This window comes from Budorcas taxicolor, chromosome 10 (genome assembly GCF_023091745.1).
Source record: "Budorcas taxicolor isolate Tak-1 chromosome 10, Takin1.1, whole genome shotgun sequence".
Taxonomy (NCBI): Eukaryota; Metazoa; Chordata; class Mammalia; order Artiodactyla; family Bovidae; genus Budorcas; species Budorcas taxicolor.
Genome location: NC_068919.1, coordinates 58211785 through 58333680, shown reverse-complemented (window position 1 = coordinate 58333680; position 121896 = coordinate 58211785). Strand labels below are relative to the sequence as shown.

Here is a 121896-nt window from a genome sequence, read left to right as displayed (position 1 = left end):
CTAAAACCACAATGGCATATTACCCCAAAGCCCAAAGGGCTAACATGAGGAAGACAGCAAATATTAAGAGCAATTGGAACTCATACACTCAGGTCAGGGCACAAATTTAACATGTATCCTGGAAAATATTCTCTCATATTATCTTCCATAGCTAAACATATATATACATATGCTAAAAAAAAAAAAGTGTTCACTTTCAAGTAATTAACCAACAAAAATACTCTTATATGATCAACATAAGAATGTGCAAGAATGCTCACAGAAGCAATATTTGTAACAGGTAAACACTGGATTCAAATGGTCATCCATGCTATGGGTAAATACATTTGGATATGCCAAGAGTACATACAGTATACTTCCATTATGTGAAGTACAAGCTTATGCAAAATAAATACTTGATGTTATGAGACAGGATAGTACCTACCCTTTACAAAGAGTGCCTGGAAGGAGACTCAGAGTCTTCTGAGATCCTAGTTTTATTTCATTTTCTTATCTGGATGCTGGTTACATGGGGGCTTTTAATGTGTGAAAATTCATTGAGCTGAAACTTAGGTTTTCTTTATTTTTCTATATGTGTGTTATACTTCCAATAAAACTTAAGAATCACATTTTATTAGGGCTCTCTCCCATAGTTGGTTGTTGTATTCTTTTACATGTATACTAGCAGGTAAATTCTTTTTCTTCTAGCATGCCACCCCAAAATGGGTATTCACTCTGTTTTGTCGGAATCTATGAGGTTCTGTTAATTAATGAGTTTTTGTGGGGACCTTCCCGGCGTCTCAGGGATAAGACTCAGTGCTTCTCATGCAGGGGGCATGGGTTAGATCCCTGGTTGGGGAACCAAAATCCCGCATGCCATGTGGCGTGGCCAAAAAAAAAAAAAAAAATTAATGAGATGTTGTAAAAGACAGTTAATGAAAGCAGTATATAGGATGCAAGGTGTTATTATTAATATTTATCAGTGTTTTAAGAGGCAACCTCTTGTTCCATGGTCTCCTCCTTCTCCACTGGGATTAGGTACATAGCCTAGACTCCTTTCCCACTATTCTCATTTTTTTCCATGTACTTGTATTGGCATGGGAACACTGGCATTCCTTACTGCTCTTAGTAGCTATGTAAAGTATGCAAAAATAAATAAAATTTTAAAACCTACATGAATGGTTGGTTTGTTACAGTTTTCAATCTCTTACCAAATTTTAAAATTTAAACTATCATTTTCTTGAACATAATAAACATAGTTTTTTTTTAAATTGCTGCTGAATGATATAAAAGAAGACATGACTACATGTTCTTAGAAAGTAAGACTCAACACCACAAAGATATCAATTTCCCCCAAATTAATTTACAAATTTAACACAACCCCAGTGAAAACACCAACAGGTTCTTAGGGTGTTCTGTTTTGAATTCAGTAGCCATTTTTACTGGAGAAGGCAATGGCACCCCACTCCAGTACTCTTGCCTGGAAAATCCCATGGATGGAGGAGCCTGGTGGGCTGCAGTCCATGGGGTCACTAAGAGTCAGACACGACTGAGAGACTTCACTTTCCCTTTTCACTTTCATGCATTGGAGAAGGAAATGGCAACCCACTCCAGTGTTCTTGCCTGGAGAATCCCAGGGATGGGGGAGCCTGGTGGGCTGCCGTCTGTGGGGTTGCACAGAGTCGGACACGACTGAAGCGACTTAGCAGCAGCAGCAGCAGCAGCCTTTTACAATTAATAAGGAAAAATGAATAAACTAAAATAATGAGGAAAACTCTATAAGAGTAATAAGAAAGTTCTGCTCTTATGAAGAAGGTATTAAAATACTTTATGAAGCTTTAGTAAGTAAAACAATGCAACACTGGTATATGAAGAGACAAAAAGAACAAATAATTAAAGACATACAATAAACATGGCAACTCAGATAAGGAAGGTGCTTAAACAATGGGTAGTCATCCAGAAAAAAAAATAATAAGTTGTATCCAATCCTCTCACCATGTACCTTGATAAGTTCCAAAAGAATTTAAAATATAAATGTAAAAAATAAAAGCAAAAAATTACATGAAACCATGACTGTAATCGAAGTAACACTTTCACGTGTGCTAAGTTGCTTCAGTCACGTCCAACTCTTTGCAACCCCACGGACTATAGCCCACCAGGCTCCTCTGTCCATGGAATTCTCCAGGCAAGAATTCTGGAGTGGGTGGCAATGTCCTCCTCCAGGCCCAGGGATCAAACCTGCATCTCTTATGTCTCCTGCATTGGCAGATTCTTTATCACTAGCACCACCTGGGTATATGCATATGTCCGAGGTCATCAACTTATTAATATATACATTAAATATATAATGCATTTTTGATATGTCAATTACATACCAACAAAGCTGTTAAAAAAAAGGAAGATGAGGGGCTTCCCTGGTGACTCAGTGGTAAAGAATCCGCTTGCCAAAACAGGGATCAGGTTCGACCCCTGATCCAGGAAGATCCCACATAATACAGAGCAACTAAGCCCATGAGCCACAATTGAGCCTGTGCTCTAAAGCCCATGAGCCACAACAACTGAGCCTGTGCAGCCCAGAGCCATGACTACTGAAGCCCCGCACAGCCAATAAATAATTTTTTTAAGAAAAAGATGAAAATTACATGAAGAAAATTTAGATGCTTTTCTAGCTATGGCTCAAAAGCCAGAAATTATACATTCAACTGTATTTTAAAAGAAACACCCATAAGGAAAGTAAAAGACAGTGAAAAACTGAGGAAAACGACTTGCAGTACATACTACAAGAGCAAGAAGAAAAAGGCCAACATTCTGATAGAAAAGATTGGGCAAAGAACAGTAAGAGAAATCAGCGTAAAGGAAAATACAAAACCCATAAGTGAGAAAATCAACTTAAATCTATACTCAGCTACTACATTGTGCTTATCAGAATAACACACTCTGCTAATACAGTCTGTGGGCAAGCCGAAAGCAAAACAGGTGCTCCCATTGAAAGAGAGGTGGCAGGGCAATCTGGAAATATCTGTAAAACTGCAAACGTACTTGCGCTTGGCCCACCTCTTCCGCTCTAAGACATCCCTGTACACCTGTGAAATGACAAGCATACAAGAGGATTCTTTGCAGGAGAGTATGTAGTAGCAGAAGATCGGAAACCATCAACTGTCCGTGACTAGGAAACTAATTAAACTAAGGCACATGCGCAGTGCAGCTCTCCAGAAAAAGGAGCAGGCTCCAAGGGAGGAGGAAAACAGCACAGTACGGAACAGAGTGTACCATTTATGAAAAAATGGGGGAAATGAGAATGCAGCATGTATTTGCTTTTATGCGGCTCCCTGCAAAAATTGAAATGATTAATAAATAATTAATCATGCTAGTTACCTGGAATAGGAGTTGAGCAGATCGGCCTGGAGGTAAGAAGAGGATTTGCACAGCTGCCTTTTATAACTTTTATTTTTACTGTGTTTGTTTACTTTCTTATTTAATGAGCATTTACTACCTATTTTAATTAAACTAAATTTTTTTAAAGATGTCATTATAATAAAATGTAACTTTCTTGGGACTTCCCTGGTGGTCCAGTGGTTAAGAATCTACCTTTGACTGCAGGGGATATGGGTTCGATTCCTGGTCAAGGAACTAAGGTCCCACATGCCGTGGGGCAACTAAGGCCGAGCACCGCAACTACTGAGCTCACGCACCCTAGACCTCCATCTCACTTGCCATACTCACACTCACAGTGTACACCTCCTTATAACTCCATGTATAGACTCATCACATACACACACCTCACACTTAAGACATGTGACATTTAAAAATTTAATCATACTGCACTCTAGGATGGAGAAGGCAATCGCACCCCACTCCAGTACTCCTGCCTGGAAACTCCCATGGACGGAGGAGCCTGGTGGGCTGCAGTCCATGGGGTCGCTAAGAGTCGGATGCGACTGAGCGACTTCACTTTCGCTTTTCACTTTCATGCATTGGAGAAGGAAATGGCAACCCACTCCAGTGTTCTTGCCTGGAGAATCCCAGGGACGGGGGAGCCTGGTGGGCTGCCGTCTATGGGGTCACACAGAGTCGGACACGACTGATGTGACTTAGCATCAGCAGCAGCAGCAGCACTCTCAGAAAAGAATTTGTTTAACATTCTAATGGCTGCATTATATTCTACCATATGCATATACTGGAATCTTCCACCAATCCTGTATCTGGACAATTAAGTTTGGGGAATTTTATTTGTTGCTATTAATAGGATTAAAATAGAACATTTTGCCCAGTGAGATATTTCTTTCAATAAATTCCTAGAAGTAGAATTGCTGAGTAAAAGAGTTTTGGTGGGTTTTGCAAAATGCCTTCCAGGAAGAGTAAGTGTATCAATGTTTCCCCATCTCTCCACACATAGGTACAGTGAGTTCTGTACCTTCTTTTAGATGTGAACAGATTATATAAAGTTATAGTAATAACTTGTTACTTTATACAATTTGCTGTTTAGAATGTTTTAATTTCTGCTTAAAAGAACTGAGATGTGATGTCTTCCACATTTGTCTGAATTTAGGAAAGTAAGAAGTTTAGTGGTGTGTGCCTTAAAGCCAGGCAACAACATAAATAAGACCCTAGAACTCCAACTTCACTGAGAAACTCCACAAAGAAATACTATGCTTGTCTGATGAACGGGGGAAGTGTGAACTGCATATAAAGTGGGGAAACTGCCACCAAGGAAACGAGATTTTACTGGAAACAAAGGAATTAGTAGGACTGAAGACAGAGAGCTATGCCCTCCAAGGAACTGCTCAGAACTGAGGAGTTGGTTTCACTGTCAGCCGTGTAATGAAAGGGGATTGCTGTGCCCACAGTGACGGTATTTTGCCCCCTGAGCAGCACTGGGCACAGATGTGACACCGACGTAGGCCAGGTCCAGTCTAAAAGAGGTTACATGATGGGAGGGAAAAGGAAGTCCAGCTTCCTCCAGGGAGCAACTAGTTGTACAAAGAGCAAACAAGCTTAGTCGTTCACTGGGGAAGGTAGCATAAGGATGGAGTGGATGGACACACCCCCTTAGGACAGTAGAAAATCATATGCAGTTTTAATACATATGATGTGGTTCAATCTTCACAACCTAGTGAAAGCCATTTTCTGTCTCATCCTTGAGAAACTTAGTCTCAAGGAAATTAAAATACTTGGCTAAAATTACACAAAATAATAATCAAAGAGACCAGGATCTGAACCCAGGATTATCTGCTCCAATATCCATAGTCTTTCTATCACAACAGGCTGCTTCTCTCAACTTTGGTATCTGTGGCTTTTAAGACACCAGAGCTTTAGGGTCAGGACTAGTGAAATTTTAATTTTTGGAGGTTTTGCTATAAATGCTTCTGAATGTTTGAATACATATCACATGCAATAATCTAAACATTCATTGTCCTTTCAAATACAATTCAAAACACAACTGTAAAATATCAAAAGAAAAATGTAGTGCAAGAATGGGAAAAAATTACCTTGAGTAGTATATTACATCTTCTAAAAACAGTAAGTATGGAAATGAAAACTTTTTCTAATTATCTGGGAAAGTATATATGATAAAAAGGAGATAGTATTCAACTAAAAGAGAAAAAGATTCAAGCTGTAAATTAAAACTTCATTCCACCTTATATATAGGCTCCTTGAGTATTACACTGATATAATACTCTAACTCAGCCTGGCATTGGGGTTGCACATAATACTTAGTAAACATGTATTGACTGAGACAATTTTAAAAAGCTTTTTTTAAGTCAGACACTGGGGGAAAATATTTACCACCAGCAAAAGATTAGTTTGCAGAAAAAATATTAAACTTCAACAAATCAATAAGAAAAATACATAGTAAATAACAGGACATGAACTAGCAATTCACAGAAGAATAAATGCTAATGGACAAGAAACAGGGAAAAAATGTTCAGCCTCACTAATAATAGGGAATTACAAATAATGAGAACAATTTCAGACCAATGTACATTGGAAAAATAGTGTAATAAAATCATGTGTTTGTTAGATGTGGGGAAGTGAGAATTCTCATCTCTATTCAGAGCCACTCTGGAAAGCAACTGGACAATGTCTGGTAAAACTGCTGACCCATCATCTAACAATTCCATTTTCTGGAAAAACCTAGCACATGCACGTACATACAAAGATAACAAACATATGAGGCTATTCACTACAGTATTATTTATAACAGCCCAAAATAGTGACATATCTATACATAAAACAAAGAATAAATACACATGGTATACAGTAAGTCCCCTACACACAAATGAGTTCCAAGAGCAACTTCGTAAGTCCAACTTGTTTCTAAGTCCAACAAAGTTAGCCGAGGTACCCAACTAACACAATAGGCTATACAGTACTGCACTGTATAGTACAGTTCATAATACTTCTCACACAGATCATATGTATATAGAAAACAAACACAGAAAATAAAACATTTTTAATCTTACAGTATTGAAGTGCAGTAGTACCGTACAATAGCTGGCATACAGGGGCTGGCAAGAATGTTTGCATCTTTGAAAGTCTGCATCTTGAAGACTCATGTGTACGGGACTTATTATATCCGTATTTAATTTTATATAACAGTCAAAATGAATGATTAGATATTCAGATATGAATTAATGTCTAAAATGTTAACAAACTGAAAAAGTTGATATGCAGAATGACGTATAAAATGATAACTTTAACAAAGTTTAAGAACCACAGAAAACTCTACCCTATGTTTATGAAATTTGGTATGAAGAAAAAGCATGAAAATGTAGGTAGAACAAAACATCTCAACCTCAGGACAGTGGCTGTCTTTTAGGAGAGGGATGAGATGAAAAGGGGGGATAAAGGAACTTAACTACATCTGTAAGATTCAGTTTCTTAACAGAAAAGATTTGAATCAAAGGTAATTTTAAGATTTATTAAATTTTGGTGTAGGTACATGGATGTTTGTTATTCTCCATGCCCTTCTATATGTTTTGAAGCTTTTATTAAAACAACAAATGAGTACTGAATTTTATCTAACAAAAGTAGTAAGCATTCTTAGCATACTTCAGCATTTGATGCCAAGAGTCTATTATACGCAGAGGAAAAGTTTGGAAGTAGTCACTTCTCTGGCACACCGAAATATCTTATAAAGAGAGAATACAGGTTCATTTAGGTGTAAGCTTTCTTAATGTATGTTATTTTTCTATAGTAAAATATGCAAAAGCAAATTAAACTTAATTCTTGAGTATAATGATGGCAAGTATAGGATAAATATGAAAAATAGTAATACAAAAGTTAATGCTTTACTGACTTTAATCTGGCATACAAGAAAAATATTTTCTTATAGAAAAACAAAGGAGACATTAAAATTCATAAAATTCAAAATTGTAATCCATGTAATTATAATCCATAAGACTAGAATGATATTTATTTACATATACACAGAAAACATATTACATATTAGCCATGCACATGAGATCAAAACCACTCAAATGAAAAACTGAGTAAGCAGTTAACAGAGAATACTGGACAGAACCACAGAGATCAGGTCAGAATTTTTCCAGGAGGAAAACAGTAGTTTTGGGGAGAATTACAATATTTATCTAAAAATGAAGAGTCCCAAGAAATATATCCAAATTATATTTACTATTTGATTATTATTAAAGTGAATCTTTTAAAAGGAGCTCAGGGTATCAAAATGATGTAAAAAACTATAAGACTCTATATTTGGAAAACAGTTTCAATAAGTCACAAAAATATTGATATCAAAAATTTTCATTTGGAATCAGAGGTATATTTTCCATTATAAATTGTACAGAGTAATCTGAGACTGAATTCAGAGCTTACGTCAAACTGAGTCCATGTGCACTGAGATGTTCTCATCTAACATAGAGAAAGCAAACAGCAAACACCATTCAAAACTACAAGAGCCTAGTTATCTATAATGAAATCCAACCACAGTAAATATGACTTAATGAAATAACGAATATATTAGTTAGCTCATTCCTCAGTTGATCTGACATGATGGAAGGAGATATTTACTCAGTAGAAGCTAGGTGAATACAAATTTTTTTTTTCTGTTTGCTATATAAGCCTGAGCACTGATGCCTTGGGAACCCATCCATATGGATATAAAGGTTCCAATTGTTTTGTGACTTTATCTGAAAAGGGTTTTCTTCTTGATACACTTTGATTTTTCAGGTATTAAGACACAAAGAAATTTTATAGATTTTTATCTGGAAGAAACTTTGTATGGAGTAATAAAAAAAATAATATCAGCATAAAGCATCTGTGAATATGTCTGTCAACTCATCAGTTCCTGTTATGTGCAAGGGTTTCTTCTAGTTTTCAATGAATAATATCATAAATGACTATGCTGAAGAAACATGCTGGCACAGATTTTTTTTTAGCAATATGTTTTGAATATATTTTGTATACAGATCTTTTTGCTAAAAAACATGGGTAGTCCAAATTAAATGGGATTTCACATTTATTTCCTTTGGTCTCCAGCTGTTATTTTGAATGTCACAGAAGAAAGCTCTCCAAGTGCCAACCCTCAACTATCATAGAAATCCAGAGCTAGAGTAAACGAAAAACTATCTTGCTGTTGATATTAGGAAAGATTGACATTAGAAAATAACTTCTAATAAAAATAAATCACATCACAAGCCCTTTGGGGAAGTAATTGAGGAATAAATAAATGAAAATTAATTGAGAAGTACAGTCTCTGCAGATACCAGTTGTCAGAAGAGGCTTTCTGAAATCACCACCAATCAACCTAGAATTTATCATCCCAGAGTTATAGCAACTCTACACAGTGAAGTCTTAATTAAGTAATTAGGCAATCAAGACATGTAATGAACTCAGTGTCTAGATAGTACCTAACCAGTACTATTTCAGATGCATGGGAAAGAAATTAATGCATTACCAGGAGTTAATTCATCAGGCCCTAACCTTTAGGACATTAGGGTTTGATTCTGCAAGGGTTTGATTCTCTCACAGAACCCTAGTTGAGAAGGGCTGCTCAAGAAGGTGTCTATTCATTTAAAATCAGTATCTCATTCCTTTCATGAAAATATAAACAAAACATCCTTAACCCAACGCAAAAATTAATATCACCAGGCATCTTTGTTTCTCACACAAATACTGCAAATGTGGATTGTTTTCTAAAAGAGAAAATAAGGAAGGTGTTCATTTACACATAAATGGAAATAATCAGCTATCAATGTGGCAACCTGATGACCATTAACTATAAATCCATCATCATGTACTAGAAACACATTAAATGTGGATTGCCGAAAATTTTTATTATTAATATTTTATTCTCAGTTCTTTTAAATCTCTGCCCATAACACCACTGAGAATAAGTAGAATACAAGGCTTTTCCAGCCCACTTCAAAACAGAAGCTAAAAAGAGAAAAGAAAAAGCATACCCTTTTCTAGTTATAAATTCTTGTCCAAGTTTTTATTTTATAGTACAGTGAATCAGGCATAGATGATTGAGCAATAAAAGTCCAACAGATTCCGAAAAAAGTAGGCTTCCCCCAAAGTCACAGCCTCCTGTACAATATTGTGAAACTCTGTCCATAGTTCTTCAAGCACTCTGTCTACCACATCTAATCCCTTGAATCTATTGGTCATCTCCAGTGTAAAATTATAAGGGATTAAGTTTAGGTCAGTCTGGTGTTTTTCCCTACTTTCTTCACTTTAAGCCTGAGTTTTGCAATAGGCAGCTCATGATCTGAGCCACAGTCAACTCCCAGTCTTATTTTTGCTGACTGTACAGTTTCTCCATCTTCGGTTGCAAAGAATATAATCAATCTGATTTTGGTATTGACCGTCTTGTGATGCCCATGCATAAAGTCATCTTTTGGGTTGTTGGGAATGGGTGTTTCCTATGACTAGTGTGTTCTCTTGACAAAACTGTTAGCCTTTGCCCTGCTTCATTTTGTACTCCAAGGCCAAACTTTCCTGTTAATCCGGGTATCTCTTGACGTCCTAGTTTTGCATTTCAATCTTCTATGATAAAAAGACCTTTTTTTGATGTTAGTTCTAGGTGTTATAGGTCTTCATAGGTCAACTTCAGCTTCTTTGCATCAGTGGTTGGGGGCATAGACTTGGATTACTGTGATATTGGTTTGCCTTGGAAATAAACTTGAGATCGTTCTGGCATTTTTGAGGTTGCACCTAAGTACTGCATTTTGGACTCTTGTTGACTATGAGGGCTACTCCATTTGTTCTAAGGGATTCTAACCCACAGTAGTAAATATAATGGTCACTTGAATTAAATTCACCCATTCCCTTCCACTTTAGCTCACTTCTTCCTAAGATGTTAATGTTCAATCTTGCCATTTCCTGCTTTACCACGTCCAGGAACAGTAAGGACCTAACAGAAGCAGATGAAATTTAAAAGAGATGACAAGAATACAGAGAACTATTTTTAAAAGGTCTAAATGACCCAGATAACCACGATGGCATGCTCACTCACCTAGAACTGGACATCCTGGAGTGTGAAGTCAAATGAGCCTTAAGAAGCATTACCACGAACAAAGCTAGTGGAGGTGATGGAATTCCAGCTGAGCTAATTAAAACCCTAAAAGATGATACTGTTAAAGTGTTGCACTCAATAAGTCAGCAAACTTGGAAAACTCAGCAGTAGCCACAGTATTGGAAAAGGTCAATTTTTCTTCCAATCCCAAAGGGCAATGCCAAAGAATGTTCAAACTACAGTACAATTGCACTCATTTCACATGGTAGTAAGGTTATGCTCAAAAACCTTCAAGCTAGGCTTCATCAATACATGAATTGAGAACTTCTAGACGTAAAAGTTGAGTTTCAAAGAGGCAGAGGAACAAGAGATCAAACTGCCAACATTCGTTGCATCAAGGAGAAAGCAAGGGAGCTCCAGAAAAAGGTCCACTGCTGCTTCACTGACTACACTAAAGCCTTTGACTGTGTGGATCACAAAAAACTGGAACATTTTTAGAGATGGGAGTTCCAGACCACCTTACCTGTCTCCTGCAGGTCAAGAAGTAGCAGAATCAGACATGGAACAAACTGGTTCAAAATTGGGAAAGGCATACAATAAAGCTATATATTGTTACCCTGTGTATTTAACTTATACGTAGAGTTCAGTTCAGTCACTCAGTTGTGTCCAACTCTTTGCAACCCCATGAACTGCAGCACACCAGGCTTCCCTGTCCATCAACTCCCGGAGCCTGCTCAAACTCTTGTCCATCAAGTGTATGTAGAGTACATCATGCGAAATGCTAGGCTGGATGACTCAGAAGCTGGAATTAAGACGGCCAAAAGAAATATCAACCTCAAATATGATGATGATACCATTCTAATGGCAGAAAGTGAAGAGGAACTAAAGAGCCTCTTGATGAGGGTGAAAGAGAAGAGTGAAAAAGCTGGCTTGAAACTCAACATGAAAAAAAAAACAAAGAAAAAAACTAAGATGGTATCCGGTCACATCCCTTTATGGCAAACAGAAGGGGAAAAAGTGGAAGCAGTGACAAATTTTGTTTTCTTGGGCTCCAAAATCACTGCAGATCATGGCTGCACCCATGAAATTAAAACATGCTCACTCCTTGGAAGGAAAGTTATGAACAACCTAGACAACATATTAAAAAGCAGAGACATCACTTTGCCAACAAAGGTCCCTATAGTCAAAGCTATGGTTTTTCCAGTAATCACATATGGATGAGACAGTTGGACCATAAAGAATACTGAGCATCAAAGAATTGATGCTTTCAAATTGTGTTGTATAAGACTCTCGATAGTCCTTGCTGCTGCTGCTGCTGCTAAGTCGCTTCAGTTGTGTCCGACTCTGTGCGACCCCATAGATGGCAGCCCACCAGGCTCCCCCGTCCCTGGGATTCTCCAGGCAAGGACACTGGAGTGGGTTGCCATTTCCTTCTCCAATTGATAGATAGTCCTTGAACTGCAACAAGATCAAACCAATCAATTCTAAAGGAAATCAACCCTGAATATTCACTGGAAAGACTGATGCTAAAGCTGAAGCTCCAATAGTTTGGCCATTTGATGAGAAGAGCCAACTCACTGGAAAAGATCCTGATGCTGGGAAAGACTGAAGGCAAAAGGAGAATAGGGCGGCAGAGGATGAGATGGTTAGACAGCATCACTCACTCAAAGGACATGACTTTGAGCACACTCCAGGGGACAGTGGAAGACCTGGTGTGCCGTAGTCATGGAGTCGCAAAGAGCTGGACATGACTTAGTGACTCAACAGCAAGGGTGGAATATTGCCATAATACACAGAACAAACTTTTTAATGTGTGAAAAAATGTGGTCAAAATATAAGTCTACACTGAACATATGTGGAAAAGATATTTAATTGTAAAATAGAAAAGTAGGCCAGAGTACAGTTTTAAGGGTAACTGCTTCTTTATACAGTATAGGTAATCTAGAAGAGTCTTAGGGTTAAACATTTTCATAAAGCAATAAAACATTTAAAAATAAACCAAGAAAAGAGCTTGAAGTTATGTTTTACAAAAAAAGCAACAGTATGTCAGAGTTTAATGTCCATACATTTGTGGAATTCAACAATACTGTGATGAGAGCCAGTCACAGCACAGACTTACAGCTTTCACAGGGAGAAGATAAAGTTATGTTAGACATATCTATAGCATCACTGTAGTACAAAAAGTTCTTGTTCTACATACAAAAGCATTTTTTTTTCCTGTAAGAATAATTTCCTGGGGGGGAAATGAGTCCATGAAGTATTTCAGAAACCCATATGTTTTGAGTTTTCCAAAAACATTATCTTAAAATCCAGTGCCTTAAAGTGCTTCATGTGGAAATCATGATGGAAGGCACAGAATAGTTTCACGTCCCCACTACGAAATTTTCAAAAAAGCATAAATTTTGCAGTTTGCAAATTCAAGATATCTTGTAAGCTGCTCCTTCCAAGAACATTGTCATTCCAATAAAACCAGCTGCTAGCTTACTTAGTTTCAAGGACCTACAGAATAAAAGGGTTTCTTTCTTTCCTAGTAACTTTCATCATCTTTGTGGGAAAAATAATACCTATGCAAGTGATGCATTCCAAAATTATAAAACATGCAGAATATGTACAAACAGAAGATTTTAAAAAATATTTGCTTCATATACATGTAAATCTACTTGGGTATAGCTGAAATTGAACAAATATAAAAATCTGCTTTCTAAAAAATGTTTTCAGAGAATCTGAGACAACTTAAAGCTGTACAAAGATTTCCTGGTAGAAATCTTCTCTTCATATAGAAGTTTATACCGACAGGAGTAATTCCAGCATCAGTCCACCACATAATTATTACACATTTGGTCTAATCAACGATCACCCTTAAAACTGTTCCATTTCTGAGAAATTAAGGTTTGTACTAATATCAAAAAGAATTCACAAAAACGGTGGCTTATTGTGTTTTTGGATCTCTTCAACAATCTTTATCAACTCATTTGGAACTGTAAAAAAAAAAAAAACTATTTACAGAATTCAGTTTTAAATACATTTCACAACTTCTAAAGTTTTATGTTACAAGAACTCAGAGCTCATGGCTTAAGTCCAATTATCCATCTGCAGTCTCTTCAGTTATCCTGTCTTTCCATGACTGCACCTTATCGTGTACAGTTCAAGACTGTATTCTTTCTTGACCAAAAGTAAACTCAAACTATATGTTCATTTCAATTAAACAGCTTCTTTATTAGTCTGAAGACGCGTCATAGCTTCTAATTTCTGTCTGTAGGCCTCTGCTTCCTGTTCTTTCTTTAGAAGTTGCTGTCGGTATTTCTGTGCTTCTCGATTAGCTTCATCCAGCTGTTTCTGAAGAGCTTCTCTCTCCTAATGAACAAAAAAAAAAGTTTTTTTTTTCATAACTGCACAAATACATTAACACATTCAAGCATACATCCTACAAATAAAGAAACTTGTAGTAGTTAAAAGTAGCCATCTACTGGTATTTCTGAGACATCTTGCCTTTTTAACCAATTCTCTTATAATTAAAGCCGTCATTTTGAGCTCCTCCCTATGAGATAAAGGTTAGTTTCTGACCTCAAGGAAATTATTTGCTAATTAGAAATAAAACTAGCATGATGAACCCAAACTGGGTACCTGTATCTTTATACCAACTATAAAAACTAGTGAAAAACTTAAATAGGGAAATATGTAGCCATACCTCTTTACATCTTCATCTGTGAAGTTAAAAAGCTACTAATTATAAAAGAAATAGTATTCATTGAAAACCCATTATATATATTGATTAACAAGGTGATTTCCAATAACAAGTCTCTAAGATAGATATTATGCCCATTTTACAGATGAGAAAAATGAAGCTCAGAGATGATGTAGCTTTCCCATAACACAATGAGTCAGGTTTATGAGGTTCTACTATTACTGTTTAAAACTGTCATTTTCTATGATAGCAAGCAAGATTCCTCACCTTCAAAATGAGGAGGGCTAGTCTAGATTAGCATTTCCTAAATTATACCAATTTACAAACCAGTAAAATATTCATTTCTCTATTGTGATGCATTATATATTGTAAAACACGTGTATTAAGTTCCTGAATAAACTAAGAGGTGACACACAAATCTGGTCCAATGAAAATGATATTCTTTCTCCTCCTCCTCACTCTGCCCTTATACAGTTGTCTAAGGGAAAACATTTCATCTCCTTTCCCATACCTCAGGTAAGGAGATGGACAAAAACTCAACTTGCACAGACCCAAGCTCAATCTCATCTCAGAAGCACAAGCCCTTTGAATGAGGTGGGGGCTAAGAGCAGAACTACTAGTCACAAAATGAGGCCAGGTTCCCACTGGACAAGACACTTAACCAGAGAGAACTGAAGGTAAAGGCAAGGGGTTGGCAGCTTGCTGGGAAAGAGGACACTATGGGGGTCTCTTCCACTCCCTCCTTGACCCATGTCCACTGGGAACACCAAAAGATTCCCTTCCCTTCACTATTTACATGGTCCATAAAAAGGAACATGTATAATAGTCCTGCCTTCCTGCGATCCCACTGCCTTCCCTACACTGGGAATGAAGCTAGAGCCAACATTAGTTTTTCCCATGAGTCCACCAAAAGTTGGAGTGATTGATTACATATGTAGTCTCCAAATTGTTCAATTACATAAAATGTACAGTAGAAGAAAGGTGTGCCTGTCATCTCCAAGTTAAGAAATGCCTAAGCCCTACCCTGCTACTCTTTTCTCCTTACTACAGGCAAGATGCCAACCTCATATAAGCAATGGACACCAGTCCCTGTCAGTGAACTGCAGGACTTTAGAAAGGGTGCAAGCTAGACCACCTTGCTCTATAGGAGAACACACAGCTGTGCATTTACATGTTTTACAATTTTACCTGTCCTAATAAGATCCTTTGCCAGTCAAAGTTTTGAATATAGATAAAAACTTGCCCTGATTTGGTAGGAAATATTAGAAAAGATAAACTTCAAGGGATCTTATAAAATTAGCTATTTATTCACATTTAGAGCAAGAGATTCACATTTCAGTTTATGAAACCAATAAGGAAGATTATTTATCTTACACTACAACTTCATGCCCAACAATATATTATTATTACATTAGGCAATAGAATAATGGAACAAAGGCTTTGAATTTGCTTTTTTATTTCCAAATAAGATTCTCAAATTCTGCTTCAACTATTAGCAATTATCTTTTAACAGTTTTATATGTGATTTTTCAAATTTATTTTACTTTACCTATTATAAAGCAAAAGAAATCACAATAGTGATTTATCTTCTACCATACCTCAGTGTAACTTTTAGAAGGTAATAATAATAGCAAGTTACTGAGCATTTACCATATGCTCACCACTGTACTAGTCTTTCACATGCATTCTCATTTGAACCTTACAACAATTTGATAATGTAGGTGCTATTATTTTTCCCTTCTTGCTGATGGGGAAGCCAAGCCTTGAAAGGTTAAATAACTTGACCAATCACACTCAGAAAATTATCATTCAAACCTAAATTTGATTCCAGACTCATATTCTTAACCATTAAATATTTTTTTAAAAAAGAAACTGAGGCAGGGTGTGTGAGCTGTCTGCTTGTGCGTAAATATCCTCTAACTGCCATGGGCCAAACACGATCCTATTTTTATAAATAAAGTTTTACAGAAATACAGCCATACCCACTCATTACCAAACTGTCTGTGGCTGCTTTTCCACTATGAAGGCTGAACAGAAGGCAAAACACATCCTATGGAATGTTTAGCATCATCCCCAGCCTCTATCCACTAAATGTCAGTGACATTTCCCTCACTGTGACAACCTGAAATGTATCCAGATATTGCCAAATATCCCCTGGGGTCAAAATTGCTCCAGTTCAGAACCACTGATTTAGAGAAACATTTGAGGTTTTTGGCCAAGCAATCACTTAGAAAGGAATATAAAAGTATATCCCTAAGACAACTCTACTGGTCATCTACGAAAATAAAATCCAAAGAACTACTTCATGTACTCTAAGGAAATGGTTTAATGAAAACATTGGAGGTCTCTCTTCATTCTGTATCCCCTGCCCCCCTCTACCATCTCTGCTCACTCTATGCTTCAAGGTTTCTCTGCAGTAGCTCTAAGATTATGCAACTTTGGCCTGAACATTTCCGGTGATGGCAAATAAGATTTCTATTACCAGATAACTCTAATTACAAAAATTGAGCTGAAACTCTAACTTCCTTAAGTTCTTTATATCAAGGTAAAATTCCACCTCCCTGAAGTGCTGTCTACTTGGTTCTAGTTAATTTATATATCTCAGTTCATACTTCCTTGTTATTTTTAATTATTCTCCCTGGTTTCTGAAAGACTGTAGGTGGAATCAGGGTGAACTTTGAAGAAAACAGCAACTCTACCTGGTTGGTAGGTAAATAAAAGGTACAGGCTGCATATTCACTGTTTTAAAAATGGTGAACTGACATAAATCAACTCTACTCCAATTAAAAGAAATGCTGAATTGAGTCAGTTTATGTTCAATAAAAATTCAAGTAATTTAAAAGTAGTACATGACAAAATCTTCTTCATTTTATATGTCAGAAAAAAAATCAACTGATTTATCTGTAAAAGATATTAATGATTATTAAATAATAAGTATACTGACACCATTCAATGAAATAAATGGTTAATTTCTAAGAATTTTAGTGTATTACTCTAAATTTTGAAGAAATAAAACAACACGCCCTCAATAATTAAACATTACTAAACATCTGGTTAAACCATGAATTAAATTCTTAACTCAGTAATACCTACTTTGAGATTGCGGCCACTAGTTTTACATGTAACTGAATTTGGGCAAGAATATTTTCTAACTGTCCTCAGTTAGAATTATGTTTCCTTTAGGTGACATTTTTAAATATCCTCTTTTTTCTATAATAATAAGAACCTTAACAAAGAATTTCTAAATACTCACCAATGTTTACTATTCACATATATTAGATATTATGAATGTGAATATAACAATAGGCTGACTTTTTTAACTCTCATAAAACCCCCAAAATGCAGATATTGTTATCCTAAATTCAAATGTGGGAGAAAATAAAACAGAAGTGCAGAAAGGTAAGATAACTTGCCTCAAAGCTAATAAGAGGGGCAAGAAGTGGGATTCAAATACAGCTCATTTAATTTCAAATCCAAACTTCTTGTCTTTACATTGCAGTTGCTCTTTAAAAGTTATTCAAGAATGATCTTATTTTCATTTTGATGTAGTTAATTATAAAATTTGGGGAACAATTCTATTTACAGTAATGTGAGAAAAAATCTATGAGGTAACTATGGTATAGTCACATTTACAAACTAGTTTACAATTTCAAACTAGATTGGCAGACGTAAGAAAAAAAGGTGACCCTATCAACAGCTAGTCTACATGTAATTTCTTTAATGGACTCAACAGTGAAATAAGTGGTTATCTATGGCTTTTTCAAAAAAATAACTCAGTTGACAAACTCCAACATTCTTTAAGAGGATCTTCCAGCCCATATAGACATTTGCATTTCATTTGTGAAAGAAAAAAAATGTTTAGTCAATATATAGTGACATTCCCTTTAGTGACTGTGAGAATGATGTATGTAAATTTAATAGAAAATAAAGGATGAAGTGCAAAAACCAAAGACATTCCAATGTTACCATGATGAAAGACTGTTACAAACAGATTCTTCACTCATTCATTCATTCATTCAATATTTATTTATTGAAGGCTTGCTATATGAATAAGGCAAAAAAAATTAGACAAAAAAGTACTCATTCTATATCAAAACAATACTGTCAGTAATAAATATAAAAGACAAAAAAAAAAAAAGCAGATGAAATTTATTTTGGATGACTGCAGCAAAGCACACCGGGTAAAAGACTCCTTACTTCTATCTCTGCAGACTCCACCCGGTTTTCAATTATTTCGATACATTGTCTTTTGGCTGGCGGTTCTTCACTTATAACAGTTTCTTCAGCAATGTCCGTTGCTGGTACTGTTAATACTAAAATGAAAAAATTTACTCATTACTTCATTTTCAGATAGGTTTAGAAGAATTAAAACTAGTCTTGATATTGTTGATGCAACTCATCTAAGATAAATATATTCCAAAACCAGTAATTTCATAACACTGATTTCCTTTTTATGAGAAATGTCCATATTTTTGTCAACTTCTTGGCTTTTTACTGAAAACTATCATTTAAAGTGCCTATTTTTTTCATTTCATAGACAATATATTCATTCATATGGCTCAAAATCAAAATATTTAACAAGCATATTTTGCTAACAGATAATTGCTTTTATTGGTTTCTTATGCATCGTTCTTATGTTCATTCATGTAAAAATGAATATGAATTTGCAATTCTCTTTTTTCTCTTTCTTACATGAAAGTATCTACTGTTTTCACTTCATATATCTAGGTACCTTTCATCAATACTTACAGAGCTTTCTTTAATTTAGCTGCATTATATTCCACTATGTGGATACACTATTATGAACACTGTTCATAAGCCTTGCTCGTCCATTGGGTTGTTGGACTTTGCCCCAATTTTCCGTATCTATTTATACAAATGTAAATATACTGAGAGGGAGAGGATGTCCTTGCTTTGCATAACAGAGCAAGAACATAAAAATGAGTGTGCAAGCTTAAACTATGCAAAACAATCTTACTAATGATTGGGGAAAATACAACTGTCCCACAGCTTCTAATGTCAAAACATTAAAAACTTTCCTACTGTCATATATAAATGTAAACAAATGAAAAATAGTAAAACTATTAATTAAAAACACTAGAAATATTGAGAATTAAAGTATTTCTTTTAACTCATATCATACTACATTTAAAAATTTATTCAAAAAGAACTGAGAACTTTACATTTGTTTCACTGGACTGTCTACATAGTATATATAATCAAATGCCATTTATAATTTTAAATTATGAAGGCTTTAAATGTTTATATTAATATTCAATCCCCTCATTGCTCTTCCTCCTCTTTCATCGATATAAATTTCAGATTCAGTTTGGCAAGTTCCAAAAAAAGACCTATTGGTTTTTATTATGGCCTAAATTTTGTCCCCCTCACAATTCTAATGTTTTAAGTCCTTCCTAATTCTCAGTACCTCAGAATGCATTTGGAGACAGGACCTTTAAAAAGGTTAAACAGGTAAAATTAGGTCATTTGAGTGGGTCCTACTACAGTATGACTGCTGTCCTTGTAAGAGGTTAGGCCGCAGACGGCATACACAGACCGAGGGATGACTCTGTAAGGACACAACAAGGAGGCAAACACCTGTAGCCAAGGAGAAAGGCCTCGGAAGAAACCAAACCTGCCAGTACCTTGATCTTGGGCTTCCGGCCTTCGGTACTGTGAGAAGGTAAATTTCTGTTAAGTCACCCAGACTGTGATAGTTTGTTATGGCAGTCCTAGTAAATTAATACAGCCTTTCCCCCGCCCCCATCACATTACATTTATCAATTAGGTCAGGAAGAATTGAGAGCTTTATGACAGTGAGTCATCTGATCCAAAAACATGAGTTTCTTTCCATTTGTTCATCAATGAGATTAGTCTCTGTGTGTAATATCAAGTTTTGGAAACAGTGTTGTATTTGCTTAAAACAAATACTCTGAAAGCTTCTTTTTTTAATATAAATTTATGTATTTTAATTGGAGTGAAAGCTTCTTCTTTTCTATATAGTTAGAATTAGTTCTTAAAGCTTGTGAAAGTACTTGGTCTTGATCCAAATCCTGGAGCACCTGCAGGAGAGAAAAGCCTCCCAGGCTCTACAGGTCAAGCATTTCCTCCTCCACTGCTAAAGACACAAAATCTTTCCTTGAGACCCAGTCTCTCTGCAAGGCATACCTCCCTGCCACTCTCAATCAAACCTGGTTTAGGAGGGCTTCTCCCTCCAGCCCTTCCCTTCCCCCACTTCCTTCATGGCCATGAAGAGGCTTAGTCTTTACAATCCTGAGTCATTTTCCAGAAGGTTATGTGTGCGCATACTTTTCTTTTAGATCAGGGCAGGGATTGGGAAGTACTGGGTACAGGGTGATGCTTGCTCAGATAGGAACTTTCTGCACCTTCTCTTTCTGCTTCCTTCAGCTTTCATGTCTAGTCTACCTTAACCCTACTTGCAGCACTGCCCACTCAGACTGGGCCCTGTCTTGCTGGAAGTGTATATTTATTGCTGACTTCTGAGCTCAACTCCTTTTCTTGATGCACAACTATGGGTTTCCCTGAGGGTTCTCCTGCCCTGGCTTAGATTTTAAGACGTTTTTGGCAATCACTTAAAATATGGAATTTTGTGGTTTTCTCAGCCTTTTAGTTTGATTAAAATGTACCTGGGGCTTATGTTTCATCCATTTTATTACTACTCTCTTATTACTCAAAATGAAAAAAATGGGACAATTATCAACAAAGCTGCTAAAAGTTGCCACTGTGTCCAACTTCTTTTTAAGTAGTCTTTTCTCACATAGTGTTTTTACAAGCTCATACAATATCTGAATTGTATTAAATGGCCTAGAAAAGTACTGTCCTATACTGATATTGAAATATTTACTTAAGCTTGTTTTCCAATTAGAATATTTTGGGGAAATTCCTCTTTCTACCTAATATACACTCAGAGAAAGCAAGCTAACTTTAATAGTAGCCTAAGTTGGACATAGCCTAGTGCGTGAACAACAAAGAAAATAAAATTAGGCAATTAAGTCTGTTGTAAAATGTTACAAAAACATAATTTAAGGCAAAAATAAATGTTTTGAAAAACATGACACAATTTCCTGAGAATTAAGAATAAACACCATTTACGTAAATGCCTTCCACCAACCTTGTTGTCCATCTGGCATGGTCACAATGATGGGCTGACCTATTCCACTTGTTGGAATGGAGTGCAAATTTCCAAGCTGAATTCCATCTGTAACTATTGTGATGACTTGCTGACCCCCTGAACTAACTACTTGCTGAATTGCACCATCCACAGATTCTGCAGTAACTACTTCCTCCGTAGCCACTACTGGAAAAAAAAAAAAGTGGAAATCAATGAACATACATAGAAGCATGAAGAGAAGTTTGTTTCTGCTCTGCTGCTTTTGCTGTCGTTGCTTCTTTCTTATGAGTGTGCTACCCGCTCAGCTGTGTCCGACTCTTTGTGACCACATGGACTGTAGCCTGCTAGGCTCCTCTGTCCATGGGATTCTCCAGGCAAGAATACTGGAGTGGGTTGCCAAGCCCTCCTCCAGGGGATCTTCCCAAACCAGTGATGGAACCCGGGCCTCCTGCATGGCAGGCAGATTCTTCACAATCTGAGCCCCCAGGGAAGCCATCTTTCTTATAGAGGAGAGCTTACGTGGTTTTTAAATTCAGTCTCTAGTGGTGCTGTAGATACCTATATAAACAGCTGACTGCAAGTTCCACAATTTACATTAAAGGAGTTTCAGCTATATATGCATACATGTGTTTAAATAAACTGCCTTCATTTAATTCTATGAGGTGCAAAATTCATAAGATCTCCTGAGGTCACAGATAGGACAAAGTACTTATACCATCTTAATAAAATTCTAAAATCCAAAAAATAAAATGTTGTATGTGGTGATACTCCATCTAAATTTACAAATGAGTTGATATACATTTCCCATCCAACAAAACATGGAGCTCTGTACTTCTCAAGCAGACAAAATAAACAGCATTCCCTTTTTGGACTGTGTGAGCAAGGGCTGCCTTTATAAGTGGCACATAGATCTGGTACTGCTGGATATCAAATAATACAGTAACATTTACATAAATAAAATTCAAAACTCAGACAGCCTGCTGGCAGCTGAAAACAGCAGCACTCCAGGTCTTGCCTAGATAAAGAAATTGCCAAAACCGTTTCCCACAGGCAATTCTGTACCCAACTACTGATCCCAAAAGATATACTCACAAACATTCATAGCAGCTTTACTCATATTAGTCAAAAACTTGAAACAAATCAGATATCCATCAAAAGCAGAATGAATAAACAAACTATGGTAGATTCACACACTGGAATACTACATAGCAATTAAAGTGACTAAATACAAAACATGGATAAATCTGGCAAAAAAGCATACTGGGTGGTATACATCAGACACAGTATACATAATGAGTACTTTCCATCTATGAACTGAGCAATGAGATTAGACAAGAGTATTTACCTTGTGACAATTCATTAAACTATACATTAACAGATTTATATATATATATATAGATATATATGTTACACATTTTTTAAAAAGGCATCAAAAGGAAAAATGATAGCAAATGGATTATAACCCATTAAATTTTTTAAAAATCCATTTATCCATGATAATATCTCATGAAAGAAGAGGGAAAGGGGGAAAGAACTACGATCTTCTTGATAGAAGAATGACATTAATTAACAAAAGAAGAAAAATTATCACTGTAACCCCCAGTGTAATAACTTATTTAAGAAAGCATCACCAATGGATGTTAAAAAAAAAAACAATGGTGAAATGTTTTTAAGAAACAAAATGTTCAAATGAATCTACAGAGTTCAAAGTCATAAAGAACAAGCAAGAGGGAGTTCCCTGGTGGTCCTGTGGCTAAGACTCCATGCTCCCAACAAAGGGAACTAGATCTGGTCAAGGAACTAAATCCCACATGCCACAACTAAGACCCTCCATAGCCAAATAAACAAAATTTTTTAAGTACAAAAAAAAGAAAAAAAAAAAAAAGCAATACAGTAGGACTATCCTAGTTTGGGATAGACAAAATAATTGAATACAGTGTGTGAACTCTGACTGGATCCCAGATGAAAACAAACCATTATAAAGGACATTTTGGGGCTGAGGAAACTTGAATATGAATCACATGTCAGATAGTATTACTAAATTAATGTTTATGTTTTTAGAAAACAGAATGGTGAATATGTAGGAGGTGTCCATGTTCTTGGTAGATACATGCTGAAGAATTTAAGGATAAAGTGCCATGATGCCTGTAACCTATTTTCAGATAATTTGGCAAAATAAAAGCATGTGTCTGTGTGTGAACATGCTGTGGTGGCAAGATGTTAACAGGTGTGAATACAGGTACAAGATATAAAGTTCACCCTTCAATTTTTCTATGAAAAAAAAGTTTTAATATAACTAATTCTGAAAAAGGAAATGACAAAAAAAAACTATTTCTAAATAATATGGTTCTCTGAAATGTGTTATTTGAGGTAACACTTTACCAAAAGTGTAATGAAATAAAATAATTCTCTCCTAAAGTCATGCTACCCTTTAGATACACATTTACTCTGAAACATGCTAAGCTGCTACCAACTTCCAGCAGAACAACATGGATATCAACAACCACAGGATTCACTGAATACAGATATGCCTTAATTAAACAAACTCCTTTTTACACAAAAAAAGGCAAGACAGGTACCGGGACCCTAGTTTTCAAGGATGAACTCATGGCAAGAGATATGGCTGTAACTCTGCGACTCTGTTACTTGGGTAATCAGAGATCACAATACAAACCACAGATGATATTCAAAATGCAAACAATCTTTATGTTTTCGGTTCTCTCATTTTTGTTTGTCTTAAACTATAATTATACTTTATCACCAAGCACTTAAGAAAATTTCAGGAAGATAATTATAAAATGAAATGTAGGGCATAAAACAGTAATATATTCGATAGAATAACTACTGAGGTTTTCAAACACATTAACTATTGCTTTGATTTTTCTTTTAAATATCCATATGAAAAAGAAATGTTCACTCTGGATGAATGGTACCTGTAAGTAGCAAATATTTCTAAAACATAATGATACATAAGAAATTTCTGAGATCACACATAATCAAGACACAACTCGAACTTTCATCTTTGTATTCTTTGCAATGACTATCATTAAGATAACAGAGCTCTGGACTTTCATCTAAAAAGCTTTCTTTTTAAGTGTACTTTGGTGAAGAATTAAGAAAAAGTTATAAGGAAACCAATTATGTAAGAAAACAAAGTACCCCCTGATTAATCCTAAGAACAACCTAACAGTGAAGTGTTGAAACATATAAGAATAAAAGAGAAAACCTAAAAACTTTACAAAGAATGTCATTTAAAAAAACTATAAATCCACAGATATATCCAAATATAAAACCCCTAGATAAAACAAAATAACTAATAAATATTCATTGCTAATTTAAAAGTCAAGCTGTAATATACAAAGAGAGGCTAGATAACCTGCAGCATCTTTGAAAATATTTGAGACCTCTTGTTCAACATAACTTTTGAATTTTAATGCCATAAAATTCAACTAAGATAAGGAAAGAACTGTCTTTGAGGTATTCTTAAAAGACTGAAAATTCTATGTATATAAACATTTCAACAATAAAATAGAAACTATGCTTACTGAAGAAAACCGTAACATTTCGAAAGTATTATCGCCTGAATTCGAACCTGAAATTAAAAACAAAAACAAAAACAGGCAAAAACAAAGCAATATTATGAGCTCCACTAACTGATCCCTGAAAGCCAATTCACTATGAGGAGAAAGGAGGGAAACAACCACCAGACTCATTATACCTTTGGAAAAACCACTATATTAACAATTAGTCAAAGTTGCACTAAAGACAAAAAGAAGGGTAGTCATAGATATTCATTTAGTCAAGGGATTATACAGCTGTGCCACAAGAGAAAAAATAAGTCTAAGCAATGCAACATCAATATAAGACTGCAAACAAGAGCCATAAAATAGAGTTTTATGAGAGCTAATTTCCAAAGGACTAAAACTACACTGTATATGTAAGGCCTGCTGCTGCTGCTGCTAAGTCACTTCAGTCGTGTCCGACTCTGTGCGACCCCACAGACGGTAGCCCAGCAGGCTCCCCTGTCCCTGGGATTCTCCAGGCAAGAACACTGGAGTGGGTTGCCTACATCTAACAATTTTAACTTCCAATTCTATATCCAAATAAAGTGTAAGTGAAAGTCATTCAGTCGTGTCTGGCTCTTTGTGACCCTATGGACTGTGGAATTCTGTAGGCCAGAATACCAGAGTGAGTGGCCTTTCCCTTTTCCAGGGGATCTTCCCAACCCAGGAACCCAGGTCTCCCGCATTGCAAGCAGATTCTTTACCAGCTGAGCCACAAGGGAAGACAAAGAATACTGGAGTGGGTAGCCTATCCCCCTTTTCCAGCGGACCTTCTCAAACTAGGAATCGAACAAGGGTCTCCTGCATTACAGGTGGATTCCTTACCAACTGAGCTATGATCTAAATAACTCTCAACTCTATTCACTTCATATTATCTCTTTGCCAGATCTTAATCCATGCTACCATTATTTCTTCCCCAGGTGACTGCAACAGACTCCTAACTAAACTCCCTTTAGTTTCATGCACAGGAAAATATACTAAGAGAACATTTCAAATATGTATGTTTCAGGAAGATGTTTTGCTTTTTCTAAAATTAGTGAAATGAGAGCATAAGAAAAAAATAAAGAAGCATATTTTAAGGAAACCTTTGCACAACTTTGAAGAAGGAAATGGCAACCCACTCCAGTACTTTTGCCTGGAAAATTCCATGGACTGAGGAACCTGGTAGGCTACAGTCCGTGGGGTCACAAAGAGTCGGACACGACTGAGCGACTTCACTTCACTCATTCTGCACAACTTTCCAGTCAAGTGAAATGGTCAATTGTGTCTAAACATATAGAACTCATACATTACTTTCTGATGGTAAATCTCTTACCTGGCTAGGTAACTACTATGACAAATCAAATAAAGCAAAAGAACCTAAATGCTAACAAGAAAAAATGAACCAAAACTAGACTGCAAATCAGATTTATTTGGGATAAGAAGATGAAATATCAGACAAAAGAAAAATATAATTCTTAAAATTATCAAGCACTATGATGGTAACTTCCAGCAAATAGAAACCTTCTTAACTTAGAGGTGAGTTAACAGATGAAAAAGAAACCCATTCCCTCAGTTTAAATAGATGTCCACATTTAGTCCCCTGACAGAGTGTATATACATATACAATTTTCATAAAGAGGTAATATTTTCTTTAAATCAAAATTTTATCAAAGCTTACTAATCAGCACCTGCTAACATACAATTTCATAGGAGAAGCTATAATCTATAAAATTTTTCTGTTTGGGCAGAAATCAGTATACCAAGTAACTGTATACAAATAAAGAAAAACTTATAAGAGGCCCATGAGTTACAGATAAATAAACCTTACTGAATCTATACACTATGACAGTGAATAATTACTCTGTTTTATATTCGAAGTGCTCAAAATGATAATATCCTTCTCACGTCAATTTGAGACATATGATTTTGACAATCAATGTCACATTTTTGTTTTAATTATACCCTAATTGAACCAGAATTGAAAGAGACACGTGTACCCCAATGTTCATCACAGCACTGTTTCTAATAGCCAGGACATGGAAGCAACCTAGATGTTCATCAGCAGACGAATGGATAAGAAAGCTGTGGTACATATACACAATGGAGTATTACACAGCCATTAAGAAGAATACATTTGAATCAGTTCTAATGAGGTGGATGAAACTGGAGTCGATTATACAGAGTGAAGTAAGCCAGAAAGAAAAACACCAATACAGTATACTAACGTATATATATGGAATTTAGAAAGATGGTAACAATAACCCAGTATGTGAGACAGCAAAAGAGACACAGATGTATAGGACAGTCTTTTGGACTCTGTAGGAGAGGGCAAGGGTGGGATGATTTGGGAGAATGGCACTGAAACATGTATAATATCATATGTGAAACAAATCGCTAGTCCAGGTTCAATGCATGATACAGGGTGCTCGGGGCTGGTGCACTGGGATGACCCAGAGGGATGGTAAGGGGAGAGAGCAGGGAGGGGGGTTCAGGATGGGGAACACATGTACACCCATGGCGGATTCATGTCAATGTATGGCAAAAACCACTACAATATTGTAAAGTAAATAAATAAATAAAACTGAAAAAAATAATATAAAGAGGGAAAAAAAATTATATCCTAATTACCTGAAGCTTGCTCCTTAATAAATCAATTCTTAAAAGGATTAAGCAGCAGTATCAGTGACTCAATTCAGTCGCTCAGTCGTGTCCGACTCCTTGCAACCCCATGGACTGCAGCAAGCCTGGCTTCCCTGTCTATCACCAAGTCCTGGAGTTTATTCAAACTCACGTCCATTGAGTTGGTGATGCCATCCAACCATCTCATCCTCTGCCATCCACTTCACCTCCCACCTTCAATCCTTCCCAGCATCAGGGTCTTTTTAAATGAATCAGTTCTTTGCATCAGGTGGTCAAAGTATTGGAGTTTCAGCTTCAGCATCAGTCCTTCCAATGAATATTCCAGACAGATTTCCTTTAGGATGGACTGGTTGGATCTCCTTACAGTCCAAGAATACACAGAGGAACTATACAAAAAAGATCTTCACGACCCAGATAATCATGATGGTGTGATCACTCACCCAGAGCCAGACATCCTGGAATGCAAAGTCACGTGGGCCTTAGGGAGCATCACTGCGAACAAAGCTAGTAGAGGTGATGGAATTCCAGTTGATCTATTTCAAATCCTAAAAGATGATGCTGTGAAAGTGCTGCACTCAATATGCTAGCAAATTTGGAAAACAGCAGTGGCCACAGGACTGGAAAAGGTCCGTTTTCATTCATTCCAATCCCAAAGAAAGGCAATGCCAAGAATGCTCAAACTATGGCATAATTGCACTCATTTCACACACTACTCAAGTAATGCTCAAAATTCTCCAAGCCAGGCTTCAACAGTACATGAACCATGAAATTACAGATGCCCACGCTGGATTTAGAAAAGGCATGGGAACCAGAGATCAAATTGCCAACATCTGCTGGATCATTGAAAAAGCAAAAGCTCCAGAATAACATCTACTTCTGCTTTATTGACTATGCCAAAGCCTTTGACTGTGTGGGTCACAACAAACTGTGGAAAATTCTTAAAGAGATGGGAATATCAGACCACCTGACCTGCCTCTTGAGAAATCAGTAGGCAGATCAGAAAGCAAGTTAGAACTGGACATAGAACAACAGACTGGTTCCAAATCAGGAAAGGAGTACGTCAAGGCTGTCTATTCACCCTGCTTATTTAACTTATGCAGAGTACATCATGAGAAACGCTGGGCTGGATGAAGCACTATCAATAACCTCAGATATGCAGATGACACCACTCTTATGGCAGAAAGTGAAGAACTAAAGAGCCTCTTGATGAAAGTGAAAGAGGAGAGTGAAAAAGCTGGCCTCAACATTCAGAAAACAAAGATCATAGCATCTGGTCCCATCACTTCGTGGGAAAAAGATGGGGAAACAGTGTCAGACTTTATTTTGGGGGGCTCCAAAATCACTGCAGATGGTGACTGCAGCCATGAAATTAAAAGACACTTGCTCCTTGAAAGAAGTTATGACCAATCTAGACAGTGTATTAAAAAGCCAAGACATTACTTTACCAACAAAGGTCCATCTAGTCAAAGCTATGGTTTCTCCAGTAGTCATGTATGGATGTGAGAGTTGGACTATAAATAAAACTGAGCACCGAAGAACTGATGCTTTTGAACTGTGGTGTTGGACAAGACTCTTGAGAGTCCTTTGGACTGCAAGGAGATCTAACCAGTCCATCTTAAAGGAAATCAGTCCTGAATATTCAGTAGAAGGACTGATGCTGAAGCTGAAACTCCAATACTTTGGCCACCTGATGCAAAGAACTGACTCATTTGAAAAGATCCTGACGCTGGGGAAGATTGAAGGTGGGAGAAGAAGGGAACGACAGAGGATGAGATGGCATCACTGACTCAATGGACATAAATTTGAGTAAACTCTGGGAGTCGGTGATAGACAGGGGTTGCAAAGAGTCGGACACGACTGAACGACTGAACCGAACTGTTGTTCCATGTCCAGTTCTAACTGTTGCTTCCTGACCTGCATACAGATTTCTCAGGAGGCAGATCAGGTAGTCTGGTATTCTCGTCTCTTCAAGAATTTTCCACAGTTTGTGGTGATCCACACAGTCAATGGCTTTGGTGTAGTCAATAAAGCAGATGTTTTTCTGGAACTCTCTTGCTTTTTCAATGATCCAACAAATGTTGGCAATTTGATTTCTCGTTCCTCTGCCTTTTCTAAATCCAGCATGAACATCTGGAAGTTCACAGTTCACATACTGTTGAAGCCTGGCTTGGAGAATTTTGAGTATTACTTTGCCAGCATGTGATATGAGTGCAATTGTGCAGTAGTATGAGCATTCTTTGGTATTGCCTTTCTTTGGGATTGGAATGAAAACTGATCTTTTCCAGTCCTGTGGCCACTGCTGAGTTTTCCAGATTTGCTGGCATATTGAGTGCAGCGCTTTCACAGCATCATCTTTTTGGATTTGAAGTAGGTCAACTGGAATTCCATCACCTCCACTAGCTTTGTTCATAGTGATACTTCCTAAGGTCCCTTGACTTTGCATTCCAGGATGTCTGGCTCTAAGTGAGTGATCACACCATCATGATTATCTGGGTCATGAAGACCTTTTTGTACAGTTTTTCTTTCATCTTCTTATACCAAAGTAGCAGTATACTCAACTATTAAAGCTATTAAGAAAGCCATTCCTCTCTCCTACATCTTTTCCTTAGAAGAGATTCACCTATGCACCCCATAAATAGTTGAATAAATATTAAATTACACATAAAAATGAAATAAGAAATATATATTATTCAAGCAAATCTTTGCTGTAGTGCACTCACAATCTTTAGATAGTTTTTATATCCAACTTATTAGTAGTAAGAAATAGATCTTTTATGATTTGCATCAAATTGTTAAATTTTGGTGTGCCACCAGAGTCACTTTTGAGAACACATTAAAAATATAGATGTCAGGGCCTCACCCTAACCTTACTGAATCAGAATCCACTGGGAAAGAACTGGGACAAATGAATTATTGAGAAGGTGACTCTGATTGACACAAAATTTAAGAAAGCTGCTCTTATGATATTATCATATTAATTCAAACTACATAACTGAGAGGAATTTAAATTAGTAGAAAACTTGAATCACAGAATATTTAAAGGAATACAGCTTTCTAATCATTGGGTACATAAATTAACAAGATCATTTCCAACTATCTCCAAGCAAAAATTCTACTAGTTTTAATAACAGAAAATGACAACTATTAATGTTTGAGTTGCCTGATATTTCTCCTGAATTATCCCATTCCAACATTATGAAGGATGTTTTACTTATTTTTTTGATTTTTAAAAAAAATTTTTGAACCCCCCCACAGGGCACGTGGCATCTTAATTCCCCAACCAAGTATCAAACTCACGTCCCCTGCATTAGAAGAGCGGAGTCTTAACCACTGGACCACCAGGGAAGTTCCTATAAAGGATGTTTTAAACAAGTATTTTGTAAACTCTGGATGCATACTTTTAGTTGTTGTTTAATCGCCAAGTTATTTCCAACTCTTCTGCCACCCCATGGACCGTAGCCCACCAGGCTCCTCTGTCCATGGGACTTCCCAAGCAAGAATACTGGAGTGGGTTGCCATTTCCTTCTCCAGTTGATCTTCCCGTCCCAGAGATGGAACCCTCATATTCCGCTTGGCAGGCAAGTTCTTTACCACTGACCCCCCAGGGAAGCCCTGATACTTTTATTAGAGGCTAGAAATTTTTTCACTGATTTATTTCCAAAATGAGCTAATTTCATGTATCAAAAGACAGTTATATCCTCCCTTAAAAAGAAGTTAAAAATAAATAACTTAGCATTTTGATTGATGTATCACTTTCTTATGAGTTTGCTGAGTGAGTAGTCCCTTATATTAACTCAGGATATAATAATAAAATATTTCTGAAACCTTGAAGCTGAAAACTAAGCCTCATGGTCAATGACAGTATATTAATTCAGATGACTATTGTGACAACAAAATGGCATAATGCAAATAATGCAAGTAAAGCACTCAGCACAACGACAAGCTCATAGCAAGAACCCGGTACATATGACCCATCAAAAGTGAAACTGTTAGTCACTTGGTTGTGTCTGACTCTTTGCAACCCTGTGGTCTGTAGCCCACCGGGCTCCTCTGTCTATGGGATTCTCCAGGCAAGAATACTGGAGTGGGTAACCATTCCCTTCTCCAGGGGATCTTCCCAACCCAGGGATCAAACCCAGGTCTCCTGCATCACAGGAGGATGCCAAATTAAATTTATGACTTACATCAATTGTTTCATCATCTTTTTCTGGCCTCACCTGTACCAAGATAGAGCTGCTGCTGCTGCTAAGTCGTTTTCAGTCGTGTCCGACCCTGTGTGACCCCATAGACGGCAGCCCACCAGGCTCCCCCATCCCTGGGATTCTCCAGGCAAGAGCAATGGAGTGGGTTGCCATCTCCTTCTCCAATGCATGAAAGTGAAAAGTGAAAATGAAGTCGCTCAGTCATGTCCGACTCTTAGCGACCCCATGGACTGCAGCCCACCAGGCTCCTCCATCCATGGGATTCTCCAGGCAAGAGTACTGGAGTGGGTTGCCATTGCCTTCTCTGCTAGTAATTATTTAATATAACTATGAAAATCAGCATAGGCCTATGGACTCAGGAACTGAAACAAAAATTTTTTTAAAAACCAATTTAATAAAAATGAACATTAGCACCAAACTCATCAGGGTATAATGAGACTTATCAAATTACTTTTTTGTACTTCTATTAGACAAAGAATTATGAAAATTAAGCATGGAGATTAAAAATTTAATCAAACAAGTTAAATGCTTAGCAAAACAAAGGTTTATGAGGAAAGAACAAAACTGGAAATATTTACATAAAAATACTAGTAAGGAAGTAATTTAGTAACAGACTCTAATCAAACATTGGCAATCCAAAGTTATATTTGCTTGTAACATCAAGAAGACGGAGGTATCATTGGGTTTCACAGTGAAAGCATTATACTAGACTGATTGCCTTTATGATGTTCTCATTCAACTAACATTAAGATTTGTTTTATACATCAAAGATGTTTCTAACATAATCATGAAAGAACGTTTTAAAGCCATAGTTCAAATGAAACAGCATGGTTTCCTAGACTATCATAAGCACCAATTTTCTATATATAGGACCATATATGCCAGCTAGCCTCCATTTCAAATGCAGTTCACTTGCTGCTAGTCTGGTTATGTAGTATCAGAAGACATGTTTACTGTACTACTTAGCACCAGTAAAAGGAAAGAATCTGAGCAGTACCAATTAGTGTACTGAGGGTTCTTATATTTTGTTCTTTAGCCATTTAAAAAGGACAAAAAGGAAGACATTTATTTCAACAGACTGTTTAAACAGATATACCTCAGAAGTAAAAGTAGTGATAGTGACAAATATTTATTCTTACCACAAACCAAATTATAACCTGAAGAAACTGCATAGAGGAAACAGTGTATTTGGTAGTCACAGACACACAACTTAGGAATAAGTCAGACCTTGAGCACAAACTTCCTTTCGTCACTAAATAGCCTTGCTACTTTGTGCAAAACTATTCAACCTTTACAAAACCTCAATTTCATCATATATAAATGGAAGTATTAGTTAATTTCCCAGATCCTGAGATGTCCTTGAAAAATCATACAACATTTCTAAATTAGGATGAGTCTGACAACTGATATCAATAGAAACTAGACAGCCAAGAGGCAGAGAAATAACTTGACTGAGCATGTGCAAACCAACCTGTGAGAAGATATTTCTTTATGTGATTACACACCTCAGCTGAGTTGTTTATACTGGTGTCAATGTACTCACCTGAACTTAAACTTAATTCAAACTCTTAAAATATCTTCAGAAAGATCCCACCATGATGTAGCAGTGAAATGAAAAATTATTCTGTTCACAGAAGATTGTAAGTCACATGCAATAAAAGTCAACTATTATTACCAATTCTCTCAGACTAGACCACACATAACATTTTCAAAGGTTGAAGAAAAGTTGTTATGACCAATTCATGGAGCCAAACGTCTAAATGCCAAAACTTCCAGTTGACTTTGAAGAAAGGATTCATTTACAGTGATATGTACTTTAATGAAGGCAAAAAAATTTACAAGTTTAATCAAACAGAAACCCTCCAATGAAATTAACTTTCTTTGATATGCTTTTGCAGTTACAAAGGTTCTGAAGAGATCCTTTGGCATAGGTCATAAAAGCCACACGTCAATAGGATGATGCACATAAGCTACTAACGTGAAAAGGTATTCAGAAAAATCTTCAGATTCCCAAATACAAAGGTTGAGATTCAAACACTGATTACAATGCTAAAGAAGCTGGAGAATGAAGAAATGTTTACTATCACTAGTTGGGAGTGGAGGTGTGGGGAGAAGGGAAGGGAGGAAGGTAGGGAGGGACAGAGAGAGAAAGGAGAGAGATAGGTACTCCCTCCCTAAAAACTACATCCTCCAATCATCACCTTAAAGACACAAATCCAGTAATATCTACCTTCAATCTTTTTGGTGAAGATTAAATGAGATCATAAATAAAATGTTTGCCACAGTGCAAAACACACACCAAACTAAACTGAACTGAAAGCACACTCAGTAAACATGCAGTGAATTGTTGTTGTTATTAGCAGTAGTCACATTTTTAAAAAAATTAATTTAAATAATGAAAAACAACAAATTATTATTTATTTTCATAAGCACTGTCCAAATACAGTGGCTTAAACTACAGTAAGAAAAATAATTTTGTGGAGTTTTTTAAAATTCTTTAATTAAAAAAAAAAAATTTCACTTACATAATTACAGCAAAAACTAGTTTGGTTAAGTATTGGGTTGGCCAAAAAATTCTTTTGGGTTTTTCAATAACACCCAAACGAACTTTTTGGCCTGCCGAATTTAATTAGGTAAACCTTATAATATAATATAAGGTAAACCTTATCTAAATTGGCTATTAATATTGTCTGTAATCATTTAACCCCAGGTTACCCTGTAATGGTGGTTGTGGGTATGCTACTTCCTAATTTTGTCAGTCATTAAGATTTTATGTCATTCTAATAGAACTGCCAAAATTTCAAAGTTATGAGAAAGACTGCAAGTTCATATATATTTATCTACTTTTTACACAAAGTCACAGACTAGTAAAACAAAGCTAAACTGGGTAAGCAGATATGTTTCCCGTGAACCATACAAGTTAGTTTCTAATTTTAATTAACTTTACTTGATTGCCAAAATTTTATATCGTTTTAAAACCCAGATTTTCAGCTTCGCATGAAAAAAACAGAACCTGGCGACATGGACCAAGCATCTAATAAGATCAGCTGAGCTGGTAGTGTGCACCCTCATCTGGCCCGACTCTTCTCAGATGGCCATAAACTCAACCCTACCCTCTTTCACCTTTTAAATTTTCTTCCTGGCCTTTGTCAATATTTGAATCTCCAACTTCTGATGTACAAATTTTGACTTATTTTTCTAACCTGGAGTTTCGGAAGAATTGGACAATGGAGCAGATGCTTCAGCTAAGGCAGCTAATGTAGCTAATACTGATGTAGAGGAGTTTCCAAACTGAACAGCAGACACACCCGTTTCATCTACAAGAAAGGAGAAAACAGGTTTGAATCTTTAAGGAATTTAATCTAGTGCATTTTTCTGACAAACTACTTTACTTTACTCAATTGTTAAATGAAGCTTAGATAGTATTAGTTTTGTGAAACAAGCTTGGATAGCATTCACTTTTGGAAGGTCATATTGTAGTATGTTTTGCAATATCACCTTTCTATAGATTATTTTTCTCATAAAAGTTTGATTTTTGTCAATTATAAGAAAGAAAACCAAGGTGGCTAATATAATCTTACCCTTATTCTCCAACAGTCCTTTCTTAAAAGGATGTATACCTACTAAAGCATAAAATCCCAACAGCTATCCTATATGCATCTCAATACCTGTTGCCTTGGATGAATTTTCTGAAGATACCAGACCTGTTAGGTTCACCACCCCTCCAGGTCCAATGATAAACTGCGGTGTTGCAGCATGTATCGTCACAGTGTCGGGACTCTCTGGGTTTGTGTTGATTTGGTTCTGCATAGCAATCTAGGCAACAAATTACCAGAGCTGTTTTCAGAATTACAGAACATACAGCAGACTTTTAATATCACACAAACACAAATATAAAGGAACATTCTGTAATCTAAGAAAAATTATATAATACAAATGGAAAGCTTTGTTTATGGTCTATTGAAAGTACAGAAGTAAATCATAGGTATGGACTTATATCCTAATTTTCCTCACTAGATAAAACAGCAAAAATCCCATGCGAGGAGAAATTAGTATCTGAGAGACTTTTACAGAACACAGTTGAGGGAATTCCCTGGTGGGCCAGTGCTTAGGAAAAAATGCTAAGGGTGTAGGTTCAACTCTTGGCTAGGGAACTAAGATCTTGCAAGCTGTGCAGAGGGGAAAGGAAAAAAAATAAAAAATACATATATGTATGTATCTATTACAACTGACAGATATTCTGCTGCCCTGTAGTTACAGAAAACAAATTATTCAAATCAAAATTATGTTCTCTACTATGTTTGGCAATATATAACACTACCTATAGAAAGCACATCCTTCCCAATTGTTCTCCAGCCTCAATTCTAGGCCCCAAACTGCAGTCAGAAGAAAAAAAAATTGAAAGAAGCACAGCATGTGTTTATTTCCCTGAATATACAACGTATTTTAAGTAACTAGGTAAAGTTCAAAAGACTTATATGGTCTTATAGAAGAGTTCTACTGGGAAGAAGAACAAGAAGCAGTAAGTAAAGCAGATAATTTACATCAATGTTGTCTAGTTAAAGAAAAGAGAAGTAATGTTGGTTATTAGGAAAACTTGTCGAAAAGCCATAAATAACTGTGTTCTTAAACAGACTTTTTTGAGGATGGTGAAAAAATAAACCAATCAGAATGATGAAGACTACTATTACTCACCAAGGGGACATTATTATGGTTACTTAAAAAAAACTTCAGTGGGAGGACAACAGAGTTGAAAAATGATATGGTATCCACACATGCAACAAAATAATTAAGAGAATAAAATGTCTAGAAGGGAATTCAGAACCTTAAAAACACCGAAAGTTATCATTGTATCTAATCTTCTAATGTTACATGCAAAGACTATGGTCTTATAATTAGGAAAATAAACAGTAATGAACAAAAAGGAAGTGAAAGAGGAATGGGTCTGTCCAAAATAATGTCCAAAATGAAAAACTATAAGCTAAATAATACCCTGAGGAAAACAGGGTCAAAAAAGGAAAATCTATCCTGTTGTTCATTGCAACACTATTTTCAATAGCTAGAACATGGAAGCAAGCTAGATGCCCATTGATAGATGAATGGATAAAGAAGTTATGGTACATATATACAATGGAATATCACTCAGCCATAAAAAGAAAAAAAATTGAGTCAGTTCTGATGAGGTGGATGAATCTAGAACCTATTATACAGAGTGAAGTGAGTCAGAAAGAGAAAGATAAATATCATATTCTAACACACATATATGGAACCTAAAAAAATGGTTCTGAAGAATTTATTTACTGGGCAGCAATGGAGAAACAGACATAGAGAACAGACTTATGGACATGGGGAGAGGGGAAGAGAGGGTGAGATGTATAGAAAGAGTAACATGGAAACTTACATTACCATATGTAAAATAGATAGCCAACGGGAATTTGCTGTATGGCTCAGGAAACTCAAACAGGGGCTCTGTGTCAACCCAGAGGGATGGGATGGGAAGGGAGATGGGAGGGAGGCTCAAAAAGGAGGGGATATATGTATATCTATGGCTGATTAATGTTGAGGTTTGACAGAAAACAACAAAATTCTGTAAAGCAACTATACTTCAATTAAAAAATAAATTTTTAAAAAACCTATAAGCTAAATAGTTAAATCATTCATATGACAGAGATCTTTCTTATTTTCTGAAGTTAAAGCCAAAAGTTACCTGTAGTATCTCTGCTAAATCTTCATTTCCATTGTCTATTGAAATATCAAATGCAGTTTTACAAAATTTACTTTGCGTGTGTACATCAGCACCATATTTGATTAAAAGTTCCACCACCTCTTGATGATTGTGTTCCGTGGCCCAGTGTAAAGCTGTCATCTTCAACATGTCTTTTGCATTAACATCAGCACCATGCTATAAAAATTCAAAATATGAAATCTCTAAAATATGAAATATAAAAAAGTTCTAATATGAAAATACTAACCTCTGTGCTGTAAACCAAGAATCTGCTACTAACATGATCAACTCTTATTTCTGTGTGCTGAATAATCTACCCGTTCCCAGAATCACCATACATCTGTTACTTAGTCAGTTTCCTATCATGCTAGCTTCCCCAACTGCCTTCCTTCTAATTTCTCAGGAATACAGCGATTATTCTTTCAGCCACCCAGTCATGAACACGAAGGGCTAAAATGGCATCAGGAGTGAAGGAAAACTAGATAGCTTCCTCCAAAACTCTCCAGCCCCTTATTTACACAAAAATATCCTTTGCTTTCAAAGCCAATGCAATATAATGAATTAATAGGGCTCTCTCTAGAAGTACACTATTCATAATGGTGGTCACTAGACATATGTAGTCTGAATACAGATGCTGTGCATATAAATACACAGGAATTCAAAGACATCACACCAAAAAAAGGATCTAAAACATCTCAGTAATAATTTTATACTGACTCATATTGAAATAATTTTTTATATATACTGAGTTAAATAAAATATAATATGAAAAACATTTTTTTTTACTTTTTTAATGTAGTTAATAGAAAATCTAGAGTTACATGTGATTTGTATTTATGGCTTCCACTGTATGTTTTTTAGATAAGTTGATCTAGAGGCTGGAATAAAAAAGATTAGGAATATCTACATCTAACACTCTCTGTTTCAGAATTTTCTCTTTGGCATTTAGATGATTAAAGCAAAAGCCCTGTCCATACTAGTTTGTTTGTTTGTTAACTATCCAAACTAACATTCCCTTCAATGTACATTTAAAATGTGTTGAGTAAGACAAAGTTATGGGTCGCTGACCATAGCAAAGACCAAGATCCAAGAAATCAACTGTCTGACTTAACTAAAAACATACATACAAGTTTTTTCCCCCCACAAAATAAAACTTTAAGACAATTTTCATTTAAATGAATGCTTACACACAGAAAGTGAAATAACAGGCATAGAAAAGGCAGACATTCAATCAGACTGAGACAGGCTGGGACCTGAGACCCTTTGCTGCAGTGCCTACACCTGGACAAACATCTCCTCTAGCAGCAGAATACAGAGAAACCATAGGGACCAAAAATAACTGCATGTGTGACTGGGGCAAATTATGAACATTAAATACAAAACGACCAAAATCCCAACTGCTACTTCGAGGTGCTGGGAGCAAAAGCTGGGTATTACACACAGCTCCACCAAGGGGGAGGGCACAACACTCAAGCAACCCCTCCTACCTAATGGCTGGACTGGCCCCTACCCTCACTCTATTTAAGGGACTAGCTTCTCCCTCCTCAGAGAATGAGCAAGAGAACCTGTTACCTGTTTCTACTCCCTCATGCTGAAGCACAAGTCCCTAAAAAGCCCTGCCTGAATTTCTTGTCTGGCCTCTTACTAACTTCTATTGATTAAGGAGTCCAAGGACCCTGGCCAGTAACAAAATTAGTTCCCTTCTCCCTCTTACAAAACCACTATGGTTTTATAAACCTTTGTGGGCTGACTTTCAAAAGCAGAGTACAAAAAGAGAACACATACCTTAAGCAAAACTTCCACTATGCTGGCGTGGCCCTCAGAGGCGGCCATATGCAATGGCGTTCGGTCCACTTTGGTTCTGGCATCTCTACTTACACCAGCTCGGAGTAGTACTTCTGTGGTGGAATAATGTCCATACTGTGCTGCCAGATGAAGTGGAGAAGTTCCCAGCTACACCACAAGAAAAAAAAAAATCCACATGTGTAGTCATTTTTAAATATAATTCTATTTCTACCTTCTATTTTATATATTGTGTCCACAGAGCAAACAGATTATCTTTTTATCAAATGTTAACAACAGTAACTCAAAACTGAAAAGGAGTAATTTTTGCTGATCAAAGTCTCTTCAAAGGAACCTTCAAGAAGTCCCACTCGTTTCTCAGTGAGGAAGAAAAGTCAATATTTCATTTAATTCAAACGTGCTTTATTTTTTTATCAGACAAATAGTCTAAACAAAATTAATTTCATCAGCAATTAGAGTCTGAGAAATTTTTGAGTACTAGGATGTTTTCCCTATATTACTCACACAAAACTTCTTTTCATCTATGAAACTCATATCAAATAAATGTTAGTGTATATTTTTACATTAAACTGTTTAATAGGAATTACAGCACCTCAGTAATCTTTTTAACGGAGTTCATACAGTCATTTTTCAAGGGAAAAATCTGATCTGAGGTGCACTGCCAAAGGTGAGTTAAGACAGATCCAAAATTCACAGCAGAAACTAATACAACATTGTAAATCAACTACTCAGTTCAGTCGCTCAGTCATGTCCGACTCTGCGACGCCAAGAATTGCAGCATGCCAGGCCTCCCTGTCCATCACCAACTATATGTGCCAATAAAATTTTTTAAAAAAAGAACCATGTCAATGTATGGCAAAAACAATACAGTATTGTAAAGTAAAATAAAGTAAAAATAAAAATTTAAAAAAAAATAAAAATAAAAAAAAGAAAAGAAAAAAAATAAAAGAAAAATTTAAAAGAAAAAAAAAAAAAAAAAGAACCAAAACAGAGCCCAGTTCTCCTGAAATTGATTCCATGTGGCCCAGTCACTACATTAACACAACATTCATACAGAGGAAATACATAGTAATATATGAAGAAGAGCTTTATCAGAGGTATAATTTTTAATAGGTCAAAATTAGAATTATATTATATCCCAAGCATTTAGAAGCACAGAAAGTCCCCATAACTCTATGATTATCAAGGCATTCATTTTAAAGAACCAAGACAGTTCACTAGAACACGTGATTTGCTAACACCACTACAGTAATAATAGCAACTAAGGCTTCTGTTTCCATAGCAAGCACTATTCTAAGGCCTTTACACTTATTATCTCATTCAATCTCCTTATAACATAGGTACTATTACTGTCCTCACTTGGCAGTAAAAGAAACTAAGCACAAAGAGGTTATTAACATGCCTGAAGTCACACAGCAAGAGTCATAATACAAAGCTAGGCATGTGCTCTTAATACATGGTAAAAATGGAAATCACTTACCCTTGGAATACTTATTTTATTACTATTAAAAGCCTCATATTTTTAAGGGATGGTCATTCCAGCAGATCAAAGAAGATTCTTAAACAGTCCTTTAGTTCTCCATATTCAGTTTCTTAAACTGGCCCTTTCTATACTCTTCTATTCTAATATTTAATAAGCATCTCAGCAGCCCATTTAGCAGCCATGAGCTCTACTTAGTATGAGAGCTTACTTATTTTTTCTTTACTTATTTTATTTTTTCTTCTTGAGACTTTACCTTTTAGGTTGAAGATACAAAAAATACATATATATATTCATACATATATGTAGTTTAAAGGGAAAAATTAAGGTAAACACCATCACAGTCTAGAAATAAAACATTACCAAAATTTAAAATCTTTCTACATGCCACCCCCTAAAAAACCCTTCCCTCAATCTCTGAAGTTGGGATAAACATTGTTTTACTTTGTTTTTTTTTCATTTTTAATTACTATATATCTCTAAGTAATATGCTTTGGTTCTGCCTGCTGAGCTTTACTTAAATAGAATCACATTTCATGTATTTCCCTGAGACTTGCCTTCTTTTGCTTAATATCCTAAGATTCACCCATGTTGATGAATTTAAGTGTGGTTCACTAATTTTCTCTCCTTTGTAACTTTCTACCAAATGAATAAGCCACAATTAATTTAACCACTCTATCACTGAACATTAAAATTTCCAGTTTTTTGTTATTATGAATAATGCTGCTACTAAAAATAGTCTTATACATGTCTCAAGTATATGAACAAGAGTTTCCTTTGGGAATATTCTTTGAAGTTCAATAGCTATTCCTGAGGGCAGGTACATATTCAGACGTACAAGGTACTGCCAAATTGTCCTCCAAAATGTTTGTATCAATATATGAATCTCCTCACCAATAGCTGGTACTGCCAGACTTCTTAATTTTGTTTTTGCTAATCTGGTGAATATGCAATAGTATTTCATGATTTTACTTTGCATTTGCCCAATTTTAACGTAGCTGAGCATCTTTTCATGTTTATTGATCATTTAAACTTTCGCTTTAGTAAAGTACCATAACAAGCCATTTGCCCTATCTCCTTTGTTATTACTGTCATGGGAATTTCTATGTATTATTGACATTAATTTTTCTTGAGGTTTTTTTTTTTGTTTTTTCAAGGTTATTTTTTTGGGATTATTAGGTTATACTTCTAATGGAAGTATAACTGATTTACAGTATTATATTAGTTTCAGGTATCCGTATTTCTAGATTATACTTCACTAAAAGTTATTATAAAATAATGGCTACAATTCCCTGATATACAATATATCTTTGTTGCGTATCTATTTTATACATAGTAGTCTGTATCTCTTAATCCTATATCCTATTTTGTCCCTCCTGGCTTCTCTCTCCCCACTAGGTTTGTTTTCGATATCAGTGAGTCCAGTTTCTATTTTGCTATATATATTTATAGATTCCACAAAAAAGTGGGATCATACTCTATTTGTCTTTCTCTAACTTACATTGCTACAAATGGCAGAATCTCATTCTCTTTTATAGTTGAGTAATATTCCACATCTTCTGTATCCATTTTTGTGTTGGTAGACACTCAGATTTCTTTTATATCTTGGCTATTATAAATAGCACTGCTACGAACACTGGGGTGCATGCAGCTCTTCAAACTGAGAGTTTTCATTTTTTCCAGATAAGATACCCAGGAGTGGAACTGCTAGATCACACTAGCAGTATGATACTGGTGGAACTGCTAGATAGTTCTATTTTTAATTCTTTGTGGAATCTCCACACCATTTTCCACAGTGACTGCACCAGTTTACTTCCCCAGCAACAGTGCACAAGAATTTCCTTTGCTCCACATTTTTGCCAACATTTATGTGTAGATTTTTTTTGATGACAGCCATTCTAACAGGTGGGAGGTGATACCTCATTGGTGTTTCAAAGGCTTTTTTTTGTCTTGATGTACTACAGGATCACTATGATGTGACTAGATGTGTACTGATTGTTTTTATTGATCCCGCTGGAGATTTACTGGGTTACTTGAATCTGTGAGCTACCATCTTTTACCAGTCTTGGTAAATCTAAACCATTATCTTTTAAAAATAATTTCATCCCTATTCTTACTCTCCTTGTAGATTCATGATCAGATATATGTTAGACTTTCTCACACACTAGCCTTCATGACTCCTGACATCGTTCATATTTTCTATTTTTCTCCGTGCTGCACTGTGGATGATTTGTATTTACCAATTTTCTCTCCAGCTGCTCCTCATCTGTTATTAAAATTTTATCTACAGTCCTTATAAGTCTGCTTAATGCTATCAGTTGTTCCAGTGGGTTATTATCCAAGTTGGTTTGTGTCCCTGTGTCTTCAATTATTTCTGACCATTCATTTTCCGTGGAATTTCATTTGTGGATATAAAGCCTGGGATGAAGTAGGTCCCTCCAGAAAGGATATTCATTTGCTCATGTCAGAAACCTGGGGAAACTTCTAGTCCAAAGACCACTTTAAATTCATTTTTCACTTCATGGTTTGGCAGAATATATAAGTATTTATGAGTTAAGGCCACAAATGTTTGACTCCAAATTCACATCAACAAAAATTTTCCTCTCTCCATTTGATACTGAGATCAGGCCAGTTGATTTGTCTTGCAATATCCAACAACAGTGGCAAGGGCAGGCAGGAGGAAGGAAGGGGTGTTTCTGGTTTACCCTTACCATGAAGGTACATCTCTCTGGGATTCCAGTATTATGGGGAAAGGATCTCTATAAGACTTCTCTGTGTGAGCAGTCTCAGGTCTTCCTCTAAAGTCACCTATGCCAGGGAGGTGGGAAAACCAACAAGCAAATAAATGTACTGAGTCGGCAAATGTTCTAAGTGTGAAATTTCTCTGGCTCTGGCCTTCGCTTGGTTTTTCAGGTTGATAATCCCTGTCTAACTCATTGGTGCACTAACAATTTTTTTTTTAATATTCAGTCAAAAAATCTTTATCTTTTAAAGACAGGTGCTGAAGTCTATGGATGAAACAAAATGGTTCCTGAAATTTACTTTAAAATAATACAAAATAAAGAAAATAAATGGGACTATAGAGAAAACAAGACTCATCTGATTTGATAATTTTTGAAGTGTATGCAGGGGTTATGTGTTTGAAATTTTCCATAATAAAAAAATTTGTTCTGAATAAAAAATTAAAACGAACATGGAACAAATAAGCTAAAAACAACAAAATCAAAACTCTGGAATTTTTAGTTGTTACCAGTGGGAGAATTAATCCAGATTCTTAACCCTCTATACTACCAAGAACATCCCTTTTGATTTACCTGCAGAATTGAATAGTTATGGTTTTTATCTTCTTCACAATTGCCTTCTATAATTACTAAGAACTCCTTCCCATATCTTTCTTCCTTCTGGGTCATGTTTGTAATATTTTCACAAGTATCAATTGAAATGCAAACATTTTTACTTTTTAGAATCAATTATAACATTAACACCAAATTTGTTTTTTCAGAATTATAAATTCTACCTGTGCTATTTATAAGGCCTTTAAATTAAATCTCAAGCAGCTACCTTTTACATTCATCCTACATTGCTGAAATCCATAATTTAAGGAAAAATCCATGGTTGGACAGAATATTTAGATAAGGTTGTCCAACATTTTTTTAAAAAGACTATATGAACCATTCTCCTTAAAAAGCTAGCTATAATTCTAAAACTACAAACAAATCTGCAAAGAAAAAAATTACTTTTCACCATTTATAAACACAATACTGACTAAACTTTTAACTGGAAAAACAAAAGGTGAGAAGAAGAAGAAAGGGAAAAAAATCCCACAACATTAAAATCATTCTTTACCCAGTCTGTAGTAAAAGGAGCTCCATTAGCCATCAAAATACGAACTTCATCATCTTGACCTGCTCGTGCCGCTTCTAAAAGCTTCTTTCCCAAATCTACCAGGGACATCTAAACAAAACATAGATGAATTTAACATCTCCATTCATATATTATGACATGACTTCTTTCCCCTTTTATCTTTATTAATAAGTCATTTCTCAATTATCTCTTTAAAAGGTTCTGATATAGTTAATCTGAAACTACAGATCACACAAAAGTAATTTTTATTTGAACTTTGGAAGCAGATTTTTCTTTCTTATTAAATTGTCACCTAGGGTAATAAAATTAGTAAGCGTCTTTTAATTTCATGGCTGCAGTCACCATCTGCAGTGATTTTGGAGCCCAAAAACAAAAAAAATAAAGTCTGACACTGTTTCCACCGTTTCCCCATCTGTTTCCCATGAAGTGATGGAACCAGATGCCATAATCTTCGTTTTCTGAATGTTGAGCTTTAAGCCAACTTTTTCACTCTCCACTTTCACTTTCATCAAGAGACTTTTTAGTTCGCTTCACTTTCTGCCATAAGGGTAGTGTCATCTGCATAGCTGAGGTTATTGGTATTTCTCCCAGCAATCTTGATTCCAGCTTGCGTTTCTTCCAGTCCAGCATTTCTCATGATGTACTCTGTATATAAGTTAAATAAGCAGGGTGACAATATACAGCCTTGATGTACTCCTTTTCCTATTTGGAACCCGTCTGTTGTTCCATGTCCAGTTCTAAGTGTTGCTTCCTGACCTGCATACAGATTTCTCAAGAGGCAGGTCAGGTGGTCTGGTATTCCCATCTCTTTCACAATTTTCCACAGTTTATTGTGATCCACACAGTCAAAGGCTTTGGCATAGTCAATAAAGCAGAAATAGATGTTTTTCTGGAACTCTCTTGCTTTTTCGATGATCCAGCGGATGTTGGCAATTTGATCTCTGGTTCCTCTGCCTTTTCTAAAACCAACTTGAACATCTTAGTTCACAGTTCATGTATTGCTGAAGCCTGGCTTGGAGAATTTTGAGCATTAAAAGACGCTTACTCCTTGGAAGAAAAGTTATGACCAACCTAGATAGCATACTCAAAAGCAGAGACATTACTTTGCCAACAAAGGTCCGTCTAGTCAAGGCTATGGTTTTCCCAGTGGTCATGTATAGATGTGAGAGTTGGACTGTGAAGAAAGCTGAGCACCGAAGAATTGATGCTTTTGAACTGTGGTGTTGGAGAAGGCTCTTGAGGGTCCCATGGACTGCAGGGAGATCCAACCAGTCCATTCTGAAGGAGATCAACCCTGGGATTTCTTTGGAGGAAATGATGCTAAAGCTGAAACTCCAGTACTTTGGCCACCTCATGAGAAGAGCTGACTCATTGGAAAAGACTCTGATGCTGGGAGGGGTCGGGGGTGGGAGGAGAAGGGGGCGACAGAGGATGAGATGGCTGGATGGCATCACCGACTCGATGGACGTGAGTCTGAGTGAACTCCGGGAGTTGGTGATGGACAGGGAGGCCTGGCGTGCTGTGATTCATGGGGTCGCAAAGAGTCGGACACAACTGAGTGACTGAACTGAACTGAATAAAATCAGTCTGAATTCTCTGAACATAGCTAGTAAAAAAAAAAAAAAATAGAAGAGGTAAGAGGTAGAGAAAGCTTGTCTAGAATTTAAAACTAGCAACAAACTGTTTTCACTGGAGGAGTTGCAGCAATAAAATTATCTCACAAATATAAATATAAATAAATACACTACCCTCTTTAACTGGTAAAAATTTAAAATAAATCTATCATAATTTTCTTTTGTAACAGTAAATGTGCTCAGAATTTGAAAATAAGTATTTTCAATCCTTGTACAGGCATTTGCATGTATGTTCTTTCAGAAAAGGCACAACTTATATTTAATGAAAATAAGGAAAAGAGAGTCTAACAGTATTATCAATAGAGTATGTGTCTCACTAATCATCTATAAAGTAAGTAAGTATGCCCTGTACCTGAAATCCTGAATACAAGATATACAAGGTATCTGAAAAAAACTAATGTCACTGTCTAGGGAGTGGGTGGGTGTGTGTATTGTCTTGAATAAGAAATACTGAAATATCTGTTGGGGAAAGAGCATAACAGGAATACATAGGGAAAGAAAGATTTTAAAGTATCAGAAATGCTCGAATCCAAGGGAGAAGAAAGTTCCCAAATCCAGAAAGACTATTCAATGATGTTATATGTATCCACAGGAAAGGCAAGAGGTACAATTTGAAGGTTGTGTGGAAGGGAAGATAGACAACACCTTAAACGTACACAAGAAAGATGACTGGCGTATGAATTTGTCTCAAAAAGTGAATACTATTTGAGTAGAGGGGAAATAAATTATGAGAGGAGTGTCAGGTTGATTAGCGTATCCCAATCTGCTATGAACAAGTATTATCTAGCAAGAGGGGAAAGGCGTACGTGTGTGAGAAGGATGCCGACAGAGCTCAGCGAGGTTATTTATAACAGAAAGGAACAGAATGAATGCATCACATAGAGGTGTTAGGAAATCTAAAAGGGCTGATTAAAAAATGTCCCCAAAAGAACATGTTTGTGCTTAAATTATTCTATTTTTTAGTAGATTTCATAACGTAGAAATACCAAACAGAAAGAGAGTAACCAGGAATAGATGTTAATACTGGGAGGTTCACACAATGACTAGGCGAGATGCTTATGTCCAAAACAGACATTTGTCACTAGACAGGAAAGAATTTCTTATAGCTGTTCAATTTGTAAGAATACAAATAATTCATAAAATAACCTATGTGAAAAATAAGAAAAACAACCCTATGCTCCTGTGGATTTTATGCTAGGGGTTTTACACGACTTTTTGTGACACAACATCTTCACTCTTGAATTTCTGATTCTTTTCTTTTTCCTCCCATTCTCTTATTCACACCTTGCTGTAGTCACCAGAACCCAAAATATTCCATTATCTCACTAAAAATACAAAAATCAAAAGAGGTTATTGCTCTTCAATGAAGAATTTTTCCTAGGGAATATGTACCAGCTGGATGTGAATTAACAACATATTCACTAGGCAAAGAATCTACAATAATTATGTCCTACACTAAAGGCAGGATAAGGTAAAAAAGAAAGGCCCCTGTTCTACAGAAGCACAGCAAAATCTAAACTGGCCATACTAACAAAGACAGTAATGGATGACCAAAATTTCATATTAACCTGCTTTTACAATGAAATAAGTCTTTCCCCCAAATATGCATTTTAAAACATGTCTTCAGTTCAGTTCAGTTGCTCAGTCGTGTCCGACTCTTTGTGATCCCATGAATCACAGCACGCCAGGCCTCCCTGTCTATCACCAACTCCCGGAGTTCACTCAAACTCATGTCCATCGAGTCGGTGATGCCATCCAGCCATCTCATCCTCTGTCGTCCCCTTCTTACATAGTAATAAATCAATTTGCATTCATTCAGCACACATACTGCCTGATGGATCCTTTGGATATATGGAGGCATTTTAGGGATAACTTGGGAGGAAGGAAGGGATGAATACTTAACCTTCATTTAAAGGGCAAGTGTCAGGGATACTAGAGGTCCAGCAATGCAGGGAACAATCCAGTATGGCAAAGAACTGTCACCTACTGGCTGACTTTCAAAGGTCCCACTGAATATATCTAAAATGAGAAATAACTAGTAAGTAAACAAAATGTATTTTCCCACAGTATTAATGTATCCCAAATTTTCTAGAATGTAACAATTCATCTCTTTCATTCAGAACTTAAAGAGTTTTTCACCATTTTGGAAAATGATGTCACCAATGCCATTACCACTTGGGTACCTGAATCGCCAATATAATACTATATTGTAAGCAACTTTCACAGTTAGTACATTCATAGTGATTCTATGTTCAGGTACAAGCATTTCACTACCTTCTGCTTCATCTAGTGTAATCTGCTCCAGTACTGACATACTGAAATACACTTATTATTATAAATTGCTTTCCTTCTACTTCCCTTTATATTGAAATTAGGGAAATACAATGATTTTTAAGTTGTACAGATAATATTAACTATAGCTTTCATTTCAAGCTAGGAGAGTGGGCAAAACAAAATATTTATTATAAAAGCAAAACTAATGAATATAATAAGACTGAAAAATCAACGGAAGAACATACATGTGAAATAAAGTATGACCAAAGTCAAAGATGCTCTAATTTTCTTGTCAAGATAGTAAAAGTTAAGATGACAAAGCTAATAAAATATAGCAATTTCACTCCTACTTCTCACCAGACAGGAACCATGCACACCACAGTAGAATTAATCCGACCCTTAGAGGAGCTCAATTTTGTTAGGACAACAAAATTGACTAAGGGGACCATAGCTCCACATCAAGCCATCAGTTTACTTACTTCATTATCTATGTATGAAATCCTCAGAGATAGAGTTATATTTATATAAAATCACCTAAAGACTTAGCAGAAAAGATTGCTTTTTTGCTTTGGCAAACTGGCAAATATCTTTCCCACAAGCAAATGGAGAAGCCTAATTCAATAAATTTTAATGAAGGTTGAAAATATTTACTGAAAATATATTACGTGTATGGTACTGAATGCCATTTAGTTTAAAGCTCTCTTCTTCTTGAGAAGAAAACACAACAAAACCCACTGCAAAAAATTCCCTCTTGAATTTCTTTACTATTTCTAAAACAGCTTATCATAATCTGATATAAGCCATTTTTAAAATCCAATTAAAATGTATGTTAATAAGATCTATAGAGGAACTTCAAAATGTCTATAAACTGGCTACTACTACTACTACGTCGCTTCAGTCGTGTCCGACTCTGTGCGACCCCAGAGACGGAAGCCCACCTGGCTCCCCCGTCCCTGGGATTCTCCAGGCAAGAACACTGGAGTGGATAAACTGGCTACTTTTGCTCAAAAGTACCTGCTGAGAGGGCCATCTAGTGGTAACAGAAATTACTACCAGTAATTAATTTGAAAAAAGTCTTTTTTGTTTTGAATTTCTGTAATTCATAGTTCAGCAGTAGCCACAGGACTGGAAAAGGTCAGTTTTCATTCCAAACCCAAAGAAAGGCAATGTCAAAGAATATTCAAACTACCATACAATTGCACTCATCTCACACGCTAGCAAAGTAACGCTCAAAATTCTACAAGCTAGACTTCAACAAGTATGTGAACCAAGAACTTCCAGATGTTCAAGCTGAATTTATAAAAGGCACAGGAACCAGAGATCAGATTGCCAACATCCACTTGATCGTAGAAAAAGCAAGAGAATTTCAAAAAAACATCTATTTCTGCTTCATTGACTACACTAAAGCCTTTGACTGTAAGTATCACAACAAACTGGAATATTCTTCAAGAGACAGGAATGTCAGACCACCTTACCTGCCACCTGAGAAGTCCGTATACAGGTCAAGAAATAACAGAACCAGACATGGAACAAGAGACTGGTTCTAAATTGGGAAAGGAGTACGCCAAGGCTGTATACTGTCACCCTGCTTATTTAACTTATATGCAGGGTACATCATGTGAAATGCCAAGGTGAATGAAGCACAAGCTGGAATCAAGATTGCAGAGAGAAATACCAATAACTTCAGATATGCAGATGACACCACCTTTACAGCAGAAAGCAAACAGGAACTAAAAAGCCTCTTGATGAAAGTGAAAGAGGAGAGTGAAAAAGCTGACTTAAAACTCAACAATCAAAAAACGAAGATCATAGATAGCATCTGGTCCCATTACTTCACGGCAAACAGATGGGGAAATAATGGAAACTGTGACAGACAATTTTCCTGGCCTCCAAAATCACTGCAGATGGTGACTGCAGCCATGAAATTAAAAGATGCTTGCTCCTTGGAGGAAAAGCTATGAACAACCTAGACAGGAGAGTAAAAACATGAGACATTACTTTGCCAACAAAGGTCCATCTAGTCAAAGCTATGGTTTTTCTAGTTGTCATGTATGGATGTGAGAGTTGGACCATCCAGAAAGCTGAGCATCAGTGAGAATTGATGCTTTTGAACTGTGATGTGGAGAAGACTCTTAAGAGCCCCTTGGACTGCAAGGAGATCAAACCAGTCCATCCTAAAGGAAATCAGTCCTGCATATTCATTGGAAGGACTGATGCTGAAGCTGAAACTCCAATACTCTGGCCACCTGATGCAAAGAACTGACTCATCTCAAAAGCCCCTGATGCTGGGAAAGATTGAAGGCAGGAGGAGAAGGGCACAACAGAGGATGAGATGGTAGGATGGTACCACTGACTCAACCAACATGCGTTTGAGTAGGCTCCAGGAGTTAGTGATGGACAGAGAAACCTGGCATGCTGTGTAGTCCATGGGGTCGCAAAGAGTCAGACACAACTGAGCAACTGAACTTAACAGAGTTCTTACAGAGAGTGGAGGTGCTGCTATGGCTTTCAGTGGGGCCAGCGTGACTGCTGCGGGCTCAGCAAATGAGGCTCCCCAAATTCCAGACAACGTTGGGAGCCTGGCTTCAGGGTGTCTACCGCTTTGGCACTGACAGGAATGACTTCCAGAGGAACTTGATTCTCAATTTGGGACTCTGCTGCAAGAGTGCGGCTGGCCAGAAATCTGAGTGACATTGACCTAATGGCACCTCACCCTGGGGTCTAGCTGTGAAGACACACAGAACCCCTGTGCTGTACTCGATCCTTCCAAAACCAGCCTCCAATATATGACCATCTCAAGACTTGCCCTGCTGGTGGCTGAGCTTGACTCAGATGGTGCCTCCCCTTCCCTGCCTGACTCCCTTCTTTGCTGAGCCCACTCAGGACACCCTTCTCTGGTCAGCATGCAGGCTTCAGCTAAAGTGTTGTCTTCTGTTCTGTAAAATGCTGTACGTAGATCCTAAGTTTCTGCAGGGGATGATCCTTGCTCTTATCCTGAGGAGTAATCTAATGGTATTTTAACAAATAAAGCACATACACAAAAAAATAAGAGACCCTGATGCTGGGAAAGATTGAGGGCAGGAGGAGAAGGGGGTGACAGAGGATGAGATGGTTGGATGGCATCACCGACTCAATGGACATTGAGTTTGAGCAAGCTCCAGGAGTTGGTGATGGCCAGGGAAGCCTGGCGTGCTGCAATCCATGGGGTCACAAAGAGGCGGAAACCACTGAGTGACTGAACTGAACTGAATTCATAGTTCAAAAAGCTACTGTGAGAATGACAGCATTTACTGGACAGGAAAACTCTCTGTAAAACAAGTATTAGTTCCATGTGAACTGTTAGTAACACTCAAAAAAAAAAAAAATGAATTAAAACACTTAGAAAATGTAAGCCTACTATAATATACTTAATAATAAACTTTGTCTCATTCAAAATTTTAGAATAAAATGTGTAATATCTCCCCCATGCTCAATGAGTACAATTATAAACCCAATAAAATTCTAGTTTTTCATCAAGAAATTTAACACTATGTGTACATCTAAAGCGTTTTAAATTTTCACACTTTGACCTGGTGATTCCACTCATAGAAATCACAAGAAAACTATTTGAAATATCAGTGTATATATAGTAGTGTTATTTAAAACTGGAAAACACTGAAATGCCTTACTACAAATAGTTAAATTAATATATATCATAAAAGAATATTGTAGTCTTTATAGTTTTTTACTTTTTTATGGATAATTTTGAGCATATGTAAAAATAGACACAATAGTGTAATAAAATTCCACACAGCCACCACAGAGCTTAAATACAGATTTTGCCCAGCCCATTTCCCACCCACACTCATAAATACAAGATACCGTAATAGAGGGAAACGAGTCTGCCTCTCTACTGGATCTCTCTCCTCCGCCTTAACCTCTGTGCTCCTTTGCTCTGCTACAGGTTAAGAATATTGCCTAGAGGGACCTCCACGGCAGTGCAGCGGTAGGACTTAGGACTCTGCACCTCCTCTGCAAGTGGCGTGGGTTCGATCCCTGGTCAGGGAACGAAGGTCCCACATGCCTTACAACGTAGCAAAAAAAGAAAAATGCACAGGATAGCCCATTCTCAAGGCTCTGACCCTTTCAAGGGTAACAGTTTTCTGTTCAAATAGAGACCAAAACCTACAGAATATATTAATAGCTCTTGTCCTCACCTTTGGGCATCTATACACAACATTCTACCGTGGTGTTGTAGGTCAATTATACCTCAAAAATAAACTCAAGGAAACAGATTTGTTGTAACTGGAGGTAAGGGGTGAGGAGAAGGGGGTTGGATGAAAATAATCAAAAGGTACAAACTTCCAGTTGTAAGAAGTCATAAGAAAGCACTGGGGTGTAATGTGCGACATGGTTAATATAATGAAACAGCACCGCAGCGTGTGTGCTTAGTCACTCAGTCGTGTCCGACTCTTGCAATCCGGTAAGACTGCAGCCATCAGGCTCTTCTGTCCATGAGATTCTGCAGGCAAGAATATTGGAGTGGGTTGCCATTTCCTTCTCCACCACTGCTGTATGTTATATATAAAAGTTGTGAAGGAATAAATCCTAAGAGGTCTCACCACAAAATTTTGTATCTCTATGAGATGGTGGACATTCACTAAAGTTTACTGTGGCAATCACTTCATGATGTATATAGGTCAAATCATTATGCTGTATACCTTAAAATGTATATAATGCAGTATATCAATTATATCTTAATAAAACTGGAAAAAATAAATATATATATAAACATGTATATGTTTAAATATATATATGGCATTCTTTTAGAAAAACTGCATGCAATGAATTTTCCATTATGAGACTAGATAGACTTTTCTTCTAAAAACTATAGGAAGATATAGCCTTAGTCCTTGTAAGACTTCACAAACTGATTTGGGGATGAAACATCCATAGATTCTATTTTGGACTCTACTTCATCCTTGCAACTCACTGTCCCTTTACCTCATTCAACTACTAGTCTGTTTTAAATCACATGTATTTATACCAGAAAGAGACTGAGGCTTGAAAATGAGTATGAGCATAGAATGGAGATAAGGCTAGAACTCTATTAGACCTGGACCAGTACACAGTTTTGAATTAACCAGGAGAGCATAACATACCTGTTTACTATAAGGTGGAACCAACCAACTGCTGGCTGTTGTAAGGCACAAGAGTGAAGCATCAACATCCAACAATAAGAATGCATACACTTTGATCTCTTCTTTCCAAGATTTCTATTTCCTTCCTTCCTCTCCACTACCTCTACTCCTATACACTCATAGCTTCATACTTGAAACATCACAATAGCCTCTTAGCTGACCAAACTCTGGTTTCTCCATCCTGCTGCCAGGCAATCTCCCCTAAAATACAATTTCATTCAATTTAAATATTTCTATATTTGAGTCTCTGGGGGGCTTCCGCCAATACAGGAGACACAAGAGACTCGGGTTCCATCCCTGAGTTGGGAAGATCCCCTGGAGTTAGCAAATGGCAACACGTTACAGGATTCTTGCCTGGAAAATGCCATGGGCAAGGGAGTCTAGCAGGCTACAGTCCATGGGGTTGCAAAGAGTCGGATACAACTTAGCGACTACATACACAAACGTATGTGAGTCTCTACCCTCAAAGAATTCATCATCTAGTAGAAAAGACGTACATTTCATGACCTCTTTCTCTAAAATTCTCATCAGTACAATCATTTTGAAGAACAATTCATCAGTATCTAGTCGAGCTGAAAAAGCACGTACCCACCGAGTCAGGGATTCCACTGCTAGGAAGCTAGGCTATTTCCTTGTATACTCTACAGCATGTGTACAAAGAGAGCAACCTGTATGAGAACGTGTATAGAAATACTTTTCGTAATAGAAAAAAAGAAAACAAACGACAAGTGATTTAAGTATCAACAGAAAAATATTTTAAAAGTTTTTATTACAAAAATTTTCAAATATGGAAAAGTATATGTATATGTATGTGTGTGTGTGTGTGTGTGTGTGTGTATGTACACAAACACACCAACACATATGCCCATCACCCACCTTCTAAATTAAAAGTTGGCCATCTTGCTTCATCCTGCTTCCTTCTAAAAACATGTGTACTTTAAAGCTGACAAACTCTACACTGTTGTTACAATGTAGAGTTGCAATGTTGTTAGAGGTTGTTACACCTCTAAAATAGTTTTGGTGGTGGTTTAGTTGTTAAGTTGTGTCCAACTCTTGGTGATCCCATGGACTGTAGCCTGCCAGACTCCTCTGTCCATGGGATGGATTTTCCAGGCAAGAATACTGGTGTGGGCTGTCATTTCCTTCTCCAAAATTAGTTTTATTCTAAGTAAATTCATGCATCCCCATGTTCACTGCAGCATTATTTACAACAGCTGTGACATGGAAGCAAACTAAATATCCATCAACAGAAAAGAAAACGATATTGTGTATGTGTCAAGTTTTAACATATTAGTTCAAGACGATCCAGAACTCTGTGGATTTGCTTTGGCTCCATGTGAACATTCAATTACCAATGAATCTTCTGACTAACACTTTTACCATCCATTAATGATCCTGGCCCAAGTCAATTATTCCGTAACAGGTTGTAACAAATTGTGATTTCCAATTCTATAATTCTTTCTATATTTATTATCTGACATTCCTCATTAACTATAATATAGTTTCTACTAAAAAGGCAGTTCAAATGTTCACTGATTTTCAGGGTAAGTTCAGTTCATTTCAGTCGCTCAGTAGTGTCCGACTCTTTGCACTTTGTCCCATGAATCGCAGCACGCCAGGCCTCCCTGTCCATCACCAGCTCCCGGAGTTCACTCAGACTCACGTCCATCGAGTCAGTGATGCCATCCAGTCATCTCATCCTCTGTTGTCCCCTTCTCCTCCTGCCCCCAATCCCTCCCAGCATCAGAGTCTTTTCCAATGAGTCAGCTCTTCGCATGAGGTGGCCAAAGTACTGGAGCTTCAGCTTTAGCATCATTCCTTCCAAAGAAATCCCAGGGCTGATCTCCTTCAGAATGGACAGGTTGGATCTCCTTGCAGTCCAAGAGACTCTCAAGAGTCTTCTCCAACAGCACAGTTCAAAAGCATCAATTCTTCGGCGCTCAGCTTTCTTCACAGTCCAACTCTCACATCCATACATGACCACTGGAAAAACCATAGCCTTGACCAGACGGACCTTTGTTGACAAAGTAATGTCTCTGCTTTTGAATATACTCTAGGTTGGTCATAACTTTCCTTCCAAGGAGTAAGCGTCTTTTAATTTCATGGCTGCAGTCACCATCTGCAGTGATTCTGGAACCCCAAAAAATAAAGTCTGACACTGTTTCCACTGTTTGCCCATCTATTTCCCATGAAGTGATGGGACTGGATGCCATGATCTTCGTTTTCTGAATGTTGAGCTTTAAGCCAACTTTTTCACTCTCCACTTTCACTTTCATCAAGAGGCTCTTTAGTTCTTCTTCACTTTCTGCCATAAGAGTGGTGTCATCTGCATATCTGAGGTTATTGATATTTCTCCCGGCAATCTGGATTCCAGCTTGTGTTTCTTCCAGTCCAGCATTTCTCATGATGTACTCTGCATAGAAGTTAAATAAGCAGGCTGACAATATACAGCCTTGATGTACTCCTTTTCCTATTTGGAACCAGTCTGTTGTTCCACGTCCAGTTCTAACTGTTGCTTCCTGACCTGCATACAGACTTCTCAAGAGGCAGGTTAGGTGGTCTGGTATTCCCATCTCTTTCAGAATTTTCCACAGTTTATTGTGATCCACACAGTCAAAGAGTAAAGAACAGGTATAAACAGCATTTCCATTTATTCTGGGTTTTTTTGTTTGTTTCTATACATTACTCTCCTTATTATTTTTTATTTCAATCTGTCTCAATTTTGGCCAAGGGCTTCTTCAGGTTGGCTTTTGTGTCTGTGAAAGTTTTTCCACTTCTGGCAAAACATGTTCCAGTTGCACTATGTATGTTTCCCGCCACAATCCTGGCATCAGTCATTTCTTGAGACGCTCTGGATCCTAAGTAGAAGTATTTAAAGACCAAAACTGGAGCAAGAGCAGTACTCATTTTTACCAAAGGGACTCACTTTTTCTCGGTCTTTTCAACGGATAGAGCTAAGAAAGAAATATATATTTAGGTAGAATTAAGAAAAAATATTTTAAATCATAAATTCATACTGACATTTATATTCAACTTAACACTGTCAGGTTTTTTTGCTTAGTTTCTTTGAATAATACGCTAGTATCTCTATTGCCTCCTAATATATAAACATAAAGGGCTTCCCAGGTGGCTCAGCAGTAAAGAATCTGCCTGCCAATACAGGAACCACAGGCTCAGTCCCTGGGTCAGGAAGATCCCCTGGAGAAGGAAATGGCAACCCACTCCAATATTCTTGCCAGGATAATCCATGGACAGAGTAACCCGGCAGGCTATAGTCCAGAGAGTCACAAAGCAGACACCACTGAAGCGACTGAGCAGGCAAACACGTAAGCATAAAACTTATGGGCTTTATCCTACAATACATATCAAATGCTGTCAAAATAAAAATATCAATAATTCCTAGGCATACATCCAGAGAAAACCATGATGTGAAACAATACACACAGTCATAAAAAAGGGATGAAATAATGCCATATGCAACAACACAGATGGACCCAGAGATTATATAGAGTGAAGGAAGTCAGACAGAAAAAGACGAATATCATGTGACTTATATGTGGAATCTGAAAAAAAAAAAGGTATAAATCAAATTGTTTTACTGCAGTACAGTACTCAGCTATGTGAAAATACTATTTTATTTTTAATTTTAAAAAATGAGTAACCTTTTACTCTGTAGCAAACAAGTCAAAATTTCAACCTACAGTTTAAGTTCATGTATGAACTATTTCAAACTCATACATTCATTTCATCCAGTTTTCAAATCTCCCACTTAATAACCTCCAACAGTCATCAGAATCTAATAGCTCTTCCTCATTCCATACAAGCCCACCTTATTCCAGACCTCATATTTCCCATTTGCAATGGTCACAACCCTTTTCTCCAAATCCCAGATTTCAACCAACCCATTTCTAACATTCCTCTTCCCCAATAAGCTTTTTCTTAAATGAGCTAAATCCTCAACAATTCTACCTTTCCATTTTTATCAGCAATTTATGCCATAATCTGTACACTTCCTCTTCATTCATTAAACAAACGTTTACTTAGCACACACTGTCTTCCAACAGAAAGGCAAACAAAAACAGACAAGTCCCTAACGCCACAGAGCTTGCGCAGTGAAGGGAGAGCCTCAGCTCAGTTCAGTCCTCAGTCACGACCGACTCTGTGCGACCCCGTGAATCACAGCACGCCAGGCCTCCCTGCCCATCACCAGCTCCCGGAGTTCACTCAGACTCACGTCCATTGAGTCCGTGATGCCATCCAGCCATCTCATCCTCGGTCGTCCCCTTCTCCTCCTGCCCCCAATCCCTCCCAGCATCAGTCTTTTCCAATGAGTCAACTCTTGGCATGAGGCGGCCAAAGTACTGGAGCTTCAGCTTCAGCATCAGTCCTTCCAATGAACACCCAGGGCTGATCTCCTTCAGAATGGACTGGTTGGATCTCCTTGCAATCCAAGGGACTCTCAAGAGTCTTCTCCAACACCACAGTTCAAAAGCATCAATTCTTTGGTGCTCAGCTTTCTTCACAGTCCAACTCTCACATCCATACATGACCACAGGAAAAACCATAGCCTTGACTAGACGGACGTTAGTCACCAGAGTAATGTCTCTGCTTTTGAATATGCTATCTAGGTTGGTCATAACTTTTCTTCCAAGGAGTAAGCGTCTTTTAATTTCATGGCTGCAACCACCATCTGCAGTGATTTTGGAGCCCAAAAAAATAAAGTCTGACACTGTTTCCACATCTATTTCCCATGAAGTGATGGGACTGGATGCCATGATCTTCGTTTTCTGAATGTTGAGCTTTAAGCCAACTTTTTCACTCTCCACTTTCACTTTCATCAAGAGGCTTTTTAGTTCCTCTTCACTTTCTGCCATAAGGGTGGTGTCATCTGCATATCTGAGGTTATTGATATTTCTCCCGGCAATCTGGATTCCAGCTTGTGTTTCTTCCAGTCCAGCGTTTCTCATGATGTACTCTGCATAGAAGTTAAATAAGCAGGCTGACAATATACAGCCTTGATGTACTCCTTTTCCTATTTGGAACCAGTCTGTTGTTCCATGTCCAGTTCTAACTGTTGCTTCCTGACCTGCATACAGATTTCTCAAGAGGCAGGTCAGGTGGTCTGGTATTCCCATCTCTTTCACAATTCTCTACAGTTTATTGTGATCCACACAGTCAAAGGCTTTGGCATAGTCAATAAAGCAGAAATAGATGTTTTTCTGGAACTCTCTTGCTTTCTCCATGATCCAGCGGAGGTTGGCAATTTAATCTCTGGTTCCTCTGCCTTTTCTAAAACCAGCTTGAACATCAGGGAGTTCACAGTTCATGTATTGCTGAAGCCTGGCTTGGAGAATTTTGAGCATTACTTTACTAGCATGTGAGATGAGTGCAATTGTGCAGTAGTTTGAGCATTCTTTGGCATTGCCTAGGGAGAGCCTAGCAATTAATTAATCAATCAACCAGTTAAAGTAGTAGTGATAACTGCTTTGAAGAAAATATAAGGCAGGGTAAGAAAATGGAGAGTACTGGATTAGGGACAGAGAACTGCCATTTAAGAAAAGTCTAAGGACAGGCCTCCTTGAGGAGGTGACATGTGAGTAGAGACACAAATGAAGGAAGAGGCAAAGCAAGGGAGAATCCCAGAGAAAAGCACCATGATGGATATAACGATCTTTTAGCTGCTCAACATCTAGGGAATTCTCCTCATCAGTCTTGAAAGGCAGAAACCTCCACCTAATACTGAAGCAAGATAACTGCTTTCCCAGCTTTCCTTGCAACTGGGATACAGTCATATGATCTCCTCTCCAAAAGAGGAGTCTCTAAGCTGGAATTTAACTTAGATGATAGTGCCATTAAAAAAGCAGGAAGTACATAGAATCCAATATGACAAGAGCGGCAGCAGATTCCAATGACAGTAATGATAGCAGTTTCTTTCTGTGATGTATTCCTTTCCTATAAAATTCACCAGCAGGAAGTACATAGAATCCATTATGACAAGAGCGACAGCAGATTCCAATGACAGTAACAATAGCAGTTTCTTTCTGTGATGTAGTCCTTTCCTATAAAATTCACCAGAGGTGGTTTCTGGTGCTTAAAGCCAAGAATTCTGACTGTTCCTGATGATCCAGAGAAAGGCCAAGCACTGGGTTGGCCAAAAAGTTCGCTTGAGTTTTTCTATAAGATGTTACATGAAAGCCCAAATGAACTTTTTAGCCAACCCAATATAAGAGCCCTTAGATAAAAGTAGAAGAGTAGGATACGCAATCACAAAGGTGTGAATGGGCCACTTCATGTAGGGCCTTATAGGCACTACTAAGGAGTCTGAATTGTATTCAGTTTACTAGGAAGATGTTAGAATGTTTTAAACTTAAGGGTTGTGATGTGATTGAATTAGTTTTTTAAAAAACTACACATGTACAGATGTGAGAGTTGGACCATAAAGAACGCTGACAGTCAAAGAATTCGAACTGCGGAGCTGGAGAAGACTCCTGAGAGACCCTTGGAGAACAAGGAGATGAAACCAGTCAATCCTAATGGAAATCAACCCTGGATATTCATTGAAAGGACTGATGCTGAAGCTCCAACGCTTTGGCCACCTGACTGAGGCAAAGACCCAACTCACTGGAAAAGACACTGATGGCTGGGAAAGACAGGGCAGGAGGAGAAGGGGTCAACAGAGGAGGAGATGGTTGGATGGCATCAACTCAATGCACATGAGTCTGAGCAAACTCCAGGAGATAGTGAAGAACAGGGAAGCCTGGCGTGTTGCAGTCCATGGTGTCACAGAGAGACACGGCTGAGTGACTGAACAACAACAACTCATGTTATTATGTGGGAAATACATAGAAGGTGGGAAGAACTGAGACAGGAATACTAGTTATGAAAATATTTCAGGCTGGTAGTGCTGTGTGCTAGGATGATACCTGTGTGATCACTTGGACATTTCTACCTTTAAGTACTATCTGCTGCTGCTGCTAAGTCGCTTCAGTCGTGTCCGACTCTGTGCGACCCCAAAGACAGCAGCCCACCAGGCTCCCCTGTCCTTGGGATTCTGCAGGCAAGAACACTGGAGTGGGTTGCCATTGCCTTCTCCAATGCATGAAAGTGAAAAGTGAAAGTGAAGTCGCTCAGTCATGTCCGACTCTTAGCGACCCATGGACTGCAGCCCACCAGGCGCCTCTGTCCATTGGATTTTCCAGGCAAGAGGACTGGAGTGGGGTGCCATCGCCTTCTTTGTAAGTACTATCTGCTGCTGCTGCTGCTGCTGCTAAGTCGCTTCAGTAGTGTCTGACTCTTAGCGACCCCATGGACTGCAGCCTTCCAGGCTCCCCCATCCCTGGGATTCTCCAGGCAAGAGGACTGGAGTGGGGTGCCATTGCCTTCTCCGTAAGTACTATCTACCTAGGTTTAAATGTAGCATCTTATTGTATGCTTTCCACTGTTCTCTGTTCAGTTTCTGTTCTTTCTCTTCTTCTTTCAGATTGATTATTAAAAAAAAAAATCTATTTCATCTACTGATTTGGAAGTTATATCCTCTTTCTTTAGTGGTTCCCTAGATATCATACCATGTATTAAAGTCTAAAGTTAATCAAAATCTTTAGTTCCCCCTTTCCCCAAAACCTACAGAGTTTAGAAGATCCAACCAACACATCAATCAAACACAATGTGTGGACTCTGTTTGGATTCAGTCTGAAGAAACTAAATGTAAATTTTTAAAAGTCACTTTTTTTAGGGCACTACCTGCATGATATCATTAATGATAGATACTTGTCACTATACATTTTTCCAAATCCATAGAATGCACACCACCAAGAATGAACCATAATGTAAACTATGGACTATGATGTGTTAATGCAGGTTCAATTGTAACAGTGTACTACTGCTCTGCTGGGGGATACCGGCAATGGCGGAGGTTACACATGTATGGGGAAACATGGTGTGTAAGAAACCTTTCTATTTGCCCCTCAATTTTGCTGTGCAGCTAAAACTGCCCTAAATTTAAAATACATTAAAAAGATCACTTGGAGATTTGAAACACTGCTTAAATGTGTATTGATATTAAGAAAGCTTAAATGTGTATTAAGATATTACTATTGATAGTAAGAAACTGTTTGTCTGGATCTGACAATGATATTTAGTTTAAGTTTATAACATTTTAGGATTGAAAACAATATATTTATAGATTAAATGATATGATACTTGAAATTTGTTATAAATTAATTGAGGGATGTATGTGGAACCAGATTAGCCATGAGTTGATCACTGGTGAAGTTAGGTAATGAATATGTGGGGTTCATCATACTCTTTCCTTTCCTTTTATATATTTAAAGTTTACCACATATTTTTTTTTTAAATTTACCCTCCTTCTAGACAAAGGACCCCAGAATCTAGAATCCCATTCATTTCTGTTCTGCTATTGTCTTGTTTTTAAATCCATTAGATAATTTGTACTGTTCTATACAGTCCTTATTCCTTCTCATTTTCTAAATATACATCACTTTATTTTTCAGCCCTTCATACCTTCTGTTTTGACCTTGGGGGATTCATCTGCTGCTGCTGCTGCTAAGTCGCTTCAGTCGTGTCCGACTGTGTGTGACCCCAGAGACGGCAGCCCACCAGGCTCCCCCATCCCTGGGATTCTCCAGGCAAGAACACTGGAGTGGGTTGTCATTTCCTTCTCCAATGCATGAAAGTGAAAAGTGAAAGTGAAGTCGCTCAGTCATGTCCGACTCCTAGTGGCCCCACGGACTGCAGCCTACCAGGCTCCTCTGTCCCTGGGATTTTCCAGGCAAGAGTACTGGAGTGAGATGACATTGCTTTCTCCGGGGTTCATTCTACCTGACGTATATGCTTTAGGACTGCACTAATAAGGTGCATGTAACCATTTAAATTAATGAAAACTGTAGCTTCTCAATCACACTAGCCACATTTCAAGAGTTCATCAGTCCTATGTAACTTATAACTACAATACTGAACAGCACAAAGAATATTTCTATCATCATAAAAACTTCTACTGAATGAAGCTGGTTTAAATTATCTTTAATCAACATTGATAACAATCTGTTTTTGTTTAAAATATCTTTATTTCCACCATCATTCTTCAAAGATATTTTCACTGGGCATAAAATTCTAGGTTGACAGGCTTTTTCCTTTTTTTATTTCGTATTGCAGATATTATTTCACTATCTTTTGATTTATATTGTTGAGAAGTCATCTGTTAGCCTAATTCTTGCTACTTCAATGGTTATCTTTTCCTGCAGCTACTTTTAAAATTTTTCTTAATGTCATTGGTTTTCTGCAGTTTCATTATGTGTGAATTCAAGATGGCAGTGCAGAAGGACGCGCGCTCATCTTCTGCAAGAACTCCAAAATTACAACTCTCTACTGAACAACCATCAAAAGGAGAATGTTGGATCCCACCAAAAACAGATATCCCATATCCAAGGGCAAAGGAGAAGCCCCAGGAGGACAGCAGGAGTGGAAAAATCACATTTACAATCAAACCCCATACCCGCCAGAGACACTCGGAGGGCTCAAACAAACCTAGTGCGCACCAGGACTCAGAGACCCCAGAGAATGAGCCAGAGCTGTGTTTGAGCATCTCCTGTGGAGGTATGGGTCAGCAGTGGCCTGCCACAGGGGCAGGGGCTCTGGGTGCAGCAGACCTGGGTATGGCGTAAGCCCTCTTGGAAGAGGTCACTATTAACCCCACCACAGAGATGCCAGAACTTACATAGGACTAACGAAACAGACTCTTGAAGGGCACAAACAAAACCTTGTGCACACCAGGACCCAGGAGAAAGGAGCAGCGACCCCACAAGAGACTGACCCAGACTTGCCCATGAGTGTCCAGGAGTCTCCAGCGGAGGCATGGGTCAGCATGGGTCGGAGGCACTGAGTGCATGCATGGGATCTTTTGAAGGAGGCTGCCATTATCTTCATTACCTCAACCATAGTTTGGTCTCAGGACAAACAGGGAGGGAACACAGCCCCTCCCATCAACAGAAAATTAGATTAAAGATTTACTGACCATGGCCATCAGAGCAAGACCCAGATTCCCCCACAGCCTGTCCCTCCCATCAGAATGTTTCCACAAGCCTCTTATCCTTATCCATCAGAGGGCAGAAAGAAAGAAAACCACAATCACAGAAAACTACTCAAACTGATACATGGACCACAGCCTCTTCTAACTGAATGAAACTAGGAGCCATGCCGTGTAGGTCCACCCAAGACGGACAGGTCATGGTGGAGAGTTCTGACGAAATGTGGTCCACTGGAGGAGGGCATGGCAAACCACTTCAGTAATCTTACCTTGAGAAGCCCATGAACAGTAAGAAAAAGGACACTGAAAGATGAAATCCCGAGTGCAGTAGGTGCCCAATATGCCATTGGGGACAAGTGGAGAAATAATTCCAGAAATGAAGAGATGGAGCCAAAGCAAAAACAACACCCAGTTGTGGATGTGACTGGGGATGGAAGTAAAGTCCGATGCTGTAAAGAACAGTATTGCATAGGAATCTGGAATCTTGGGTCCCTGAATCAAGGTAAATTAGGAGTGGTCAAAAGGAGATGGCAAGAGTGAACATCGACATTTTAGGAATCAGCGAAATAAAATGGACTGGAATGGGTGAATTTAACTCAGATGACCATTATATCTACTACTGCAGGCAAGAATCCCTTAGAAGAAATGGAGTAGCCATAGTCAACAAGAGAGTCTGAAATGCAGTACTTGGATGCAATCTCAAAAACAACAGAATGATCTCTGTTCGTTTCCAAGGCAAACCATTCAACATCACAGTAATCCAAGTCTATGTCCCAACCAGTAATGCTCAAGAAGCTTAAGTTGAATAGTACTATGAAGAGCTACAAGACCTTCTAGAACGAACACTCTAAAAAAGATGTCCTTTTCTCTATAGGGGACTGGAATGCAAAAGTAGGAAGTCAAGAGATACCTGGATTAACAGGCAAATTGGGTCTTGGAATACAAAATGAAGCAGTGCAAAGGCAAACAGTTTTGTCAAGAGAACACACTGGTCATAGCAAAAACCCTCTTCCAACAACACAAGAGAAGACTCTACACATGGACATCACCAGATGGTCAGTACCAAAATCAGACTGATTATATTCTTTGCAGCCAAAAATGGAAAAGCTCTATACAGTCAGCAAAAACAAGACCAGAAGCTGACTGTGGCTCAGATCATTAACTCCTTATTGCCAAATTCAGACTGAAATTGAAGAAAAGTAGGGAAAACCAACAGATCATTCAGGTATGACCTAAATCAAATCCCTTACGATTATACAGTGGAAGGGATAAATAGATTCAAGGGATTAGCTCTAATAGAGTGCCTGAAGAACTATGGATGGACACTGATAGTGTCCAGATCCTGGACACTGTACACGGACACTGTACAGGAGGCAGTGATCAAGGGTATCCCCAAGAAAAACAAATGCAAAAAGATAAAATGGTTGTCTGAGGAGGTTTTACAAACAGCTGAGAAAAGAAGAGAAGGTAAAGGCAAAGGAGATAAGGAAAGATATACCCATCTAAATGCAGAGTTCCAAAGAACAGCAAGGAGAGATAAGAAAGCCTTCCTCAGTGATCAGTGCAAAGAAATAGAGGAAAACAATAGAATGGGAAAAAAAAACTAGAGATGTCTTCAAGAAAATCAGAGATACCAAAGGAACATTTCATGCAAAGATGCACACAATGAAGGACAGAAATGGTATGAACCTAACAGAAGATATTAAGAAGAGGTGGCAAGAATACACAGAAGAATTGTACAAAAAAGATCTTCATGACCCAGATAACCACGATGGTGTGACCACTCACCTAGAGCCAGATATCCTGGAATGCGGTCAAGTGGGCCTTAGGAAGTATCTACAAACAAAGCTAGTGGAGGTGATGGAATTCCAGTTAGGCTATTTCAAATCCTGAAAGATGATGCTGTGAAAGTGCTGCACTCAATATGCCAGCAAATTTAAAAAACTCAGCTGTGCCCACAGGACTGAAAAGGTCAGTTTTCATTCCAATTCCAAAGAAAGGCAATGCCAAAGACTGTTCAACTACCACAGAATTGCACTCATCTCACATGCTAGCAAAGTAATGCTCAAAATTCTCCAACCTGCCTTCAACTTCCAGCAATGTTCAACGTGGATTTAGAAAAGTTAGCGGAATCAGAGATCAAATTGTCAATATCCTTTGGATCATAGAAAAAGCAAGAGAGTTCCAGAAAATCATCTACTTCTGCTTTACTGACTATGCCAAAGCCTTTGACTGTGTGGATCACAATAAACTGCAGAAAATTCTGAAAGAGATGTGAACACCAGACCACCTGACCTGCCTCCTGAGAAACCTGTATGCAGGACAAGAAGCAAGTTAGAACTGGACATGGAACAACAGACTGGTTCCAAACAGGGAAAGGAGTACATCAATGGTGTATATTGTCACCCTGATGTTAAACTTATATGCAGAGTACATCACAAGAAATGCTGGGCTGAATGAAGCAGAAGCTGGAATCAAGATTGCTGGGAGAAATACCAATAACCTCAGATATGCAGATGACACCACCCTTATGGCAGAAAGCAAAGAAGAACTAAAGAGCCTCTTGATGAAAGTGAAAGAAGAGAGTGAAAAAGTTGGCTTAAGCTCAACATTCAGAAAAGTAAGATCATGGCATCTGGTCCCATCACTTAATAGCCAATAGATGTGGAAACAATGGAAACAGTGAGAGACTCTATTTTGGGAGGCTCCAAAACCACTGCAGATGGTGACTGCAGCCATGAAATTAAGACACTTGCTCCTTGGAAGGAAAGCTATGATCAACCTAGACAGCATATTAAAATGCAGAGACATTACTTTGCCAACAAAGGTCCATCTGGTCAAAGCTATGCTTTTTCCAGTAGTCATCTATGGATGTGAGACTCGGACTATAAAGCAAGCTGAATGCCGAAGAATTCACACTCTTGAACTGTGGTGTTGGAAAAGACTCGAGAGTCCTTTGGAATGCAAGGAAATCCAACCAGTCTACCCTAAAGAACATCAGTCCTGAATATTCATTGAAGGACTGATGCTGAAGCTGAAACTCCAATACTTTGGCCACCTGATGCGAAAAACTCACTAGAAAGGACCCTGATGCTGGCAAAGATTGAAGGCGGGAGGTGAAGGGGCCAACAGAGGATGAGATGGTCAGATGGCATTACTGACTCGATGGACATGAATTTTGAGTAAGCCCTGGGAGTTGGTGATGGACAGGAGAGCCTGGCATGCTGCAGTCCATGGGGTCGCAAAGTCGGACATGACTGAGCAACTGAACTGAACTGAACTGAGGTGTGAATTTATTTTCACTGTAATATGGATTCACTGGGATTCCTGAATCCTAGTTTGGTATCTTTCATTGTTTCTGGAAAACATCAGTAATCAGCTCTCTAAATGACCTATTTTTCTTCTCTTCTTCTGGAATTCCAATTAAGACTTTCTCACACTATCCTCCATATCTCTACCCTGTCATCTGTATTTTCCATCATTCTGTCTTTTCTACCTTGAAGCGACATCTTGGATAATGGTGTCTGATCTATATTCTAGTTCAAAAATTTTCCTGATGGGTCTGCTGCTGCTGCTAAGTCGCTTCAGTCGTGTCCGACTCTGTGCAACCCCAGAGACGGCAGCCCACCAGGCTCCCCCATCCCTGGGATTCTGCAGGCAAGAACACTGGAGTGGGTTGCCATTTCCTTCTCCAATGCATGAAAGTGAAGAGTGAAAAGTGAAAGTGAAGTCGCTCAGTCATGTCCGACTCTTACCGACCCCATGGACTGCAGCCTACCAGGCTCCTCTGTCCATGGGATTTTCCAGGCGAGAGTACTGGAGTGGGGTGCCATTGCCCTCTCCCCCTGATGGGTCTAACCTGCTGCAAACTGCACCATTAAGTTTTTAATTCATTTACTCTATTTATTTCCAGTAGTTGTATTTGTTATTTTCAAATCTACAATGACATTTTTTTCTGCTTCCTCTCTTCAGATGTGTTATTTCTGTGAACATAGTAATTATGGTTGTTTAACCCGTATTTTCTAATTCTAATATATGATGCCTATGACAATCTTTTTCTGCTGTCTCTCATTTCCACTGGTTCTTGCTCATGTTTGTCTGCGTGTACGGTTGGTTATCTTTGACTGTGTGCCTGTCAGTGTCCTTCATGAATTATTTTGGGGAGGCCTAACATGACGGAACGTTACTCAAAGGAACATTTCTATTTGTTTCTGCAAAACACCAAAGGGACAGTACCAGTCAGGGACCAATCCAAATAAAGTTATAAATTAAGGTGCCCTTACCTCACTAGGCTGGGGTCACAATTTTGTAGTTTTTTTTTCTCCTGTTCTGCTCAGTACCAAGACAACTTGCCGTGAAGTCCTTTGATATTTGACTGGGAAGTAGGCAATGGATGAAAGGGGTTCAAGGATTTGCTCTGGTCCATCCTTCCCTCTCAGAAGTAGACACACAGGTTCAAGCCTAATAACGACAGATCTCTTATATGACTCTTACATAGATAAGCTCTGAGTGTTTGATTTCTGTCCATCTCATCCCACAAAGCTGATGAATGGAAATCCTAAATTTCTTGATATTAGCAAATACACTCGGGGAAAAGTGGCTTCAGTTCTGTAGGTACTCTGCTAACCTCCCTTGGTTTAGGCTTTCTTCTAGAATCTGACTTACCAGATTCCACTATCTCCCCAGTTCTTCAAAGCTCTTAAGGTAGTGCTTTACATGTCATATGCAGCATCTTCAGTTGTTCCTAAAAAGAGGGCTGGTTTAAATAATCTATCCCACCACTACCCAGATGCCAAGATATATTTCAAAGTAAAGTTTACACGTCTTCCTGATGTTGTGTTAGTCGTTCAGTCGTGTCTGACTCTTGGGACACCATGGACCATGGACCACCATGCTCCTCTGTCCATGGAATTCTCCAGGCAAGTATACTGGAGTGGGTTGCCATTTCCTTCTCCACTTACTGATCTATCAGAGGTCAATGTACAAGAAAAAAAAGAGGAGTCAAAGATAACAACTAAGCTTTTAGCCTGAACAACTTGGTGAAAAATAGGATTATTTACTGAAATAAAGGTGTCAAAGTGGGATAGGGTAGGTCAGATGTTAAGGAGGTTGGCCACGGACTGTTAAAGTCTGAGATGCTTTAGCTAGATTTTAAGTTTCTTATGGGTAGAGACAAGACTTTCTTTTACTGTCATTTGAATGCATAACTACTTTAGAATAGTGCAACATACAAAGTGGTTATTTAACTAGGCAAGAGTTTCTCCATATTTAGCAGCAACCCTACTCTCCACCCTAAGATACCAGTAGCAACCCCCCAACTCTGTTTCACATCAAAAAATTTCTCTAGCTTTTGCAAAATCACTCCGATTGAGAACCACTAATTAAATGCTTCTTCAGGTTAATTTCTTTACACTATGCTATCACCATTCTTTCCACCACTGTCCACTCAACTGGACACAAAGATATATAAGAGGTAAGAGTCAATCCAAGCCAAAACTGTAGCCAAGCCCAATTCAGCATTTCTCAAATTGGGTTTCCCAAAGCTCCAAAGGTCTGCAGTACTGAGAAAAACAGGGAGTGAAGGGGTAAGTAGTACAGGTTGGAGGCTACCAAACAGTTTCACCCTCACTCAAACAAGACCATCTCTGGGGGCTCCCCTGGAAGTCTAGTGGTTAAGACTCTATGCTTACTGCAGGGGGCAAGGATTCAATCCCTGGTTGGGGAATTAAGATCTTGCATGCCAGATCCCACGTCACAGGCAGTTAAAAAAAAAAAAACTCCGTTACATGATCCTATATAACATTATATTTTTAAAAGAAAACTACTGACAGTATAACATCTTCTCGTCAGATATAAAATGGTTAAAATTTTAAATCTCAAGCAAGAATTACTTAACAGCTCTTTTTTATTGCTATTCCACACCCAAATCCTTGTTAACATAAACCCAGAAAAGAACTACTAATACATTTGCAAGTCCTGGCATGTTATGTGATTTATCTATGCTCCCCTTTTATTTTTTTGACAGTAGCCAAATAGAAATCAAGTAAAATTCATATGGATAAATCAGGGCCTCCAAAATCAGATTCTGAACTATAACTCATCCAAGAAAGTTTAAATCTAAAATTATACAGCAAGTTTGTTCTAAGCAGCACCCATGCATTTCATGACTCCTTTCCTCCATTAGGTTAAAACCTCTTGAGTTACTCCTCAATGCACCATATTTTAAAAAAAAACTGTATGCTCTACTATAAAGTTCCCTAACTCAGTTTTAATATTGTTTTAAATATTACAATTTCAACTACCCTAAAGATCACGTCTTGATTCCAGCTTGTGCTTTATCCAGCCCAGCGTTTCTCATGATGTACTCTGCATATAAGTTAAGTAAGCAGGGTGACAATATACATCCTTGACATACTCCTTTTCCTATTAGGAACCAGTCTGTTGTTCCATGTCCAGTTCTAACTGTTGCTTCCTGACCTGCATACAGATTTCTCAAAAGGCAGGTCAGGCGGTCTGGTATTCCCACTTCTTATTTAACTTATATGCAGAGTACATCATGAGAAACTTAAGTAACTTCTATGCAGTACATCACAATGGCACCCCACTCCAGTACTCTCGCCTGGGAAATCCCATGGACGGAGGAGCCTGGTGGGCTGCAGCCCATGGGGTCCCGAAGAGTCGGACACAACTGAGCGACTTCACTTTCACTTTTCACTTTCATGCATTGGAGAAGGAAAGGGCAACCCACTCCAGTGCTCTTGCCTGCAGAATCCCAGGGACGTGGAAGCCTGGTGGGCTGCCATCTCTGGGGCTGCACAGAGTCGGACACGACTGAAGCGACTTAGCAGCAGCAGCAGCAGCAGCAGCAGCAGCAGCAGCAGCAGCAGCAGCAGCACATCATGAGAAACACTGGGCTGGATGAAGCAGAAGCTGGAATCAAGATTGCTGAAAGAAATATAAATAAACTTAGACATGCAGATGACACCACTCTTATGGCAGAAAGTGAAGAAGAATTAAAGAGCCTCTTGATGAAAGTGAAAGAGGAGAGTGAAAAAGTTGGCTTAAAGCTCAACATTCAGAAAACAAAGATCATGGTATCCGGTCCCATCACTTCATGGTAAATAGGTGGGGAAACAGTGGCTGACTTTATTTTGGGGGGGCTCCAAAGTCACTGCAGATGGTGGCCACAGCCATGAAATTAAAAGACACTTACTCCTTGGAAGGAAAGTTATGACCAACCTAGACAGCATATTAAAAAGCAGAGATATTACTTTGCCAGCAAAGCTATGGTTTTTCCAGTAGTCATCTATGGATGTGAGACTTGGACTATAAAGAAAGCTGAGAACAGAAGAATTGATGCTTTTGAACTGTGGTGTTGGAGAAGACTCTTGAGAGACCCTTGGACTGCAAGGAGATCCAACCAGTCCATCCTAAAAGAGATCAGACTTGAGTGTTCATTGGAAGGACTGATGCTGAAGCTGAAACTCCAATACTTTGGCCACCTGATGTGAAGAGCTGACTCATTGGAAAAGACCCTGATGCTGGGAAAGATTGAAGGCAAGAGGAGAAGGGGACGACAGAGGATGAGATGGTTGGATGGCATCATCAACTCAACAGACATCAGTCTGCGCAAACTCCGGGAGTTGGTGATAGACAGGGAGGCCCGGCGTGCTGCAGTTCATGGAGTCACAAAGAGTTGGAAATGACTGAGGGACTGAACTGAACTGAAAGATCACTTTCTTATTAAAAAGCCCTTTTTATTGCTTTTAATTTCAGGCATCAAAAGATATAATTGAGTTCGAACTAGGCCAATAAATTTCCTATTTCCCATATAAGCTATCAGATTTACATTCTCTATTGCTCTATCTACATTCTACCTGTGCATACCAAAGTCCCTATTTGACTGTAAAATTATGACATCACTACAAAGCTGTTTTCAAAAAAAACATAATATAAAGGTCTGTAATTGAAGGATAAAAAATGTTTATTGATGACTATTTACTATTCATGTTTAAGACAACCTTGAGTTCTATATCTAAAGAACATAAATTATACAAACACACACATACACACAGGGTTTCCCAGTTGGCTCAATGGTAAAGAATTCACCTGCCAATGCAGGAGCCTCAGGAGATGTGGGTTCGATCCTTGGGTCGGGAAGATATCCTGAAGGAGAAAATCACAACCCACTCCAGTATTCTTGCTGGAATAATACCCTGAACAGAGGAGTCTGGTGGGCTACGGTCCATGGGGTCACAGACAGTGAAACACAACTGAGTGACTAGGCAGCCACACACATATACACACAAAATTACAGATGAGTAAAAGCACTCATCAACTGGCCTGACCAGAACTTCTCATGCACATGCCAAAACCTAGTCTTCCTCTTGCTTCACTGGTAACTCTTTTCCTCCCAAATTGGAGAATCTGTGAGCTATCCTCAATTACTCCCTCTCCCTCTTGACTCTACATACAGCAAATCATCAAGTCTATAGGAGCTACTTTATTTCTTCTTTGCTCTTCTGTTTTCAATAGTTCAAAAATTCAAAACATAGAAATGTATACACTGAAGTCTCAATAGAAACATTTATGCTATCCCCGTCTTCTCCCCATACACAAATTATTCACCTTTACTAGTTTCATGGATATCCTTCCAATATTTCTACAGTTACCAAATGATTGCATTACTATATACACTTTCTGCACTTGCTTTTCTTAACGCATCCTGAAGATCCTTTCCTATTAGTTCATAGACAGCTTCCTCATTTTCTGTAAAGCTGCTTAGCATGCTGTTGTATGGGTGTTGTATGGATACATCTCAGTTTACTGTAGGTGGACTTTATTGCTATTATAAACTACACTGCAATTAATAACTTTGTAAATGCATCATTTCATTTCATAGAACTGTAAGAAAAATTCCCTGAAGTTGGGCTGCTGGGACAGGGATAAATGCAATGGTAATTATGACAGATACCAAACTGCCTTCAAGTCATTTATTTTTTTAGTTTTCTTCTTTTTTTACAAGTCATTTTAAAACTAGTCCTTTACTCCCCGTTCTCTTTAACATTGCATTCTCGTGTCTGTATTCATCCATTCACCCTTTTACCTTCATTACATTCATTACCACCTGACATTTGTTTACTGTGCCCTCTCTCCCCCAACACTGAATGTCAGCTCCAAGAAAACAGAGACTTTGTCTTCTGTTTTGTTCATTACTGAAACACCAGAGATTGGAATCGTGCCTGGCACAGAGTACTGTTAGGCTGAAGAGGCTTTGACCAGCCAGGAAAAGGAAAAGGAAGAACACATGGAGTCAAGCCTAAGCATGGCATCCTACAGAGCAAATACTATCTTGATGTTAAAAAGTCAAGAATAAGGCTAAAGAGGCAAGGTGTAAAACAGAAAGACTTGAAAGCCAGAAAGCAGAGTTTGGACTTTATCCTGTAGACAATTGAGAGTCGTTCTATGTTTTGAGCAAACGATGATCCATTCAAACATTTATCCAGCACAAGTTCAATTCACTTTGCTTGGCACAGTGGAGAGTGCAAAGGTCAACAGTACATGTTCTCTCTTCAGGCTGCTTAGGTTTAGCAGCAATAGGCTCAAAAAATTTTAGGAAAATTATTCTGGCAGCCATATGCAAGATGGATTGGAAGTTAGAAAGGGCAGGACTTCCCTGGTGGTCCAGCGGCTGACTGCAAGCTCCCGGTGCAGGGGGCCTGGGTTCAATCCCTGATTAGGGCACTAGATTCTACATGCCACAACTAAGACTCAGTGCAGCCAAATAACTAAGTAAATATTTTTAAATAAATAAATAAAGTTAGAAAGGGCAAATAATAGGCAATGCAGAATTCCAAAAATAGAGATCCAGGAAAAATTAACCTAAAGAATAATGCTGGATATTGATGGAATAATGATGGATATAAGAAATAAAGGAGAAACATATCAAAGACGACTTCAAGATTTAAGCATGATGATGATAAAACAAAGAAAAATAAAGTAGGTGGAAGTTGGGTAATAATAAACCAAAAAGAGAATGAAATTCCTTGAGCCTCTCAAAGGAAATACTTGGTAAACCAACTGGAGATACCAACCTGGGGAGGACCCCTGTGGGTCATCAACATATGAAACATGAAGAAGAGACAAAAAGGAGTGAGCACAGAGCCAAGTACTGAGAGGAATGGCAGTGGTAAGAGGATCATGAAACAACGGGGGTTCACAAATGAAGCGACTAGAGGGGGAAAACCAAGATGGCACACTAAGATGAAAGGCAAGGACAGGAGAGGTTATGAAGCCTAAGTGGGAGTCAACAGTAACACATACACACTGACTGAATAAAACCAGGATGAAACCAATACCACTGGGAAGGATGTCCCTTGAAGCAACAGTCTGAATATGTCACATTCATATGTAATGTCATTACAAATGGCAATAATTTAGGGAAGAAGTAGCCAAAGAGCTGAGGGCAGCAATATTTTAACTGTCTTAAAATTTTTGAAATAAAGAAATGAGGAAGATAGCCAAAAACAACAGTAGTTAATAGTCGTTTCTTTTCCTCCTAAAACACAGAAGTCTGTATACACTGCAATATTTGAAGGTAAGGAGAAATCCCTGCAGTTAACGATCAAAGTGATCAAAGGAAAGTTAAGTATGGCAGCAAGATTCCTAGAAAAGCAAGATTCCTCTTCTATTCTGTTTACAAAATAAGGTGACTGGATAGATCTGCCACAGTGACAACATGCAAGCTTGCATTCTATACTCTTTTTCAATTAAATATAAGTCAGTGGTATCTCTTGCGAGAGAAGAAGAAGATACGAAACAACAGCAAAATATCAGATTAATAAAATGACTGTTAAGTAGCAAGGGTCCATTGGATTTGTACAGCATAAATTTATAGTGGCCAAGAAGTTTTCATAATTACCTACCTTCACCCACAAATACACTGCGATCTCTGAGGAAAAACAGGAACTAGATAGGTAGGAAGATTTGACAACAGGAGTCCAGTAAAATATGAAAGGAGTGACTGATGTCAAGTTCAGGCTATATATAATGCCTACAGGAATAAACTAAGGGAGAGAAACAAAGGGTCTCTATGAACAGAACAGATAAAGGAGCACAGGTGGAATAATTGCAAAGATCAAAAGTTCACACAAGCCAGTTAGGATGTAAGAAATCTTTCTAGATCTTTCACTTATATAGTATACTGTTTGCTACATCTAAAAATTTGTGTGTCTCCCCAGCCCTGAATTTTATGTTTAACTCCTAATGCCCAAAGTGATGGTATTAGGAAGGAGTCTTTGGAAGGTGCAGTCAGATCACGAGTGAGATGAATGTCCTCATAAAGAGAGACCTGAGAAGGGTCCCTTTGCACCTTCCACCATAGAAGGATACAATAGAGAAGTCTGCAATCTGAAAGAGGGCCCTTACCAGAGCCCAGTGATGTAGCACCTTGATCTTGGACCTCCTATACATGCTTTAATATTAAAAATGTTGTAATAGTAAAATAAAATAGGACTCAAAATTAAGTTAATTCCACAGGTTCCTTAACTGCAATTCCAAAAGCCAAAAAAAAGCTGTGAAACCCAAAATAACTTATTTGGCAGTAACACCTTACCTAAACTGACATTAAGTTATTTATAGTCTTTACTTACCCCACTTGGTGTAAAGGTTCATACATTTTGCAGCAGAAATAGTAACTTGTTTGAAGAAGGCTACTGCACTAACCGTTGAAAGGTTACTAACACTACCTTAGCTATATACAAAAAATTCTTCCTGGGTGGCTCAGATGGTAAAGAATCCGCCTGCAATGGCAAGACCTAAGTTCAATCCCTGGGTTGGAACGATCTCCTGGAGGAGGGAATGGCAACCCACTCCAGTATTCCTACCTGGAAAATTCCCATGGACAGAGATGCCTGGCAGGTTACAGTCCATGGGGTCACAAAGTGTCGGATGCAGCTAAAAGCACACAGCACATTAGACCCCCAAGGGTTTTAGTAGACCATGATCCTACAATAATTGCTAAGGTTTATTGAACTTGCCTGGAGAATCCCAGGGACAGGGGAGCCTGGTGGGCTGCGGTCTATGGGGTCGCACAGAGTCGGACACGACTGAAGCGACTTAGCAGCAGCAGCAGCAGCAGGGCTTCCCAGGTAGCTCAGCTGGTAAAGAATCCACCTGCAATGCAGGAAACCCCGGTTCGATTCCTGAGTCAGGAAGATCCCCTGGAAAAGGGATAGGTTACCCACTCTAGTATTCTTAGGTTTCTATGGTGGCTCAGATGGTAAAGAATCTACATGCCAATGCGGGAGACCTGAGTTGGGAAGATCATCTGGAGGAGGGCATGGCAACCCATTCCAGTATTCTTGCCTGGAGAATTCCATGGATAGAGAAGCCTGGTGGGCTACAGTTCATGGGGTTGCAAAGAGTCATACACAACTGACTGACTAAGCACAGCACTGAGCTATTAAGTATGTGTCATACACTTTCTCGTCAATTTATACGTTACTTAGAAGGAAAGTTATGACCAATCTAGACAGTATATTAAAAAGCAGACATTACTGTGTCAACAAAGGACCATCTAGTCGAGGCTATGGTTTTTCCAGTGGTCATATAGGAATGTGAGAGTTGGACTATAAAGAAAGCTGAGCGCCGAAAAATTGATGCTTTTGAACTGTGGTGTTGGAGAAGACTCTTGAGAGTCCCTTGGAATGCAAGGAGATCCAACCAGTCCATCCAAAAGGAGATCACTCCTGGGTGTTCATTGGTAGGACTGATTTTGAAGCTGAAACTCCAATCCTTTGGTCACCTGATGTGAAGAGCTGACTCATTTGAAAAGACCCTGATGCTGGGAAAGATTGAGGGCAGGAGGAGAAGGGGAACACAGAGGATGAGATGGTTGGATGGCATCACCGACTCAGTGGACATGGGTTTGGGTGGACTCAAGGAGTTAGTGATGGACAGGGAGGCCTGGCATGCTGCAGTTCATGGGGTCGCTAAGAGTCGGACACAACTAAGCGACTGAACTGAACTGAACTCATTTAATCCTTCCAAGCACCATGAGTTAAGTATTGCAATTATTTGAATTGCACAAAGAAGGAAAGTAAAGCAGATTAGGCAAGTTGCCTAAAGTCACAGAGCTAGGGAGTGACTGACTAGGGATGAACACAATATTTAAAATATTACACATAAGGTGAAAAAAAAACAAAATACAGAACTGATTAGGTAGGGTGGCAAGAATCAGTGGTGTTTCTCTCTATTCAATTAATATATTAGAGTGGTAAGGAATCAAACAAATACAGAACACTTCATGCACTTTCAAATACTCATTTATGTGCAGTTCCTTAGTCAACTTGCATAAATTGCACAGTGTAAAATTCAAACTCAGCTTATGCTAGTATCTTTAATTTTTATTGAAACATAACCATAATCCTTTTAATCCCAAGAGATACATAATAATACAAATTCACTGTATGAGTTAGAAAATTTGTGTAAGTAAAAAGAAAATAGTCTTCTATAAAATTACACACAGAAATAATCACTTAACAGTTTGGCAATTTCCTTCCAGATGTCAACACACCTGTTATTTAATCAAAATAAAATCATATTTTTAAATTTACTTTTTTTTATTTAACATACACCAAAACATAATTTCATTTTTTTACATTCTTATGGCTGAGCAGTAAAGATTCTGCCTTCCATTGCAGGAGAAGCAAGTTTGACCCCTGGGTCAGGAAGATCCTCTGGAGAAGGAAATGGCAACCCACTCCAGTATTCTTGCCTGAGAAATCTCATGGATAGAGCAGGCTGGCGGGCTATGAGTTGGACACAACTTAGCGACTAACAACAACAAAGCATTAAAAAAATGGCTAGGCAGTACCCCCACGGAAGGAATGTATCATAATTCTGTGAAACATCTAAGTTGTTTACAATTTCACAGCACAGGACTGCTTGTAACCAAGTCTGTGTTCTACCAGTTACTAATTCTGCTAACTTGGGCAAGCTACCTAATAATTTCTCTATACCTCGATTTTCTCTTATGAAAAATGGGGAGAGCATTATTTACTATATATGATTAATGTGGGGAAGGAATCAAATGTGTTAATATGCAGCTTTTATTATCAACAGTGCTGCAACTGGTTGTAAACAGCTACCGATTTATTGGTGTATTTCTGTTACACCAAAATAAATACCAAAACAAATTCACTTAAAATTTCCACATCAGAAGGTATGCCCATTTTTCAGGCTTTGAATATGCCAAACTACAGCTGGGTTTAAAAAACCCTCATTAAATAGTTCTCTCATTTAATACTCATTTTTCCTTATCCAAGAAAATGAAAACTATGATCCACTTAAGCTAACTTGTTTCAATTAGCTTTTGCCCTTCCACTTTCGTACCTGCAAACCTACACATATTTGTAAACTCTCAGTCCATAGGGAACTTAACGAAACCTGGCCGAAATCCTGATTCGGCTCACCATTTCCCCTTCTCTTGAATTCCTAACTTGAATGCCCATCAGTGGAAGGCGACAGCCTGCCACCAGAAACAACCCATTATACTGTTGTTTTGAGGAATTTTTCTTCGAGGAATGTTGAAATCTGCCTTCTTCTAATTTCTACCCCTTGCTCCTAGTTCTTACTGGTCAAATCAAACCTGATTGTTCTATGTGACAGAATAGATGAGCTTCTCTTTTTTGGGCCAAAGATCACAGTTTTTCAACTTTTCCTCCCTTCCATTTCCCTCCACAATCAAAATTCTCTGGCCATGCTCTATAGTTGGGTGGTTTTTAAACTTGATTGTTTATCATCTAAAGAATGTGAGAAAAACAAGAGTGGTCCAGTTCCTATCCTACTTAAGCTTGGGCCTCCATAGGTCTTTTTAATGAGCTCTCCAGCTGATTCTGATACAAAGTTTCAGCACTGATCCAAGATCCCACTTACAATAGGATAGTATGCTATTTGAAATGATATCCCAGCTATAACACAACCAGTACAAAGTAAAGTGGGGCTGACACCTTGCTCTTCAAAATGGCATTTACTTTTTAAAAATTTTTAAGTGTTCATTCATATTAAACGTACAATCAGTTAAAATGATTAAGTCCTTTCCACACTATTTGTGCATTAGCACCTTGGGCCCTAACAGCCAACCTTTATAATCATCCCCATTAAAAGGTTAAGAGAGCTAGGGCTAAGAATTTTAGGTTTCTATTTCTAAATGGACCAATGGCCTTACAGGTGGATTTACTTTCAGTGGGGATCACTTCATGGTCAAGCCTCTAACATTATGGACATACTTAGCCCAAATAAAACTGCATTAGCCCACCAATGTCTGAACAGGACAGTTGGCTGCACCAAAGTATCTTCTCTGTGCAGACCACTGTTGTCAACATTGTGAACACACAGGCCCTAATACTAACACTAATAAACTCACCAGAGTGCCTGATGCAACAAACATCTTCAGAAAAAGTTAAATATACTAATTAAAGCTGTCCTGAGGTAGACACATTAGTGCTACAGAAACATGATTACTAGTTGGAAAGCTCAGGGACCAAAGAAATGACTCACTGGAAAACTAAGTTGCCCTGAACTTAAAGGTTTTGTTTCAGTTTGCTTATTAGTATTTGCAGAGAGAAGAGATGGAGCCTAGCTACACTCAACCTGCTTGCAAAGGGGTACGGCACCCTCGTAATTAATTCATGAGTGAAAACTTTCTCGCAGTGACTCCCGAACCCCTCACAACTTGTTTGTTTTACCTGCCATTTCTAACTTAAGGTACTCAAGGGCCAAAAAAAAAGTCCACTCTATAGACGATGAGCTCATCATAAATATATCTAGAGCTGAGGGTAGGGAGTACGGCTCAAAATCCAATCTGATATTTATTTTCACGTGAATAGCAAACATCAAAAATATACCTGGCATTTTCTAGCAGTTACATGAAGACAGACCAGATGCTTCCTGTTGATGGAACAGGAGAGAACTACAGACTAACAGAATCAGACTAAAGTTCACAAAACAACCAGAAGCTTCACTTCAGAAACATTAAACCAAAGCAGGTATGGCTTTGAGTGTTCACACATTTACAACTGTCCTCCAACCTACAACACCCAGACTGATTCAGAAACAGATAACTCATGAACTCAGAGTTAACTCTACATTTGCATATGCATTACAATGCAAAAGCAGTTTCACCAAAGGTTTCACTGCAGGACTCCTTTTTAAGCTGGCACTCCGATAGTACTTTGAAGTGTTCGACTTCAGAAATTACATCTACACACAAGTTTTCACAAGCAAATTTAACATGGGATTTGTGTTTTACCTGTGTACATCATTAAAATAAGTTGTTAAGTTTAATCACTTAAATTTTTTTTCAAATATTCTGAGTCTAAAATCATACGCAGATTATGCAATCTTTATTCATGATGTTTATGTATCTAAATCCCAAATTGAAAAGAAGCTAGAGCTCAAGAAAAAAGCACAGGAAACAACCCTCTTATCCATATTTTTTAAATGTGTCTTTTACAATAATATCCTGATTTGATCTGAATGATGAGAGCAGGATAGAAATGACACATTTTTCAGCTTTTGAAAAAAGGCATGAGTATACAGTAGCGTTTACCAGCGGTTACATGATGTGATACCACAACAAACTGAACGCAGAAGTAGGTTCACGAATCCAGCTATCTTCTGTTAAACTAGACATTCAAAAGACATAGAAATGCAAAACAATGTCACTCTTGCCTAAAATATCACTGGCGTTAACATGCAGTAGACTTTTATTTTGTTTTTGTGGGAAAATAAATACTCCAAGAGAAAAAGTTAAGGAAAAAAAAAAAAACAAAGCCATCTTTCGTTTCCTTAAATTCAAAATCTGAGCCTGAAAGTGGAAGTGTCAAGGTCGATGGTTACATGTCAGTGAGAAGAAATTTAAAGCAAGCTGGGTGGGTCTCTGTGTGGAAAAAAAAGACTATCTGCAAAAAGAACTTCTGGCCACTAACTTCTGCATAATCAACTATGGTGCTTTACCTCTGGGATGGCAAGTTACTGCACTCATTACCCCAAACCATTTTCCAGATAAAAACTGCACTTCACAAAAGTAACTTGCCTGAATCGAGACAGCAAATCAGTGTCCAGAGAGAACATTTAAGATATTTCCACATTACCAAGCCCCCTTCAGAAGTACTGTGGTCTCTGCCCCTCCTTTGAACAGATGTCTCCACGCCACAGTCCAATCAGGTTTTAAGCAAGAGTCTGTGTACTGAAAACAGGCTTCAAGTGGGAAAACACACACAAAGCAGGCCTATATCATTCCTTTGGTTTCAGTTTTCACGATGCACCCTCGAGGCTAGGCACGCTGGTTCAACATGGTAGGAGAGCTTCAACGAAAACACACTAAAAACACACTGATTGTGCCGAGACAGAAATGACCTGGCAAGATTCTCAACTTCGTCCCGGAGGCCGTGCACCCGCAGATGCCGGCGGGCAAATGCCAAGAAAAGTCCCCAGCATCCAGAGCAGCTGGCTTCCTCCCTCAGGAACTCGAGTCCCCGAGGCCGAGGCAGTCGCCGCGGCGGACCCGCACGGGACCAGCTGGGCGCTCCCGTTAACCCTGTCCGGGCCGGCCAAGCCGGCTGCTCCCGCTGCGGCCCGAGCGCCTCCAGGCCCCGCGGCCCGAACAGCACAGCGCGCCCGAGGCCGGCCGCCCCCACCGACCCTTCCCCGCTCCGGCTGGGCGGTCGGGAGGCCCAGACAAAGAGAGCGGCGGCTCCCGGGGCGGCAGCGCCAAGGCCGTAACGCGCCAGCCTGCCTCGCCCGCCCACCGCCTGCCACTCGGCGGCCGCAGTTCCCGCAGCCCTGGCCCGACCCTATCCCGCTCCGGGCCCGCCGCTCGGGACTGGCCCGGCGGAGAGCCGCGGGGAGGCCGTGGTGCGCCGGGGCCGACGAGGGGGCGGCGGCCGCCACCATGTCTGCCCGCCCCTCCCAGAAGCGGGGTGCCAGCGGACAAAGCGCGGCGGCGGCGCGGGCGGAGCGGGGACCCAGGCCCACCCCGCCGACCCCCGCGGAATAAGCGGGGCCAGGAGCCCCGGAAACCCGGCGCCTTAATGCAATAAACAGGAAATCGCGGGGATGATCTGGGTTCCGGGGGAAGTGGAATTATTTTTTACCAGCGAAGAGATCAACTTCCACATCCGGTGGTAACAGGGCCCTACACAGACCCGCACTGACCTGGAAAAGCTTCGGGAGCGGCGACGGGGGAGCAGCAGGAGGTGGTTCGGGGACCCGAGGCGCCTCGTACCCTGCCGGGCTGACGCGGCCCCGCTAAACACAAAGCGCTTCAGCTGCACAGGGCGCTATTTTCCGAAAATGCCGCGTCTGGTCGGCGCCCAAAATCCCCACCGAAAAGTCCCCCGTGCTGCGCGCGGAGGGACACATGGTGTGCGAGTGAGTCAAAGCTCCCAGCATCCCTCCCAGACCCGGCCCTCGGCAACTCTTCGCCTGAGCCTTTCCGCCCCTGCCCTAGTTAGCAGATCCCCCTCCCACCCACTCTCCGATCCCTTTCCGGCGGGAGAAAAGTGCGAAAGGGTCTGATTTTTGTTTTTAACGAAGAGGAGGGAAATAAGCCATTTCTACAGCTTCAGCCACACAAAGAAACCGGCGGAATGATCCCTCTTGGCGACCGCAAGTCCCGGCTCGCCCAGCGCCTGCGCGGCACGGGGGTGGGAGCTGCGGCCGGCCATGTGCGCGGCGGAGCTGCGGGCTGGCCCCGCAGCCTGCGCGCTCGTTTCTGTGGGGCTAGGAGTGGGAGGCTGAAGTTCGTGTGCTAACCTTATCTCTCTGGCATGAGCGCTGAGATGAAAACACGTGTTCCTGTAGCTCCCTCCCTCCTTTTTAAACACTGTGGTGGTTCCTTATACTTCGTAGACCCTAGTAACTGCTCGCTGAATTCCCTTGAATTACTGTCAACTCAGAGGTAGAAGTCTTGTTTTACCTGGTTTGGGGTGTTAAGGTTTTTGTTGCATTTTATTAAGAAAGTAGCAAAAGTTTATTTGAGGGAGCTTACCTGGCAGCCCAGTGATTAGCACTTTGCACGCTTCGGCTGTAGGGCGGAGGTTCGATCCCTGGTCAAGTAACTAAGATCCTGCATGCTTCGCGCCCCTTCCCCCCCCAAAAAAAGTTTATTTGAGAATGGTGATTTGCAAAGTAAGAGTCTTGAGTTTAATTTGCTTACGATGGTTAGCTAAGAAACCCATAACATAGATAATCTTCTTAACAGATGAGCCAGGGAGTGACTTTTCCAGTCTTCTAACCTTAACAATTTTTGGCATCTATATCTATGAATTGGGAATATGGGAGAGAGCACCAAGATTTTAATTTAGAAGAGTTTACAAATGAAAAATATATTGCCCACTGATTTAGGGTGGCCTCAGGTAAACAGTCTTTCTGCACTTACCTATTTGTAATATTGATGTAGAGATTTGTCTTCGTGTAACTTACAAAAATGTTGTGCCTAAAATAAAATGAATGACATAGGAGTCGTATTGTTTTTCTTTCTGTTTAATATTTTCAGTGCTGCTTTGGATCCTCACATGCTTTTCTTTAACATTGATTTATCAGAGTAAACATTCAGTTAATGGTTGCAGTAGAATCTTTGCACTCGTTGATCTTACGCTGCAGAATGCGAACAAGTAGATAGACATCATCAGGAGTATAATGAGGGTAAACTGCTGAATGTTGTGAAATTTCATACAGGAGGAATCCCGTGTTTACCTGTGAAGGAGGCATGGCATGTTGCAGGAAAAGCAGTTAGCTTTGGTAAGGGATTTGGGGAGACTTTCCAGACAGAAGTAATAAATGCAAACGTTAGGAGGCAAACGCTAGAAATGGTTGAGTGTGTGGAAGATAGTGCTTTTTCAGAAATGCTTAGAGATGTGTCTGAAGAGGTCTAGTCATAAAAGCTTGAGTGCCATGTGTAGAGCTGAGAGCTTTTGAGACCTAAGAGGAAGATCTTGAAAGATTTTAAGTAGAAGCATAGTAAGATCAGATTTGTATTTTAGATCACTATTAGATAAAAGTCAAAGGCAGAACAGTCTGTGAGAGATTAATGACTTGAACTGAGATGGTGGTAAACAGGAGTGAAAAGTATGACCAAAGATGTTGCTGAGAGCATGGTGATTTGGGTGACTGGATAGGGAATGACAGACGGCCATGTCAAAGATGACTCCCAAGTGTCTTGGAGGAGCAGTCTGAAGGATATCTTCATGGAGATTAGAAACAAGGGAAGAGGAATACATATTAGCGGAGGAAGATGGTTCTGTTTTGACCATGTAGAATTTGAAGTGCTTATGAGTCAACCAAGCAGGTATGTCTAGTAGGTAGTTAGGTATTCTTTCATTTAAGTTGTTTTGCGAAAAACTGTAACTGGCACTGTTCTGCTCATTGGAGGAGATTAAGCAGGGAAAAGACCAACAAGTATCCTGCTCCTGTTTCTGTGGAGGGAACAGACTATAAAGTTTTATAAAAGAAGAGGAAAGATAATACCACAATATCTTTCATGAAGAAAATGAAAGGGTTTTTGGATGAAGCATTTCTCTGGGAGAGAGAGCAGGCAGAATTTTGGAGATTGTTCAGAAATGGCCTCTCTCAGAGCTCCCTGATAGCCTAGTAGCTAGGCTTTACTGAGTGGGCCCAGGTTCAGTCCCTGGTTGGGGAACTGAGATCTTGCAGGCTGCATGGCCTCTAAGAAAATATTCTTTTGAGCTAAGACCGGAATGGGAATAAGTTAGTTGAGGCCAGTATTCGAGACCAAAGGAATAGTAAGGCAAAAATCCCAAGGTGAGAAAGCAAGAAAGGCAGTGTGGCTCAAGTCTAGAGAGCAAAGAAAGGAATAGTAGCAGATGAAGTTTACATCCTTAGTAAGTTTCAGAGCTTTAAAGCCATTGAAGAATTTTAAGGAATAGAGGTTGTTTAGTCACTCAGTCATCTCTAACTCTTGTGACCCCATGGACTGTAGCCTGCCAGGCTCCTCTGTCCATGGGATTTCCCAGGCAAGAATACTGGAGTGGGTTGCCATTTCCTTCTCCAGGGTATCTTCCCTACCTGAGGATAGAACCTGCATCTCCTGCACTAGCAGGCAGATTCTTTACCACTGAGCCACAATGGAGTAACATAAATAGCAGTAGAGATAAAGTGTATTGAAGAGATAGTTTGTGATTAGACCTAACCTATATTGCTAATGAATCAAACAGGGAAAGGGAAAAAAAAGGAAGGAGTCATAGGTTTGGTACTTGATTATTTAGCACTGTCAAGTATAAACATAACACACGGCATATATGTAATTTTATAGTAGCCACGTTGAAAAAGTTTAAAAAATGATTAAAAATTAATAATTTTTTATTTGACCCAATATATCCAAAATAGTACTATTAAAAGTAGTAAATATTTTTAAATGTTTTGCATTCTGTTATTACTAAGTAAGTGTTCAAAATCTGGTATGTTTTTTACATTTATAGCATTATCTCAGTAATTGATTTCATAAAATTTACGGTTGAAAAAGTAGATTCACATACTCAAATCATTCCAAACATTTCAAAAATTGTGCAGTAATTGAATTATGTCTAAGTTGTTTTCATTTTAAAGATTAAAATCTTACTTCCTAAATTAGCCACATTTCAGCTGTTCCATAGCCACTTGTGGCTAGTTGCTACTACATTGGACACGGTAGGTCTACTGGAATAAAGAATAGTAAAAAATGAGACCAAACAAGTGTGGAACCAGCCTGGAAGGCCTTTGGTGTCATGTTAAAGGATTGGGATCTTACCCTAGAGAGGAAGGGAATATTGGATAGTTTTTAAGCTAGGGAGTAACACAGCATTGTGCTTAAGGCTAGAAAAAGGCCACTAGGTGACCAGCTGGTGACTCAGGATCAAGAGCAACTCCCCACATTCCAAGACCTGACCTCAGTCTTTCAGAAGTCTGATTTTTGTCAGTGCACTGGAGCAGTGCTACCAAAAATGTGGGCCACAGGCTAGTGCCAATCGACAAACCCTTTGTTATTGATCCAAGACAAGGCATTTATAGAAATCAAGAGTAAGAATTTAGAAACTTTGAGTAATTAGTGTTGCACTAATATTACATCTGTGGTTGTAATAAAAATTGACGGTTGGTTTTGTTGTATATGCCTTTTTTCTTTTTTCCCTTTTCTAGCCATTTATTTTTATATTTTATAAAAGCGTCTATGATCTTTCACAACAGATAAAATTTTGAAGCACTGCTCCAGAGACCGGAGAAGGCAATGACACCCCACTCCTGTACTCTTGCCTGGAAAATCCCATGGATGGAGGAGCCTGGTAGGCTGCAGTCCATGGGGTCGCTAAGAGTCGGACACGACTGAACGACTTCACTTTCACTTTCATGCATTGGAGAAGGCAATGGCAACCCACTCCAGTGTTCTTGCCTCGAGAATCCCAGGAATGGTGGGGCCTGATGGCCTGCCATCTATGGGGTCGCACAGAGTCGGACACAACTGAAGCGACTTAGCAGCAGCAGCAGCTCTAGAGACACTCAGCTGAAGGGAGTCAGAATGACCAAGTAAGTTCCCAGGCGACTTATCTAAACTCATGATTTTTCTTTTCTTTTTTTTTTTCACTGTATAGTGTGAATTATAATAGCTAAGAGGGCTTCCCAGGTAGCTCAGTGGGTAAAGAATCAGCCTGCAATGCAGGAGATGCAGGCAGATGCCAGTTTGATCCCTGGGTTGGGAAAATCCCTGGAGAAGGGCATGGCAGCCCACTCCAGGATTCTTGCCTGGAGAATCTCAAGGACAGAGGAACCTGGCAGGCTACAGCCCATAGGGTTGAAAAGAGTTGAACGCGACTGAAGTAGCTGAGCATGCATGCATGCATAATGGCTAAGAGGGAAATAGATGTATGCTCAGCTGTTCCTGACCTATCAAAATTGAAGACTACGTGGAAATAACCAAATTTACAATGGCTGCCACTTATTAATTATTCCTATTTGCCAGTCATTATGAAAAGCCTGTTAACATATTACTGTCTCATTTAACCTTCATAATAACTCTTAAAATAGGTATTATTAACCCCACTTTTCCAAAGAGGAAACTGAGTCTAAAACAGGTAAATAACTTGCCTAAAGTCACCAAGTTGGTAAATGTTAGAGACAGGGTTCTAATGCAGGTCTCCTTTCAGAGCTATTGTCTTTAATCACTTTTTTTGCCGTTACAATCCCAGTATCTAGCAGACTCCCTGGCATACATTGTTTTAGGGAGAATGTGTGAGGTTGGCTGCATTACCTCCCAGAGAAGCATCAGTGAAATTGGGGCCAGAGTAAGGGGAGTTAGTGGCATTCTAATAGTATCAGAAAAATGCATTCATTTTTATAATACAGATATGTGTTTTGCTCCAATTCAGAATGCACTGACTCCCACAAATCAATAAAAAATGAAAAGACAACACAGTAGAAACTGGTAAGAGATTTAAACAGTCACTTCAAAAAAGAGGGTATCTAAATGGCCAGTAAACATATAAAGATGCTCAACTTCCATCATTAGGGAAATGCAAATTAAAATCATGAGGTACTGTTGCACACCCACAATAATGGTTAAAATGGAAAACACAGGCAATGTCAGTACAGGAACAAATGAAAATATACACTGTTGATGAGAATATATATTGGTATAGCCAATTTGGAAAATTCAAACTTAAAAAAAAAAAACACATGAAACCAAACGACATAGGGATTCAGGCTTAGGTAGTAAAATCTATAAAGGAAAGAAAGAAAATGATTATCTTTAGGTGGGGGAGTAATGCCTGGGAGGGTAGATAAGGGTGCTTCTAGGGTGGTAGCAATCTTGTTTCTTAACCTGGGTGAGGGTTGAAGATGTTCACTTTTTTATTGAGCTGTCTGTCTGGGGGTGAATGACTTTTCAACTACCATTACCTTGCTGACTGAACCAATCTTTCTGAGCCAAGCATTAAAATGTGAAAGATTAGGTCTGATTTCTGGGGATGGCAATGGTGAAGGAGAGGAGAGACAGATGCAAAAAAATACTGCAAAAGATGAGACAGTTTGAGAAGCTGAAAGAAGATGGCCATTAGAGTAGGAAGCCCCAAGTTCAGGACTTAACTGGTTTTTCAATCTAGGCTGTAACTACTCTCTAGCTTACGACCCAGGTATATCTCCTAACTTGCCTTAATTTCACTTTTCTCACCTGGGGCTGAGGGGAGTTTGATAAAATGGATGTTTTTGTTTTGTTTATACCACTTTGTAAGCTATTAAAATGCCATATGAAATTTTGCTAATGTTTGATTCGGTGTGATCGGAAAGGGGAAGGAGTGAGGATGACTGAGATTTTGAGTCAGAGTGATGAAGGTTTTGGTAATAGCATGAGCTAAATGGTTTGGAAAAGATACTCTGTTTATGTGTTTATGCCAGAACATCAAGGTGGAATTGTCAAACAGATTTAGAACCTAAGTTTTGGTAAGGTAAGGTAAGGTAAGGTGAAGTCGCTCAGTCGTGTCCGACTCTTTGTGACCCCGTGGACTGTAACCTACTAGGCTTCTCCATCCATGGGATTCTCCAGGCAAGACTACTGGAGTGGATTGCCATTTCCTTCTCCAGGGGATCTTCCCGACCCAGGGATCGAACCCGGGTCTCCCGCATTGGAGGCAGACGCTTCAACCTCTGAGCCACCAGGGAAGCAAAAGAAAAGGTCAGAATTAGTGAAAGAAATTAGAAATTACCCACATAAGGGTAATAATTAAAGCCATAGGAGTGACTTCGTATCATTGGAAGAGAATATAGAAAAACAGTACTGAGGACAGAAAAAGAAGGAGGAGAGGAAATCAGCCTTTATGAGCACCTACTGAACTGTATGCCCACTGCTCTACATTTATTATCTCATCTATTCCCCTCAAATTCCAAGATAATGGATGAAGCCTCATTTGGCCAACTGCCTGTGTAGACTCACAATAAGGTAAAGAACCAGCATTTCAAACCAGCTTGACTCCAGCTTGTATGGTGCACTACACCATTTCTAGAGCCAAGTGTATCTCCTAGAAGTCCTGGCAAAAATCTGAGTCAAGGAAGAATAAGCCCTGAGAAAAGACCATTGGATTTACATGATTTGTGACCAAGGAGTTTCTGGAACACAGAGCAGTGTCTGTACTCCAACTGTTGTGCTTCTGTGAGCATGGTTAATCCAGACAAACATTTGTGTCCTAGACCTCTGGCATATAAGAAAAAAAGTCAAGATAGTAACTGTGAAAATTAGTGGAATGAAAACAAAGTCACTTATTAAAGCTTAGCTGGATACTCTTTTTGCCAAGTGCTTTAAATCATGCCGAAGCTTGAAAGAGAAATGGGAATAACTCAGACATGATTCAGTGTTGTTTGCCGCTTTGTTCATGTACTGCCGAGAACTGTCTTGAATATCACCAGTAGTATGAGCCCTTCACTTTGGAAAACACTGAGAAGTTATATAATAATGTTCACTGTGTGGAGTGCACTTTCAGTCACCTAAAATTCTAAGGAAATTCTAAGGAAAAAGATTGAGATGGCTTTGCCATCCACGGACATTATAACTTAGAATGAAAGGTAATTTTGCTGGTGATAAACACATGGCTTTTGGAAAGCAGCAATATCTCCTCAAAATTTAGAGTAATTCACTGTATCTATGAGGAAAACTTCTCCCTACTAAGTTTATTAAAACTATTTACTCTTGGAATAGCATCTTAACATTGAAAAAAAAAAAAAAGTGAAAGAATGTTCCACCCCAATATAATTACTGGTTTCTTACTGCATGTTTTTAGATTTGCAGATGAATAATGTGTGCATTTTTGGCAGAGACTTCTGTGGAATTTTTGATTGCAGGAGCATGATGTCTTCTGTCTTTATTTACTCCCTCTTTCTGAGTTCTACAGAAGACCATATATATTATTCTACTCTTTGTACTTAAGACATCTTGGGCTTTTCCCTGAAAATGCATAAACGGCATACTCTTTTCTTATCCCTGCAGATTATTTAACTAGTCGTTATCCAATTGAAGGACGTGAGTTTCTAATTTTTCATATTCGAATTAGTGCTTGGATGAATATCTTTGTACATACATCTTTTCTTGTATATTTAAGCATGTCGCATCTCAGTTCCCAGAGTGGATTCACTCTGCACAGGGGCATATGGGATTTTTAATTTTGATAGGTACTGATGTATTGCCTCCATGTACCAAATGTTTCTCCACAGAGCATTACCAAATTTTTGGATTTTTCCCTGTGAACTTTGGAAGGGTAGATTATTTCAAGTCCTACTTAATATTTTTCAGGACTGATAACAGAATCATTTGGTTAAACTGGGGGAAATGAGATTTGGTTTACACAATTTGTTCAGGGCACAAATTCCTTGCTGCAGCTCCTGCAGCTACACACCCACAACCAGTAGAAACATGGTTGCTTATACAGTCAAAGCAGCTAGCAAAAACCTGGAAAAGTGCCAAGAATGACTACAAACACCTCCACCTACACTTTTTTTTTTTTTGGCAAATTTGCAAGCTTAGCAGTAGCTAAAAGATCCTTCAGCCTTTGAATTACAGAGAATCAACCTGATAAGAGGGAGGGAGTTATTCATTTCATGAAAAATTCCTCTAATATGATAGGAGCTGAAAATGATTTTTATTTCATTTTGCTTCAGTGCTGAAGTGGCACTGAGAGGGAGAAAGTAGAGCTATTAGGCTATCAGGTCCATCTGCACTGGGAGACACAGAGGAAAGGCCATGTGAAGACCCCGTGAGGAGGCCATCTGCCAGCCAGGAAGAGAGGAACTGAAATGGCCAGCACCTTGATCTTGGATTTCCCAGCCTCTAGAACTGTGAGGAATAAATTTGTGTTGTTTAAACCACCCAGTCTGTAGTAGTTTGTTGTGGCAGCCAAAGTTGACTAAGAGTATTTCTTTTGTTATTCAGTAGCTCAGTCATGTCCGAACTTTGTAACTCCATGGACTGCAGTACACAAGGCTTCCCTGTCCTTTACAGTCTCCCAGAGTTTGCTCAAACTCATGTCCATTGAGTCGGTGATGCCATGCAGCCATCTCAACCTCTCTTGTCCCCTTTTCCTCCCTCCTTCAATCTTTCCCAGCATCAGGGTCTTTTCCAATCAGTTGGCTCTTTACATCAGGTGGCCAAAGTATTGGAGCTGAAGCTTTAGCATTAGTCCTTGAATGAATATTCAGGACTGATTTCCTTTAGGATTGACTGGTTTGATCTCCTTGGTGTCCAAGGCACTCAAGAGTCTTGTCCAGCACCACAGTTCTGCATCTCTAGTTTTCCAGATTCATGAAAGTCCATCCAAAAGAAAACTGTCATAACTCTTAATAGTGTTCTTTTGTTAAATTGACTGCAAACAACACATTGTGTAGTTTTTGCAAAATTTGGAAACTGTTACCTCTTTAGGCATGGCAGGTAACTCTTGGAGAATTCTTCAATTTATTTAATATACCCAAATTTGCATCTCAGGAGTGGCTTGCTTCTCAGGAATGGCTTGGAATTTGGAATTGTTAGGTACGAAGTTAGGCATGAGCAAGCAGGGGGTGGAAAAGGGTGCAAGCTGATCTCTAAACCCCATCCCAGACATGCTGAGAAAAGCTCACAGATACACTATAAAAATAACCACAGAGAATTTTCCAACTCCTGCAAAGGCATCCTAGGCACACAGTAGATACAAATTAACCACGGGGGCTTTTCCAACTCCCAACACATGCTACCTAGGTATACAGTAGATACAAACTAACCACAGGGGCGTCCTCAAGTAACCTTAGGCAACTAGGGGCCCATGACTGGTTCATAAACATTGTTTACATACATACATCTGATTATAACAGACTGAATTATGGGAAGATGTGAACAACAAAGCCTGTTGTTCTGTAGCTCGCACTGTCAATTGGCCTTGAGCATATGGCCATTTGCATTCCCTTTTTTGACTGGTGGCAGGTATAAGCCCTATTTTGCACAGGGCGCAAACAAAAGGAGACAAGAAGTAAGAAAAGGGTGCTGCCAAGAGGGATATTTATAACTCCTTTGGGGCTGGCTTGTTCCCATGTCTTGGGAGTTATCTGTTTAATAAAAGATCTGTCTACTTAAACTGTAACTGAACTGTAACTTCTCTGTTGGTTCAAACCCTTTAGTCCATCATTCCAAATTTTTGTTCCAATGAACAAGGGAGAGAAATAAACCAACCTGACGACCATTCTGTCTCTGCTGCTGCTGCTGCTGCTGCTAAGTCGCTTCAGTTGTGTCCAACTCTGTGCAACCCCACAGACGGCAGCCCACCAGGCTCCCCTATCCCTGGGATTCTCCAGGCAAGGACACTGGAGTGGGTTACCATTTCCTTCTCCAATGCATGAAAGTGAAAAGTGAAAGTGAAGTCGCTCAGTCATGTCTGACTCCTAGTGACCCCATGGACTGCAGCCTGTCAGGCTCCTCCATCCACGGGGTTTTCCAGGCAAGAGTACTGGAGTGGGGTGCCATTGCCTTCTCTGGAGAGTGGTCTAGGGAATGATAATTGCAAAAGCTAGATGATGGATACAGGGTGTTCTTTGTATTCTTTTCTACGTCTGTATATGTTGACATTTTCTGTACTAAAATGTTGTTAAAATACGATTGTGTATGACTAGTGACTTATACCTGCTGGAATTAACATATAAAGAATCATCTATTCAAATGTCTTCTGAAGCATGGAAATTTAAATCCTGGCAGTTAGAATGAATTGAACTTCACTTACCATGCATTTATTCAGCAGCCACTAAATGCTTTCCTGTAGATTTTTCTCATTTAATTTCTGCAAAGGTAGGTGTCATCCCCATTTTACAAAGGAGGGAAATGCAGACTCTAGATAAGTAATACACAGGTAGAAAATAGCATAATTGGGATTTTTCCTTCATTTAGTCTGTCTCCCCAAATTAATGTTTTATTTCTGCTATACCATGCTGCTTCTCAGACATATCTGACCACCTGTTCCTCCATGCTGTTTTTCTTTTAGTAGTGAAAGCCTGGCACAACAGGTGGACAAACCTGTGGAAGATTTCTGGAGTCTCTGTCCTCTCCTTTCCTGTTAAGGCAGCTAGAGGTCCCAAAAAAAGTGTAGGTGAAAAGTGAAAGTCACTCAGACATGTGTGATTCTTTGCAACCCCATAAACTATACAGTCCGTGGAATTCTTCAGACCAGAATACTGGAATGGGTAGCCTTTCCCTTCTTCAGGAGATCTTCCCAACCTAGGAATCTAACCCATGTCTCCCGTCTTGCAGGTGGATTCTTTACCAGCTGAGCCAGCAGGGAAGCCCTCAGTTCCAAAGCAGAAGTTAAAAGTTTACTGCACCTAAAGGAAACCATGAAACAAAGAATTGGTAACATTCTAGACCTAACTCACCAAGCTTTTGTTCTCCAAGAGTTCATTTGACCATTATTGCATATATTTGTGTCAGTTACTGTTCAAGATACCAAACTGATACCCTCATCTCACTTTCAGAACATAAATTAAGAGCTCAACCTTGAGGGCTTTATGCTAACCTTGAGAGCATTATGCTAAGTGAAATACGTCAGATAAAGACAAAATCTGTATAATCTCACTTAATATTTGGAATCTAAAATAGCCAAACTCAGGGACTTCCCTGGTGGTCCCTTGGCCAAGACTCAACACAGGGGCCCCTGGTTCGATCCCTGATCAGGAAACTAGATCCCACATGCTGCAACTAAGACCTGGTGCAGCCAAACAAACAAATACATACATAAAATACATAAATACCAAACTCTTAGAGTAGATTTGCAATTGCCAGGGGTGTACTGAGGGGCAGGGGTGTGGTGAAAGAGAGAAGAATGGGTAAAGGTGGTCAAAGTGTGCACCCTTCAGTCATAAGATAGATGAGTTCCGGGGATCTAATGTACAGAATTGTGACTATGGTTAATTCTGTATTGTATAGTTGAAACTTACCAAGAGAACAGATCTTAAAAGTTCTCAAGGCAGGAAAAAAAATGGTAACTGTAAGGTGATGGATGTTAACTAAACTTACTGTGGAAAACACTTTGCAATATAAACATATCAAATCATCATGTTGTGTGCCTTAAACTTAATGTTATACATCAGTTACATTTCAGTAAAGCTGGTGGGGATGGAGGTCTTAATCCTAACACAGTTACCTCTCTCCTCCTCCCTCCCATATCCCCACTCCACCCTCAGTCGGAAGCAACACCTACACAGTTCAGGAAATGGACGAGGTAGAAGATAGGGACAGAGTAGCCTGTCCAGCCTCCCCTTGCTTTCTCCTTTCTCTTGGTAAGAACATACCAAGTTTGCAGTCTAAGGGAGCTTGAGACAGCTCCCTAATTCCAAACCAGTTATTAACAGTGGACCTTTAAGAATACGTAATATAGAGTGTGACACAGTTTAAAAGCCCCATCACAAGTGTGTGGAGGGAAGAGACCAGATTTTATAAGCACTCCTGGTTAAAGCAAGACTTGAATCAAAGAAAGGCCTTATGTGGGATCTGAGTATTTACATTCCCTTTATTCTCCATCACCTACCCATCCTGCAAATAAAAATCACCATACTTGGGCAAATCTAGACTTACCTATGCTTAAAATAACCCCATCTGACTAGCCTACAGAGTGGGTCATGTGGGATAGACTTTTAACTTCATGGTGTACTTTTCCTGCCCCTGGATTTCTGCAACTCTGGGCCAGAAAAACCTAAGATGACGAAGTAAGAGCACGAACTCCAGTTTTATCCAGAGAGCTGTCCTTTGACTTAGCAAGAATATACTGAGTCACCAGAGAAGCTATAACATATTTGATTCTTTTTTAAAAAATTAGATCCTTGAACTTTAAGAGTTGGAAAACTAAAAAATGAGAAATTGAGAATTTCAAGTAAGAGTGAGAGAATACCTACAGATCATTTAAGGGCATAAACTCAAAAATGCCCCTGCCTAACCTATTGAGAAGGCTTTCAGTAGGATGAAAAGATGAGAGCTGCCTTTTCCCCTGGCTAACACATCTCTCTGGCAGCAGAAAATTAATAGCTGGGGTAAGGAATTATTTGGGACTTCCTGGGTAGCAAAGAACCCACCTGCCAATGCAGGAGACAGAAGAAATGCAAGTTTGATCCCTGAGCTGGGGAGATCCCCTGGAGGTGGGCATGGCAACCCACTCCAATATTCTTGCCTGGAAAATCCCATGAACAGAGGAACCTGGAGGGCTACAGTCCATGGGGTCGCAATGAGTTGGACACTACTGAAGCGACTTAGCACACAGCACGAGGTATTATTTAGTAAAGAACTGAAGCCCATACCTTGATTTAAATTTAGATATTTAGTTTTTCACATGGGCTAAAACCTGACTTTTCCGTCCTTCTGCCATCTGTACATATGTGCACAAGATCTAGAAGAAAGTACTCAGGTATCCCTCTTCTCCTTGAGGTCTTCAAATGAAACTCATTTTGCTTTTCCCCTCCCCAACTTTTTTATCTTTAGCAAGGTACTGCCTTTTGTAAATAGTCCAGGCTCAAAACTTTATCTTCATTTTTCTGATTTAGTTTTTATTTCATAATCCTAAGCTTAATTCTGCAATCCAACTAGACTAGGAGAGAAATAAGGAAAATAGAGAACCCAAAAAGCTGCAGCACATGAATAGATGTTGAGTATTTTCAAATAGCGCAGAGATTATAGGATGGAGTGAAGAGATGAAGTTGGTGGGGTACACTCCTGAGCTATAGAAGGAATGGTACAGAAGCTAAAACACGAGTCATTTATTGGAGTTGTAAATTCGTGCATGCACGTTAAGTCACTTCAGTCATGTCTGACTCCTTGTGACCCCACGGACTGTAGCCCGCCAGGCTCCCCTGTTCGTGGGATTTTCCAGGCAAGAATACTGGAATGGGTTGCATGCCCTCTTCCAGGGGATCTTCCCGACACAGAGATCAAAACTGTGTCTCTCATATCTTCTGCACTGGCTGGTGAGTTCTTTACCACTAGTGCCACCTGGGAAGGCCGAGTTGTCCACAGTCAGCATTAAAGAGCTTCTTGGTGGTCCTGCCATTCCTGGACCATAGCACTCCATGGCTTCCACAATATTCATGTCCTCTTTACCTTGCCAAAGACCACAGGTTTGCCATTCAAACGTTCCGTCTTGACAGTGCAGATGAAGAACTGGGAACAGACTGTGTCGGATCCAGCATTTGCCATGGACAAGATGCTAAGACCCATGTGCTTCGGGATGAGACTCTCCTCATCATATCTCTCCCCACAGATGGATTTGCCATTAGTGCCATTATAGCGTGTGAAGTCACCACCCTGGCACATAAAGCCCACAATCATTCACAATCTTTTCACAATCTGTGAAAGCAGGAACCTTTTTAGTGAAGTCCTTTTTCTCCAGTGCTCAGAGTATGAAAGTTTTCTGCTGTCTTTGCAACTTTGTCTACAAACAGCTTGAAAAAGACATGGTCTGAGGGCTTACCACGCACAGTGCTATCAAAGAAAACAGTGGAGTTGACTGGCTGGGAGGTGGTAGTGTCTGCAAAGCCAAACTTTCTTCATTCTTTAGTGCAAATTGCTTGTCCTCCTGGAAAGGAACCTCTTTTGAATTTTTACCTTTATCTTCACAAGCAAGGACTTCAACTCAAACAAGTCTACCATATTTCCTTAAGGTGACTGAGTCTTGTTGCCCTCTTTGAATTTAACCTTTCCTGTCTGCCCCAACTATCTTGCCTGACTTCCATTGTGATCGCATTCAAATATTGCTTTCATCTTGAGACTCCTCTGAGCATTACCCTACAGAGTGTCTAGGCCCTATCCAACCCTGGGTTTGAGCAGGCTTGTGAACAAGGATGACAGTGTGTGAAAATACTTAGCATCATTCCTGGCATATAGCAGGCACTGTTGACTTCTTTTTCTTTTTATCAAGTTAGTTTCTTTACTGTCCCGAATACTACCAGTGGTAGTCCAAGGCCTACCTTGGAGATATTGCAGATTGGGTTCCAGACCATCACAAGAAAGTAAATCGCATGAGTTTTTTTGGTTTTTCAGTGCCTATGAGCTATATTTACACTATCCTGTAGTCTATGAAGTGTGCAAAGCATTGTATCTTAAAAATACATACCTTAATTTTAAAATATTTTATTACTAAAAAATGCTACCCATCGGGCTTCCCTGGTGGCTCAGTGGTAAAAAATCCTCATTCCAACGCAGGAAACACAGGTTTGATCTCTGATTTGAGACGATCCCACATGCAGCAGAGCAACTAAGCCCGTGTGCCACAATTACCGAACCTGTGCTCTATAGCCTGGGAACCAATACTACCAAGCCCATGCACCGCAACTCCTGAAGTCCTGGCATTGAGGAGCCCATACTCCTCAACGAGAGAAGCCAACACAATGAGGAGCCCACGTACCACAATGAAGAGTCGCCCTCCGCTTGCCGCAACTAGAGAAAAGCCTGCACAGCAACAAAGGCCCAGCACAGCCCAAAGTAAATTTTAAAATATACTTTAAAATGCTCCCCATCATTTACGCCTTCAGTGAGGTGTATTAACATCAAAGATTGCAAATAAAACGTGATCACCATAACAAATATAATGAAAGTTTGAAGTATTGCAAGGATACCAAAATGGGACACAGAGACATGAAATGAGCAAATGCTGTGGCAAAAATGGCACCAGTGCTCTTGTTTGATGCCAGAAGCCTTCAATTTATAAAAAACACAATATATGTAAATTGCAATAAGGCTCAATAAAATGAAATATGTCTGTATTCTCCCTCCAAGAAGTGTATTCACTTCAACCTTCTGCCTCTCCAAATCTAGCAAATGCAAACAAATTCAAATTCTATGTTCAAACTTTAAAACTACCTTGAAGGTCACAGAAGTAGGAGCAAATGGAAAACCACACCTTGTTTTTGGCTAAGAAATTCAACATCATAAAAATAATGTTATTTAACATGTCAAAAATACTAATAAGGTTCTAAGAAGAACAAAGGAAATGGGAGGAGAGAAGCTAGCAAGGCTGATTCTAAAGCTCATACGGAAAAAATAAACAAGAATGGCCATAAAACTGGCAAAGAAGAGTGATAAAGGGAGATAAGCATCTGTTAGATATTAGACTATAAAGCCTCAGCAAGGGCACTAATCCATCCTCAGGACCTAAACACTTCCCAAACATACCAGCTCCAAATACAAATACATTGAGGATTAGGTTTCAACATAAGAATTTTGGGAGGACAAAAACTTCAGTCCGTAGCACCAAATGTCCATGGATAGGGAACTACAAGAAGAAAAAAAAGAAAAAAAAGCAGTGATAGTAGAATGTAAACAATATATCATTAAGTTAAAAAGTAAGGTGTAAAAAGTGTATATACTGTGCTACCTTTTAATAAAAAGAGGAGCTATATAGATAAATATACATACCCAGGAGGTCAGTAATGCAAGCAGGACTTTTCAGTGTATACCTTTTGACACTATTTTGTTTTTTAAACCATATGAGTTAAGTGTATTACCTTTTTTTAAAGAAGATAATGCCTTCCTAACTATAAACAAAAATTTAAAACTGAAGAGTTGGGAAGAGGACTTCTCTGGTAGTTCAGCAGTTGAGACTCTGACATCCACTGCAGGAGACGCAGGTTCCATCCTGCTCTAGGGCCTGGGGGCCTCACCTACTGAGCCCACATGCTACAACTACTGAAGCCCGCACACCTAGAGCCCACGCTCCGCAACAAGAGACGCCACCACAATGGTTGGGGAACAAAGATTCCACGCGCCGCGGGGCAACTAAACCCCTGCACCACACCTACTGAGTCCACACTCCGAAGCCCATGCTCCGCAACAAGAAAATCCACTGCAATGAGAAGCCCGTGCACGGCAACAAAGAATAGCCCGTTTGCCTCAACTAGAGGAAATCTGGGCACAGCAAAGAAAATCCAGGGCAACCAAAAATTAATTAATTAATTAAACTATTTAAAAACTGCTGCTGCTGCTGCTACTAAGTTACTTCAGTCGTGTCCGACTCTGTGCAACCCCATAGACGGCAGCCCACCAGGCTCCCCTGTCCCTGGGATTCTCCAGGCAAGAACACTGGAATGGGTTGCCATTTCCTTCTCCAATGCATGAAAGTGAAAAGTGAAAGTGAAGTCGCTCAGTCGTGTCCGACTCTTAGCGACCCCATGGACCGCAGCCTACCAGGCTCCTCTGTCCATGGTATTTGCCAGGCAAGAGGACTGGAGTGGGTTGCCATTGCCTTCTCTGCTGCTGCTGCTGCTGCTAAGTCACTTCAGTCGTGTCCGACTCTGTGTGACCCCAGAGATGGCAGCCCACCAGGCTCCCCCGTCCCTGGGATTCTCCAGGCAAGAACACTGGAATGGGTTGCCATTTCCTTCTCCAATGCATGAAAGTGAAAAGTGAAAGTGAAGTTGCTCAGTCGTGTCTGACTCTTAGCGACCCCATGGACCGCAGCCTACCAGGCTCCTCTGTCCATGGGATTTGCCAGGCAAGAGGACTGGAGTGGGGTGCCATTGTCTTCTCCATTGCCTTCTCTACTATGTATAAAATATCAAGGATATATTAAATAGCACAAGAAATTATATTCAATATCTTATAATTTTAAATGGAGTATAATCTGTAAAAATACTAAATCACAGGTTTCCCTGGTGGCTTAGTGGTAGAGAATCCTCCTGCCAATGCAGGGAACATGGGTTCAATCCCTGGTCTGGGAAGATACCACATGCTGCGGAATAAGTAAGCCCATGTGCCACCACTATTGAGCCTGTGCTCTCCATGCCTCAGGAGCTGAAGCTACTGAGCCCATGTGCCACAGCCACTGAAGCCTACACACCTAGAGCCTGCCCTCTGCAACAAGAGAAACCACCGCAATGAGAAGCTGTGCATCACAACTAGAGGGTAGCCCCTACTCACTGCAACTAGAGAAAAGCCCATGCAGCAGCGAAGACAATGCACAGCCTAAATAAATAAAAAATTTAAAAAACGACTAAATCACTATGCTGATATCTCTGAAACTAATACAATAATGTGAATCAACTATACTTCAACAGAAACAGAAGTGTTTAAGACCATGCTTTCTATGCAGGGGCCACAGGTTCCATCCCTAGTTGGAGAATTAAGATCATCACATGCCACATGGCACAGCCAAATTTACAAAAACAATTTTTTAAGAGAAAGACAGATACTGTGTAATCTTTTTATATGTGGAGTCTTAAAAACGCACAGATACAGAGAACAGATTAGTGGTTGTCAGAGGCAAGGAGTGAAGGATGGGCAAAAGGGATGAAGGAAGTCAAACAAACTTCCAGTTAGTTATAACATGAATAGGTAAGGGGAATGTAATATACAGATGGCAAATATAGTTAATATTGTATTGCATATTGAAAGTTGTTAAGAGAGTAAATCTTAAAAATTCTTATTGCAAGGAAAAAATATTCTTTAATTATGTATGGTGATGGATGTTAACTAGATTTATTTTAGTGATCATTTTGCAGTAAATACAAATATAAAATCATTATGTTGTCCATCTGAAACTAATATAATATTTAATGTTAATTATACCACAATTTAAAGAAAAGATAAAACTTGGCAAGTTTGTTTTTGTCCCTCAAAGATCTCCTCCATATAAAAATCTGATAAAAAGCCTGATTCTTGGTCCTGCCAGGTTATGCTCCCCTAGACTCAAGGATTTCTCCAGTGGTTTCTCTAGAAACCTTCTGAGTGTATTACATGATGAAGTGGGAAAAGGCTTATGCTTGAGACTCCCGTATATTGTTGTTGTTCAGTTGCTGAGTCATGTCCAACTCTTTGTGATCCCATGGACTACATCATGAGGGCCTTCCCTGTAGCTTAGCTGGGAAAGAATCCGCCTGCAATGTGAAAGACCTGGGTTCGATCCCTGGATTGGGAAGATCCCCTGGAGAAGGGAAAGGCCGCTGACTCCAGTATTCTGGCCGAGAGAATTCCGTGGACTGTATAGTTCATGGGGTCGCAAAGAGTCAAACATGACTGAGCGACTTTCACTTCACTACGGCATGTACAGTCTTCACCTTCTTCCACTATCTCCTGGAATTTGCTCAAGTTCATGTCCATTGAGTCAGTGATGCTATCTAACCATCAGTCCCTTATACTACTGTCTTTCAAATACTAGTTCTGTCAACAACCAGCTCCATGATGTTGAATATTTCAAATTACTAAAGCATTCTGGTGGCTCAGACTTTAAAAGAATCTGCCTGCAATGCAGGAGACCCAGGTTGAATCCCTGGATCAGGAAGATCCCCTGGAGAAGGGAATGGCTACCCACTCCAGTATCCTTGTCTGGAGAATTCCATGGACAGAGGAGCCTTGGTTTATCATCCATTGGGTCACAAAGAGTCAGACATGACTGAGTGACTAACACTTTCTAACAAACCACTCTGAGCCTTGTTCTCCTTATTTGTAAATTTAGAAATAATAATGCTCATCTCATAATGTTATAGTGATTTAGAGATAAGGCATGTGAAAATCCCCAGCATATGGTAACTGACCCAAACCCATCCCTCTTCTTATGCACAAAGTGATTTACAAATTAATGAAGAAACAAGTGAACATCTTCCCCAAGCAGTAATATTTGCCTTATTTATAGAAACCTGCACCACCAGTTTCTAAACACAGGGGCAAACCAGATCTCTTAGAAGTTTGCCTTGGCTTGTCTATAGCACTTCAATTTTGGAACATTGTGCTCTTGAGGTGTGTCACACTATGTCCTGATTTTAAACGTTAAAGCTGGCTTTGTCAAGGATATTTGGTTTGTAAGGATCTCTCAAGATTCCATGAGGTCCTCAGGTATGACAAGGCAGAGTCTTTGCCCCTTACATGATAACCATATAGAGAATATAAGATGTTTAAATAAATAGCAGTTACCCAAGGCAGAAAGTAATGTACATCTTAAGGACAAAAGAGGTGTACAGAGAAAATGCTATGGAGATTTAATAAGGAAAAATTACTTCCAACTGGAGACAATAAAAAATGGGTTTACTCATTCTTTCATTAGACACTTATCATAGATGTGCCTCTGAAAGGTATTAGGCTAGACACAGAATACAAAATTTAAATTATATCACACTTGTTCTGGGGGAACTAAGAACTAAGGGGGAAAGCCATAGAAAAAAAACAATTGCAGTACTATGGGATAGGGACTGTTTTATAAGAGGTATGTTCAATGTGCTTTGGAAGTAGAGATCAGGAGTGATTGACTCAGTGTACAGAGACTGAGCAAAAAATGATGTTTGAGCTGGTTCTTGAAGGATAAGGAGGAGTTTACCAGATAGAGAAGGTTGGAAAGGATATTTATTAAGACGTTGTCATTTTATTTTGAAAAATGGGAAGACTCTAAACATTCAGAAGTGAGGCAAATCCAGAATTGATCAACAAAGATCAGAAAATCAGAAGAAAGTATGGAGTGAAATAGTTCTTACTATGATATGTGAGTAGAAATTAATGAATTTGATCCAGTTTATGGTGGGATTAAAGACAGTGGGGAACACTATTAAAGATATTCAAACTGGAACAGGATAAGGTTAGAACTTTTAATTAAGAATATTAAGTTTATAGTTTTATACAGGATAAGTTGGTTAAGGGTACACTAAGAGCAAGGAGGGCAAGTGGGAGACTATTAAAATAGCTGGGTAAGAAGTAACGAAATCAGACTTCCCTGGTAGGCCAGGATGGGTTCACCTAAGCCAAAGCAGGGGACATGGGTTCAACCAAGTCCATGGGCCTCAACTACTGAGCCCGTACACCTAGAGCCTGTATCCACACGAGAAGCCATCGCAAGGAGAACCCCACACACCGCAACAAAGAGTAGCCCCCAAGAGTCTCAACTAGAGAAAGCCTGCTTGCAGCAACAAAGACCCAGTGCAGCCAAAATAAATAAATAAAATATTAAAAAGTAACAGTATCATGTAGAAAGTGGCAGGAGGAACAGAAGGGAGAGGCCAAATGACAGAAGTATTGCAGACATGGGGTGTGGTTATTGGCAACCTGAGTGCTTGAGAGAATGCTGTACCATTAACAGAAATAAGAAAGGTAAGGCTTGGGGGAAGTCAAAAGTGGACACACTAGTTTTGTGAATCTACAGAAGATCAGTTTCCATGGAGCAATAGAAACAATAGGTAAGATGGGACAAGTGGTTAAGGAGTAACTGGAAGTGAGAAAGTAGAGGCAGCAAACACGGCTACTTTTTGTGAACTTTGGCAGTGAAGGAAAAGAGTATATGAGGAAAGATATTGAGGGTTTTCATTGTATGATGAACTGGAGAGACTGAACTTACTTGTAGATGGAAAGGGAAAATGAAAAGTGACCAAAACTTGAAGACAAAAGAGAATGGGGTAAATGATAGAGCAAGGTTATGGTTTCAGAGATGTTACTGAAGAAAAAGATATGACCTATTTATGTGACAATAATCTCTAAGCATAAGAGATAAAGAATTTCAGTTTCTACTTCAGATCATCTCAGATGATTTGCAGATAATTTTTTTTTTCCTATATGGAAAATCTCACCCTGCTTTTTTTTCCCCAGTCCCTTGGCAATTAAAGCAATTTCAGATTGGCTTGTAACATAGCCTACTTAGTAAGAGACACTGTCAAAGTAGAGTGGGAGTTCTGTCATTGTTTTCCCTAGTATTCCTGCTGCAGAGAACTGGTTGTTCAACCACCTCAGATTTGATATCACAATACTCTATGACTGGCTCTTCCAAAAGAGCTGTTCAATTTGGACAGATGTTGATTTTCACAACTTTCCCAATTCAGACATTTTTAAAGCCAAGAGTAAAAAAATAAAGCTTCCAGAAGAAAACATAAAAGAATAGCTTCATGACCTTAGAATAGGCAAAGACTTCTTAAGCAGGACAAAAACACACTAATCATAAAGAAAGGGAAGATAAACTGGATACTATTAAACAATTGTTGAGTTTTGTTTATCAAAAGACATCAACAAGACAAGAAAAAGACCAAAACACAGAGTGAAAGATGTCCTAAATATGTAAATAGACACATACTCAGAATACATACATAAGGAGAAGGCAATGGTAACCCACTCCAGTACTCTTGCCCGGAAAATCCCATGGATGGAGCAGCCTGGTAGGCTGCAGTCCATGGGGTCGCTAAGAGTCAGACATGACTGAGCGACTTCACTTTCACTTTTCACTTTCATGCATTGGAGAAGGAAATGGCAACCCACTCCAGTGTTCTTGCCTGGAGAATCCCAGGGATAGGGGAGCCTGGTGGGCTGCCATCTATGGGGTTGCTAAGAGTCAGACACAACTGTAGCGACTTAGCTGCAGTAGCAGAATACATAGAATGTCTATAAATCAGTAAGAACAGCTAAAATGAAAACAGGAAATATTCAAGTGTTGGATAAGGATCTGGAGCAACTAGAACACTCATACATAGCTGGTGAGAGTATAAATTGGTACAACCACCTTGAAAAACAGTTTACTTGCATCTCATAAGCAAATCCAGCACTAAGCATCTATAGAGCAGAAACAACTGGGATCTATGCATATGTCCTACAATAGAATGAATGAATAAATGTAGCACGCTTATATAATACTACTCAACAATGGGAATGAAAGAACCACAACTACACACAACAATTTATATGAATTATACTACATACATCATAGTGGGCTAAGAAGTCAGAGTTCATACTGTATGATTAGAATTCAGAAACAGGCAAAGATAATCTAATCAGTTAGAAAAGAGGATAGTGGTTGTCCCTGGTGTGTGTGATGGGGGAGCAATGTAGCAACTAGAAAGAGGAGCAAGAGAAATTTCTGGAGTGTGGATAACATTTTCTTTCTTGATCTGACAATAATTATACAGGTGATTTCAACTTGTGAATTCATTGAGATGTACAGTTATGACTCGTGCATTTTTCTGTGTACATGCTATACTTCAGAATTTATTTTTTAAGACAGATCTCAAGTCTGTCAACCTTGTCCTCATGATAGGCTCAAATCAGGACATGATCAGGATTGTAATTTATTATTTTCTTTCCTATTTAATCTATTTATTAAAATTCACATTTCTCATTGGTTTCTGCCTTCCAAACCTCTAACTGGCAAGTTCTCCACATCTTGAAACCCTTTAATGATTTCCACACAACAGAATATTATGCCAAGTTCTGTGCTTTGTGGTCTATGCTTTTGTGTTATAGACAACAGAGTATCTCCCTTAATCCACAAATCTAATGAAATTGCTCAAACAACCAAATGGGTAATAACAAACACTTGGTTTGAAATTCACAACCATAAAATCCTTACAGCACTACTACAACTATGGAATCCTTGGTTTGGTCAGTTCTACTGATGCCTTTGTTGCCACACTCTAGTCCTCGGTCTCCTTGAGAACATTTTGGGTGATAACACCAAGTTCAAAGAACAATAATGATAGTGGAGGAGTGTTAAAGTCAGGAGTTCCTTGTTCATTAGTTATTCAACATTCTGAAGAGACCACTAACTATGCAAAAATACTTTCAATATGGACATCTAGGTACTAAAGGGAAAAAAAAAAAAATATTACCATGGTTGTAAAAAATAAAAACAAGCTTAATGTCATGGATTCCTAGGATGTTGTAGGATTCAAAAAATACTACATTCCTAGTTCAAAGGGCATGCACATTTTGATTGGTATTGCATTTCATCAAAAATGTGATTTGGAATAAATGACATTTTTAATAACATTCCATTTTCTAACCCAGGACCATGATGTATCTTTTCATTTATTTTCTTGTTCTTTGATGTAAAGTTTTAAAGATTTCTCATTTAGTCCCTGCCCATTTCTTACTATGTTAATTTCTAAATAAACACAAGCAATGACTTTGAAATTCCTGGGGACTCAGTGCTCCCAAGAGAGCCCAAGTGGGCAGAAAGTGAACCCATTTTTCTCTTTAAATTACATCTCTCCTAGTATAATTCAGGAAGGAAAGACTTTCTAATAGTCTCAGATAAATCTGTCTTTTAGCTTTGGCTAGGACAAAGGGAAGAAGAGGAGCGAACACATGGTTGTGTTTCACCCTTTTTTGTTGTGGTGGTGAAAATCTGAATATATTCTCTCTAATCAGCTAATTTTCCATTATTATTGCTCTTCTATAGTACTGCCATTAGACCCAGGAAAAATAAATTATTAAAGAACATGGAAGTGTCTCTGACACTCAGGATGGTATAAAACCCTTAACAATCACTTGCATGATTAATTTCATCTGGTTTTCAGGGAAACATGTCACATCTGTTGCTCTGTCTTTGAAATAAAAGGCAACTATGTTCAAATGCCACAAAGCAGAGATTCTCAAACTTCTTAACTCAAGACCCCTTTACATTCTTAAAAATTGAGGGCCCTAAAGAGCTTTTGTTTATGCGGATTACATCTATTGACATTCACCATAATCTAAATTAAAACTGAAAAAATTATCATTTAGAAATAATAAACCCATTATGTGTTAATATAGATAACATTTTTCTGAAAAATAAGTATATTTTCCCAAACCAAAAAAATTTCATGAGAAGAGTGACACTGTTTTATGTTTTGCAGATCTCTTCAATGCCTGGCTTAATAGAAGAAAGATGGATTTTCATCTGCTGCTGCACTCAATTTGTTAGAATATCACACATCATACAGCCTCTAGAAAATTCCATTGTACATCTGTAAGGGAATGAACATGCAGATGATGTCTTAGTATTCTTAGGAAAGTAGTTTTGACTTTGTGAACCTCCCAAATGGAATTGGGAACTTTCTGCAATCACCAGACCACAATTTGAGAGCCACTACCACAGAGGGTTGGCAACTTCACATGGTTCAACCTTACATAATCTTGTTCCTCAAAATATTCAGCACCCATAAGTCAAATAATTACTTAAATTTCTTTAAATATGGTATGCATTGCTTCTTAACAATTTTTATACTTTTCATACTTTCAGTAATGTGTGGGTAGTATGACACATATATTCAACTTTCACCCAAATAAATTTCTGATTTCAGAAAATATGCTAGTAGAAAAGTGCTAAAGGATAAATGATACATATGAATACATGAATTTCCTGATAAATTTGGGAAAAAGAATGACTAATATAAAAACATTTTTTCATTTTATCACCACTCAAGCAAACCCAAATAAAGCAACAAACTGACAAACTCTTGGGGTTTTTTAATTGCAAAAATATGAATTCATATCTTTCATCATCACATTTAATGTTATCAAGTTTTGGGAAAAATGCTTGATAATGGGGTATGAGCTAGTTCATAAGAGCTCAGGGGTACCTGTTACCAAATTGCCTTTTAGTGAGCTCATCTTGGGATTTGCCCTGCCCTTTGTCCCAGAAATGCCACTTCTGAAAATTATTCTAGGGAGATTTTCATGGATATACACTAATATTTATGTTACAAATCCATAAGGCTGTATATTTTTATATTAAATGCTTTTTATAATATTGTTTTGTTGTTGTTGTTTAGTCGCTTAGTCACGTCCAACTCTTTGCAATCCTGTGGACTGTAGCCTGGCAGGCTCCTCTGTCCATGGGATTTCCCAGGCAAGAATACTGGAATAGGCTGCCATTTCCTTCTCCAGGAGATCTTCCTGACCCATGGATTGAATTCTTGCTTCTCCTGCATTGGCAGGCAAATTCTTTACCACTGAGCCACCAAGGAAGGAATAATCTAAGTGTCCAGTGGTAGAGTTAAATAAATTAGGAAGTTATTGAGTAATATTCTGCAGTCATTAAAAGTGAATTTTAGAATTCAATAGTGACCAAAAAAAGTGTTCATGTAATATTAAGTGAAAAGGAGTATGACAAATCAGTGCGTATAGTATGACGCAGCACAGTAAAACATATATGCACCTTTGTAGAGAAAGGAGGTTAGAAGACAAGTGTGCCATGTCCAAACTTCATGTTGAATTCTCCAGAGGGAGCTTAGCAGGAGAGTTAGAGCGAAGGTCAAGTTCCTACTCTGTTCACCTAGTGCTGAGTCTTGGGCACAGGGCTGCCTACAGCCAAGGCAAGGAGATACCTTTTTTCTGAATTGTTCAAAAACATCAGATAGACTATTGATAGCCCTGGGATTTCATCAATGTACAAGTATTACTTTTGTGAAAAAAAAGATACAACTATTTTTAAAAATATATCTTTTTATAAGCAGACAAGTGGTGGTCGTTGAAGCTGGAGGGTGGGTACATGGATATTCATTACAGTGTTCTTTTTCTCCCTGTGTTTGACATTTCCTTCAGTAAAAATATCTTTTCTGACACTCTTATGAACATAATACTTTATATAACTTGCTATTTGTTAAAATATTAATCCATAGCTCTTGTCATAACTGGAGATTTTGGTCTCAAAATCTCTGCGTTAATCCAAAGCCTGAAGAGTCTCTAAAAGATTAACTTTAAAACTTCGCAGCAAATACAAGCCACTGTTAACTTAACTTGCAATGTTTCAGCAAGATTAACAGTGACCTTTTAGACTCCCACAAAGCACTATACTTACCTCAAGTATCCACTTAAAATCTAAGCCTGTGGGGGTTTTTGATTTGAAAAGATGAGTAGGTCTCGGTGGATAGTTCTGACGTGCGTCAGAAAAGTATTCAAAACTAGACATGGAAATTCTGTCCTCCCCCCCTACCCCCTTTCTTTGAGTAAATAAAATAATCCTTAAGTTGATGAGCTATTTACTTGACAATTATTAAAGCCCAAGTTGTCACTTAGGAGAAGGCAATGGCAACCCACTCCAGTACTCTTGCCTGGAAAATCCCATGGACAGAGGAGCCTGGTAGGCTGCAGTCCATGGGGTCGCTAAGAGTCGGCACGACTGAGCAGCTTTACTTTCACTTTTCACTTTCATGCATTGGAGAAGGAAATGGCAACCCACTACCGTGTTCTTGCCTGGAGAATCCCAGGGACGGGGGAGCCTGGTGGGCTGCCGTCTCTGGGGTGGCACAGAGTCAGACAGGACTGAAGCGACTTAGCAGCAGCAGCAGCAAGTTGTCACTTGCCGAAATGTTTGCTTGAAATCTGGTCTTTCTAAGCTAATTGTCCCTTGTGCTTCAATCAAAAGTCACAGGAAAGTTTTTCTCGTCTTACCAAATGTACTTATTTTGTGATCACTGTTCCATCTCTAAATGAAGTTGTTAACTTTAACTTAAATGAGAATTTTCTTTTTCACCTTGACCCTGCAAATTCAAGAGAGATCAAATAAAATTTTATCTGTAAGCTTTGGACACATATATTCAATTTCTTTAACTATCTATCTCCGTTTGGAGGTCTCTCAGTCACTTCATATATACTTGTTCATGGGGAGGGGGAAGGCAGAGCTGACTAAATTAAACATTTTTTTTTGAAGTATAGTTTTTATAATACTATATTAGCTTCAAGTGTACAGTGGAATGATTCTGTATTTTTACAGATTATATTAAGTGTTACTACAAGATAGCACATGTTCAAAAGTGATCCTCTTCTCCCCAATCCAAGCCTGATTCTCTTCTAATGTTTCCCAGCTTTTTTTTGGTAGGGGGAGCCTCATTGCAAGGCACAAAGGGTTTTAGTTCCCTGATCAGTAATTGAACCTGTGCCTTCTGCATTGGGAGCGTGGAGTCTGAACCACTGGACTGCCAGGGAAGTTACTCCTCATCTTAATGAACGGCTCTATCATCCACCCAGTGGATGTTAGTGTCCTCGGCAGCATCATTTTTTTTTCCACACCTGATCTTTTCATATTTCCTCTCACCTGCTTTAAACTATTCTTTCCCACTGTGGCAAATGAGATCATGTCATCTCCTTGTTTAAAACCCTTGAGAAGTTTTTCATGGCTTTTAGGATGAAAACAAAATCCTAAATCCTACATATGGTCTATAAGGCCCCAGATGATCTGGCCCCCTGCCGGCTCTAGCCACTTTCACATCCTATCAATTCTCCCAAACAACCTGCCCCTCCTTCCTACCTCAGGACTTCAAATATGATGTTTCCTCTATCTAGAAAGCTCTTTCTCCCTACAGCCCATTGCATTTCTAATTAATTAGATGACTAATTAGTCATCTGGAATGAACAGCAGTTAATCATGGCTACTATTTCAGGTGAGCGATTCTGTGCTAAGCACCTCTTAGGTACTAAATAATTTAATTCCCTGAGCCACTGTATGAGGTGGGGCTCTGGGATTATAACTGAGGTGACAGAATCAGGTGAAAGTTAGAGTGTTAGTCGCTCAGTCATATCCGACTCTTTGCGACCCCATGGACCGCGCCTGCTGGGCTCCTCTGTCCATGGAATTCTCCAGGCAAGAACACTGTAGTGGGTAAACATTTCCTTCTCCAGGGCATCTTCTCAACCAGGGATTGAACCCGGTTCTCCTGTACTACAGGCAGATTGTTTACCATCTGAGCCACCAAGGAATCCTTATAATCAGGGAGAGAGGGGAAGAAGGGAGGAAGAAAGAAAGAAAGGTGGAAGGGAGGAAAGGAGGCGGAAAGAAGAAAGGATTTTAAGGACTTAGATCATGCATTTGTAGAGGCTAGCAAGTCTAAAATTCATAGGACAAGCTGGCGGGTTAGTGATTCAGGTGAGTTATATAGCAGTTTTGAGTCTGAAGGCTGAAAACCTGGGCAGAATTTCTATGCTGCAGTTTGGAGGCAGAATTCCTTTTTTTAAAAATTCAGTTCAGTTAAGTCGCTCAGTCGTGTCCAACTCTTTGAGACCCCATGAACCGCAGCACGCCAGGCTTCCCTGTCCATCATCAACTCCCAGAGTTCACCCAAACCCATGTCCATCGAGTCAGTGATGCCACCCCTCCATCTCATCCTCTGTCGTCCCCTTCTCCTCCTGCCCTCAATCTTCCCCAGCATCAGGGTCTTTTTAAAATTAATTTATTTTAATTGGAGGCTAATTACTTTACAATATTGTAGTGGTTTTAATTTCTTTTCGAGTCCTCAGACTTTTTGCACTTAAGGCCTTCAACTGATTGCTTGAGGATGAGGCCCACTCGTGTTATAATCTGCTTTACAGCTGATTGTGTAAATGTTAATCACATCTGGACAAACTGTGACATCACTTATATGAAGAATCTAAAATAGGTAAACTCAGATTGGTTGCCAGGTGCTGGGTAGGGAAGGAAGCATGAAGGTACAAGAGTACCATGTACTCCTTTGATCAAAGGGTACAAAGTTTTAGTTATGTAAGATGAACAAGTCCTAGAGATCTATTGTACAGAATAGACTCTATAGTTAACAATATTGTATTTTATACCTAAAAATGGACTGAGAGGGTAGACCTTATAATTGTTCTTACCACACATTTGAAAAAAATTAATAAAGAAGGCAAGAGGAACCTTTTAGAAGTAATGTGCATGTTTAAATCACTACAGACTGTAGTGATAGTTTCACAGACATATCAGTTCAGTTCAGTCACTCAGTTGTGTCTGACTCTTTGTGGCCCCATGAATCACAGCACACCAGGCCTCCTTGTCCATCACCAACTTCCAGAGTCCACCCAAACCCATGTCCATTGAGTTGGTGATGCCATCCAGCCATCTCATCCTCTGTTGTCCCCTTCTCCTCCTGCCCCCAATCCCTCCCAGCATCAGGGTCTTTTCCAATGAGTCAAATCTTCACATCAGGTGGCCAAAGTATTGGAGTTTAAGCTTCAGCATTAGTTTCCAATGAACACCCGGGACTGATCTCCTTTAGGATGGACTGGCTGGATCTCCTTGCAGTCCAAGAGACTCTCAAGAGTCTTCTCCAACACCACAGTTCAAAAGCATCAATTCTTCGGCGCTCAGCTTTCTTCACAGTCCAACTCTCACATCCATACATGACCACAGGAAAAACCATAGCCTTGACTAGACAGACCTTTGTTGGCAAAGTAATGTCTCTGCTTTAGAATATGCTATCTAGGTTGGTCATAACTTTCCTTCCACGGAGTAATTGTCTTTCAATTTCATGGCTGCAGTCGCCATCTGCAGTGACTTTGGAGCCCCCCAAAATAAAGTCTGACACTGTTTCCATTGTTTCCCCATCTATTTGCCATGAAGTGATGGGACCAGATGCCATGATCTTAGTTTTCTGAATGTTGAGCTTTAAGCCAACTTTTTCACTCTCCTCTTTCACTTTCATCAAGAGGCTTTTTACTTCTTCACTTTCTGCCATTAGGGTAGTGTCATCTGCATTTCTGAGGTTATTGATATTTCTCCAGGCAATCTTGATTCCAGCTTGTGCTTCTTCCAGCCCAGTGTTTCTCATGAAGTACTCTGCATATAAGTTAAACAAGCAGGTTTACAATATACAGCCTTGATGTACTCCTTTTCCTGTTTGGAACCAGTCCATTGTTCCATGTCCAGTTCTAATTGTTGCTTCCTGACCTGCATACAGATTTCTCAAGAGGCAGGTCAGATGGTCTGATATTCCCATCTCTTTCAGAATTTTCAACAGTTTATTGTGATCCACACAGTCAAAGGCTTTGGCATAGTCAATAAAGCAGAAATAGATGTTTTTCTGGAACTCTGTTGCCTTTTCAATGATCCAACGGATATTGGCAATTTGACCTCTGGTTTCTCTGCCTTTTCTAAAACCAGCTTGAACATCTGCAAGTTCACTTCATGTATTGCTGAAGCCAATGTGATCACAGACATATACTTACTTACAATTTCATCAAATTATATACATTAAAAAGGTACTGGTTTTGTTTTGTTGTTTTTTGTTTGTTTGGGGGTTTGGGGTTTTGTTTTTTGGCCATGCTGTGTAGCATGTGGGATCCTACTTCCCTAACCAGGGATCCAACCCATGCCCCCTGCAATGGAAGCATAGAGTCTTAACCACTGGACTGCCACGGAAATCCCACATATGTACTGTTTTGTATTTCAATCATACCTCAATAAAGTAGTTCAAAAAATGTTCATCACATCTACAAAAATATCCATAATCTAGTTAACAAATAAAATTAAATGTCACAGTGGGGAAACATATACGCATAGTTGGCTAGTGAGCTGTTTATATATTTATGTATCCGGAGATAGTCAAGGAGAACTGGGCTGAATAACTTAGAGCCAAGTAGTAGTTGAAGTTATGAAATGAATGAGTGAAATTCCCTGCAGAGAGTAACAGTGAGATGGGGAGAGGGCTGAGGGTGGATGATAGGCGACAACACCATCTTAGAGGGGTGGACAGAGACAGTGGTGTCTTTGAAGGTGACTGAGAAAGAGCTACCCATGAAGCTGGAGAAGTACCAAGAGACCATTAAGCCACAGAAATCAAGAGAGTACAGAGTTATAATGGATGCTAGAGACAAGTCTAGGAAGGAAAGGACTAAAATGTTCCCAGTGGATCTTGCATTTAGGAAATCCCTGGTGACCTTTAGCAAGAAGAGTTACTCCTGAGACAGAGGTGAAGAAAGAGAGACCCTAAGTTAAGCATTCTATTAAAAATGTGAAGGAATTTTGTACGGAAAAGGAAGGAGGGTAAGAGAGTGATGATAAAGGAAGATATAGGATGGAAAAAGTTTGGGGGACTTGTGTGTTTGAGATAGAAGAACATGTTCATGTTCAGAAAGGAAAGGCACTAAAAGAGAGACAGAGACAGAAATTACAAGGGGAAAAAGGCGGGGTGGTATTTGACAAAGCAAGGTTCCTGAGGAGGCATGAGGGGGTGGGATGTAGAGCACAAGTAGCAGGACTAAAAGCGGGTTGGGTGGTGATGTACAGCAACTCTCAAGGAAGAGACAGCCCTCTGCATGTAGTAGAATAATAAATTCTTGAGTTGGAATGAACTTCAAAATATCTTTAGCTTCAACATGCCCCTTGTGTTTCAGTGCTACCAGTGCAGGAGACACGGATTCCTGGACTCCACATGCCGAGTGGCAACTAATGCTGTGGAGCACAACTCCTGAGCCCACACTCTAGAACCCACGAGCCACAGCTATCGAGCCCGCGCTCCACAGCCACTGAAGCCTGTGCACCTAGAGCCTGTCCTCTGCAACAGAGTAGCCACCACAGTGAGAAGTCTGTGCACTAGAGCTAGAGTAACCCCTGCTTGCCGCAACTAAAGAAAGTCTGGTTGCAGCAACTAAGACTCAGCACAGCCAATAATTAATTAATTAATTAAAATATATATCTTTGGCTTCAGTCAGGTAGTGCATTAATGTTTCCACTTATCTTCAGAACCACATTTTAAACATTTAGGTAATAAGATTGCTGACATGTGCCTTCCAAAAAGAACAATACTGCCTAACACAGATCTGTAACAAAAACAGGCTATGCCTTATTTTACTATTTTCCTGATTCCCTGTGAGAGAACCCACCACCATTTGTTTTACACCCTCTCTTTTGGTGTATTTAAATAAGATGCTAGTAGATGAGATGGCTGGATGGCATCACGGACTCGATGGACGTGAATCTGAGTGAACTCCAGGAGTTGGTGATGGACAGGGAGGCCTGGTGTGCTGCGATTCATGGGGTCGCAAAGAGTCGGACACGACTAAGCGACTGAACTGAACTGAACTGAAAGAGGTTCTGCTCTTACATTAGATATGAAGATGTTTACCTTGTTATTGATATGTATCATTCATGAAAAATATTTTAATTAGAAATAATAACTCCTTTAAAACATTCTTATAGAACCATAGCTATAAACAAGGTTTCTATTTTGCCAAAAAGCTAAATCCCAGTAAAATGTCCTTCAGTCTGTTCCTGACACATAAATTCAGAGAAGTTATAAATGGAATTCAAGGTGCCCTTTACAAGTAAATGTGTACTATTGTGTGTGTACCTTCTACATTCTAACAGGCCTTTCTTGCCTTTGAAATGCTATAGGTGGTGTGACTCCCTTTCTACTCAGCATTTTTGCGGGGATTAGAGGTTTGAGCTAGACGCTGACCCTCTCACACTAAGACAAGGAGTTTTACTTAGCAGTTTGCAGGTTATCAGCTATGGGCTCTAATATGTTTCTAATAATGTGTAAGCAACAATTTTATAGTCTTCAAGTGAGCTTGATTGTTACCTGGCCCCCAAAGACTATAGCTTTTTGGAGTTTGTTTCCTGTTTTCAGCCATTTTCTACTTTCCCAATCTGCCTGCTAAATTATGCTTTGAATCAGACATTAGCCAGGGGTGGATGACTCTTCTAACAGAGGAAAGCTAACCAGAGACACTTTCTTGATGCCATAAATTTTTCTGCACAAGATGCTGCTTTGGAAATAGCTGTTGTCACCTGAGAAAACTCTGTTGTATCTGTGAGACTTTGAACATCAGGGAATATGGCTAGAGGACGGGAATTATGGTGGGAGTAAAAATAAGCAAGGAAGCACTGAGGGAGAAACATAGAGGTTTTACCACTCTGTGGCCCACTGTTACTGGAATATTATAAAAACTTTGCACTCGTGCTATTATGTGACTTACAAAGCAACAACAGCTGAGATGCATGAGGACATGGGTTCCATTTCTTTAATATGTTTCCCTGACATCAGTGAAATGATGTCGTGTCGAAGACATGCCTTTCAGTATGCCCAGATGGGATAAGAAAGCAGCTGTCAGTGTCTGGACCTTAGCCCACCCTTGGCCCAGGGCCCCTGGCCTGGCCTGACTCTGAAACCTTGGTGCTCTGTCCTTGGACTTAGTGCTCAGTGCTGTGTAACCCACTGGCTCCTGTATTAACCCAGGAATACCTCACATGTTACTGCACATTCAGCTGTAAACCTGCTAAGTATAATAAACTAAATAAATTGTTTACAAACAAAAAAATCAGGGAACTTCAGCACATGTGCCTTCCCTTGTGCACTCAAGTACTATCCTTTGTTAGGGAGGAGATCATATCTCATGGCAAACAGATGAGGAAAAAATGGAAACAGTGACAGACTTTATTTTCTTGGGCTCCAAAATAGCTGTGGACAGTGACTGCAGCCATGAAATCAAAAGACACTTGCTCCTTGGAAGAAAAGCTATGACCAACCTAGACAGTGTATTAAAAAGCAGTGACATCACTTTGCCGACAAAGGTCCATCTAGTCAAAGCTATGGTTTTTCCAGTAGTCCTGTATGGATGTGAGAGATGGATCATAAAGAAGGCTGAGTACCAAAGAACTGATGTTTTCAAACTGTGGTGCTGGAGAAGACTCTTGAGAGTCCCTTGAATAGCAAGAAGATCAAACCAATCAATCCTAAAGGAAATCAATCTTGAATATTCATTGGAAGAACTGATGCTGAAGCTGAAGGTCCAACACTTTGGGCACCTGATGTGAAGAGTTGACTCACAAGAAAAGACCCTGCCTGATTCTGGGGAAGACTGAAAATAGGAGAAGGGGGCAACAGACGATGAGATTGTTGGATGGCATCACTGACTCAATGGACATGAGTTTGAGCAAACTCTAGGAGACAGTGAAGGACAGGTAATTATGGTATGCTGCAGTCCATGGGGTCACAAAGAGTTGGATATGACTGAGGAACTGAATAACAACATATATTCAAATTTATCTGTGCTGTCTTTAGGCTACCCAAAGCCTTCTATGAAACCTTGTTTCTCACATTACTCCCCTCTTATCTTCACTTTCAAAATCCTATACAAATTTGTCTGTTCTCTGTTTCAGGCAGTTCAGTTCAGTCGCTCAGTCGTGTCCGACTCTTTGCAACCCCATGAATTGCAGCACGCCAGGCCTCCCTGTCCATCACCAGCTCCCAGAGTTCACTCAGACTCACGTCCATCGAGTCAGTGATGCCATCCAGCCATCTCATCCTCTGTTGTCCCCTTCTCCTCCTGCCCCCAGTCCCTCCCAGCATCAGGGTCTTTTCCAGTGAGTCAACTCTTCGCATGAGGTGGCCAAAGTACTGGAGATTCAGCTTTAGCATCAGTCCTTCCAAAGAACACCCAGGGCTGATCTCTTTTAGGATGGACTGGTTGGATCTCCTTGCAGTTCAAGGGACTCTCAAGAGTCTTCTCCAGCACCACAGTTCAAAAGCATCAATTCTTCAGCATTATGTTTAATTGTTTCTAATAGAAGGCTTCCTGATTTGGGAAACTAGTTAAATGCTAAGAAGGAAGGTTTTCTCAGAAATGCTACATTTTCATATGAAGTAATGAATAATGGTAACATTTTAGTTGCCATGATAAGTCAGAGGCGGGATTAAGAATGACCTTGTCCCCCACCACGGGGACTTCCCTGGTGGTCCAGTGGTTAAGACTCTGCACTCCCAAAGGAGGGGGCATGGGTCTAATCTAGTTGGGCAAGTAAGGTCCCATATGCCACCTGGCACAGCAAAAAAACAAGACAACAACAACAACAACAAAAACTTTGTCTGTCTTACTATTTTAATTGTGAAAAACAAATAGTGGAAAGAAAGCAACATTATTTCAAAGGCAATACACGTTGGTGAGTCAGAGAACCACTGGCAGTTCCACAGCCTAATATGACACACTGAAAGGATGCATACAGTTTGTATACTGTGGGGTGGGTGGGGGCACTGGAATTCAGACCTGTTGGAAGAGCAGGCCTAAAGTTCCTTTTAAATGGCATTTTGCCAAAAATATTGATAAAAATGTTAACTGATCCCATTAAAGAATGAGGTGGGGTGTTGCTGATGGAGTTTACTGAAGGGTATTACTGCTGCTGCTGCTAAGTCACTTCAGTCGTGTCAGACTCTGTGCGACCCTATAGATGACAGCCCACCAGGCTCCCCCCTCCCTGGGATTCTCCAGGCAAGAACACTGGAGTGGGTTGCCATTTCCTTCTCCAATGCATGAAAGTGAAAAGTGAAAGTGAAGTCACTCAGTCGTGTCTGACTCTTCACGACCCCATGGACTGCAGCCCACCAGGCTCCTCTGTCCATGGGATTTTCCAGGCAAGAGTACTGGAGTAGGGTGCCATTGCCTTCTCTGTGAAGGGTATTAAGCCACTCCTTAATGTTTCCTCTTAGGTGCTAGCCACCTCTACAGTCAGGTAGTATATTCACTGAGGACTAGTTATATTCCAAGCATTAGGTAAACCCTTGTTTAACATAAATATAGGATTTTTTTCCAACTATCTGTATCCATGTGTTTATCCATTTTTCAAATATCCAGATTCCTTATGTTTATCCATGTTGAAACATAAGTTGGAACAGTGGGAATCATCTTTATAATCCCGTAATGACATTTTGCCAGAGAAGGAAATGGCACCCCACTCCAGCGTTCTTGCCTGGAGAAGCCCAGGGACGGGGAGCCTGGCGGGCTGCTGTCTAGGGGGTCGCACAGAGTCGGCAACGACTGAGCGACTTCACTTTCACTTTCCACTTTCATGCATTGGAGAAGGAAATGGCAACCCACTCCTGTGTTCTTGCCTGGAGAATCCCAGGGACGGCGGAGCCTGGTGGGCTGCCGTCGATGGGGTCGCACAGAGTCGGACACGACTGACACGACTCAGCAGCAGCGGCAGCAAGGACATTTTGCACATTTATCCTAAACAGGATAAAAACATAAATCATTTGATCTTTGCCATACAGTCCAGTCACGAAGCAGCAGGAAAAAAAAAATCTACTTATGCATTTTTACCTTATTCCAAATCATCACACTCTTGGAAACAGATTTTTGAATAGGCTCATTCAGTCATCCCATTTTTACCTATGAATATACTATACAAGGCATGCCTTCCCCATACTATACAAAAACAGGCAGAGACATTCACTCACTCTATGACATTTTGAAATATGCTCATCTCTCCATAGAGGTACTGCCTATCCCTGAGATATTTACGCAGTTCACAGTCCAGTAAGACCCACTGAGAGGATGAATGTTCTGACTCTTTTTGCATATCTATATATTCATACCTCTGTAATTAAACTCCAACAGAATAAATGACATGGAAGAAAGATCAACCAGAATAGCATGCTGTTTTTACACATCTCTGCCACAAATAGGATCATTAAAAATGACTTGGGCATTGTACTTCTGCAGATTATAGAGTGACATACTGATGGATTTAGAAGTCTAAAATATTGCAGAGAATAATGTATAAAGAATCTCATCTTACAGTTAACATTTCAAAAATCTTCCATAAGACTTCTCACAGACACCTATTTCAAAAATAAATTCAGATTGAAGAGACTATTTTCTAATTTCTTGAGGTAGACCCTGATGCTGGGAAAGACTGAAGGTAAAAGGAGAAGGGGATGGCAGAGGATGAGATGGTTCGAAAGCATCATCAACTCAGTGGACATGAATTTGAGCAAACTCCAGGAGATAGTGAGGCACAGGGAAGCCTGGCATGCCGCAGTCCATGGCATCACAAACAGGTGGACACAACTTAGTGACTGAACAACAGCAAAGGTGGAGTTCATGACCACCAGCATTGGTGTCACTAGATGCGGTGGTGGTAGAGGTTTAGTTGCTAAGTCGTATCCGACTCTTGCGACCCCATGGACGGTGGCCTGCCAGGATCCTCTGTCCATGGTCTTCTCCACTAGATATACATAGGTTTTAATGTTCCAGCCAGACCACATGGCATGTGGGATCTTAGTTCCCTGACCAGGGGTTGAACCCGTGCCATCTTCAGTGGAAGTGTCAAGTCTTAACCAGTGGACTGCCAGGGAAGTCCTTGCCATAGATATTTTAAAATGGAAATTTGTTGTTTTTTCCTTATCTACTCAGTGTAAATGAGAAGTTGGTACTTATGTAGCCTGTTGGATAACCTGGGTGCTCTCATTCTCTTTTTGCAGCCTAGCAACAAGCTTGCTCAGCAGGGTGTGCTGTGAGGCCTCAGACAGAAACTAGAATTGATAAAGGAAAATTCCACAGGCGACTAGTCTCAAAACTCTTGTTTTTTAAGCCAATAAAATCGTAGCTGCTATAGAAAAGCTCAGTTTTCCAAATTGGCTGGGTGATCCCTGCTCCCTCCCCACTCCTCCAAAAGTATGTGAGGAGGCAGGGAGTAGGGATTCCTCTTCTGGTACTTTCCCCAGGCCCAGGCAAACTCTCCATGGGCTGGCTAGCAGGTGGGGGACCCCAAGATTTTGGCTAACCCTGAGTCTATAAATTTTTGTTTTGGGTCTGCACTGTTGTTGTGTTTATTCAAGCCATATATTGCTTGATAATACTGAAGTTTGAAAACCACTGGGCACAAATTATTTAATTATATTTACCTATAATCTGTAAGAAGTAAATATCTTTTCAAAACCTCACCCTTACTCCCATAGACAACATTACATTACTTTCCCCCCCCAAACTTTAAACTTTTAATTTTGTATTGTGGTATCAGTTCAGTTCAGTAGCTCAGTCGTGTCCAACTCTTTGCAACCCCATGAACTGCAGCACGCCAGGCCTCCCTGTCCATCACCAGCTCCCGGAGTTCACTCAGACTCACGTCCATCGAGTCCGTGATGCCATCCAGTCATCTCATCCTTTGTCGTCCCCTTCTCCTCCTGCCCCCAATCCCTCCCAGCATCAGAGTCTTTTCCAACGAGTCAACTCTTCACATGAGGTGGCCAAAGAACTGGAGTTTCAGCTTTAGCATCATTCCTTCCAAAGAAATCCCAGGGCTGATCTCCTTCAGAATGGACTGGTTGGATCTCCTTGCAGTCCAAGGGACTCTCAAGAGTCTTCTCCAACACCACAGTTCAAATGCATCAACTCTTCGGTGCTCAGCCTTCCCCACAGTCCAACTCTCACATCCATACATGACTAATGGAAAAACCATAGCCTTGACTAGACAGACTTAGTCGGCAAAGTAATGTCTCTGCTTTTGAATATGCTATCTAGGTTGGTCATAACTTTTCTTCCAAGGAGTAAGTGTCTTTTAATTTCATGGCTGCAGTCACCATCTGCAGTGATTTTGGAGCCCCCAAAAATAAAGTCTGACACTGTTTCCACTGTTTCCCCATCTATTTCCCATGAAGTGATTGGACTGGATGCCATGATCTTCATTTTCTGAATGTTGAGCTTTAAGCCAACTTTTTCATTCTCCTCTTTCACTTTCATCAAGAGGCTTTTTAGTTCCTCTTCACTTTCTGCCATAAGGGTGGTGTCATCTGCATATCTGAGGTTATTGATATTTCTGCCAGCAATCTTGATTCCAGCTTGTGTTTCTTCCAGTCCAGCGTTTCTCATGATATACTCTGCATATAAGTTACACAAGCAGGGTGACAATATACAGCCTTGATGCACTCCTTTTCCTATTTGGACACAGGACTGGAAAAGATCAGTTTTCATTCCAATCCCAAAGAAAGGCAATGCCAAAGAATGCTCAAACTACCACACAATTGCACTCATCTCACACGCTAGTAATGCTCAAAATTCTCCAAGCCAGGCTTCAACAATATGTGAACCGAGAACTTCCTGATGTTCAAGCTGATTTTAGAAAAGGCAGAGGAACCAGAGATCAAATTGCCAACCTCCGCTGGATCATGGAGAAAGCAAGAGAGTTCCAGAAAAACATCTATTTCTGCTTTATTGACTATGCCAAAGCCTTTGACTGTGTGGATCACAAGAAACTGTGGAAAATTCTGAAAGAGATGGGAATACCAGACCACCTGACCTGCCTCTTGAGAAATCTGCATGCAGGTCAGGAAGGAACAGTTAGAACTGGACATGGAACAACAGACTGGTTCCAAATAGGAAAAGGAGTGTGTCAAGGCTGTATTGTGGTATAGCCAATTAAAAATGTTGTGGTAGTTTCAGGTCTTTAGATATTTGAGTTGTATAAATGTGAATAAACTCCAGAAAGACTTTTTGGAATTTTGGCTTAAAAAGTATCTTCCTTAAATTAAGAGTTTCCTTAAAATGTCACTATAGCTAAAGCTTAATACGTTATTTTTTTGTAAATATGTAGAAAAGACTTAAGCATGGGGGTTGATTCTATGATCTCAACTAAGTACACTGATAGCTCGACCATTTCTGTGGTTATTGGATGGGATTCTCTTTCTGCCAGTTAGTATTAACATGACAGAAATGCCAGAGACAATTCTTAAGAAGTTTTACTAATTCTTTGATGACCTCAGTCAAGTAGGTGAAAATTATTTGATATGGTCAATAAACTGGAAAACCTATCTTGTTAGGATAAAACCATATGTGTCACCATTTGTAATATTGTATTCTGAGTATTCTATGTGCAAGGAAAATCTAATGGAAGCAGGAAGATACAGGAGACAACATTTCAATGGAGAACCACTGAAGAACATAATAACCAGATTAAAACTTTTCTGTTTAGATAGAAAAACAAAGCCTGAAAGGAGAGAA

At 39.2% G+C, this 121896-nt stretch overlaps 1 protein-coding gene and 1 pseudogene across 2 annotated transcripts; both read right to left on the bottom strand.

Moving 5' to 3' along the window:
• Window positions 1-13623: 13623 nt before the first annotated feature.
• GABPB1 (GA binding protein transcription factor subunit beta 1) lies at window positions 13624-81991 on the bottom strand. Of its 2 annotated transcripts, none has more exons than XM_052646325.1 (9): window positions 81882-81991; window positions 44515-44622; window positions 39171-39338; window positions 37368-37562; window positions 35329-35476; window positions 34864-34977; window positions 21274-21459; window positions 18339-18454; window positions 13624-13810 (listed from the first exon to the last, which is right to left on the bottom strand). In XM_052646325.1, the coding sequence occupies exons 2-9, from the start codon at window positions 44620-44622 to the stop codon at window positions 13658-13660; spliced, it is 1188 nt and encodes a 395-aa protein (XP_052502285.1). In that variant the 5' UTR covers window positions 81882-81991; the 3' UTR covers window positions 13624-13657. The 2 variants fall into 2 exon arrangements, with proteins under 2 accessions (XP_052502285.1, XP_052502286.1); XM_052646326.1 differs by lacking the exon at window positions 81882-81991 and adding an exon at window positions 67946-67992.
• Window positions 81992-95678: 13687 nt separating this feature from the next.
• Window positions 95679-96345, bottom strand: LOC128054813 (peptidyl-prolyl cis-trans isomerase A-like; annotated as a pseudogene).
• Between the last annotated feature and the right edge of the window lie 25551 nt (window positions 96346-121896).

Bases quoted from the DNA above. Each gene is read 5' to 3' on its own strand.
- GABPB1 (XM_052646325.1), bottom strand. From the start codon at position 44,622: ATGTCCCTGGTAGATTTGGGAAAGAAGCTTTTAGAAGCGGCACGAGCA. The intron at 21,460-34,863 runs GTTAGAAAAATA...TTTTTTTTCCAG, and splicing joins CAATTCTTCCGAAACTCCAG to TAGTGGCTACGGAGGAAGTA. The intron at 13,811-18,338 runs GTAAGGAGTCTT...TTTGTTCATTAG, and splicing joins TGGAGTCTGCAGAGATAGAA to GAGAGAGAAGCTCTTCAGAA.